This window comes from Lepidochelys olivacea, assembly GCF_965140295.1.
Source record: "Lepidochelys olivacea isolate rLepOli2 genome assembly, chromosome: 21".
NCBI lineage: Eukaryota > Metazoa > Chordata > Testudines > Cheloniidae > Lepidochelys > Lepidochelys olivacea.
In genome coordinates, this window is record NC_140431.1 from 891,286 (window position 1) to 1,023,223 (window position 131,938).

Here is a 131,938-nt window from a genome sequence, read left to right on the forward strand (position 1 = left end):
GTCTGTGGGGAGCTTGCTTCTGATGATGAGCATGGCAAAGTTGGGGGATTGTTTGAAGGCCAGAAGAGGGGGTTCAGGAAAGATTTCTTTCAGGATGTGGTGCCCATAAAGAATGGGTTATAATTGTTTGATTATCCCTGTACAGTAAGTGTGGGATGATAAGTGATAACTAGGGGTGTGCACTCAGTGGTCTCCCCCCAACCCCCCCCCCCCGTGTTAAAGCAGGTTCTACCAGGGTATTTGGGTGGCCTGTTCCGTGGTCATTTAAATAAACTCGAAGCTATCAGCAGCCTCCTGAGCCAACACCTTGCTACAGCAACTGACAGTAAAGTCCCATGTTTGGGGAAGAGTTAGACAAAATCCTGCAGTCATTCTCCTGCATGCAGCTCCAGCTCCTGCAACGTGGGAGTCAACAGGCGTTCCCATTGTTGACTTCAGTGGCAGCAGGATAAGTCTGGAAAATGACGAGCTGTCATCTGGTTAAACCCAGCCTCGGCAGCAGCCCTAGCCTAAGACTTAGGCCTGGAGAAGTACATAGCAGGAGGAGCTATTCTGGCTTTTGAAAACAGAATTCAGTGGCTGGACTGAGAGTCTGTGCTAAGTGATAAGCAAGGTCTTGTGTGCATCCTTCTCTCCCCAGAAGGGGATTAACCCCCTCTGAGCAGGCCTTAAATGTAGATAATTTCTTCTTTGCTCTCTATCCTAGTGTGTTTGCAAAGGAAGGAGCAATAGGAGCTGTAAGTTGGTAACAGGCACGCAGCACAGACAGTACCCATTAAGTGCACATTGTAAGAATCCAGTCTGTTGCTTTAATGAGTGCTTCAGGGAAATTTACAATTACTTAGAAGAAAATTGATGTGTAGCCCCCAAAACAGACTTTCCAGGTGTGTGTGTGGGGGGTCTAACGAGACACTGCTGGATTTACAGTTTTGTCATTTCATCTTTTAAATGAGTAGCATGTTTCCTGCCCTGTGCCTGTTTAAAGTTATGATTATTTATTTTCGTTAAGCTTCCCCCTTTTCAACCCATATTACTTATCGCTTGCTCTTCACTTGTGCTATCCATGCAAGCTGCAGTGCCACCTTTATCACAGCCACTGCAAACAACTTCCTATTTATGGAGAGTTTTAATTTTAATATTCTTTCTTCTTATGCATTTGCATAATTATACATCATTTTTATGAAGCAATATAAAATGTACAAGTCTGTCTCTAGGTAGTTTTATCACCTAGCCTCTTAAATCAGACATTTTTGCTACACTGCATTCTGGGAATTATGAAAATTCGGGAATGAAGATAAGGTATTGTTGTGACACAATCATGTACAGTGAAGTAATACTTCAATAAAACAACAGGAGCTGGGGCCCGGGCGTTCACTGTGTGAGAGCCTCGCTGCGGGAAAGCACTCCTTGAACTCTTTCGTGGTGAATGAGCAATGGATGAACTCTGCTCTGATTCCGGAAAGCATCCCCATTCGGGACAGCATTTACACTTGAAGTCCTTGGGGATTAAGTTCATGCTTCAGGTTGAGCATGTACCTAGAACTGGGCACCTCTCTGGTGGGGAGAGGAGCCCCAGGGCATTAGACAAGGAGTCCACAGCTTCGGATTCCAGGCCCTTGGGATTTAGGGTTCCCAAAACGTCGGGATTTAGCGATCCATGATATCTCTGCAGCTGGGGGTCCCAGGCTGTGGCCCTGCAGCTCCCACATTAACCCAGACTTGGCCTCTGATGCTCTGGAGGCAGGTTGAGGGACGTGGCCAGCTGTGGAGGGCAGCGGGAGGTGCCTGACAGTCCTAGAGGCTAGTCATGAAGTCGTAGTGCTGAGCAAGGCCTGAGAAGTTCAGCCAGCAAACAAGAGAGAAGCGGTTCCAGCTAAGGCTCTTGGGCTAAATGCCATGAAATAAGTGGCTTGTGTGCAGGGCTGGCTCCAGCGCTTTTGCTGCCCCAAGCGGCAAAAAAAACAAAACAGGAAACATTGCTGCCGAACATGGAGGCGGAGTGACGGAGCGGCCGCCAAATTCCCACCGCCGCCGAGGGCGGATTGCCACCCCAGAGCCCGACCTCCTTCTGCCCCTTTACATTTGCTGCCCCAGGCACCTGCTTGGTTCTCTGGTGCCTGGAGCTGCCCCTGCTTGTGTGCTACCCGTGACCCTCCTTTGAGGACAAGGACTGAGACGGTGCGCAACACTGTGTTTTCCAGGCAGAGAAGCAGATGGACAGGAGCCCAGATGAGCGCTTGCAGCTCTCTCTCAGCTCTTTTACTGGTATCTCTGAAAAAGCTCTTTGCAGGTCTGGACTATTTACTTCATATGCTAACTTTCTCAAGCAAAAGATACAGTGGTGCCTCCTAAAAGCAAGTGCCTTAGTGTAGTTTGTCTCTAATGACCCCTAATTACCCCCTTTTCCTTCTCTCCTGTGGAACCGAGGGACCCTGAGTCTGATTTCCTTTGCATTTTGGCTCGTGCTTTGAGCTTCACAGTTTCCTAGTGAAGACATGTTGCTGCACAGAAGAGTGACATTCCTAGGGGTCTCTAAATGGCCAGTGAGAGGCAGGTGCCCTGGCAACTCAAGTAGACAGCAAACTATGAACATGTGGCAGGTTACAAATCCTCCAAATACCTAACAATACACTCTGCCTTTTCCCCTCTCTAAATGGTCAAATATCAGCTGCTAAATGAAGACAAAAAAAAAAAAGGAGTACTTGTGGCACCTTAGAGACTAACAAATTTATTTGAGCATAAGCTTTCGTGAGCTACAGCTCGCTTCATCCGATGCATTCAGTGGAAAATACAGTGGGGAGATTTATATACACAGAGAACATGAAACAATGGGTGTTACCATACACACTGTAATCAGAGTGATCAGTTAAGGTGAGCTATTACCAGCAGGAGAGCGGGGCAGGGGGAAAAAAACCTTTTGTAGTGATAATCAAGGTGGGCCATTTCCAGCAGTTGACGAGAACATCTGAAGAACGGGGAGGGGAATAAACATGGGGAAATAGTTTTACTTTGTGTAATGACCCATCCACTCCCAGTCTTTATTCAAGCCTAAATTAATTGTATCCAGTTTGCAAATTAATTCCAATTCAGCAGTCTCTTGTTGGAGTCTGTTTTTGAAGTTTTTTTGTTGAAGAATTGCCACTTTTAGGTCTGTAATCGAGTGACCAAAGAGATTCAAGTGTTCTCCGACTGTTTTTTGAATGTTATAATTCTTGACATCTGATTTGTGTCCATTTATTCTTTTACGTAGAGACTGTCCAGTTTGGCCAAAGTACATGGCAGAGAGGCATTGCTGGCACATGATGGCATATATCACATTGGTGGATGTGCAGGTGAACGAGCCTCTGATAGTGTGGCTGATGTTATTAGGCCCTGTGATGGTGTCCCCTGAATAGATGTGAACACAGTTGGCAATGGGCTTTGTTGCAAGGATAGGTTCCTGGATTAGTGGTTCTGTTGTGTGGTGTGTGGTTGCTGGTGAGAATTTGCTTCAGGTTGGGGGGCTGTCTGTAAGCAAGGACTGGCCTGTCTCCCAAGATCTGTGAGAGCAATGGGTCGTTCTTCAGGATAGGTTGTAGATCCTTGATGATGTGTTGGAGAGGTTTTAGTTGGGGGCTGAAGGTGACGGCTAGTGGCATTCTGTTATTTTCTTTGTTGGGCCTGTCCTATAGTAGGTGATTTCTGGGTACTCTTCTGGCTCTGTCAATCTGTTTCTTCACTTCAGCAGGTGGGTATTGTAGTTGTAAGAACGCTTGATAGAGATGTTGTAGGTGTTTGTCTCTGTCTGAGGGGTTGGAGCAAATGCGGTTGTATCGTAGAGACTCCAACGAGAGACTGCTGAATTGGAATTTATTTGCAAACTGGATACAATTAATTTAGGCTTGACTAAAGACTGGGAGTGGATGGGTCATTACACAAAGTAAGACTATTTCCCCATGTTTATTCCCCCTCCTGCCCCCCCCCCCCACGCGGTCCTCAGACGTTCTTGTCAACTGCTGGAAATGGCCCACCTTGATTACCACTACAAAAGGTTCCTCCCCACCCCCCCCCGCTCTCCTGCTGGTAATAGCTTACCTTACCTGATCACTCTGGTTACAGTGTGTATGGTAACACCCATTGTTTCATGTTCTCTGTATATAAAATCTCCCCACTGTATTTTCCACTGCATGCATCGGATGAAGTGAGCTGTAGCTCACGAAAGCTTATGCTCAAATAAATTTGTTAGTCTCTAAGGTGCCACAAGTACTCCTTTTCTTTTTGTGGATACAGACTAACACGGCTGCTACTCTGAAACCTGTCATAAATGAAGACAGATTGTCTCACAATTTGAGGTTAAATCAACTCAATACAGCAGGCAAAGTGCAGGTAACTCCAAGAACTGCAATATCTTTATTAGGAAGCATGGAACATTCAGAGGAGAATAAATCTTTTGTAGACAACAGCTTGTCCTGTTTGCACGCAGAGATCTTGAAATGTAGACCATGCTCCAAACTGGGTAATTTATTTATTTATAATTTCTTAGAAGAAAAATTATTTGGATATTTAAAAATATATTATTATGGCAAGAGGTGATGGTCCTGTTACAGTTTTCCAAGTTCTCTTTCATAGTATGTGAGCAAATGCTCTGTCTTAGGAAGATATGCTGTGTTGTTGTTAGTTCTGGGTTTGTCATGGATCCATGGTATCTGGTCTATGCTCCAGCCTGTAACTAGTCCCTTGAGAGTGACCCTTCTAATATGCCAGGCCCTAAGAAACCACACACTTCCACAGGGTCAGGCCTGTGGCCTCCAAAACTTGCAAATTGGGCCTTTGGGCATCAGCAATCCAAGCCAGACTCCTACAGAAGCTTGTACTGGATCCCTTCCAGGCACACTGAGTATTTACAGCAATATAAATTAACAATCAACTTGTTTGTGAGGTTGGAATCTTACTGGCCAGCACTTGTGTTGCTAATTACCCCTGGAGATGGGGCTGGGGCTGGGGGTTCTGCTCCTCAGCCTCATGGAATTGAGGCTGGAGTTGGTATTGGGATGAGCCATGAGCTGAAGAGTCTCTGTGACCCCAGCTCTCCCTCCCTCCCCCAGCGCTGGCTGGAGGACACCCTGTCCAGACTGGCTGGTGGCTCTGGGGCTGTGGGCTGCCTGTGGGAGAGGGGGGTTTAGATCTTCCTGTGCTGCTCACACAAGGCCAGATGGGCTGTGCAGAGGGCAAGGTGCTGGGCTCACATCCTGGGTTCGTGTGTGAGCAACACATGGGTACTGAACCCCCTGACCCCTAGGTGCTGCGTGTCCCCCATCTAGTGCTCTGGCTCTCCTGCGCTTGCCTCTCTGGGCTTGAGTCCCAGCTGCCCCACTTGTGCTCGTTCAGCCTGCCCTGTTGTGCTCCCTGACCCTGCACAAGCTGGGACCCCACGTGCTGAGCAGTCACTGCTCAGGGCAGACCAGACCCAGAGCCAGCCCCTCAGAAGGGCAAAGCAGGTGGGAGGCTTTGGGAAGCTTTGTCCTTTCTTTGCAACGTGCCTGATTTAGGGTTGGGGAGTTGCTCTGAATACAAAGCAGCGCTTGGGGGACTCGTGAGAGAGCATGCACATGTCAGTGTTGATGCTGGGCCTCTGAGCTAAGAGAGTGGGAGCGAAGCTTCCCAAAGCAAAGTGGGGGCAGAGCTAGACTCCAGGGAGGGACGAAGCAGAATCTTTGTCCCTTTTCTAAAGGCCCTGCCCTGCAGGTGCAGCCAGCTCCCTTCGCCCCTGGAACTCTGGTTCCCGGGGCTCTGCATGCCAACGGGGCTCCAGTGCAAACCTGCCAGGGCAGAGTCTCACAAAGCCAGAGTGCCACGCCGTCACTTGAGGGTGACCCCCAGCACATCCCACACAGCAGCGCTGCTCCCCGGTGCCCCAGCATCTGGAGGCATTCGGAGGCAGCTGATTTGTGCAGAGGCTGGGAGAGGTGGGGGTGAGCATGCTGGAAGGGACAGAAAAATCCCAGCATAGCAGCAACAAGCCCAAATGCACAGAGGCCTGCAGCCACATTGTAGCCAGACAGCCGCCCCCCCCCCCCCCCCCGACCAGCATTGCTGGAAACACAGGAGGAAGCAGGAACAGGGCACTTAACATATATTCCAGCAAAGCCTTTGAAGCTGTGAAAGCACAGGTGTGCTGCTACAATGTGCCTCTGGGAGCAGATACAAGGATTAAGCTCACAGCAGGCAGAGGCCCTGTGACAGACATGGCTCTTAGCCCCTACTAAATAGGGTGATGCACACACACCAACATCCTAGGTGGGAAAATATTTACCCTGATAAAAGAAATGTCCAGTAGTCGAAACTTATTGTTTCTCTCCTTTGCAAGTGTAAACTACTCTTGCGAAAGCTGGCGTCGCCCAGACAGACCAGCCTCAATTTGGCATAAGAAAGGAGAAAGAGAATAAAGGAGTACAGAGGTATAAGTAGGGGACCTACAGCACCATGATTTTTGAGTGCTTTTCACTATCTATCTGCTGGTCAGATAAGTGACAGCCTCCCAAGGCTTCTGCAGCTAAGAGGGTCCCTACGCCTTGTCCCTTATTCGTCTTTCCGCGGAATTGAGTGACCGATCCTGGCTTGGCACCGCTGGAATCGAGAGATGCAAGGAGGGTAAGAAGCACCCACACCTGATCTCCTATCTTTAGTGTACACATATTTTGAAATAGAGCTCTATAGTTTGTTTTCTTTCTTTGGGATTGTGGCTTCAGTTTTGTAACTTGTTTGTGTGTGTAACATCTCTACATTTAAATAAGTAGGCACTAGCAATTTTGTAACCACATGATTAGAATCTAGCTTAATAAATTTTGGTAACCATTTATGCATAAGCCTGACTTGTTTTCTCTGGTTTACTGTAAAGCAGCCAACACAATTAAAGAACCTCAGCCGTTTTGGCTCTAAAGCCTGGCCATTAGGTGAGAGTACTAAGAGCCTAGCGTTGAGTTGTGCCGCCTCCACGGGGCAAACTCTTGGGGCACCTGTCAGTCAATCCTGGCTGCCCGCTGCGAAGGAGCTCTGAGCTCTAGCAGTTAAAGTCACGGGTGTGGAGAGGCTCTTAGTGCTGCCATTGGGGCACCTGTCAGTCAGTATTGACTGCCCGCTGCGAAGGAGCTCTGAGCTCTAGCAGTTAAAGTCACGGGTGGTTAGGACCTTGGGGCATCCGTCAGCCTAGCCCGGGCTGCCCGCCGCGAAGGGACAGTGCGTCCTAGCGGTTAAAGTCACGGATGGTATAAACGGGCATAGCTGGCACCTCACCAAACATCCTTGGCCGTCGGCTAACACACATCAGTATGCCCTGGTTGTGTGTCTGTGATCCCCAGGCCTCCTGTTCCATCTGGGTTCTTGTCAGGCAGAACTTTCGTGCTGAACAGGGACGTGCCTGGCCCCCAGGGATGCTGTGGTGTCGACAGTCCCAGTAGCAGCAGTTTGACCTGCCATCTGGGCACTTACATCCTCTGTGGGCAAGATGGCACAATCGAGGGGTCGTTTTGGGTTCATGAGTCCCCCTCCAGTCTGTGGTCTAGAGAATGGCACAGCCTGTAGCTGGGGCCCAGGAAACCAGAGCTCTATGCCCAGCTCTGTGGATGGCCTGCTAGGTGAGCTGGGGCAAGACTTCAGTGCTCGGACGGGGCTTCTTCAGTGCTGTCATTTGAACGAATTTTGGCATTTCAGCAGCCTACCTTTGCAGCAGAGCAGCCAGGGCTCAACACAGTGAGAAGTCTCACCAAGCTGCTACAGAGAGAACAATCACGTGCTGTGATGCTGAGAGCGGCGAGGCCTGAGCAGGGGCCTGGGAGACAGGAACCCTCGGGATCTAATGTGTGGCTGACACTGGTTCTTGGACGGGTCATGGGAGGACCTGCATGCCAGAAGTGCTGAGCACCCACTACTCCAGCTGTGGTCTGAGTCAGACCCTTGCCTCTGCTGCAGCTTTTCAGCCGTAAAGTGAGAACTGGATCGTCTGTGCCCTACCTCCTGGGAGCCAGGAGAACAAACTAGTTCGTCCCTGTGAAACATCTGGAGACGAGGGCTAAGTCATGTTACTTAACCTCTTTTTATTCCCGTCCTTTTAGAGTGAGGCTTGAATGTGTTGCTGATTTAGCCCTGGATCTTAGTCTTGCCCCTGTCTAGAAAGCGGGCGCATGTTGTTCCTCCATTGATTATTGACCAGTATCTTTATTTAGTCTCCTTGAAGGTGATTTTCCAGGGCACCAAGTTTCCCCACACCCAGGACTTTCAAACTGCCATGTGCAATGAGCACCCAGGCCCCTGGGAAGCTAATGAGACACTTAATTGCCATGGGTGCCTTTTAGAATCTCTCTCTTTTTCTCTATCGAGCCAGTCACCTTCCTGTCCAAGACCAGAGTCTAGCTTCGTGGGCCCCAGCCTGCTTGGAGCCCTGAGCACTACTATCACACAGATAATAAATGCTGCTAATCACCGGGGAAGGCTAGAGTTTTGTTACTATCAGCTCTTCTCTTTTTATGACCTGTGTCTGCTACACGGGGCACCAGCAGAAATTCTGAAATAGAGAAGAATGGGGATTTCTAGCCTAAATAAACAAATGGAGCTGAATTCCCTTTCGGAAGGACAGCATCTTGGACAGCGGGCAACTGAGTCAATGAGGTCAAGGAGTTTCAGTTGTTCCTTTGACAGTTAATTGGAGCCCTAGGAGTCCTCTTGGCAGCCTGTGCTTCCTGCAGCCACTGCCGAGTGCCCCTGATTCGTCGCCTGGGTGGGGCTCCTTTCTCCTCTGCTGAACACGATTCATCAGAATGTGTCCCCAGCATCTTTCCTTGGACAGTGTTTTCTCCCCCAAACTGGTGCCCTAAGCAGAGGAAAGATTTCTGTGTTGATCCAGGATCTGCCAGCCCCATTCTGCATCAAAGGATATAATATTCACTACGCTGCCTGCTGGACACGGACATGTCAAATTAACTTACTCTTCCACCCAGTTACAATCTAATCCTCCTCCAGATACATGCAGAGCTGGCATCCTTTTAATGTCTGAGCAGAGCCTGGATGTGTCAGGCCGCCTTATTTGCTGCTGGCCATTGGAAACTAGGGTCTGTGGAAAAGAATTCAATAATGTTACTGCTGGATCTGGAGATGTGGTCACCCTGTGCCCCTGCAGTAAGCCTTCCCCATCCCGCCCTGCCTGTGTGAAGAACACGGCTACAGGCCTCCCATGGAGGAATATCTCTGTGTATCTGTCTGAGACAATGACTCGGCAGTGCCCCATTCTTGGCAGTGGAACAATATACTTGGATTGACACCTGCTGAGGGTCTGCCCCTTGATCAGTTATTGAATGAGCTGCTGCTTCCTTGAGAAATGATCGTCCTGCTCTATTGAAACCAAACCTATTGCTATGTATTCTCGGAGTTCAGTAAAATTCCTTTGTGCTGCAGTGTGTTTCCGACAGGGACGGGTTTGGCAGCGCAGACGTGAGGTGAGCAGCACAGTGTTCTCCATGGGAAGGTTGCCCACATAGTTGGCAGTGCCTGATGAGAATGCCCCTGCAGTGACGGAGACTATCCTCTGGTTGGCCTGGGTGATGGGGGCAGAGGATAAGACACTTCTGTTTGGCCAGTTCCTGAGTCCAATCTCCTCCTTGATAACTATGTGCCAGCAATTACCCGCTCTGCTTCCCTCCTTGCATCAACTTTTCTTTCCTTAGTTAAATGGTTTGATATCGAGGCAGTTCTATGGCACTGAACTGCCACGGTGATAGGCAGCAAACCAAAACCCAATCAACAAGAAGATCCTTTCCCCAACTCTGCAGCGGCACCTCCCGCAGCTTGGGTTAAGCCAGGGGTTCTCAAACTGGGGGTCATGAGGTTATTTTGTGGGGGGTCACGAGTTGTCAGCCTCCTCCCCCGCAACCCTGCTTTGCCTCCAGCATTTATTATAATGTTAAATGTAAAAAAATGTGTTTTTTTAATTTGAGGGGGGGGTCGCACTCAGCAGCCTGCTGTGTGACAGGGGCAACTGGTACGAAAGTTTGAGAACTGGGTTAAGCTCATGCCAGGCTGCTGAAGACTCTGGGACTTCAAAGGAGCTGAAATTAACACATGACTTTTTTCCGCTCTTTGGCCCCTGTGATCCATAGGCTGCCTGCCAGAAAGCGCCCTTCCAGTGCACAGCCTGGAGCTGAAGTTAACAGCTGGCCAGCTGCCAGTCCCCACGGTGCAGAGTGTCAGATTGGTAGAAAGACAGTCAGAACATTTTTTACACAAGCAACTTTTCCAACACTGGTCCTGGTTTTGGTCAATCCTACACTACAGCCATTTCCATGGAAACAAGAATTTTCAGCCCTCAAACTGAGCCTAACAAGAGTTGCAGGCAACAAAGGTAGAGATGCGAGCAGCTGTAACTTCTGCATCTGCCCAAGGATTCAGTGGGTGGCTGGATTAGTGGGTGGAAGTTGGCAAGTTGCCAGACTGTGCTGTGTCTGTTTGCGGCCTGTGAGCCATGCCCAGGTGCATGAAATCCCTTCTGCATTTCTTCCTGGTTGGCAGTTGAAGGGCTGTGGTCTGGCAGAATGAAGTGTTGTCATGTGGAGTTTACATTGGTGCCCAAGCTGCTCCGTGGAACGGGCATTTGTGGTGTTTTGTGGATGGATGGAGAGCTCTGCCTATGGCCTGGTACCTTCGCAAGTGCAGATTTTTAGAGAAATTCCTTTTCCACCTTGGCTAAAGTCAGTGAATGAAATATGGCTGCGCTGGATTGTACAACTGAATATAGCTAAGTGACGCATAGCATTAGCGGTGGCTTCAAGTGCCATTCCTTCGCTCAGCTTGATTCTGATCTCAGATGCATGGGTCTTACACAAACTCCTTTGACTTCAGTGTGGCTACTCCTGATTTACACAGTCAGAATCAGGTTTGGCCTCTCTCTTTCTCTCCCCATCAGATGTGGACATCATGGAGGAGTCATAACACTTAGTCTGTGTGTGCATCTTCGCTGGAACGGATTAATTTTCACCTGCTTACACCAGGCCCAAAAACTGTGTGCTAGGACTATTCATGATGTATTTGGTTCTGGTAGCACTCGCAGTGGGCTAGGCACTTTCTAATAGATGTACACACAAAGGATGCGGGGAAGGGTGCAACGGGCATGTGGCAAAGGTGGCAATTGTCACATTAGGTATTTTTTAAACCCCCCTCCCTTTTTTTTTGCAGAGATTATGCCCAAGTACACTCAGCCATAGTCATGGGATCATGACAATGCTGACTGTATGACAACAATAACGCAGAAAGTGGGTCTATTCTGAGTTTTCCCACTTTTCAAAGAGGGGACATATCAGTGTCCCCCATCAGAGAGCGGGGAAATGAGGTACAGAGAAGCTGAGTGACTTGGCCCTGGTCAGCCAGACAGTGGTAGAATCCTCCCTCCCTTTAGAGAAGGAACATACAATGCCACAAGAACATGTACACTACTGCATAGTTAATACAATGGACCCCAAAGGTAGGAACCTCAGTTCAATAACGTTTATCTTAACTCCATAAGGTTTGGTCAGGCTAGTGTGGACATTGTCAATCCCTCGCCCTGCTTGCCGGGATGGGGGGGTTCTGCTCTGACTGCTTCTGGCCACTGTCAGAGACAGGAGACTGGGCTAGATGGACTTGGGGTGCAGTCTGGCCTGACAGGTTCTATATTTCTAACCCTGGGATGAAATTAAACCCCAGACCCAAGCACATGGCTGATGGGGTTTGAAATCTTTCCAAGGGCTCACCAGGGCTTGCTGGGGCTGGGCAATGGGGACATGCAATAACTGTGAACTACAGCTCAGGGCTTCCCAAAGGAATTGTTATGTCTGGAAATTTCTCCCAGCGTGATGCAGTGCTCGGGATCAGGGGCTCTGGCTTCATCACTTCTTGAAAATACAACTCCTGAAAGCTGCTCTGCTGAGCTTCCATTAGAGAGAGTTCGAAAATGTTCCTGTTCCTTTGAAAGTTGGCAGTGAGGCTTCCAAACAGTTTACTCTGGATGTACGTTCTTGGGGGTGAACAGACAGGAGTGGAGTTGCTGCCTTCCCAGCTCTTCCAGTCCCTGTCAAGTCAAGGAGTTCATGATCTGAATTCAGATCTCTCCATGGCAATATTGTTATGTGGCCACCAACCTGCCAGGAATAGAGATGTTCATGCCACTAAATGCTGGTGAGTGGTTGCCTGAGGAGTGTTCTCAGCCATAAACTTTTCATATATACTGAAGCTTGTCTTTTCATCTCCCACAGGGGCAGGTGGGGCAGAAGCTCTGATAGTGAATCTGTCCTAGGTGCTTCCAAGGAAAAGTCACCTTAAATAAAACGATGCCAGCTTTACTTAGGAGTGACCTTTTCTACAAGGGGGAATGAAGATGACTCTTGATTCTCTGTATATTAGTAAAACACAGGCAACTTAACTGAACTGGCACAAAGCCAGAGTTCAGTTGTTTTTGAAGAATATCATGCAACTGAAGATAGAGTTTATCAGGCATTTTCATAAACTCTCTCTTTATGGGAGGGATGGATAGAGGGAAGGTGTGAGCTCAGAAAATGCCTTCTGGTTGGAATCTGTTCCTATCTGCTGGGGTGCTGCTCTCCCCAGGGGCCCCCAGGATGGGTGGGGGACCCCCCAGGGAACATAGAGCCCTAGAGGGAATGGATGGTGGGGTGTGGGGAGCATTAAACACTACAGTGACAGCGAGGCTGCTGTCCTGTGGAGCAGGTATTTGTGCTGGGATATGCGGGTTGGGCAGGGGAGTAGAATATTCAGGGGGAGGGGAGCCTGTGCAGGAGTTGGAATTCCCAAGGTACCTGCCCTTCAGGTGAGCTCCCCTGCCTACGGTGACCCTGGTGAGGAGATCACCAAGTGAGATGATTACATTTGAGTGAGGGAATTATTTTGAATGTCGCTTTGTGCTCATAGGAGAGATCTTCGCACATAGGGCCATGCTAAACACTAGAGGGCCAGCTAGCTAGAGATGCGTTCACACTTTCCCCCGCTCACCCCCCGCCGCACATGCACGCCTCTCAGAGAGAATGCGTAGCTGGGCCAAGTCCTGCAAATGTGCACCATTGGGTGTGTGGGCCCAATGCAGGAACAACAAGGAACACAGGAATTCTCAGCTCCAGAACACTATTTGATGGTTGACAAAGTGAGGGTAGCAAAGAGCTCATAGGTTTCTTTTCACCTGGAAATTTTAAGGGAAGTAAAATGTGACTTTCTCGGTGGTTCAGGGGTCTGTGCCATGATTTCAGTATTGGCTGTAACAGCAATACGGCTCTTTTCATCCTTTGGATTTCCACTGGAACTGGAGGAGTAGTGAAAAAAATAACTAGAAGGTGGCCCACATTTCTTAAACACAGTGGGGAAGAACATAGCCTACACCTCCTCTTTTTGTTTACTGTTCCTTGCTCAGGATTCAGGTTAAACATACTGTGCTGGTCTTCTCTGCCATGGTGAAAATTTTGTAGTCTGAGATCCAAATGCTCCCCTCCTGTGTGCCCTACCTGGTGCTATTACCCATGTCTTTTGGATGAAATATGGGAGGTGCAGATGGACCAGGTCTGCCTGGCTACCCAACAATGTGAAGAGACACCTGTGCCTGAGCAAGTGCCCAGGTTTGCTGCATGGCGCTACGGCTGAGCGTTCAGCACCATGGACAAAACCCGGGGCAGGAAGGAAAGCTGGGAAGTCTCAAACCCAGCAGAGAGGGGAGAGAACAGTGACGACAAACTACCCATTGGTGTAACAGGGTGAAGGGTCAGGCCTGAGTCTGAACACCTTGGCCCTTGTCGGTTTTCTTAGCAGTCTTTGAGGAAAACCGTCTCTAATCTTACTTATAAGTAACATAGAGGCACAGGCATTGCCCGGCTAGCCAGGCTGTTATCCAGCTCACCTTCTCTGAAGCAGCTGACAAACAGGAAGGGGCAAGAATCCTCAATTAGGTAATTGTGGAATAACTTGCCTATGGGGCACCTTTCGGACTAACTCCGACTGTTTGTGGCTTGCATATGCCCTGAAGCAGGGAGAGTTTATAGCCCTTGTACACTTGTATCATGTCTCACGTAACTGTGGATGTTTTGATTAGCCATAGAAATGTCTAATCTTTTTCTGAATCTTACTCACCTCTTGGCCATAGGGCTATCTCTTGGCAATGAGTTCCACAGGTTATTTGACCTTTGTGCACAAAAGAGTTTCCTTCAATGAGTTTTAAGTGTGCTGCTTTTCACTTTCATCCCTAACCCCCTTCTCCTTGTGCTGTGAGAGTGGGCAAGCAGCAGTGCCTGGCTCACCATCTCTCTCCCACTCACTATTCGGTATGCCTCCATCACATGCCATTTTCTCCCCTCCTCGCTGGACTATCCCAAAATATCACAAATCTTTTCAGTTGATCCTTCTCTGGAAGTCTCTCCAGGCCCATAATCACTTTCATCACCCATCTTTGAATCCCTTCTATTTCTGCTATATCTTCGTAAAGACAGAACTGAACATAGCATCAGAGGTGAGGGCATCCCATCCACTTAGATATATTGGCATTCTAATGCCCATATTATTGTATCCCATTCTTCATGCAGCAAGTATTCTCTTTGCTCATGTGACTATTGCTGCACTTTGAGCAGTGGTTTTCACTGAAATGTGGCCTTGAACCAGGCAATGCAGGGCCAAAGAAGAACTTCCGATTACCTCGCCTCACATGGTAGTGGAGCTGTGTGCGGGTATGAGTTTAGTGGTGGGGTTAACACAGAAGACATCGATGGAATTATTGGCTAAAACCTCGTGCTGCTCTGGAAACATTTACTGCCACTGGAGAAAGTCAGAGGACTTGCCACACTTTGCTCCTCCTGAATTATAGTGGCTGAGGAAGACTCACAAACCAAGGTTTACAATTTGTATTTAGTAATAAAGTAATAATCTATCTTCCATGTTCTGACAGCCATGTTTTATTGACTGTAGAGAAAAGTGGTACCTTGGTAAAACAAATTATGCTGCAATACTGGTAATGTTGTCTGCTGGCTGTGAGAGAGGCAGATGAAATGAGACCATAAAAGAAGTAGCTTGGCAATATGTTTTCAGAACAAGGGAACCATTAGTGTGTTGCATTAATATTTATGTAAGGCTGGCTCGGTCCTTCCAAGGGCTGCACATCAACCTTTGGGCCTTTTACAGCCTCGTGGAAGCAGGGTTTAGATCCAGAAGAAGCCCAGGCTGATTTGATTAGTTCAGTTAAAGCATTTAAATTGCTCGGAACTAACCCACTTTCCCTGTTCTCCGGGAAGCAGCCCTAGGACTGGGTAACTGACCTGCTGCCACAGTCTGCCCAAAGTCTCATTCCCAAATGACTCTGACCAGTTGATCCTCCAGGTGTCCCTCCGCCTCTGGGATGTGGGGGGAGCCGAAGTGCCTTTTGGAGGTGATACTTTTTTCAGGGCACCGACCTGAATTCTGTGTGCGCTCATTGAACCAAAGCACTAAGGGATTGAATAGCCTCCTCTCTGCATATGAGGGAGTGGAGCTCTGCAGAGGGGCCTCCCTCACCACTCTGGCCTTTCCAGCTGCGGTAGTTCCACGCCTGCCCTGCAGAGGAAATAAATGAGGTGTTTATCTGCAAACAGCACATCTAACCAGTTGCTCACAGCACAATCCAGATGCTGTCACTTTGGGCTACAGCTGCTAGGAATATAGTGCGTGTTCCCCCCCCCCCCCATTGTTTTTTACGTTGCCACAAGCCACAGTGTCCAAGCAGAGGAGACTCTGGAATAGAAAGAGAACAGCTCTCACTGAAATCAATATGGAGAGGGCAGACAGTGGGTGGCCAGGCAAGAATGTTCCCCAGCATGGAGGTTGGGGGCTGGTGTCATTTCCTTTGTGTGGTTAGCATTGTTTTGTGTAGCAATTGGAGTTTTCATAAGGCTTTTGTAGGCTGCCAGCACAAGGGACCCGGCTCCAGACAGGACTTAGACATTTCCGCATGTTGTCAGTGGGAAAAGGCGAGCCCCTTGTGTATGTACCCAGAGAAGAGGGTGAATCCTGGCTTGAAGTGCAAAACTCAACTGTGAGCAGTGCTTCCATGACAAGAGGTGTTTAATTCTGCTCATTGTTACCCGGCAATATGCAGCAGAGACTTATGCTCCAGGCCGGCCTGCTGTCGCTTGGGAATCAGAGAAATATCACTCTCCATCTGCTCTCCACTGCAACCCCAGACTGGAGCAGAGCACAGGGACACTGATTTAAACACTCTGTTTTACCATGTTAGCTTGGACTCCAACTTCCACTGCATCTACTGGACTGAGACTCTTTCCTGGCTTCAAGCTCTGGGGCTAGTGTGACAAATGCAATAATTTCCTCCCCCCGTTGCTGAGTGCTGGGATTACGTGAGGATGTTGGTTTCACCTCTGTTTTGAGTCAGACAGGGGTGATCCCGGCACATCTGCATAACCAAGTGGTATCCGTTGGTGCACAGAAATACATGTTCCGTTTATACATAGATGGCAATCCAGATCAGAGTAGGTTTTCACTATCAAAAGCTATGAATCATTTTGGAGCCATTTCCAATTATTGTATTAATGGAGAGAATAAACAATATTACAATACTAGTGAGAACTGACATAAACAAATTCTGCTATTCCTTCTCCAGACTCTGTTAGTTTAGAAATTCAGCTTCAAAGAAATCGTAATTCAAAAGCAAACAAAATGTGATGTTTTCCTGAAGAAGCTAAGTGCCAAGGTGGACAAGCATATGTCATGAATAGCTCCCCACGTTGGACACAATTCTTTTCCCACGTCGGTGACCAGACCCCTTCCACATAAAGTGTACTGACACATACCGAACACAGGTCGCACCATTGTGTCCTGTAAACAACATTGCATGGCATTAGATCGATTAGAAATGTATTGTATGGTGATGGGACTCATAAGAGTGAAATACACGCAGGAAAGAAACTCCCTGCCATTCGCCATGTTTGTACTCTCTGGGACCTGGAGAACTGTGACTCTGTGGCACCTGGAATGGGTAGTGGTGTCAGTGCAGTGTCCTAGAGCATCTCAGAGAAGGATGTTGCTCACCCTTTTGCTAAGATTATCTCTGACTCATTGGTGTGCCCCAGGAGTCTTTTCCCAGTCTCCCTAGCCCTTTGGGCCTTTGCTCTGATGCATGAGTCATGCTTTGTCCTGTCACTTTGCACTCCGGACCTGTTTGGTCAAAGGCCTGTTACGTACAAACAAGCGTTTCAGGGAAGCTCAGAGCCTCAAGAGACAGCACCAGGGGCTGAGTCAGTGGTGGTGCCATATGCAGCTTTCTGGGTAAGAGGAGATGATCCCCAGTCAACTGAGAGTGCCAGCTGCCATCAGCATGCTCATTAAAATTGCTCATTCATTAATATTCAAAACATCGAGACTGTTTGGGGTGGTGGTGAACAACCATGCCAATTGTTTCTGACGGATTTTGTATCTAGTGCTCTGTTTTTCCTCAATTGTTTATAGAGACGTTGATTGCAAAATATAGATGACAATGAGCTCAAGGTACAAGAACTGGCTTTGACTGCCACAATGTATGGTTGCTGATTCTCTGTTGCCTGTATACTCTTTCAAATGTTCATTGTAATGATTCATGCTTTGGTTTTCATGTATTAAGGAAGAAAAATTCCAGTCCTCCTGTGAGCCTGTTCTCTCTGGCAGCATTATGAATATAGCTGTCTTTAATCCTGGTTGCTGGGGATTGTGTGCAACCCTATATCCAGTGCAAATTACATCCAGAGCTTTCTGTTCATTAGTTCACCTTTCAGTCCTGTCTGAAGGCATTATTTACAAATGATCTGAAGATCTGCATTGTTGCATACAAAGCATTTCTCTAGGTTACTCAAGTCTACTAGGCAGTTTTCACCTTACGTTTTAGAGACTTGTTAAATCCTCAAGTCTGAGCTTAGCTGGAGATGCAGTGCTGAGCACGTACACTTCTGTTTAATGATCCCTAAATGTAACATTGAGCCACTTGGCAATAAAGGGATGAGAAAGAGGTGCTGTGCTCCCCGAAACACTGTGAGCACATCTGCGCGGAGATGCTTGCCAGAGCTGGGAACGCTGCAGTGCAAGGGCAGACATCTGCTGGGCATATAGGTTGGATCAGGGAGGGAGTCTGAGATCATGTCATGGTTCCTGCCTGGGGAAGATGGGCGGACCAGGTGTCTTCACTTGTCACCTCGAGGAATGGAAGTTTGGCTGGGGGAAGCAAGTCTGGGTTCTGCTGTAGTGACAGTAAGGGGCTGCAGGAGTTTGCGGGCGTAGACGGCATCTCTGGACACTCTTCCTGGTGCTCTAGGGAACGTCTGGATGTCTCTTTCAGAGAGTTGTTTTGTTGTTCTTGCTGCCTTCAGCCCTTGCACACAGCTGGAGGCAGACTGGATCCTGGAGGCAGCAGGGAAAGAGCTGGGGTAGATGCAGAGGTGAGCTAGGGAGGCAGAGGTTTGGAAGAAGAGGGCAGGATCTTCCAGTGTTTTCACTGAGCAGCTGATTCTCACTTTCCCACGTGGGTACAACCTCTCCTTTCCCAGAAAGAAACTGAGAAAAGGACAAGCGTGACCCTCATGCCTTTCAGTAGGAAGGGCCCCAATTGGCTTGGGCTGCTTTTCGCTCTTCACAAGAGGAGATTATATATATCTAATTGTTTGGACAGAGCCTGCCACTCTGTATGCATTTCCCAGACCTTTGACTAAGGCATAGTCTGCCTCTCTTCCTCCTCAGTTGCACAGGAGTTAATGAATTGCAGAAGATGTAACTTAAGGCTGGATCCTGCAGCTCTTGTTTAAAATGGCTTAAACCTCCACCTGCAGAGCAGAATCTAGGCCTAGGCCTAAAACCCATAGATCTGGATTATTGCTGACAAGGCCAACAGTTGCACATGTTCCATCACTGCCGTGCAGCTCCAGGATATTGTGTGTGTAGATCTAATCAGCTTGGAGAGTGTGTGGTTCTCCTGGAAGCCTAGGAGAATGTTCCCCAATCCCTGTCCTAATTGCTTGTTTGCATGCTGCTCCTGATTCTGGAGTTGCTAGCACTAATAACTGATGCAAAGGCCATAGACCCATGTGCTCTGGAGCACTGAGAGTAGAGGGTGCCAGCCCACTCATGGAAAGAGATCAAGTATATAAAAGCTGTTGACTCAGAAGAGAGAGACGAGAGGCACTAATGGAGAGGGATCAAGTACTGAGCGCAGTTTGGTTATAACCAGAATATACCCTCTCTTGTTTCCTTCTTTTACAGCCAGCTCTATGGTCACACATCTACACCCTGTCCACTGCTGCCCAGCTGATGGCACACCCAATAAAGAAAACAAAGCTTGTGTCTTTTAAAACCAGGAGGGCTGAGCCCAGCACACCCTGGAGGCATAGCTGCTGTGCATTGAGGGGAGACAGCTCTGAGCCACAGACTTGCATACATCCCCCTGGGGTGTGAGTGTGTGTCTTGTGGAGACTTTGAAGGCCAGCGAGCCCCTGACTGGTTGCAATGGAGAACCTCCTTCTGAGCTCCTGTCCCACCCTGCATTTTTCTCAGTCACAGACCGGGAGAAGAGAAAGCGGGTTGCAGTTGTTCTGAATCTTTCCTGACACAGTGTATTTGGTTTCACTTTCTTGACCCTCTTCACTTACACTAGTGTAAGCACAGGAATATGCCCTTACTGTGGGAGGCAGCAACACCCCGCCACTCCCAATGCAGAGTTGAGAGCATCCCGTGCCCAGTGGGCAGCCCTGCTGGGAGAGAACTTTATTATTAATGTCCTGGTACTGTGGGGGAGCCTAAAGCCCCTAATCAGGGTCAAGCCCCCCTGTGCTTAGGGATGTACACCTCGCCTAACAAAATGAGAGGTCCCGCTCTAAAGAGCGTACAGTCTAACTAACGCCGAGATGCAAACAATGGGGAGAGGTGCTTGGGCGGCGGGCACAGGCGGCGGCTTGTTTACGTGGACGAGTTCTGTGGATGATTTGCAATTTTCAACAGGCAAATAAAGATGGGGTTTAGTGAGGCTGTTATGTAAACTTTAATGCAAATTGCACAAATTGCCAATGTGGCTTCCAGTGCTGCCAAGTTTGGGCTCCCTGCATGGTTTGCAGAGTCCTGTGCGCTCCATACGAGACCCTAGCAGGTTGCTGGCACTGATAACGTTCTGTCTTGCCCTTGTGCGTGGCAAACTATTCCTGAAATGTCTCTGATGCTGCGCGTATTCGTGGCTGAGCTGGCCAGGGTGGGGGAACTAATTAGAAGTATCTGTGTGTGGCTAGCCACAGGACACTGCCTCTCAATAAACAGATTCAATCATGTCGTAGCAACTGGAATTTTGACCTGCGAAGTGCATGGTATCTTGCTCCATGCGGTACACTAGCTGCGGAGCTCCATACCGCACTCGCATGGCAGCCTGTGCACAGGCAGGACAGCTGGAACATTGCATCACGTTGCCATGGTGAAACGGCAACTCTCGCACAGTTAGAGTTGTACGCCGCAGTGTCGCACGCTCCAGATGTGTAGCAAGGAACAAGGCGCCTGTGACAGTCCTGTGCACAGTTACATGTGAACCTCGGAGCCTGCGTTGCTGGTGCCACTCGTTGGCACATGCACCTCAGTCTGGAGGGCTTGTCGCTGCCGTTACAGAATCCACACGGCCTGCCTTGGGGGCCGTTAACCTGCCATTCCGGCGATTTATTGTGCGTTTTAATGGACTTGGTTATGCGCTGTGGCTGTCTGACTGATTTTTATGTGTCCTTTCACTCAGGGTATCTCCTTAACTCCCTGATGGCATTTCTGATGTATGAAATAATTGGGCATCCCTCCCAAAAGTGGCTCTTGAATTGGGAAGTAATAGGTTGTTTTTATACATAACTAAATATTTGGAACCTCTTCCAGAGGTTTGCAAATACCACCTTTTCTGTGACAAACAAGGATTTTTCTAGGCCTGGGAAGGCACAGACCACTGGACATTTCCTGCCTTTTTCTATTGGGGCCCCACAGCAAATAGCTCTGGTAGCAGTTGTCTCTGAACTCGACGTCCATGTCCCTGAGACAGAAGGTGAGAGAAGTTAGAGAAGGAAATGGCCACATCCAGGGGTCAGAGCAGGCCTGGCCCGTTTTCTAGTGTTATATTCAGCCCAGTGAAAAAATACAATAAATATTCCAAGTGACAGAGCTTCCCTCAGAGTCGGGGGGCCCCTCAACCTGGGGTCATGACCTCCAGTAGTGTCACAAACAAGGTCAGGGGATTGTGACCACCCTGCCGTCCCCTCACTGCTGGGTGGGGGCTCCTGGCTAGATGTGGGGTGGGGAGGGCGGTTCCCAGGTTACTGTATGGAAAAGAGTCAGAACTACTGCTCAAGGGACTGACCGTTCTACGGTCTAGATCTCACCATCAGGGCAGCCTAAACTTCTGGTCAGTATCACCGTTACTGATCAGGGAGATGAGAGCATGAAGGCCAGTTTAAAATATTATTATCCAGGGCTGTTGCACATGTTACAAGATCTTGAAGCCTTGGCTACACAACAAGCTGCATTGTTTTAACTAACGGCATGATTTTTAAGTGATTTAGTTAATCCGAAGCAAACCAATGTGGACACGCTTATTTCAGATTAAACCAGGTTTATTTCAGTTTAAATTTTAAACTATGCCAGGCAGCCCATATTGGTCCATCTGCAGTGCTATTTGGCAGAACAGTGCCAGTTTATTCTGTGCCCCCAGGAGTGGGCGTTGAAGCCCCTGATAGTTGGCTGCAGTGTGTCTTTTCGTTTGGTCTGTGTGAGGAAACACAGCTGCAGAGGTGCCTGATGCTTTGTATGGGCATTTGCAGAGCCCTGAGCTGGGGCTTACATTGTGGTGTCGCTCGGAGAGCTGCAGCAAGTAATTACCGGCCTGGACGGGTAGGGTGGCATGCGTTCAGACACACTTCCTATTGTGCCGTGAAATGGCGGCTTAGCACACCAGCCAGCGTAACTCTGCTTTTCTCTCCAGCACCTTCGTTTATATTTGCACTACTGCTCCTCTCCAGAAGCAGCAAGAAATGATTCCACTGAGGATAACTGTAATTATCCCCTTATGTGATCTTCTTCTTCGCTCATGCCTAACAAATGTGTTTTCTATTAAACAGAGCAGCTCTGTCATGCGGCATGACCTATCTGTTAAATTGCAATAGGCATCCAAAAGTGACACCATCATACATTAAAAAAATCATCTAATTACACAACACAACAATGGCTGCACTCCCTGTCGCTGTCTATAGCCTGGTACATTAGTACTGGCAAAAGCCAGTAAATAAAACCTGTTTCTTTCTGTGTATTGCTCTCTGCAATTGGAAGCAGTGTGCAGCACACTCCCGGCTTTCCACTATTTCTGGTGACAAGCTGTTCCTGGTTGGAGGATTCCAACGCTCATTTTTCTGCACAGAAGCTCTTGGGCTTGGATTTGAGCTTTGCACCTGGGCAGGGGAAATGTCTCCTCACATGCTGAGAGAGAAGGTGCAGCAAGTAAGAGGTTAAAAAAATGCTCTGGCTGCAGCTTTAAAATTTAACATGGAAGGTATCAAACTGAATTGGGTAGGAGGTTCCTTGTCTGGCACACGCCTTGGCAGCACAGCGCTATCTGATCTCAGAGGCAATCAGACACTGGCTGGATTGCAGGAAGCTGCCCTCCGGCAGTCAAGTCCTAACTCTGAGAAGGGCTCAGATCCCTGACGTCTCAGGGGCAGTGTGCAGCCGGGCACAGCTCAGGAGCACCAGGGGGTAGAGTGGGTGGTGTTGTGTTCCTGGAGATAAATACATTCTTTCCCTAGTTTGATTTTCCTAGACAGTCAGCTAGGGGGAGAGTGAAGGATGCAGTTTGGGAGATGAGTGCCACCAAGGAGGACAGCCGGTGTCAGAAAGCAGTTCGGATTGTCACTGACCTGTGCCGGAAGAAAAGCCTGCCCAGCCTGGATTTGGACACCTGCAGGGGGTTCCTCCTCCTGCCTTCAGACCAGAGCCTGAGTATCTCGGAGCCAGGTACAGTAACCCCTGCCCTGCAGGGCTGAGCTCTTCCTGTAGGTAAGACAGCTACCGCACACCAAGAGCCAAGGTAGACTGGCATGGGAGGTGACTTCTCCAAAGCAACTGAAGTTGGCACAGCTGTGTAGCTAGCAGCACTGATAATCCCCTAGCTAGGAGCTGAGGGGCTGGGTCTCTGTCCAGAATTTATCTCCATCTCTGTGTATATGTTGCCATTGACTCCCCACCATCCTGTAGTTCCACTGTCATGTTCTGTCTGGAAATTCCAAGTAACCTGTTGCAAGTTGGAAGTTCTGGAGCTAGCAGCTGTGAGGACAGCTAGAATGGAACTGGAGAGGGAGGGGATATTACCAATGCAAATAACAGAGGCACAATCATGCTGCAGAGAAGTTTTGTCTGTTAAAGTTTCTGTGAAAGTCGCATGTTGTACTGACAAGTTAGATACTTATAGTAAACACAGCAGTGGTTTTAGTGACCAGAGTGGTCTGAAGTGTTTGTCCATATCTCTATTTAGGAGGACAGGAAGGGCTTGAATCGATTTGTTTAACTAATGAGGCATTTAATAGACTTTTCTGTATCTGTTTGCTAGCAAAAGCAAACGCAGTTGTAGTTTCACATCTGTCCCCAGTTCGTCCTTGCCAGCTGGCTAACACTAGAGGGACACCTGGGCATTTCCGAGATGCACTCTGTGTGGGTGCTGCAGCTCTAGCAGCAAAGGGGTATTTCACCCTTTAAGTGAGGTCAATTTCCTGGATCTCTCTGCCTGTCAACTGGCAATTCCAGGGGCTTCTAGATTAAACGTCTCATTGCAGAGGAATCCTTGCACTCTACCTCCACAGTTCAGGAGATCAACCAGGCAACCTCTTTTGAGGTTATAATGCCGTATTTGAGCACTATCCTTTTTTGGAATGCGGCCAGTTGCCCACAAAGTGCAGAATCCGTATTCAGCAATATCTGTCAGCTGCTGAGAGTCTTTTAACGTCTTTAAAGAGAACGTTCTGCCATCACCAGTACGCAGCCTGCACAGATTGTGTTAGGCAGTTCTCACAGACTTCTTGGGCCAGATTCATTCAGTCCAATGGCGTGATCCCCGGGAGGGGTAAGTATTTTGCTACATTGTTTCTTGTTCTTTTAAACAATTTAATCATATTTAAAAGCATCACTATTGTTATTATTTAACACTTACATGGTGGTGGTGCCTGAGCCCCCATTGTGCTTGGTGCTATATAAACACATTCTGTCCCAGAGCATCTCAAATCCTGCCAGCCTTGCCGGCTGGTCCTGGTGCTGTGCTCAGAACAGGCTGGCAGGGCAGTCATTGTAGCCTTATTAAACAGGGCCTTTTGTGTTCAGCACAACCTGTGCAAGGCGCCAGCATACAGGGCAGTGGGAGAGTCGCGTGCCATAGCCCATCTCCTGTGCAGGCTGTGTGTAATAGCTCTGCCAGACATCACGTCTGTCTACATCTTTCTACTGCCCACAGCACTACACTGTTAGCATGCCAGTCGGAACTGATGTCTCTATTTCACAGCTCCTTATTGGATAGGGTGACCAGATGTCCTGATTTTATAGGGACAGTCCCTATATTTGGGACTTTTTCTTATATAGGATTCTATTACCCCCAACCCTCTGTCCCAATTTTTCACACTTGCTATCTGGTCACCCTATTATTGGAGTTTCTGCGTATTTGTAAAGCATAGTATTAGGGATTGTTGGTTTAAAACAAGCCCTAGGCTAAACCTGCACTGAAGGGATGAAGTGAGTCTGTTAGGAAAAGGTTACATTTCCCTGGTTTTGGCCATAAGCGGAATTACTGAAGTCTCACCAATTTTCTCAAGTTGAGCTGCAGACCCTGGGGACTGGCACTGGTCTCTGCCAAGAGAGGGCCTGTACCCCCCTGCCGGAGCAGGGCAGCATGCAGCTAATGGGTCCTTCGGCCTGAGGCAAGGTAACACATCTGTGTCCCCAGGGCAGTGCAGTGCACTGGCTTAGGGCTCTCGGATCTTGCTCTCAACCGTAGGAGATGCTGGGGTGGGGGTGTACAGTAGAGGGGGACCCTGCAGAGCCTGCAGGAGGATGGTGCCACCATCTTCCACTCAGCTGCTCCTGCTCCACTTCCCACGGCAGCCAGCACGTTCCCCATGTGCATAGGAGCAGAGTTTGCGCTGATCCTATCTGCGTGTTTTAAGTAAGGCAGGCGTGCTGCACTGGAGTCTCTCTCCATTGTGTGTGTGTGTGTCTATCTGTCAGTCAACTGCTGTTTGGGGCTACGTACCTGTATGTTAATTCTAGTCACTAATGTTACAGTGGCACTGGTCTTTATCCATCAGCCATTTAAAACCCCATTAGTCCACACACAGGGAGAACTGCATGCAGTTTTTCCTTGCAGTGGCCTGTCCCGTTTTAACCGTTCTCAGCATTATACCCTTTCGAGGGTTAAAAACTCTGTCTGATTATGACTGCAGTGTTCCTAGCTCAGAGTGGAGCTACATCATGTATGTGAACCTGGCTATGGGAGAGGATCATGCTGAGCAGAGGGCATGCTAATAGCTGCTACCACTGTCTCTGCTCGCTGGTCCCTGTGTGGGGCAGGCCAGGGCTATGTGTATGCCTACGGAGCATTCAGCACGCTGACTGGTGCCTAGCTGAGCTGGTAGGGCTAATTCCAGAACGCCTGACTGCAGAACTTCTCCAGCCCAGCAAATGAGCATATTTGCATACTGAGCTGAGTACAAGCAGCTGCAATTTCTCTCAGGCCTTCACTCTGATAAGAAACTTCTCCCAACTGCTACTGTTTATTATTTGTAGTATGCCTTAGTTCCTCTCTGAACTGTCTTAGCCTGCCTGCTACACATTTTGCATTAGAGACTTATAACCTGGGATATTGGGCTCAGATCTGGACACCTCTCCTGCATGAGGATGGAGCACAAGGCGAAAGGGTCCAGAGGTGGCCAATGAAAATGCTGTGTGCAGGGAGAGTGCTAAATGGGGAGAGGCTGAAGGAAGAGACTGTGCAAGTCAGAAAGAAGATGAATGGGGGCCATTAGTGTGGTGTTTACACGAAGGAATGGTGTAGAGCAGGTAAACTGGGCTCTTCTGTTTACTCTCTCTCATTGTGCGAGAACAAGGAACACCCAATGAAAAGATAACATTTAAAAGTGATGGAAGGACGCATGTTTTTACACAATGTTTAACATTCTCCTCCACTCCGCACTACAAGGTGTCACTGAAGCCAAGGGCTTGGGAAGATTAAAAATGGATTAGACATTTATATGGATAAATGAGAAAATCTAGTTCCAGTAGAGAGGATCAAATGTTTATAGGGGATATTAACCTTCCTGATTCGAGGCATAAACCAGTCACTAACTGACGGGGGTTAGGGACATGCTGCCGCATAATGGGCTATTCCACTAGTGGTGCTGGCTGCTGTTGGAGGGAGAATACTGAGCTAACTGGACGCCCGGTCGGACTTCTGGGTTCTAGATGCTCTTGTTTACACGTTACACTTGGAACACACAGCCCCCTTTCTGGTGTACGCCCAATGAACTTGGGTATTTAGCCCATCTCTGACTTGGGGAATGGTAGTTCTGCTTATTCTGCACCACATAGGCTCATTTATCAATCCAGCACAGAACAGACTGAGCCAGACAATCTTGTGTGAAGAATCAGATCCAAGCCCCAAGCAGAAGCCTGCAGGTCGTATGGTAAAGACGATAAATATAACAGTTGGTGCAGTAATGGGGAGGCAGCAGCTGCAGGACTTTTCTTATGCGTTACCTGTTGTCACCGAGACAAGACTGACTCCTTCTCTAATCACAGCATCTCTGGAGCCATTTCTCTATCCGAGTTTGATAGTTTGGGTCAATCTGTTAACCAAGGAATAAATCAAGCAGCGTTTGCCGTTTCTGTATCCGTTTATCTATCAGTCTTTGATTTGCTAAGTGCCCATCACTGATGTTTAAGTGCGGTCTGCAAAACTGAAGTAACGCTCCAAGGCTAGGAGCCATGGCTGTTCTGCATGGCTGCTCCTGCTTGTCACCCGACCTGTAGGAAAGAGTGGATTCTGGGGTGGGCTTTCATAAGCCAATGGAGAGCAGTGTGTGCTGGGCAAAACTGCAGTTACACAGCAAATGGCCAGCCGATCCTAACCCTGTTCAAATGCTGCTGGTTGCCCTGGTCAGTGCCTAAACCTGTGAAGGCAGAAACCTTTGCCAAACGGTTCATGAGCTGGAATAATCGAGGATAAGCTGAGCAGGTTTTTATGCAGGGAACCTTTGTTAAAGTGCTTTGGGGTGTGTGCGAAAGGTGCTACAGTATATAAAAGCAGATGCTGTTCCATTGTATGCACTTAGGGTTATATATCAGCTATTTCTCCCCTATTCAAAGTGCACAGGTTAATGCAGCTGCAGCATGTTCCCAGTCCATTCTGCAGTGTTGTTTACCCAGCAAAGGCATTCTGCAGGCTGCTGCTGGCTAATACTGCAAACAGATCATTAAGTCAGTTAGAAAAATCAGGGATCTGAATGGGAATTTAGCAGGGGAGAGCATCACTTTGCTTTGTCTGCCTCAAATCCCCCCTGCAGCTCTGGAAATCCTGCTTCCCTTCAAGTCTGAAGCTGTTGTGCAGTGGTGCTCTGAGCTGTTAAACAGCTCATCTTGGTTCACCCCAGGGACAGCCGCATTTAATGCTGGCAGAAGTGAACTCTAAAATATCAGTTCATCTTTATCATAGCACTTGGATACCCCGGTAATAGGCACCTTAGCTGGTGGATAGATGGGTTACCTATCTCACTGTGGCAGTGTAAGGCTTAAAGTTAGCAGAACACTTTGAAATATGGGGGAACAGGTCTCAGAGAAGTGCAGAATATCTATTGTTGTTTGTTTGTATGGCTCTGGAGTCGGGATTGATGCCCGTTGTGCTAGGTGCTGGACAGACGGCCAGTGAGAGATAGTCCCCGTACTGAAGAGCATACGGGCTGAGAGTTGTGCCCTCTCCACACGACTGGAAGTGACAACGTTTACTAGAAACAGAGCAGCAAATGCAGTGTGGTGGTGTTTTACTTCTGCCTATCGTCACGCTGGCTGAGCTGGGGATCTGGGAAGCTATAGCAGGTCTGCCAGCTAAGACAGCACCTCTCCAGGCTCTGTCATACCGATGCCTGAAGCACCCTTTATTATTATTCTTTGTTTTGTATTGTTGTCGTGCCTAGGAGTTGTGCTTCTACAGAGCTGGCTGGAAGCTCTGTGCCAGTGAGAGGGCAGGAGGAGAGCTAAGCCCGGGGTGCATTTCTCATTATGCGAGTGGCTGTAAGATAAAGCTTCCTCATGCTTGCCAGGGAGTGCAGCTTTCCATGGGGAAGAGGGTCTCATTCCTAGCCCGCTTCCCTCGTGCTTCAGCAAAATGGATTGTCCAGCCGAGAGAAAGAGAGGGTTCCAGGGTCGCTTTGCTGCAGGCTGGTGTGCCTTATATTGTAGAAGTACAACGCCCCGCCTTCCTTTGGGCAGGTGTCTCAGAGTGATGTGATCACTGACCAATCGGCACTCACTCGCACTGTGACATCGCTCCCTGAAGTGCCCTTCTGGAGGGGGCCATGCAGACAAGCAGGATGCGCCCTGGGGTGAGGCAGGTTTGGAGGCTGTTCTGTGGGTGCCTGTGTCAATACAATATCTCACACCAAAGCTGCTCCCATCTGCAGCTCCAACGTGCTTCTAGTCAGATTCCCTGTGACATGGCTGGCGTGAAGTGTGACATGCCACTGGCTGCATGTTCAAATCCCATCTTTGTCCAGAGCAGATGTGCCAGGGCATGCCACGTAGCTCTGGACAAAGCTTGTCAGAGGCCAGCTGAACTGCAGCCAGGCATGAGCGTGTGGGACTGGGGGTACATTTCACCCAAGGTGGCACTTGCCTTCTCCCCCCATCCCCCAAGCTTCCTCCGGGAACTGCTCTGTAAGGGTTTGTCTGCCGGGGACATGCCCCCCTGGTTTGCCTGGCCTTTACGTGCCTTTCCCTACTTCGTGTGACAGAGCCCAGGGGCCGGCCAGCCTCCCCACTGTGTCCCTCCAGCTTTACACTGCTTTCATGCCATTCACCCCTGGGAGTGACACAGCTCTGCTGGCATTAGTTGGAGAAATGCAGCTGGGACTGGGCCCCAGGTTTTTTACCTAGAGGGCATGCTGTGAGCCCCCCCGGCCTCCCACTGCTGGGGATGGGGGCGCATGTAGTTTGTGATGCTGTGGCTCCATTGTGTAGCCTGATCCCATGACATATTTGGGGCGTGTTGGCTTGTGTCAAGAGCAGGCAGTTTTGGGTGCTGTTACATTAAATCGAAATCCCCCTCTGTGAGTTACACCCTCTGTTTGCAAAGGAGCTTTCACAGTGTCGCATCCAGAGCTGGAAAAGACTTGCTTGTACCAAGCCAGTGCCACCCACCCTCACCCCAGCCAGCCCGGATGGCTCTGTCGTCTGCTTTCTTGCCAGTAAAAGCAGCTGTGCGCTGGTGTCTAATGCATTTGCTGCAGCAGCTCCCACAGCAGCCTGGGGACCCTGGTTGGTTGGAATACCGGCTGCTGAATGTAGATTGCGTACCTGCCCCGAGGCAGCTAATGAGCCCCTCCTGGGGGGTTGGTGTATGCAGAATTGGTCCTGCCACAATGCAGTCTGAGCAGTGCTCCGGAACTGGTCTGTGGGCAGGAAGGGTCCCTTGCCCTCCCATTGCTCTCAGCAGTTGAGCAAGCTGCTCTTAGACTGAGAGGTAGATTCTGTGCTGACAATAAGTGTTTATTGATTTATTTGTTTATTACTACATCCTTTTTTTGCAACCTAGACGCATCGCATGATGCTGTATCTGCAACAATGAACCAATAGTGGGCCTGATCCTGCGTGGTGCTGTGCACCTACAGTTCAGCATCTTTCAGGAGCTCCGCAGCATCCTGCAGGGACTGCCCCATAGTGGCACAGACTCAGGTTGTAAAACCCTGGCTGTTGTATCTGTCTGTCTCTCAGTCACTGTGGACAATACCACCATCCTGCCTGGCGTTAAGGGTTAAGGCCCGTAACCTGGGCATCACCTTCAACCCAGACCTCTCTGGATCCTCACTTCCAGGTTATGTCTAAATCTTGCCAATTCTTCCTGCATTTCCTATCCACCCTCCCAGCCATAACTCTTGTCCATCATCTTGCATCTTGAGTACTGCAACATCCTCTTCTCTGGCCTTGACAAATGTGCTCTGACACCTTTCCTAACTGTCAGAATGCTGCTGCAAAGGCCATTTTCCTAGCCTGTCACTTTGGCCACATCACCCCTCTCTTGTTATCCCTCCACTGGTTCCTCCTTCTCCATCACATCGCTGCTGTCTTCCCTTGCGAGGCTTTTCACTGCCTATTCCCACCCTACTGATCTTTAATTCACTCTCTAGACCTTTTTCAGAATAACAGCCGTGTTAGTCTGTATTCGCAAAAAGAAAAGGCATCTTAGAGATTAACCAATTTGTAGACCTTGGCTCCCGCCTCCTACCAGCCCATGCTGGCAGCCTCCATCACCCGCCTGTTCAATAACATCCAAGTAAGCACCTTTCTGCTTTCTCCCATGCTTTCCCCCACGCTGAGGAGGGGCTCCCATAAAGACCTGCAAAACTAAGGAATTTCTTCAAAGCACTCCTTAAAACTCTCTTTGGAGTGATGCACTGATACCACTGCCCGTCGTGCTGACTAATACTGTGTCCTTGATCCCTTGTGCTCCCCCATCAGTCTGTGGCTTGTTTGATACTTAGATTGTTTTGTTCAGTGTTTGTACGGCGCTGAGCACAGCCGGGGCCTACTCTATGGCTGGGCTCCAGGACACCACAGTAACACAAATAATAATAACAACTCTACTTCTCTGTCAGCATTTTCCAAGGGCCAGAGCTCTGGTACTCAGACGGGAGTTGGTAAATGACTGAGAATCACAGTGAGCTCTCTCCAAAAGAAACCCCAACTCCTTCCTTTAGGGAATCTCTCCTGTCCGGTGCCGGGAGGCAGCAGGTCTGGCCTGAGAGAAGAATGGAATCCAGCTAGTAATCTGACCAATGTGTTTGGAATTCCCCAGTCTATGACGTTGGTGGCTGCAGACTTGGGGTCTTTTTGCCTGGTGGCCCACACTCTGGAGGTACCACTGGCTTTATTGCCTGGAGACAGAAAATTCCTTCTGTAAAATGAGGAGAAGCCCTTGGGGGAGAAGAGCAGAGGAATCAGTATAGTTAGAGTCCAAAGCACAAAGTGAAATCCAATGCTGGCTCACACACTGTCACGGAGTGTGTGGGAGTCCAGGCCCTGCACCCCTCTTCCTGGGATCCACTGAGACTCTCAGCCAGCCAGTAAAACAGAAGGTTTGTTGGACAACAGGAACACAGTCCACAACAGAGCTTGTGGGTGCACCCAGGACCCCTCAGTCAAGTCCTTCTGGGGGAGCAGGGAGCTTAGACCCCAGCCCTGGGGTTCCCTGTGTTCCTCCACCCAGCCCCAAACTGAAACTAAACCCACCCAGCAGGTTCCCTGCTGCAGCCTCCATCCACATTCCCGGGCAGAGGTGTTACCTCCCCCTCCCCCTCTTGGCTCAGGTTACAGGCTCTCAGGTCTCCCATCCCCAGGGCACATTCCCAAGTCAACACTCCCCCTGCTGCGTCACATCGTCACACACACACACACCCTTACCCCCTCCCCCCCAAAACTGGAAGGGCAGGTTAGCAGGGCAAGCAGTGGCCAAAGACAAATGCCATGGAGCTGTGGGGGAGCCCAAAGTCCCCATTTTCTGGGCCGCTGCTTAGAGATTCTGCAGCATTGTGTGACATCTGAGAGACTGGGCAAAACCAGTGTGTGAGAGAGTGGTGGTGGGGGAGTCAGTGGGGTCTTGAGAAGCAGGAATCTGCAGTGGCAGGCTCTCAGTTCATTTAACTGAACTGTCCGTCAGAGGGAAAAGACCTAGTTAGGTCACAGCCATCCTACCTCTCCCAGGGGCCAGTGCAGGATTCAGAGTCCTCATTGTCAGCTTCACAACATGTTATTGTTTTTCTGTGGCATGAAAATGAGCTCCTCTGGCTGCCTGCAAACAATGAGTTTCCTTCAGAGTCTGACAGGAGTCAGCTGGTCTGCAAAATTAGGCTGCCCCTCAGGGCTGAATTGTGTTACTGACTCACTCCTAATGTCCTGGGGGAGCAAGGCCCAGAGGCCTGGGGCATTCTGGCAGCAGGGCTGTCTACTGGAAGGCAGGGTCACCAGCAAGCCGTGGCAGACAATTCGAATGGATGTGGTTGGTCAGAAGGGGTCTGAGAGACAAGTGGGATATCGAGAGCGTGAGTCCAAGGTGGGATGAGAATTATAAAATGGATCCAATACTGGACGGAGACCCAGTGGAATAAAATGGGAAATAGGTACTATGAACTGGCTAGTGTCTTAGAGGCTGGCAGGAGGGTGTTCACGTGGGAAAAACATTGTCTGGTGGTTAGAGCAGGGAACAGAGAGCTGAGACTCCTGGGTTTTACGTCTGGCTCTGAGAGGGAATCTGGTGTAATGGTTAGAGCAGCTGGCTGGGAGCCGGGACTCTGGGCTCTGGTCCCAACCGTGGCACTGAGGCAGGGCGTGACCCTGTGTAAACCAATTAGCTACTCTTTTACCTCAGTTTATCCATATGTTAAATGTGTCCCTGCCTCATGGGGAAGCACTGCAGTTTAAGGACTGAATGATTGCAAGGTATGTTCGCAAAAAGAAAAGGAGTACTTGTGGCACCTTAGAGACTAACCAATTTATTTGAGCATAAGCTTTCGTGAGCTACAGCTCACTTCATCGGATGCATACCGTGGAAACTGCAGAAGACATTATATACACAGAGACCATGAAACAATACCTCCTCCCACCCCACTCTCCTGCTGGTAATAGGTTTCAGAGTAACAGCCGTGTTAGTCTGTATTCGCAAAAAGAAAAGGAGTACTTGTGGCACCTTAGCTGAGCTGTAGCTCACGAAAGCTCATGCTCAAATAAATTGGTTAGTCTCTAAGGTGCCACAAGTACTCCTTTTCTCCTTGCAATGTGTATGATAATCAAGGTGGGCCATTTCCAGCATAAATCCAAGTTTAACCAGAACGTCGGGGGGGGGGGGAGGTAGGAAAAAACAAGGGGAAATAGGCTACCTTGCATAATGATTTAGCCACTCCCAGTCTCTATTTAAGCCTAAGTTAATTATATCCAATTTGCAAATGAATTCCAATTCAACAGTCTCTCGCTGGAGTCTGGTTTTGAAGTTTTTTTGTTGTAATATCGCAACTTTCATGTCTGTAATCGCGTGACCAGAGAGATTGAAGTGTTCTCCGACTGGTTTATGAATGTTATAATTCTTGACATCTGATTTGTGTCCATTTATTCTTTTACATAGAGACTGTCCAGTTTGACCAATGTACATGGCAGAGGGGCATTGCTGGCACATGATGGCATATATCACATTGGTGGATGTGCAGGTGAACGAGCCTCTGATAGTGTGGCTGATGTTATTAGGCCCTGTGATGGTGTCCCCTGAATAGATGTGAACACAGTTGGCAATGGGCTTTGTTGCAAGGATAGGTTCCTGGGTTAGTGGTTCTGTTGCGTGGTATGTGGTTGTTGGTGAGTATTTGCTTCAGGTTGGGGGGCTGTCTGTAGGCAAGGACTGGCCTGTCTCCCAAGATTTGTGAGAGTGTTGGGTCATCCTTCAGGATAGGTTGTAGATCCTTAATAATGCGTTGGAGGGGTTTTAGTTGGGGGCTGAAGGTGACGGCTAGTGGCGTTCTGTTACTTTCTTTGTTAGGCCTGTCCTGTAGTAGGTGACTTCTGGGAACTCTTCTGGCTCTATCAATCTGTTTCTTCACTTCCGCAGGTGGGTATTGTAGTTGTAAGAATGCTTGATAAAGATCTTATAGGTGTTTGTCTCTGTCTGAGGGGTTGGAGCGAATGCGGTTGTATCGCAGAGCTTGGCTGTAGACGATGGATCGTGTGGTGTGGTCAGGGTGAGAGCTGGAGGCATGTAGGTAGGAATAGCGGTCAGTAGGTTTCCGGTATAGAGTGGTGTTTATGTGACCATTGTTTATTAGCACTGTAGTGTCCAGGAAGTGGATCTCTTGTGTGGACTGGACCAGGCTGAGGTTGATGGTGGGATGGAAATTGTTGAAATCATGGTGGAATTCCTCAAGGGCTTTCTTTCCATGGGTCCAGATGATGAAGATGTCATCAATATAGCGCAAGTAGAGTAGGGGCGTTAGGGGACGAGAGCTGAGGAAGCGTTGTTCTAAGTCAGCCATAAAAATGTTGGCATACTGTGGGGCCATGTGGGTACCCATAGCAGTACCGCTGATTTGAAGGTATACATTGTCCCCAAATGTAAAATAGTTATGGGTAAGGACAAAGTCACAAAGTTCAGCCACCAGGTTAGCCGTGACATTATCGGGGATAGTGTTCTTGACGGCTTGTAGTCCATCTTTGTGTGGAATGTTGGTGTAGAGGGCTTCTACATCCATAGTGGCCAGGATGGTGTTATCAGGGAAGATCACCGATGGATTGTAGTTTCCTCAGGAGGTCAGTGGTGTCTCGAAGGTAGCTGGGAGTGCTGGTAGCGTAGGGTCTGAGGAGGGAGTCTACATAGCCAGACAATCCTGCTGTCAGGGTGCCAATGCCTGAGATGATGGGGCGCCCAGGATTTCCAGGTTTATGGATCTTGGGTAGTAGATAGAATATCCCAGGTCGGGGTTCCAGGGGTGTGTCTGTGCGGATTTGTTCTTGTGCTTTTTCAGGAAGTTTCTTGAGCAAATGCTGTCATTGCTTTTGGTAACTCTCAGTGGGATCAGAGGGTAATGGCTTGTAGAAAGTGGTGTTGGAGAGCTGCCGAGCAGCCTCTTGTTCATATTCCGACCTATTCATGATGACGACAGCACCTCCTTTGTCAGCCAGTAAGTCCCCACCACAAGTGCTGGGCGCTAATCTCAGTACAGCACACGCAACCTGCCTCAAAACTCACTTCTTCCGCACGCCCACTCCCGCTGAGTCACTGCCGTTAAAACGCTTCCCCGCCCCCTGGGATACCAATGTGGAGAGAGGAGGAAGGAAATGGCGGGGTGGGCAAAGCGTAAAAACAAGGAGAACAGAAGGTCCTAGGCTAAGCTCCCAGTTCCTGGCAGACGTCGTCTGTCCGTGTAGGCCCGGTCCTGTTTACCTGTAGCCCTGTGTGTAGTCCTGGGGGGTGCCCCGTGCATGCTCTGGGGGCAGGGAGAGGGCCTTGGACAGTGGGGAACACCCTGTTGGCACTTGACAAACACTCATAAACGGTAACTACTATAAACACCCGCACGTGAATGACTCCGCTCTGTGGCTGTGTGGTCCCTGCATACAGACATGCAGATGCCTCTTCATGCACTGCAGCTCTCTGCATTGTGTAGACTTTGCTGGGCACAGACATTGCTTGGGGTTTTTTCTATGGAAAATTTGCCTCTAAAATTTGTGGGGAAAAAACTCCGTTTGAGGTGGTACAAGTAGCAGGGAGACCTGTCGGGAAAGCTGCATAGAATTGTGACGTCACTCCTTGCTGATGCTGTGTGGCTACAAGCAGCAGCTCTGAAAGGGCAGATGTGTGAAGTAAATTAGTGCACTGGGCATAATGGGTTCATTCGAACCATCTGTAAAAATGTATTTTAAACAAAGACATTAATACAATAGCATGCCATGCCATGTGAGTCCTAATCCTCTAAAGCAAAGATATTCCTTGCTTATAATTCCACCTCTAGTGGCCACGCAGGTGAGGAGTAGCATGTAGGGACAAAGAGCTGACAGGGGAGACACAGGGACAGACACCTACTTTATCTAAACATTGTATAACACCATTGTAAGAATGTATGTTGCATTCCCCTTTAGTGGCTAGTCCACCTTTAGAATAAGAGCCTACTGCTAGCTGATGGAGTTATTCCTTTAGTTCAAATAATAGAGAGAGGGCTCTCTTTTGATGTTGAAGGTTCCAGATTCAAATATAGGGTGTATTACATTTGCAGGTTACATCTTTAATCAAACTATATTAAAAGAATATTAAACGTACAAAACCAGAGACATGCAGATAGAAACAATAATTGAATCACCTATTCACACGTGAATGTTTGTATTTGTGTGTGTACCTATATATGTAGCTATATTTGTGTAGTATGTTTGCACATGTAAATACCATGCACACACAGAGCCTTGTGGTGTGCGTGTGTTGGTAGCATCCGTCGGCACAGATGTGGGTTTAGGTTTGGCTGATTGTTGTTGGTTGAATCACTCCTGAAGCCGTACAGTGAGGCTGATCATGTTTGTAGACTTTTTTGTGTACCTCGGAGCCTATTCCAGTGCAGCTGCAGTAGCCTCATACATAGTCAGGAATCAGAATCTAAAACTCCATAGAAACAGCCAGCCAGATCTCTGCCAGTGTTAATTGTGTGTTTGGAGTGGGCTGCGGAAGGTAGCTAGGAATTGGGCTCAGGAACAGAAGCCTGGTTGGTAAGTCTACACTTCCAAAGTTGCTTTCTTAATTTTGGTTGCCTTTCTAAATGTAATGGTAACCCTTCCTCCGCATTAACAGTTTGCCTCAGCGGTTTTGTTTCTGAAACATTTTCTTTTGCTTTCAAATATTTTGCCTAGATTGTGTTGAGACCAAGCATGTGCTTTTAACTACTTCAGATCAGAGCAAACCCTTTCTATCCTCTTATCCATTGTCGGGCAAAATGAAACTGGGAAGCTAGTGATTTTCTATTTGTAGATGTTTGTTTGTGCTTGACATCTTTTGCTTGTTAAACTAGTCTCAGTGTAGTGTATGCTGCACTTCCATGCCGGCTATGCACACATTCCAACATGTGTGTATGTATCAGTGAGAGATACATAAACATCACCAAAACCAGCAGTGGATCTCATTGCCTGACACAATTCTTCATTTAACTTTATAGCTTAACCACTGCTTGCTTTTTTATCTCTGCTCATTTTCTCACTGTTCACATATTTAGGTGGAATTTCATTTTTTCCTTGAGAAACCCTTGTTTTCTTCTTACAATTTTTGGCAGCTTTCCTTGTCCAGTATGATATTTTTCCTCTTCCTTCTTGTCAGAAGCAATGATTGGTGCTCTTTCTACCTGGGAATTGTGTAAACACAAGACTTGTCTGCAATAGATGTCATCATTTCACTTTGATGAACTCACTAATCTAACAGTCACTAATGAATAGCAGTTGTTCAGGGGGAGACATGAATCCTCTCTGCACCATGCAGTGTCTTTAATTAGACTTACACATTGCAAAATGGCATCCTAGTGGGGCTGAGGCGGGGGAGATTTGGAGATGTTGTGAATGAAATTGTAGACGGGATGCAAAGACGAAGTTACTCTCTCGGGAGTGCTAAACATTTGGAAGCTGTGGATGCTAATTAGGGCCACCTTGAAATTTAGTTCAATTTGTTATGGTACAGTATGCTAGTATTTGACAACATCTGAGGAAACTGTGCAGCAAAGACTACAGGCAGGCTGCCAAGATCTCAGTTCTTTACATACCCACCAGAAACATTAGGACAGAAAATCCAGGGTGCCTGGTCCTGTCTGAGTAGTAATTGCATAGAAATTCCAGTGTCCTGATGCCTCCTGTACTGTAAATTATAATTCTGATTTTCCATCCATGTTTGCAGCTGATGCAAGGAAATGTATTTACTATTGAAATACAGTCTTAGGTCAACACCTCCAAACCCCACTTGAATGCACCTTTCTATGTGCAGTGTAGTTTGTCAGCTGTGGGCAAGCATCTGCCCCAAAATCACCTGGCTGAAGTGCTGAATCTGGTCTCTGGTTAAAAGGTTTATTTTGCTGGGGTGTTATGGTGCGTGGCACAGAGCCACACAGCTAATTAGAAAAGGCAAAGGAAGCTTGGCATCTGCCTGTAAATCTCCAGGATCAGACAGTCCTGCCTGCGTGAGCTGCTGCTGTGTAGTACATTCTAGGGGTTAAAGAGCTCCGCCTTTGCTACAAGCTAATAGAAACGACAGCAGCATCTAACAACAGGAGCCAGCCGTGCAGAGCTGGAGTGGAGAGTTCTCGATCCCTCAGCCGAGCCTGAAGTCAGCTCCTGAGCCTCTCTACCAAAGAGAGATGGTTTCCATAATTGCTGCATTACCAAGGCTGGGCGATTCCCGGTGTCCGGAGCAGGGAGCTGGGGCCAAGAGAAGCACTGGCCCCTGCACAGAGCTAGGCTGGGGTATCCTTCCCTGCAGCCTGCAAAGAGGCTTTGTCAGTCACATGCTGGGGTGAGTCTTAGTGTAACCCACACACACCTTCTGGGTGTGGTGTTCTGTCCCATCTGAGACCACTTAACGAGAGAGTTAAATGAGTCTGCTCTACAGCCTTAGCTAAGAGCGAATTGATATTAGCTCATGCTGTAGAGGCTCATGCACTAAGCTCCAGGGGTCCCCAGTTCAATCCTGCCTGCTGACGACCAGCACACAGCCACAACTAGTGCCATTAGGGAGTCAGGACTGATAATCAAGAGTGGGACTTCAGTGGTGACCTAAACCCACCGGCAGCCAAACTGCCCCCCTCCCGGATACCCTATGCCAGGGGAGCAATTGAGAGCAGAAACAGCCATGTGTCCTTTGGAGCTTTGCCAAGAGGGGGCGCCCTCAGGACGTAGTTCCAGCCTTGCCCCATCATGGGATGGGAGGCTTGAGAGGCTGTTTTGTTCCAAGCTGTGGGGCTTTCACCTCTTCCCTGGGGAGCCTGCCCCATGGTCTAATAGTGCTCACACACAGGCTGCTTTTCCTGATGCTCAGTCTAGGGTCACTCCTGTGCAAATCCCTGGGGCTCCCTCAATGAGTCCTGTGTCCCCAGTGCGTTGCACCATGCAAGTGTGTGGATGATGCCTTGTCTCCCCTCACGTCAGATCTGATCAGAAATGTGAGCCCCAGAGCCTGACCGTGGGAATGAGGAGACCCCGATTCCACTCACAATCCAGCCTTGTCCTGAGCGCTTCTGCAGGAAAGCTCCATGACAGACAAGAGCATGAGCACTGGGTCTAGCCCAGAGCCCAGGTCAGCGGGATGCCCAGGCGAGTTGGCTTAGAGTTCCCTTGCCCTGATTCTGAGCAGGGGCGTAGTCCAGGAGTACGAGCTGTCGCTGCGCTGCAGCTCATGCACTCAAGCGGAGTTAAAGGCAGAGCTGTGGGGATGCTCTTGGGTGACTCCTCCTGCCTCCTGGGACTGCAAGGCACTTCCCCTCTCCCCCCCACCCCGCTGTGGGACCCAGCAGGCTGCCTCTTGGCTCGGCAGAGGGGCAGAACAGTTTTGGTGACATGTTGTAATGATGCTGGTTCTGGGGGGACCCAACTGAGAGTGCCAATTCAGGACAAATTGCTTAAAGCAGGGCAGTTACTGCCCCAGGCTGGGGTTTCCATGCACACCAAGGCAAACCAAACCAGACAGACAGAGAAGACTTTGGTTTTACCCCACGGGCTAACCACAAGTCACACAGGCAATTCCCTTAGACACTCCAGTTTCCCAGTATCACCAGCAGTGCCACTCGTTATGGGGACGAATGGTTATGAAAACCAATATCCCAGTAAAAGAGAAAAGGTTCTCTCGATCCCAAAGTACCAAACCCCAGACCCAGGTCAATAAACAAGTTAGATCTTACCCACAAATCATGCTGTTGCCAATCTTTTAGAATCTAAAATCTAAAGGTTTATTCATAAAAGGAAAAAGATAGAGATGAGAGCTAGAATTGGTTAAATGGAATCAATGACATACAGTAATGGCAAAGTTCTTGGTTCAGGCTTGTAGCACTGATAGAATAAACTGCAGGTTCAAATCAAGTCTCTGGAGTACATCTACAGCTGGGATGGGTCATCAGTCCTTTGTGTAGAGCTTCCATTTGTAGCAAAGTCCCTCCAGAGGTATGGAGCAGGACTGAAGACAAGATGGAGGAGCTGCAGCAGCTTTTTATATTTTCTTGCCATGTGGACTCTGCTTTCTTTGTCCCAAAGACAAGCTGTCCATCACATGGCATGGAAAAACCTCAGAGTTCTGTCCATAGGCATGTCCCTGCATACCTTGCTGAGTCACAAGGCGTGTCTGTCTTCTTTCAGTGGGTCAGTTGTATAGCTGATGGTCCTTAATGAGCCATCAAGCAGGATAGGCAGAGCTGACACCAACTTGTCTGGGGTGTCACCCAGAAGCACAGCGTAAGTTTGAAATACAGACAGTACAGAGCCAATACTTATAACTTCAAATACAAAAATGATACATGCAAACAGATAGTCTAATCATAACCAGCCAACCATAACCTTGTCTTAGACACCTTATTTGACCCCCTTTATACAAGATTTGGTGCCGCTGCAGGACCTTGGTTGCAACAATGATCTATACGGTCCCAGATTATGTCAATAATGTCACACATGTATTGCTGTCACCATGTGCTGTTCTATCCAAGCCAGAGCATTTAGCAGAGCTGCAGTGGTTTTGAACTGGGAACTACGTTTCAGTGGGAAGATTTCTGAGATCCTGGGCTCTGGTCACTTCTGGGGAGAGAGAGAGAGCACCAGAGAGAGAGAGCCAGATAACAATTCTGCTTCACACAGACTTGTGAGGTTTTGACAGCTCTTTCCATTCCAATGTGGAACAAAAGCAAAAACCTTTTGAGCATTTTTGTAGAATGGGCACTTTGGGATCCACACAGTCGGATCTATCTATCTATCTATAGAGATCCGGCTGTCTGGATCCAAAAGTGCCCGTTCTGCAAAAATGCTCAAAAGGATTTGCTCTTATTCCACAATGGAATGGAAAGAGATGTTAAAACCTCACAAGTTCGTGTGAAGCAGAATTGTCCTCTGGCCACCTCTACTCAGGTCCCAGCGGCTTGGGCAAAGAGACATGCTGTGTACGGATTATGTAGCCTTCATTCAGGGGACACCACGGTGTCTCTCTCCTCTTTATCCCAGCAGAGTTCACAGACCAGAGGGCTCTGGCCTTCCCAAGGGAGTGAGCCTGCTAAAGTACATCGGGCATTTTGCAGGAGGAAGGTCGTGAGGTTCAATTGCAGCTGTTTCACATGAGCCTGGGACAGAGCAGCAGTCCTCTGTATTCAGTATTACGGAGTCATTTACAGATGTTGCTACAGCACATTATGATAAAATGTCATGGGGTTAGCACACAGCCCAGTACTATAATTATACTCAGCATGGCTTGTTATAGCTTACTAGATTGGCATCTGTTAGGCATAAAGCATTGACAACTGTTACTACTACATTTATAACCCTCTGGAGAGCAGCTGATTAAGACACAACACCGTAAATCACTGAGGAATTGTGTTCTCCCTGGATTTGGGAAGAAGGGTTTTTTACCTTTCATTTTTTATAATGGAAAATATATTTCGGTGCTTCTCGTCACTAGAGGTTCTTCTACTGTGCTCCTCGCTGTAGTAGCTGAGCACCTTCCAGGAGTGAATTACTCAACATCACTCACACCTGTCACACGTGGTTTGTCCCTTCATCCTCTCTGCAGGGGAAAAGTGTGTGCTCGGAATGGCTTAGTTTGGTAGGGTGAGCTTTTTGGGGGAGGGATTTGGTTGGTTCTTGTTCGGGTTTATGCGAGCTTTGGGGGCATGGGGAGATTTTGTTTTGTTATTTGCATCTTGTAGCTGAAAACTATCCTTCTGCTTGCCCACCTTGGCCAAACAGCAAGCCGCGCACATGCAGGGTGCCAGGATTCCAGAAGCAGGGTTCTTACCGGGGCAGTAACCTTGTGTTCCTTTCATTGAACCATGATTCCCACATGCCTTATATCATTTGTGTAGGGGCCTTGCCTTTCTGCGAGTGTGGCAGCCCATTGAAATGGCTGCTTGGTTCTCTCTAGGTACGTGTCTGAGACCCACTCCGGTAGTATTTGCTGCCTCGCAATGTGCGACAGTGAATGTCTCATCCGCACTTCACAGATGGGGAATTGAGGCACAGGGCAGATTAAGCCCATGGATAAACTATGAGCGGGGAGTAAGTCCCAGCTCACATAGACACACTTGCACGAGCTCTCATCCGAGCTAGCAGGCCAAACATAGTGGGGCAGCTGTGAGCAGAGCATGGGCCAGCTGCCTCAAGTACAACTCCACCTGCCTCCCCCACCCCCACCCGCATCCCTCCAGGGGCAGCCTGGGTTGTCACACAGGGTGGAAAGAGGAATTTGCAGAGATCTGCTACACTTGGAGCCCTTATGCTAAGAACAGCTCCGGATTTTAAAGGAATTTCATTGTACAGCAAGTGTGACCGTTTGCTTATTACTTGGCTTGTGACTTTTCTATAGCCCTTGCAGCCAAATTAAGAAATAACACATTTCACTCCAGCCTCAGTGTCGAACTTTCCATTTTCTCCTTTGTGGCCTGAAGCTTCCCACTAGAACAGATTTGAGATTTCTTTTTACTGCTAATCCTTGGTTTATCAGCCATGATCTGACTCAGGCCATATAAACACATCAGGGTTATGTAACCTTTCAGTGCTTCAGCGTGCATCTAGTGGAGACAAGAGGAAGGGAACTTGCTGCTTTAAGACAGACAGTCTGCCTAAGCTGGAAGCCAGTTCCCCATCCCTTTGGGAGACAGGTGGGCCTGGCTTCAGATACCCCAGAATATTGGGGAAGTTTGCAGTTAGAGCTAAGCTCTGCATCTTGGGCCTGTCTGTCTCAAAAGCTGTAAATTGTACTTTGTGGGTGTGTATAACTGTAAAGGGAAGCTATGATCAGTGGTGATGTACAGCAATGAGTCAGCGATGGCTGCAGAGTTTCTGAGGGGCAGACCCCAGAGCCACCCCATAGGGACAAAAATACAAAGCACTTACCCACCGTGGCTTGTGTATTCCACTCACACCGGACAAAAGTAGAGTCCTGCAAATTAAAGATGTCTAAAGGCAGATTGATTTTATGCTTGTGATTCGATTTCCCCATCCTGCTAGATGGGGCACTGTACTTGCAACAATCCAGAGGAGCAAAAACTAACTATATCTCCTCTTGAACATTCAGTGTCCCCCCACAGAAGCTCTGTCGCTTGTGTGTGGTATTAGTGCTTAGTAGAGACGTCTCTGAGAGCCAGGATTCACTAGCTGCGCTTTGCCTGGCTGGAGCCTGATAAGATGGAGGCTTCTCATACATGGAGCAGGCACACAGAATCCTTGTGCTCATCAGTCATTTATGATCCTTTGCTCTTTGCTGGGCAATTAAATCCTTCCCTGCCTCACTCCACCCAGAGGGGCCCAAGAGCCAGACTGGAGACTTGAGTCAGTTCCCATTATAAAATAATCTGCCTCTGCATTTGAACCCCCCTTTGGGTATTTCCCTGGGAGTTACTGGCTCTGGGGTTTGGTTTGGTTTTTAAAGCCACAGCACAATGAGCCAGCTGCCCACCCACTATAAACTGGTTCGCGAGTTGTGCCTGATTAGCCCTCGTCAGAGAGATTAGTGGGCTTGCTGCCCCGTTCTAAACGCATCAAGCCACACGTTGAAAGGCGCTGGGTATGGGGGGAAGGTCAGTTCTGGGTTTAATTTGTTTCCATAAAACACACCATTAAAAGACAAAGGCTTTGGCTACACTACTACGAAGCTTTTAGCAACACGACTGTGCTGCTACAGCCGGGCCGCCAGAAGAGGTCCAGTGTAGCTGCTGTTTGTCAGCAGGAGAGAGCTCTTCCATCCCCCACGAGTGGCTGCAGCTTCATCCGCAAGAGAGCGCTCCTGTTCACACCGGTGCTTTTCGCCAGTAACACTTTTGTCATTCGAGGGGGAGGCCGACAAAGTGTCAGTGTAGACAAACCCTAAGAATGCAGGCTCCTGATCACGGAACTGAGACTGGAAAGCAGAAGAGGCAATTCTGAGGGCAGGTGTTATGTGGTAACTACTCTGTGCCAGAGAAGAAGTGAGCGTGTAATAGCCAGCTAAGATGGCAAAGGGACCTGCAGCCCTTCCCCCTACATAGCCTCCTGTACAATTTGCTCTGAACCAGGAGCTCTGCAGCAAGCGAGGCCTCAAGCTGCAGCCTGAAGGCAGAGATGAAACCCCCCCCCGATCTCAGCAGCATCCAAAGATGGTGAGCTGTGGCTGCTGGTCCAGGATCTGAGCCTTGCAGTTGCCATCTTTCCTCAGCAGAGAGACAGGGGTGAGAGGGAAGCAATGGGATGTGCTGGAGACAGACCGTGGTGTGTACAGGTCCATTGCTGTGCAGCTCAGGAAGTGTCCCTTGGTTTGAGCATCCAGGCTGGTAGGCGTTGCTGGTGCAAAGGGTAGTGTTTACAACAAGGTTAATTCTTTCACCCAAGGCTCTGCTCAAAGGCCTTTTAGAATGCCACTTGCTCACATTCTCTCAAAGAGCGTCCCTCCTTCCAGCACGTTATAAGTGACAGCAAAGCAAGCAAAGGGCCAGCCAACCCAAAATAAACATAGCTCCTGGAAGCCGGCAGCCAGGTCTCTCCTCTCCTGTGGCAGAGTCTGGCACTTTCCTTTCCAGTCAGAACTGAGAGGGGGTGGTGTCCGAGCAGCAGCTCCTGAGCTGTTCTGGTGGCCCTGACGATGCCTCGCGCCGTAACCCTGTACTTTGGCCTCGCTGCCTTAAGCTGAGCCGTTCCCACGTGCTAGAATCGAGCTCTGAATGTGGAGTAACGGACTCAGGACACAGTTCACTTTCTGTCCCACTGATGGTTGTGTTCACAGAACAGATCCTTAGCAGGGATAGGAGCATTCATAGTACTGGGGCGATTGCGGCCGTGCGGAGATGTCGTGAGCCATTCCCCAGAGGTTTAAATCCTGGCACCTGGGCTCTCCACAAAAAAGCCCCAAGTCACGAGGCTAGTGCTGGGGCCCCTCTTCTGTCTGGCTTCCGAAGCGAATGCCACGCGGACTCTTTCCTTACATTTCTGTGCCGGCCTATGTTCCCCTGCGCCACCAGGTCTCCAGCTGGAAACAGCTTGTCCCTCTTGCATCTGCCTCATTCATCTTTCTCTCTCCCAGCATCCCCTCACTGACATGCAGGAGCGCTGCTTTAATCCCCAGGCAGCATTCTGGCCCAGCCTGCATGAGAGACAAGGGATCAAATAGCGCTGGGTGGGATTTGTTCCCATGTAGGCAAAGGGCTCAAATGCCTGGGTTTGGTGTTGATCTCTGAGCTTGATTCTCTGGATCTGTCAGACTTTGATCTCGCTCTACTGTCGCTGCCTAGGTGGGAAAGCTGCTGCCAGCCAGAGCGGTGCTATCCAGAGGAGACCTGTGCAGCAGCTGCCCACAGCAAGAACCTGCCGTTGGGTCTGTTGGTCCCCAAGCCCAATAACTGGAATTCCCCTTCTGCAGGTGAGGGAGAGCAGCCCCGGCTGGGGGAGGAACCCAGAGGAACAGCTCATTTTCCAAAAATCCCACCTGAGCTCATGGCAATAGAAAGCATGTGAGATAAAGGGGGGGTGACTCCGCCAGACAGCCAGGCTGCTAAAAGCCTTCAGCACTTGAGAAATCACTTTAATGCATCTCTTCCTAAAGACTCAGTTACAATAAAATGGCAATATACAGTTTCAGACACATAGCAAAGCTGCAGCAGTCCCCAGCCTCCCTCCTGCCAGAGCCTGAGGACATGGGGGCATGCTGCGATCCAGTGGCATAGGAGGAGAAACCTCATTCAGCTGATTGGGTTGCATTCCGTTTAGTTTCTTTGCCATTTGCTGGGAAGAGCTGCCAGTGCCGAGGTGCTCTAGGAGATGGCCTGCAGTCCTGTACTGCTGGGTGGATGGTGTTCTCATTGGGATAGGTGGGGACTGATGCTGACGGAGTCACTGTGATAGTCTCCATATGGCTGGGCTGTAAGTGTCCTCCAGGTGTTTGCTCATTTCCCCGGTGCATGGCAGCTCCACAGCTATGGAGACTTTCCTGCTGTTCCGAATGGAATTGTTGGAAGTCTCTGCTGCTGCTGAGAGGTGCTTAACTGAAGGGAGGACAAATGCTTCAGCAGTTCTGTTCCAGCAGCTTATGAAGCGCCCATGTTCTTCACTATTACATGTGCTTGGAAGCAGAGGCTCCTTGGCTTCCATGTGAATTCCCCTCTATAGCTCTGGGCACTGGCAGAACATGACCAGGGCCTGTTGCTTTGTCCTTTGAAAAGCTCCAAACTTATGTCCTCACTCTGATTGGCATAAAATATTTAATTCTTAGCCCAGCCCCCAGACTAATTTCAGAACAAAGTCTTGCTTAGAGTTAATAATCTCTGCAAATACAGGCTTGTCCAGATAATGTGGCCAATACGACCTCAGTCATGTCTCCGCCCCAGAAAGTGCAAGAAATAGGGCACCCTGCTGTTAGCATTCAGGCAGCCGAGTCAAACTGAGATGCAGCCAAGCAAGTTCAGAATAGTATGTCCATCTCAGAGAGCAGCTTGCCACCTTGACGTGATAGCAGTTGTTTTTGCTGAAGGAAACCTCAGCTGGAACACATGGGGAAACCTCATGTCCCCAGTGTACTTGTAATGGGATGGCTTCCCCGGCAGGGCTGGATGCAGCGGCCAGCCAACCCTAGTTACTAAGGAGGTCCACCCAAGCAGGGATCAACTGATTTCCCTTATAAGAGCAGCAGGAAGCTCCCGAGAAGGGGAGATGCTCAGGGAGAGACGAGCAGAGGCCTGCCAAGGCAGGGAGTGAGGAGATTCCAGCAGGGAACCATGAGGCATCACATGAGGATAGAGAGACTCCAGAGATTGTGGGGCAACTAGGCTCTGGCAGGGAACCCTGAGGTGTCAGGGAAAAGGCTCCAGGCAGGGGAGGCCTGGCAGACTCCCAGCAGGAAAAGTGGGAGTCTGAACTTGGTGTGAATCTGAGAACTTCCTGTGGGAATGATTTTGTTATTTTACAAAATCCAGCCCCACGGAGGGGAACCAGAGAAAAGTTTGTTTGGGAATTTGTTTGAGAAAGTCCTGAAAGAGGGGAAACTGAGACAGGTGCCGCAAAGCCACTCTGAGCCACGAGGGGCTGTTACAGAACTGCCCAGGAGTGGTGTGCCTGTGACACTCCCCTTTCTTTGCCCACTGCTCTGAAAAGTCACGTGAGGAACACCCATGGTACAGTCCTTGCCCATAAGCAGCAGAGGAGAGGCACAGCAAAGCAGCCAGCACTGTGGGTGTCAGCAAGGCAAGCAGTATGGGGCCTGTCAGCACAGGTTCCCCGGTCATATCTCTAGTAAATGTTTGCTCCTAGTGAATTTCATCTCAGTAAGTGGCACTATGCATTTCACCTCCACAGAAAGACACCATGCAAAGTACCAAGCTAATGAGCGCTCCAGGCTCCCAGGCTGTGCTGAAGAACAGTTTTGTTTATTGCTAATATTGTACTCTAGTGATGAACATTAGAGGCGCTGCATTCCCTGCTCTGCCATGCTCTCCTCTTCAGCCTCCTTAGAAGAGAAGATAGCCACAAACACAGTCTCCCAGTCCACTGATGTGTGTAACTCCCCATTACCTTATCCTCCACCTGCAGCAATGGGTGCACTGTGCATTGTCACTGTCTTAAACCTCGGTATCAGTAAAGGCAGGGAGCATTCTCCATTACAGGGTAAATTCAAACCAGTGGGTTTACCTTGTTAGTGACTGTTCAGCATCCCCACTAATGGGGAACCCCAGAGGCAAGAGACCAGGGCCTGAATGGAGTTTATGCAACCTCCATCCCTTGTTCTCTGTGACTGTGGGAACTAATGCATTTCATAGCAGCTAAATAGCACAGAGAAGGGCTCACCAAGGCTCCCATCCAGCAACATACCAATGAAACAATGGCCAGACTGGTCAGACCAATGGTTCATCTAGCCCTGTTTCCTGTCTTCCACTGAATGTATCCGATGAAGTGAGCTGTAGCTCACAAAAGCTTATGCTCAGATAAATTTGTAAGTCTCTAAGGTGCCACAAGTCCTCCTTTTCTTTTTGTCTTCCAACAGTGGCTGGTGCCAGGTGCTCCAGAGGGAATGAACAAAACAGGGCAATTATCAAGTGAAAGCAAAGCACTTAAATTCATGCATAACTTTAAGCACATCGGTAATCGCGTTGAATCTATGCACATACTTAAGTGCTTTGCTGGACTGGGGCCTATAACGTAGAGACAGCTGGAGGCCTTCCGAAGCTCAGCTTTCTCCCATTTTCTCCCATTTACGCTAGTGTTAGCTCTCTGTCTTCAAAATGAACCTCCAGCTATGTATTGGAATACAGTATGGAGAGCCCTGCTAATAATGCACTAATATATGTGTATATACTGTCCCTGCTGTGTTTATAATACAGCCTTTCATCTGAGGATCTCAGCACCCTTTACAAGGTTGGGTTAAGCCTCAGCATGCCCCTGTGAGGTTGGTGTTATCTCAAGCTTGCAGACAGAGAAACTGAAGCAGAAAGAAGTTAACTTGCTCAGTGTCAGGAAGTGAATCAATGTCAGTTGGGAACAGGACCCTGAGCCTGGGCGACTAACCCACTGGTCTGCCTAGCCAAACACACGGCCTGTCTTCCTAAATAAAGGCACTGCCCAGTCTGTGAACAGCTGCCACCAACAGCTAAGCATAGTTGCTTTTCTTTTCTTTTTGCTTGCAAAGATCCAGTCTTCTCATGGAAAGACCCTGTACCTACTGGACATTAATGATATGGCAGACTTTTCTTGGTGCTACATGGTAGATTATCTGTGTATTCAATCTGCTTTGATGTGAAGAAGAAGTTACTTGAGTTTTGATGTCCTATAGCTGTTACCAGATTTGGATCTTTCTGGCATGGTGAATGATGTTGATACACTTCGTTGCTATATGTAAATACACTGCAGGGACTGAACCTGTTTTGCATTAGCCCCTAATTGTACAGATATGTGTTTTGGTTCCTGCTTTGTAATTAAAAATAAATAATGGATTGGTTTAGCACCTCTGCGGCTTGGGGAATAGCACCATATGGTAGAGCAGAATTGCAGTACTTGGTTAATTTTCTGCTAATGGCCAGGGGGCTGAATCACAAACGTGAGCAAAAAGGGTTGGCAGCTTACCAAAGAGATGGAAACCACGTTTAGATATCCAAAGCAAAGGAGAGGATCAGGGTCATGTTTATCAAGTTCACATGTTGCATTAAAATCTGGTGAGGAGGTGGGGGGTGGATCCATTGAGGACTTCTTTGGACAGCTCTCCCCATCCATTTTTTCTGTTCTATCTCAGGTGTAAGCATTTTTCCATCTTTCCTTTTTATTGGCCCATGTCCTGTTTTGAAATTTCTACCCAGGTCACTAGATAAACAGCTCTGTGGTTTTCTATCAAAGCAGCAGCTTCAGCTTCAGCTGCTAGGTCTCCAGCATATCTCCATTTATCTTCCTTGTGTTGCTTTTCACAGCTTTTGTCTGCTTTCTTATATGCCTCCTTTGCCTTTTCCAGTAGTTCTTTGGTCTTAGCATTCCGGAGTTTTCCGTTCAGTACTTTTCTTTCCTCAGTGAGAGGCCACATCTCTTGGTTTATCCACTTCTTGCTTTGTCTATTTTGATATCCAGTTGTGACGGCTGCAGCTTGAATCACAGTGTCTCTGAGCACTGCTCATTCTCCATCAGAACCAAGCTGTATCTCACCTTCCTCTGCCTCTGGCAGTGTCGCAGATCTGCCCCTTAGATCCTGTTGGGATTTCTCACAGTACTCCTTTGTTTTCAGTTTTATACTCTTAATGTTCTCTACCACCTTCTGTTTAAAGCTGATCATCTCAATTTCAATTTCAGTTTAGCAGTGCAAGTGTTGTGGTCACTGCAGAATATCTACAGGATGATAGGATCTCATTCTGGGTCAGGTGACCTGATGCTCAAGCTAATGCAGATGTGCTCAACCTGAGTGTTCATATTGCCATCTGGTGAATTCCATGGTTCTTTGTATGGGAACAGGTTACTTGCAGAAATAAGATCAGAACCAAGCGCAGCTCAATGAGTCTCTCCCCATTTTGGTTGATGGTCCCCAGCTGATGCATCCCCATGCTCTTTCCATGTCTTGGTTGTCACAGCCTACTTTTAGCAATACAGGTTTCAGAGTAACAGCCGTGTTACTTTAGCAATACAGTTGCCCATCACCTAGCTGATGTCGCTAGGTCCCAAGTCTGGAATCCGGGGCATCAGTGAGAGCAGATTGATAGGTGTGGATGAGAAGTGCTGCAAGCAACAGAAGAAATATCTCATTTACTCAGGTCATAGTGACAACAAACCCTCTGCGGTAATACACTCATTATGGAAAAATCACCCATTAATTGGGACCTGACTCCAAACCAGAGTCCAAAAGATGTCAGTTGTACAGTGCTGTGCTCAAACAGGAACAGAGCAGTGGGGAAAGAGATGAGTTCTGCAATTGTATCCAAAGTGCGATTGACAGAATATCTAAACTATTCATTGTCTGCTAATAATTTTTTGTGGTTTGTGACTGGTTATCTAGCCACGTGGTTTGATGTCTGTTGGGTGAATGAAGCTTCTGAAGCAAAATAGTTAAAAATAATGAATTATGCAGTTGGATTAATCATAATTCAAGTTGAAATTCATGAAACATAATAAACTAGTGTCCAGACTCATGAAAAAGGAATAATTTCACCCTCTGAGTAACTGATGTAGAACTCAGAACACTTTTCACAAAGTTGTTAATGAGCCACTTTTCCAATTATTCTACCAGCTCTAGAACTCATGGAAAGGACCTCAAAGCCACATCCTTGAGTCAGTGGCATTCAGGCACTGGAGTCTATAAAAACACCCCAAGAAAGAATTACAGAGGGTGGAAAAACTGCAGCTGCCTATGGAACAAGGGTGGTTTAGACTGAAAATGTGAGGTTGCCTTGTATGCTCATGGGCAGCCGAACATGATCCAGCCACTAGCTCCCTCCAGCCTCTCCCTAGAAAGCAGGTTGTCTCCATGCTTAGCTGGCAATAATTAGGTGGTTTTGATGTTATAATCTTATATAATTACTCTCAAAATATCCTCTGATTCATCCCAGCCTTTGAAGTCGGCGCTTTGCATTCCAATAAGCTCTCTCATTGAAGAAGCATCTTGTAGTGGTAAATTAAACTTTTCAGAAGTCATTTCTATGTAATTGAAACTTTGGTGTAGCTGACTCCAGTACCTGGTATCTCCACAGTGTTGTGGAACATTCTTTAGCAGGGACAAAGGGTGCTCTCTCTGTGTGTAGAGCTCTGCATCCCTGCGCCAATGCCCTTCCACCGGGGCCCTGCATGCTGGAGCCACTCTTCATGGTACTGCAGAGCCCCTGGATTTCCCAAGTGAGAATCTCAGTGGGAGTTAGAATCAGCCACAGGGAGCTAGGCTTCCAGGAAGGAGGGGTGGGGTTATAGAATCATAGAATCATAGAATATCAGGGTTGGAAGGGACCCCAGAAGGTCATCTAGTCCAACCCCCTGCTCGAAGCAGGACCAATTCCCAGTTAAATCATCCCAGCCAGGGCTTTGTCAAGCCTGACCTTAAAAACCTCTAAGGAAGGAGATTCTACCACCTCCCTAGGTAACGCATTCCAGTGTTTCACCACCCTCTTAGTGAAAAAGTTTTTCCTAATATCCAATCTAAACCTCCCCCACTGCAACTTGAGACCATTACTCCTCGTTCTGTCATCTGCTACCATTGAGAACAGTCTAGAGCCATCCTCTTTGGAACCCCCTTTCAGGTAGTTGAAAGCAGCTATCAAATCCCCCCTCATTCTTCTCTTCTGCAGGCTAAACAATCCCAGCTCCCTCAGCCTCTCCTCATAAGTCATGTGTTCTAGACCCCTAATCATTTTTGTTGCCCTTCGCTGGACTCTCTCCAATTTATCCACATCCTTCTTGTAGTGTGGGGCCCAAAACTGGACACAGTACTCCAGATGAGGCCTCACCAATGTCGAATAGAGGGGAACGATCACATCCCTCGATCTGCTCGCTATGCCCCTACTTATACATCCCAAAATGCCATTGGCCTTCTTGGCAACAAGGGCACACTGCTGACTCATATCCAGCTTCTCATCCACTGTCACCCCTAGGTCCTTTTCCGCAGAACTGCTGCCTAGCCATTCGGTCCCTAGTCTGTAGCGGTGCATTGGATTCTTCCATCCTAAGTGCAGGACCCTGCACTTATCCTTATTGAACCTCATCAGATTTCTTTTGGCCCAATCCTCCAATTTGTCTAGGTCCTTCTGTATCCTATCCCTCCCCTCCAGCGTATCTACCACTCCTCCCAGTTTAGTATCATCCGCAAATTTGCTGAGAGTGCAATCCACACCATCCTCCAGATCATTTATGAAGATATTGAACAAAACCGGCCCCAGGACCGACCCTTGGGGCACTCCACTTGATACCGGCTGCCAACTAGACATGGAGCCATTGATCACTACCCGTTGAGCCTGACAATCTAGCCAGCTTTCTACCCACCTTATAGTGCATTCATCCAGCCCATACTTCCTTAACTTGCTGACAAGAATACTGTGGGAGACCGTGTCAAAAGCTTTGCTAAAGTCAAGAAACAATACATCCACTGCTTTCCCTTCATCCACAGAACCAGTAATCTCCTCATAAAAGGCGATTAGATTAGTCAGGCATGACCTTCCCTTGGTGAATCCATGCTGGCTGTTCCTGATCACCTTCCTCTCATGCAAGTGCTTCAGGATTGATTCTTTGAGGACCTGCTCCATGATTTTTCCAGGGACTGAGGTGAGGCTGACTGGCCTGTAGTTCCCAGGATCCTCCTTCTTCCCTTTTTTAAAGATTGGCACTACATTAGCCTTTTTCCAGTCATCCGGGACTTCCCCGGTTCGCCACGAGTTTTCAAAGATAATGGCCAATGGCTCTGCAATCACAGCCGCCAATTCCTTCAGCACTCTCGGATGCAACTCGTCCGGCCCCATGGACTTGTGCACATCCAGCTTTTCTAAATAGTCCCTAACCACCTATGCATGGTGGCTCCTGGGTCCAGGATGAAGGGAGGTTCCTTGCCACATGGATCTCAGATCTGTAGTGCTTGGAAGGGGCCCTTGAGCCTCTCCCAGCGGGGTATCAGTGAAGTTTTCCTTGTGGAGATTTCTGCCCCACCCCTTGTGGGAAGGGAGAGCCAGCCATTGGAAGATATGCACACAGCTAAACCTTGCAGGAATACTTCATATAAAGCTATGCAGATCAAATTCTGCTCTCATTTACACTGGTATCAATCCAGATGAACTGCATTGACTCCTATGGAGATACTCCGGATTGAACCCAAGCATAACTGAGAACAGGATTCAGCCCACGTTCTATGATAGGGAGCCGCCGAAACCAAGACTCCCTCCTCTACAGGCTGTAACAGTTTGAAAATGTGCCCTGCTCCTTTGAGACCATGCATGGTGCGTCTGAAGCAGCCCCCCTGGGTTCCTGGGCTGCTGTCCCCAACAAGCCCAGCATTCCCTGGCACCTTTTGGTATCTCTGTGGCTACTGCCTAATGCTGCCCTGCACTGGGCAGTGAAAGGTCTGATATACTCCTGGGGAAAGAAAGTGATTGATTTGTTTTCTTTGCCTGGTCACACTGGCAAAGAACTCAGTAACTGGGGGGTCAGCTGCCTTTTACTAAGGTTTGCCCTGTTGTCTGTTCTAGGAATTGAAACGCTTGCTCTTCTGCAAGTCTCTCAGATGGCTGGGCTGTGAAGTACCTCACCTTGCCTGGAGGTATAAACCTGTGTTAGTTCCAGTTGCTACTGTGAGAAAGATACAGTGACTGGTGACATTTGCTCTTGTCATTCAAGTTACTGGTTGAACAGAAGCTGTTCTGAAAACCAAGTACACCCAGCTCAGAACCTGGGGACTTGTGGGGCCAAATCTCAGTTCGCATTGAATGCCATTTGCTGGCTGAGTGGCTGCTACATGGAGGCTCCATTCAGAGAGAGGCTGCTTTGCATTCCTTATTACAGCACACAAGATGGAAGAATGTCTGAAGGAGGATAAAGCTCTGTCCGGTTCCTAATTGTTTTCTGACCTGTTTTGCTACCGAGAACTTAATGAAATATCTCCCCATCAGTTGTGCCCCTCGCCTCTACCTGATGGGGGCTTGTTTCTACAGGAGCACAGTTTTGGTGCTTAACAACACATTCACATCAGGCATCCAGCCTGTTTGATGGCTTGTGAAAAGCAAATCAGCTGCAGTTAGACTTGGAAGCAACAGATGCAAATAACCTTTCTAGTTCAAGAATGTTTCAGGAGATATTTTCGTAGCTTGCAGACACCAAGAGAACACGGCCAGTTAATTAGAATTAGAAGCATTAAAAAGCTGGAAAAATACGCCCCCCCCGGCCAACACCCTGAGAGCGAAGGGCTACGAGGTGCAGATGGATGCCCTGATCGTCGGACCCCTGCAACGAGCTTGTGCTGCGGACCTGTGGGATCGGTCGATGCTACGCACAGCTCATGCGGCGCCTCATGGTCTCAGACACCATCCGATGGTCCAGGGACATCTACATCGAACACATCACCGGCCACCAGCAGTACCAGGAGGTGTGAGCCAGTCCGACATTGTGCATCAACTATGGGAAAAGGACTGAGAGACTTTTTCCATTGGACCATATGAACGGGAATCATAAACTCACTGAACATTAAATCCCACCAAATGAGGGTAGATCCATCCTCATCATCGTATCTGCTCATTATACTCCACACCTGAACATAGCCATTATATGGACAACATATCCCCATAGCTCAATGTCTGTACTTTGACCTGTTAAACTTTTACCCCCAATCGGGGAGATTGCAGATTATTTATTCCTTACGCCACCCGCTCCTAAACCGAATTTCGCACCCCTTGATAATCTGTACCGTATTCCCTGATAACCAGTAACTTCTATGCCTAAACTCTGTACGGTTTTCTTTTTACTTCAACATTACCTTAATAAAATTATTAAATTTGAAGCCTAGGACACCACCCAAATGGAAACAAGTAGCCCAAGGACACAGCCACAAAACTATCAGCTGGTTGACTGGCACCTGACTCTAATGCCAACATTAGAGAGCAGGTGGGGGATACTTCTCACCCTGATTGGGCCCTATGCGGGCCTGAAGCTGGGAGTCCGCAGTCATAAGGGGGTCAAAGGTGATCAGATTTTCTTCTTAAATGCCCTGGTAAAAAGAGGTCTTCATTTCGCATTGCTTTCATCCCCCTCTCTGAGCCTTCCAGAGCTTAGTCCAAGCTGGGTTCCTGCTTCCGCAGGACCCACTCCCTATTACCCAGGTGGTCTGTGATTGCTGTTCCTTGGGGTGCTCTTCTTTTCCTCTTGTTAACATTATGCTTCTATCCCATATTTTCCCTGCTTCCTTGGGTGTCTCTGCACAGGTCACAAGGCAGAGCTCCAATGGCCAATGTCTGTGTATAGCTGAGGTTTAATGGATAAATTCAAGGTGAGCTCTTCTCTTTCATTAACCCATTTGTGCCTGAGATTCCAAGCAGCTCCCTGTGCACAGATAGCAAAGCCCAGCTGGTGGTGCTTGGTGGAAAAAGAATTAAATTGCCAGTTGGTGTGTGTCCCACATGGGCTGCCATAGCAGCAGAGCATCTTTGCCTCTCCCCTAGCCATATGCTCTCATAGTAATCTGACAAAAACCCACAGTCTGATTGCCAAAAGCTCTAGAGATAGACCCATACATCTTCATAGCTGCTATTGTAACAGAGAGGTGCTGAATGACAGAGGGGCCCTCACAGGACTCCGCCAGGCCCTGCCGTGTCGGTAGGGGGGGTGGCTGGCTTGCTGTACTAGCATCCTTCCCCAGGGACAGTGGGCACAGTGCAGCCAAGACTCTGCCGTATTGCTTTGTAAGGTTTTTGTAATGACTTGTGCTGTCCAAGGTCACTTGACAGGTTTTTGTGAAGACTAATTAGATAACGTCTTTGCAGAGCTGGGAAGGTGCTGTCTTATACAAACTACTTTTATCGATCAGTCTCACTGACTTGAAAGTATCCAAATGCTTCGGAATCACATCAAGACAAAGGGCTCTGAGGTTATTTCTTAAAAGGAGCCACCTGAGATATTCTCACTCTTCCTGCTCTCCTGTAATGAAACGGTGGAGTTTGGTGTTCCTCAGCAGGTGGCTGTCACATCCCAGTAGAGCTCCGAGCCAGTTCTTCATCTGAAAGAAAATCTTAGCTGGGAATGCAGCAGCCACACCTGCTCCCGGTGCCAAGACTTTTCATCTCTCACTAGGCCATTTGCAATGTTACCAGGCAAGAAGCATTCCCAAGAGAGATGCGCTCTCTCTCTCATTCTCAACACACAGAGTCCAGGCCAACTAGAAAGTTGTACTGTCACAAGCTCGGTCAGTGTAGTGCCACCAACAAAACTGTTTCTGCAGCGTGCATCCCACTTAGCGCATTCTGTCCACACAGAGTCCAGTTGCATGGCAAAAGCGTGGTGCACAGTTGGTAGGCATCCCACAGTTCCCTGGGAGGCATGCAGGCATTCCACAGTACACAATGACAGTTTCCCACGTGGCTAGAATGACCCAGAGATGCTACAATGTTTTGTGAGCTACCAAATTTATTTTCTTTTCTCTCTCGGGGAGGGTTGGGTAAAAAGCTAAATTATAGCTAGTGATATAGTCAGTAGAACTCTTCACATCAGACTAAGAATCATCTATGAATCTTAATGATGGTGAAAGCTACTTCAAAGTAATAAAAGTCAGGGTTGCCGTAATTAGCCCAGCATTGTCTTGCGGTGAATAGACTGGTGTAATTGGGGCTTTGTCTGGAGCGTTAATTCGTTTTCTGTTTGGACTCTGCTAATTATCTCCATTGGTAACTCAAGCCTGGGGAGCATAAAATCACCAGGGACATAAAAACTGCATTTTAATCACACCATATTCTCCTAACATGTTTTCAAGGTGAAACAAAACGGACCATTTATTGATGAGCTGTTTTCAGGGTCTTCAGAAGGCATTGGGCCTGGGCAGGGGGTCTGGAGGGAGGGGGGCAGGAAGGGCTTTGACAAACCCAACAAAGGCTCTCCCTTTGCCTCTGCAAATAGCACAGACTTGCTTTTAGATTGAAGGTGGAAATCTCCAAACTGTCCTGTCTGCCCACAGGGTCCATCCCATCTCCTGGGCACCCCTCCTGGAAAAGACCCACAAGATGGAATAGAGAATGGAAACCTTCCCACAGGTTGGTTGGTTGGTTGGTTTTCTTCCTTTTGAGTAAATCCTGCAGGGTTTACTAGACAAATCAATCACAGGAATGTAATTCTCTAGACAGCTACAGATAACTAGAGAAGAGAGATCATTCTCAGTTCAGTTTGAACGATTCTAGCACCATTTCTCTAGAACCCTGTTACATTCCTCTAGGGCTCTATTGGTTTAAACTCATTAAATTCTATAGGCTGTTTCCATGACAAAGAGATTTCTTTATTGGACATTTCAGTGTGTGAGTCTCCAACCAAACATTATCCCAGTGTCGCTGAGACTGGAAGTTGCGGTTGCCAAGTAGAGACCCTGAGGATGGCCTGCTCTCAGATGCCCAGGCTTCTAAGCCAGGTTCCTGCCCCCCTGTACGGTGAGCCCATGACATGGCCCTTGCGCGGCTCTCCCAGTCACCCCTGCTTCTGACTGTGCCAGGCGCCCTGTTGTCGTGCTGAGGCAGCAGCTGATCATGTGCTCCATTTCTCAGGAAGGAGAGAATGCTCTGGGGCTCTGGACTTGCTGCTGTTTCCTTGGCTTTTTGGAGGCCATCTTCTCCTCCTTGTTTTTTACTTGCATCGGCCACCAGAGTGGCTAAGCTCTGTCTCTGCCAAGGTCTCCAAACCAGCGTTCCCATTCCAGGACTGCGTGCTGCAACCAAGGTCAGGCCTGGCGTCAGTGGCAGCCTCTGGCTGGGGGATGGCATGTGGATGTGACACCTTCTCAGCAGCCATGAGCAGCCCTGGATCAGGAGCCAGGGACATTGCTTGTAAGGGGAGCCAGCTGGCCACAGGTACTTCCCAGCAGGGTCACTGGCTGCACATGGGAGCAGGTAGGTGACACAGAGGCCACTTGGCAAGGTGTTGGAGGAGCAGTTTGCACTGACTTTTGTATCGGGGTGCCAGCCCACTGACACTGTGGGGCTATCCTGTGAGCTGCTTCACTTGGGCTGCCTCCTCGGCAGCAGACCCCAGGGAGCTATGCCACTCTCTGCAAAGAGCAATGCCTGATTCATGATGCTGGTTTGGTTTGGGTCTGGCTGGGAAGTGACTTAGGGGAGATAGACCGCGCCCTCTGAGATCAGTCGCTAGTGCAGGCAGCTGGGGGCATCTGGCAGCTTGACGGTGGTTCTGCAGCGTAGCTAGAGCTTCTTAGCACCTGTACAGAAACCGGGCAGAAAGAGGGGGCCAGCTACTGCAGCGACCCTGCATGCAAGGGGCCTACAGGGAGCTCTGTGCACCAGTCCCAGCAGGATTCTGAGTGTGCTGTGTCCATTGGACAGAGGGAGCAAAAGGGACCCAGAGCTTCCTAGGGTGGCTCCAGCTGCCTTCACACAACATGCGCCGCTCCTGAGCTGCACCCCTCTGGCCACTGTCTCCCACGCTGCTCTGTTAAAGTGACAGCTACTTCCGCAGGAAAACAAGAGCGCACAGTGGTGTTTCGGTGATGAGCTGATCCAGGCTCTTCATTGGCTCAGAGGACTCGTCTGATTCATTGTTTTTCTTAGTGTCAGGAGGCAGATATGGGATATCAGAGACAAAATTGACTCAGTTTCTTTGATGTTTTAACTGTTCCTCCTACTGCATAAACAGTGAGAAAAACTCATTTAGCAGCAGCTTCCTCTGTACCACCTGGCCTCCTCCAGCCAGTGAACATCCCCTCACCCCTTCTCAAAACCAAAGCACATTAATTATGGTCCAACTCCATCAAATTAATATTTGTTTGTTAAATCTGTTCTCAGATAATCCAATGTCATCTTCAAACAAGCTGATGTTTTTCTGAGGCCGGCTCTTTTTTTAACACCATCTGTAAACTCCTGGTCCCATCCTCCTTTGTTTTAGGTGAGCTGCCAGAGGAAGGATTTCGGAGCTCATGCATAAAAGCATCTCTAAATCCTGTCAAATCTTGTGAATGCCAGCTCAGCAAGGAGACGTGTGGAGCCATCTCAAATAGGCAACAAGTTTTCAGAGTTGATGATTCATTAATTCTGAAACTTTTCATTAACAGCTATGGTGTGTTAGCAGATTTGTGAGTCCTACATAATTCCATGGCATGAAAGAAATGTCTTAGGAGAAGTTTCCTGCAACACAACCACTTCTATCAGTGATAGATTCTGCATTGCAGCTCTGCTTATTTCCCTTATAGCATCATGCACTGTAGGTAGTTTAAATAATCAAAAGGAGGGAATGCACATTAAGGGGAGGAATTATGATTATTACTATTTTGGGTTTCCTGATGGTAAATCCAAAAAGCAGCTTTGTCCTGATGCAGCCAGGCTGGGCTGTTGCATTTTGTAACTCTTTTCCTTTTAAAACTTCCTGTCAGACAGCTGAACTGTCTGAGGATTTGCTCTCTCATTTCTGCTGTCCCCTTGCAGGGTGATATGGATACTTCTCATTCAGCCTCAGGGCCTTAGCTCAGGGCCAGCAACAAATGTCCTTATTTTTGTTGCTAATCATAGGAATAATAATAAGGATAAAGATGCTTTCAGGGGATGCACCACATGGTAACCTCGTGTTGTTGATGCTAATATACTGTGTGTTCATATCTATATCTCCAGGCTTAGGGCTAGAGACTTCTGACAAGGATTTGAAGGAACTGTAGTGGAAACTATTTCTTCATTTAAAAAACCATTTGCAAAGGAAAGTGCCAGAAAAGGAGCAACAAAGACACATTTTCAAACAACCCAACTCCTTATGTTTTCATAGAATATTAGGGTTGGAAGGGACCTCAGGAGGTCATCTAGTCCAACCCCCTGCTCAAAGCAGGACCAATCCCCAATTTTTGCCCCATATCCCTAAATGGCCCCCTCAAGGATTGAGCTCACAACCCTGAGTTTAGCAGGCCAAAGCTCAAACCACTGAGCTATCCCTCGTACAGAACTGTGTTTGACACTGAGAACCCTGAGAAAAATTCTAGGACTTAGCTCAAAATACAGTAGATCGGTGTCTCGGAACTCTGTGATGTTGAGAACACAATTAGCCAAGTCTCCTAGGAAGCTCCGCCATCTGTCTTGCAATTCTATTTATTATTAAATGAGACTAAACCCATTCACTCACCAGCCCATGACATGCCCTTTCTCCCGAGGCTCTGGTTGCAGTGGCTTGAATAAGATAATCTGTACAGTCTGACTCAGACATGGACTGTTCATGGGGCTGCCGAAGGAGAGTAGCTGAGTGCAGGAGGTTTCCAGTATTCAGAGAGGTGGGAGGTGGGTGCTTATTCTCTCCACGTCCTGCTCCTTCACTCACTGGCAGCTTTTACATGCCTCCTTCAAGGCAATTAACCTGTGGGTAGCAAAGAAGCTTTCCCCAGCTCTCCTAGACAGCCTGCAACCTAGATAGTTAATGCAATTGGGATGCAGCTCCTAGGTGTTAATACAATTAAGATACATGGAACACTGGGAACCACAAAAAGCTGTATCTCCTGAAGAGGTTTCTTTACCTCAGTGGCGCTAGCTTATTGATATCCAGATGTCACATTGTGTATATATGACACTTGTTTGAGAATTGTTTGTTTATTTCAACTGATGTTAAAAATCATGTAGATCCAATAGCAGTTGTGTTCCCAAATAGCAAGCCAGCGACAGCTAACAATATGAACAGGTTCCCTCATTATGCCAACAAAGTGATTTTCTTTATTTCATTTTTAGATTCAGGTGTTTTGTCAATATGAACATTTAAACCCCCTTCATTTTTTATAGATTTTTTTTCTAGCCTTTAACATCAAAGATCTAATTATGGCTAGATCTAAAGTAAAACATAGAATCAAAGGGAATAGAACTCATGGAAAGACCTTGTATTTTATGGTGAGACATATTTCAAGGCTTATTTCTATAACAGCTGCAATGAAGAACAGATGCAAGTTGCCTGGATTGTCTGATAAAGGCTCAGCTGCCCAATAACAGGTTTGGAGTGATTTATTTTTAAATTGCAGTTTTGGGGTGAATTAAGAACCTTTTAGAGCTCCTGAAAGTGAGAAGTGGTTGGCATTATCTAGATTTAGGCATAGTGCAAACAGGTATTGTACACTCATACACATTTATGCCAATTGTAAAAAATAGCAAATAAATAGCAAATAAATAAATTTCTACCAATGCACTTCAATCTCAACCAGCAATAAAAAGGCTGGTTTGAAAACAGCACACTCTCCGGATTCTCCGTTGTGTGTGACAAGCCCAGCGGTAGCAGAAAATAACAATTTTCTGGGACTGTAGGCAGGGAGGGTTCTGATCAGCCCCAGCTCTCCCATCCAGCTGCTCTCTGTGTCCTGTCCTCACGTCTCTTTATTCTGTGCAACTCTCCTGTTTATTGTTACAACCTCTGTATACTTTGCTCCTTCCCTGAGACATTGTACTCACCCGCCCTCCTCCTAGGGTGTCTCTTTACCTGTTCTTGTCATTATCCGTCCCAGTCCGTCTCTCCCTCTTTCCATCATTCCTTCTCTTCCCTCAACACCTGTCCTGGGAGAGCGGGAGAGTCCTGCCCAGGGGTGGCCACAGTTATGGTTGCTCTCTCAAGGGCTGTTCCAACCAATGAAAGCCTCTGTCTCTTTGCTTCCTGGAGCTGGTTTGAGCTCCATTGTGCTGGCCCCTTTGGTAGAGCAGAGGCCTGGCACTCCTCACACAGATATGGTTCGAGAGAACTGGGCAAGGAGCTCAGAGTCTGCCCCGCAGTGCAGTGTGGGGAAAGTAGGCAGGTACCCAGTGGGTCTCGTTAGTTCCACTTCACACCAGATGGTTTGAACGTCCAGCAGATGCTTCTGTTATATTCCTTCGAGTATCTCGATGGCTTGATTGGGTTTGTGGTATTCAGCAAGTGTTAATTTTAGTTCTGTAAATACCTTAACAATACTGACAGGTTTCAGAGTAGCAGCCGTGTCAGTCTGTATCCGCAAAAAGAAAAGGAGTACTTGTGGCACCTTAGAGACTAACAAATTTATTTGAGCATAAGCTTTCGTGAGCTACAGCTCACTTCATCCGATGCATTCAGTGGAAAATACAGTGGGGAGATTTATATACACAGAGAACATGAAACAATGGGTATTACCATACACTCTGTAATGAGAGTGATCAGGTAAGGTGAGCTATTACCAGCAGGAGAGCAGGGGGGGGGAATAAAACCTTTTGTAGTGATAATCAAGGTTATTAATTTCCAGCAGTTGACAAGAACGTCTGAGGAACAGTGTGGGGAGGGGAATATACAGGGGGAAATAGTTTTACTTTGTTAATGACCCATCCACTCCCAGTCTTTATTTAAGCCTAAGTTAATTATATCCAGTTTGCAAATTAATTCCAATTCAGCAGTCTCTCATTGGAGTCTGTTTCTGAAGTTTTTTTGTTGAAGAATTGCCACTTTTAGGTCTGTAATCTACTGACCGAAGAGGTTGAAGTGTTCTCCGACTGGTTTTTGAATGTTATAATTCTTGACGTCCGATTTGTGTCCATTTATTCTTTTACGTAGAGACTGTCTAGTTTGGCCAATGTACGTGGCAGAGGGGCATTGCTGGCACATGATGGCGTATATCACATTGGTAGATGTGTAGGTGAACGAGCTTCTGATAGTGTGCCTGATGTGATTAGGCCCTATGATGGTGTCCCCTGAATAGATGTGAACATAGTTGGCAATGGGCTTTGTTGCAAGGATAGGTTCCTGGGTTAGTGGTTCTGTTGTGTGGTGTGTGGTTGCTGGTGAGTATTTGCTTCAGGTTGGGGGGCTGTCTGTAAGCAAGGACTGGCCTATCTCCCAAGATCTGTGAGAGCGATGGGTCGTCCTTCAGGATAGGTTGTAGATACTTGATGATGCGCTGGAAAGGTTTTAGTTGGGGGCTGAAGGTGATGGCTAGTGGTGTTCTGTTATTTTCTTTGTTGGGCCTGTCCGGTAGTAGGTGACTTCTGGGTACTCTTCTGGCTCTGTCAATCTGTTTCTTCACTTCAGCAGGTGGGTATTGTAGTTGTAAGAATGTTTGATAGAGATCTTGTAGGTGTTTGTCTCTGTCTGAGGGTTTGGCGCAAATGCGGTTGTATCGTAGAGCTTGGCTGTAGACAATGGATCATGTGGTGTGGTCTGGATGAAAGCTGGAGGCATGTAGGTAGGCATCGGTTTCAGAGTAGCAGCCGTGTTAGTCTGTATCCGCAAAAAGAAAAGGAGTACTTGTGGCACCTTAGAGACTAACCAATTTATTTGAGCATAAGCTTTTGTGAGCTACAGCTCACTTCACTGGATGCATTCAGTGGAAAATACACTGCACATCTACCAATGTGATATAGATGTTCCTCAGACGTTCTTATCAACTGCTGGAAATGGCCCACCTTGATTATCAGTACAAAAGGTCCCCTCTTCCCCTCCACCCTCCCTCCTGCTAGTAATAGCTCACCTTACCTGATCACTCTCATTACAGTGTGTATGGTAACACCCATTGTTTCATGTTCTGTATGTATATAAATCTCCCCACTGTATTTTCCACTGAATGCATCGGATGAAGTGAGCTGTAGCTCATGAAAGCTTATGCTCAAATAAATTTGTTAGTCTCTAAGGTACCACAAGTACTCCTTTTCTTTTAACAATACTGTGGCAACCCAGGTTCTTGAGAGCTTTGGGTACTGACCGTGTGAGCTTTATTTTCTGCATGTCAACCCATGGCCCAACTGTCTGCACGTACACAGGACAACAGGGGGCACAGTTTCACTTCGGACCACATTTTGGAACATTGAGATTTTTCCCTTTTTGCCTGTTTTTCTGTTACCCATTTTGCACCTGAGAGTCTTGGCTAGATCCTGGAATATAGCTTTAATGGTCACTAAGCTGCACAGCTAGGCAGGGGAACAAATCTGCAGTTGTGTACTCAAATCCAAAACTACCAAAACGGTTATTTGCAACTCTGTGCACAGACCTACCTCAGCTCCCAAAGTCCCAGGGCACACGTCGATGCTGAGTGGGCCGTCTCTTCTTCATATATGCCAAAGTGCCAGAATCTAGGCTATGGGGAGGAATCTTCCTACGATGTTATATCAGTGATTTGTCCATTAATATGCTGCAAAAAGTGATGTAAAAATAAACTGTCCTATCCTGTTCTGAGATATTGTGGATCCTATTAAACCCCATGTCATGTGCATGCTCTTTATTTGTTCCATGATTCTTCCACTATTGCTATGAACCCTCTTCCCTCTCCAGAGAAGAGATTTAAAACCTGAAACCTACACCATATAAGGGAAAATGACCAAACAGCCAGAGGACAGTGTCAGCTTTCACTTTGGGTTTGTCTGTTTTATTTAATGCAGGGGAGAACATGTACTGCCTGCTATAAAACCTCCCTCTCTATTTGATTTCACTGTGTCAGCAGCCTGTGGTTTTGTATTCTCCATGAGCACAACTGGATGGAAGGTGCACTTTAATAGGCCAATAACCAGCCTGCCTTTGAGAGTCATGGCAGTGGGTTTTTAATAGCACATCAGAAAGCCCGTGTTTTGCAGTGGAAGGCACGTTCTGCCATAACAGCAGAAAGGTGCGTCTCCAGGGTGGTTTATTAAAGCTCGGTCCCACCGCAGTTCTGCAGTCAGGCTTGCGGCTAAGCGGCCTGCTAGGGACACAAACCCAAGTGCAAACTCAATATCTGACAGTGCCAATGAGCCAGATCAATTGTAGTTTTACCCCTGAATCTGAGCGTTCTGAACCATTCACAGCAGAGATCGCTATTGCCTGGTAGCCTTGCAGCCCCTGCCCCTTCTCGTCCCTGCCCCTTCTGCTGACTCAGTCTGTCTGAGTCCAGCGCGCGACAGGGGACCTGTGCGTGTTCAGCGGTCACGCACAGAACTGCAGGGCCCGGTGTAGAGACAAGACAAGCCAGCTTGGACCATCTTCTCATTTTACCTTACAGCTTTCTCACAGCCATCTTTTCTTTTCTTTTCTTTTCTCTTCTCCCTCCCTGCCCCTCCTGCTCCCTGCCTGTGTGTCACCCTCACCTCTCCTGCCCTTAGAGCTCTCCATCAGCCTCCTTGCAGTGATAGTTAGTGTGTGTGGCCTCGCCTTGGTGGCAGTTTTTCTCTTTCTCTTTTGGAAGCTGTGCTGGGTGCCCTGGAGGAACAAGGCCATTTCTTCTAACGTCTCCCAGAGCGAAGCGGCCTGCAACCAGGAGACCATGGCAGACAAGCTAAAGGACACAGGCACGCTTGGCTTCCTGGAGGCAGCTGTGAAGATCAGCCACACCTCGCCGGATATCCCAGCCGAGGTCCAGATGTCCATGAAAGACCATATCATGCGGCACGCTCGGCTACAGAGGCAAACAACAGAGCCGGCATCGTCCACCAGGTGAGTGCAGTGCTGTGCTCCGTGCAGCATGGAGACCGCGTGGGTCTGTGCAGATCGGCGCCACGAGCTTGGCTGAAATGGCTTTTCCATTTACATTCTGAGAGCCTTGCATTTAAGAAGCTGTGCAATACCTGGGCTGATCTGCAGGCCTTCCCAGACACCCCACACCTTGGCGACTGTTGGCACTTAAAGCAAGAGGCGTAAGTTCAGGCTTCGGTTGGATTCTTACTAGCATGAGCCTGCAAGAAGAGACAGTTTTGCTCCATACATAGAAGAGATGTAAGTTTCCTTGTTAATATAGCACCTCCTGGTGGCTGGAGGTGGAGCTGCGTTGTTGGCCATTGGTCAAAGACTATTTGCCTACTCTTCCAGGAGGTGGTCAAGGATGGAGTTAGCAACTGTTGGGGGGAGGTTGGGTTTCTCAGGGAGATGTTGTTCCCTGAATTTACAGAAGGTACAGTAATCCTGAGCACAGGCTGAAGAAGAATGGAGCCTGGCCAGCAAACCAAGAGAGGATTAGAGATGCTGTAGGTATCCATTGACATGGTCTGTGGGCAGAGGCTGTTAGGTTCTATATCCCTCATGTATGTCCCAGCCCATGTTCCCCAAGTCCGCTCCCACTGCACTACTCCTTGGGAATGACTTCAACTAAATTTACCAGGTGGTGCCTTTCCATAGGGGAGAAACGCTGTCTCTGGAAGTTCAGTAGTAAGTGGCACTGAGCTGCCAACAAAAGCGAACCATTGTTTCTAGTTTCAGAGTAGCAGCTGTGTTAGTCTGTATTCGCAAAAAGAAAAGGAGGACTTGTGGCACCTTAGAGACTAACAAATTTATTTGAGCATAAGCTTTCGTGAGCTACAGCTCACTTCATCGGATGCATTCACGAAGTGAGCTGTAGCTCACAAAAGTTTATGCTCAAATTTTGTTAGTCTCTAAGGTGCCACAAGTCCTCCTTTTCTTTTATTGTTTCTAATGTCTGCCTGGCGCTAGAGAGAAGCCCTAAAAGCTAGAGTACAGCCTGCAGCTTCTTGGCTTCTGTGCCTAAACCAGAGGGGCTCCATGGGCCCCTGAAAGAATCCCCATGATGTGTAACAGGGGCGTTCTTCATGTTCAAGTTTAGCCTGGATGATTCATCCCATCTGATCAGTCCTGGAGCTCAGCAATGGGAAGTCAGACTTTCCAAAACGGTTATTAACTAACTCACAAGGAATCAGATATTATATCACTCTACACTAGCGACCCTAGATATGTGTACGTGTCTAACTTACACCCAACAGGGTAGTTATACCCTGGGCTCAATACTGTTTGATTATTGAGAATGTGTGATAACACGTACCTCTAGTTTCCGGCAACTGGCTTGCCTTGGGTGTGTTCTTAATAATTATTTGTTGTTCGATATGTAAGAACTATGTCTGAGCCTGAGGGGAGATGTACCGAGTGGGGCTGAAGGAAATACACCCATCCCCATGCTGGAGCGTTTGCCAAAGATTTGTTTGGTTTTGAACCAGCTGTCGTATTAATCTTAGAATAGGCTCTTGATTAAAAGTAAAAGATTCAAACCCTGTTACTGTGACTTGCCCTCATTGTGTCAAGCTGTCAATATGCTTGTGGCCACTTTAATTTTGTGACAGCACAGACAGGGCGAGGGAAGGATTGGTATATTGTCAGATAGAATTAGACCCCTTTGCTCTCTTCTTGCTTCTCTGGCTCACAGCAGGACTCACTGGATAAACAGAATTGAAGTATCACTTGCTGGCCAGGCGTAGGAGTAGCTGCTTGCCAGTGCCCCTGATCAATGGCTCATTGCTGCCCCAGCCGCAGCCCAAAGGCCTGTGCATGAGAGTCATTAACATTAGAGGTGAGATGCATGGGCCTTGGATGGCTAGTCTGGGGGAGAATCCAAAAATTCTCCCTGTGTCCAGAGTCTGGGAAACAAGGGCAGGGAGCTGAGTCCATGCTTCTGGCTGAAGTGCTGGCCACAACCCCAGTGAGGTGGGCAGCACCACCGTGCAGGCAGCTGTTGCTCAGAACTCTGCTTGCATTGGCGCCCAGCATACAAGACACACATCTCAGTCTCCCGTTTGAAGGGGAACAAAAGCTCATCTTGTGACAGCTGGAATTATGCCAGGCTTTGTCTGTGACCATTGCATTGCTTTTCGGGCAGCTCAGTCACATGGACACATGACACACGTGCAGCATGTGCACACAACACTGTGCACACAAACACTGCACACATGCCCAGACCCCCCTCTTTGTGCACACACAAACACACACACGCTCTGCCTCTCCAGCACCTTTCACGCACAAGAGAGGGTAAAAGCTGGGTCAGGCTGAGCATGTGTGGGGACAGCTTGCCGGGGCCTGCCGACGGTATGCCAGCCCTGCTAGTTTTTCATAGTCACTTGCATCATTAAATTCACCCCCAAGATGCAACAGAGAAAAAAATTAAACAGGAATTTGTGTCAGACTCCACTGGCAAACATTTCACTGCACCCTGAGTTACAGAGGGGTATTTGGGATAATGGTGCGGATGTGTTATCGTCACTCATCTCCCTCTTGCACCTTCCTCAGATGTACGGAGGTACGAAACTGCATGGAAAAAATCATGTACAAACCACCAAGAAAGAGACACAGCACATTGGCCTTTGTGACACACTCAAAATTCACCTGGGCTCCAAGATTTGCATAGTGGAGAAGGCCCCCTGGGTAGCAGCCCTGTTTCTTTTGTGCACTTTAATTATCGTCCTGTCACATCATTTCTGGCCCCTAAGTGCCACATCAAAACCAGAGATCAAGCTGCTAACGCTGCCCTCCTTTGTTTGATTCGCTGCCCTGGGGCTGCTTCCCTGTACTGAGTATTGCATAGCTGAGTATCCTCTTGAATCCCTAATTAATGCATGTGGATGGGTCTGAATGATCAAATCAGGCACATGAGACGTCTCTGTAGCAGGTCCAGCTGCTGTGGGTGTTGAGGCTGCAGGTAGGGTAGAGACAAGTGCTGGAGCAGGGACTGTTCTTGGATTTATTTCCAAATCGCTCCTTCCTGTGCTAGCTGAATGCCAGGCACGCACATTTTCATTCTGTACCCTCCTAGTGCCTGGTGAGATCCCCATCCAGCTCCACACAACCACGACACACTCACTGCCAAGTCAAAACTCCCCCTAGCCCTCCTGAGTCCAGTTCCCTGCTCTCACAGGCAGCCCGTCACATAACCCTGTTCATAAATGCATCGCTAACAGCCGTCGTAAAGCTGGTTAGCTGGTTGGCCCCACTGCTCCTATTGGGAGGCTGTTCCAGAGCCTCCCTCCTTTGATGGGTAGGAACCAGCTTCTCATTTCCAGTCTAAATGTATTCATGGCCAGTTCATTGCCATTAGTTCTTGTGCCCACACCGTCCTTCACTTAAACAGCGCCTCTCCCTCCCTGGTGTTTACCCCGATGTGCTTACAGGCAGCAGTCGCATCCCTGTCAGCCGTTGTGTTGCTAGGCTAAACCCGCCAAGCTCTCCATCCTCCTTGTCATCTAGTAGCCCTTCTTGGTACCGCTTCCAGTTTGAGTTCATCTTCCTCGGGGCCTGCTATATTAAGGAAGGGTAATTCCAAAGCCAAGCTACATGACCCCCAGTGTCAGCCTTCTCCCCTCTCTTGGATGCTCCACAGTCCCCAGGCCCTAGAGTCCTCTGCCAGAGGGGTGCTGCCCCCTCCCCTTGTATTCAGGGAAAATCTAATGAGCTGTACCTGCCCCAATGATTCAGCAGTACCTAGGCTGCTGCCCCAGGGGATCCTGCCATGCTTTCACATGGCCTCTCACACCCCACCGGGCAACTGGCAGGCTCAGCACTGTGTGGTGCAGGCCCAGCTTTGGGAGTGAGGCAGGTTATGGGTGATCAGGCAGGGAATGGGGGCTCCTTGAGTTCTCAGTTTTTAGCTACAGAGCAAAAGGAAGAACTGAGAGGAGCCACTCAGCTCACGCAGGGGGAGATTCTGCAGCCCTGCAGAGACCATTAAAGTGAACAACAACAGCAGCATCCTGCTAGAGCACAGAGAACCTGTACTGGGAAATCAGCAGGGCCTCTCTGAGCCCCTTCCTGTCAGAGGGAAACATGAAAAATGTATCTGAAGTAGCATGAAATGCTTTTAATGCTGAGGTCCCCTGGGGCTGGAGCAGCTTCCACGCGAGATGAGGACCCAGCCTGCTAGGTCTGCATGTGCCACTACCCGATTGGCATCTGTTGGGGAGGTCTGGGTGCAGCAGGGGCCCGAAGGCAGCCATCTTAGCTAGTCCTGCCTCTGCTTGCCTGTCTTTCACAGTTCTGTGAATTCTGAGGGGAAGGAAGTTTAGTGCCAGGGTCTGGCAATGGAAAAGGGCGAGAGAGCTGCAGAGTCTCCCCGGCCTATGGGCTCTGGCTTGGACACAGAGTATTTGCTCTCATTTGTGTCACAGGGGCATGGAAGGAGAACAAATGAGAACTGGAAGGACCCTGGGTGTCTGCTTGTTATCTAGGCTCCTCAGTCGCAGGCACGTCTCTGTGTGTGAGATGGGAGGCGGCACCTCTGCAAGATAGGCTGGGATGTTTCCATTGCAGATCCAGGAAGAGAGCCTAATGCCCCTAGCCCATAACCAGCTCAGAGGTTCCCCACAGACAGCACGAGCACCTGTTCCCCTCTTTCTCCCATTCCCAGCTCTGCTTGGGCTCATCTTGGGAGGGAGCTGTGTGAATGCGCCAGGCAAAGTGTACAACTGTCCTCTTCCCCTGCAGGCACATTTCCTTCAAGAGGCACCTGCCTCGGCAGATGCACGTGTCCAGCATGGACTATGGCACAGACCTGCCCCTTGAGGCCGAGCAGCCAACCAGCATTGGCAGGATTAAACCAGAGCTTTATAAGCAAAAGTCTGTGGACTCCGAGGACCCCAAGAAGGAGGCAGCAAAAACCTGTGGGAAAATAAACTTCACCCTCAAATATGACTATGAGAATGAGACACTGATTGTGCGGATCCTCAAGGCCTTTGACCTGCCAGCCAAGGATTTCTGTGGCAGCTCAGACCCCTACGTCAAGATCTACCTCCTGCCTGACAGGAAGCGCAAGTTCCAGACGCGAGTCCACAGGAAGACTCTGAACCCCACCTTCGATGAGTCCTTCCACTTCCCTGTGCCCTATGAGGAGCTGACTAGCAGGAAACTCCACCTGAGTGTCTTCGACTTTGACAGGTTCTCCAGGCATGACATGATAGGGGAGGTTATCTTGGAGAACCTGTTTGAGGCCTCGGACATTTCCCGGGAAACCTCCATCTGGAAGGATATTCAGTACGCGACAACTGTGAGTATCTGCTGCAGGGGAGACATGTTGGCCTTCAGATGGGTTGAGATCTATGCAGGTATTGTGCATCAATGTTGTATGCACTGTCTGTGCACATTAAACTGGATAGTGTCTCTAGCCACCTGCACCAGGAGTGTGTCTTTGTCCTCTCCTCCCACACCAGTAAATAAGAGTTTATTAGAGTAGCCAGCTAATGGAGTTTCTTGATTAGCACAAGTGAGAGGGTCTTGTACTTTTAGCACTGAAGACCCACAGTTTAAACTCCACCAATGATCACTGCAGGCATAGTGGGGAGGGAGGATGTTGTGTGTGCAGGCCTGTCAGCTCTACCAGGGTCCTCATTTATTGCAGATGCCATTCTAGCTCTACTTGCTGTTATCTCCCTGTTCAGTACTGTGTGTTGTTCCCCACATGTGGTGAGTTAAGTACTCAATCCATGGTAGCCTGAGAGCTCTCAATGTCTGCCATATGCATAGTATAGACATTAATAAATTACTCTGGAGGAACATCCTGGTCCATCAGATCACTTACCTCCATTTTGAGAAGTTACATCGTCTTTATTTACTGCGTGACTTGTTTCCACAGTATCAGAAAACATAATTTCGGAAACATGTAGGAACTGCTAGGTTTCCTGGAGTTTTTCTTTTTACCTTTTTGAAAAGTAACATTTTCAAGTCCTCTAAACAAAACAAATTAGCAAAAAACTCCAACCTCCAAGCTGACTCTGCGTGGAAAATTCAAACAGAGATGCTCCAGCCATTATTATTCAGTATTAATCTGGCTCTCTCAGAAGCCCCTTGGAAATCTATGCCCAGAGGGATCAGCTGGAAGCATAACTTTTGTTTGCTTTTCATTTAGAGGGTTGCATCATCATTTCACCTCTTTTAAAGTTCAACCAGAAGTTGTGGGATTAATCACTAGGTAAAATTCTATTCCGTGTGCTGTGCAGGACAGACTAGAGCATCGTAATGATCCCTCGTGGCCGTAAAATCTGTGAATCTGGGGATAAAATATACAAATAGTGCATACTTCCTCATTCAGACACTGCCCTTAGCCCCAAGTGCGCAATTGGCGTCTCATTGGGCTGTGATTGTCTGGCAGGAGCAGTCAATCAGCGCTGCTTGGCAGTGTCACTTCTCACTGCCCCCTAGCTATTGGTGGGGCTGGGCTGGCCACGTGAGCTGTGTGTGTGTGACACTGACCAGTTACCCACGCAGTGCTACCCTCATCCAATCTTTGGCAGTGGAGCAGTTGCAGTAGCTCCCTCCCTTGTGCTGCACGGGGGGGAGTCCCAGCAATAAGGGTGATGGTGAGACAGGGCAGCACATTATGGACAAGGGTCTGTAAAAGGCTGCAGCGTTAGCTGCACGCCCCCGAGCCCTGTCAGCAGGTGATGATCCTGCTGGGGAAGTAAAACCTATGGTGCTGACTCACTGAAAAGAATGTTCATTACCCCTTGGGGATAAAAGGACATGAGGGTGGTTCTTTGCAGAGAAGATCTAGTGTGTGAGCTGAGCAGGCCGGAGGGAGGGAGGACCCTTAGGAGCAGTGAAGGCTGGAGACTCGAGTTTTGGTGGGTGTTTTGAATTCCTTTTGTGAATGAAGGGGGGGTGGTTCTGACCCATTGTGACTGGTCACACTGTGGTTATGGCCAGCTGGGGGCACCACCTGCCCACACTGACTGCTCAGTTCAGAAGTGTACGTCAACCACCACATGAATTGCTGCATTTCTGCTCTTCCCATATCACCTCCAGGAGTGCCTGTTTGGAGATAGGTTTCAGAGTGACAGCCGTGTTAGTCTGTATTCGCAAAAAGAAAAGGAGTACTTGTGGCACCTTAGAGACTAACCAATTTATTAGAGCATAAGCTTTAATCTGAGGAATAATCTGAGGAAGTGAGCTGTAGCTCACGAAAGCTTATGCTCTAATAAATTGGTTAGTCTCTAAGGTGCCACAAGTACTCCTTTTCTGTTTGGAGATAGTTAGTCCTGAGGGCTAACAACAGACCATTTGTAGGTCTGGAAACGACTTGCTCTTTTTCTGTCTTATGTCACAGCCTTATTTCTGAGACTGCAGAATATGGGATTTCCGTAGCCCTGTGGCCCAAAGCAAAGGCCCTGCCAACGCTGCCTGGCGATGAGCATATCCGACTGACTGGCAAACGGAGTGAATGCTGTGTGTAATCCCGCCTGGAATTCCCCCAGGCTTATTTGGTCTCTCAGCTCTCTCGCTTTCTGCCTGGGGACTGAGCTCTTGCATAGCAGTAGCTATTCCACAGGGGCCAGCAATATTAAAGGACACCTGTTGGCACTGCTCCAAGCCCACTAGCAATATTGCTCTCACTCGCTGGCCACACTCCCATCTTGCCGGTCGATTTCTGCCAACAATATCACTCTGTCATCACACTGAGTTCTGACCTTTCCTTGCATTCCCCTCAAGTGAGGGCTCTCCTTGACCTACAAGTGCTGCCCGTCTGCTGCCTGGTGAGACTGGGCTGGTGAGGCCCTCTAGTTGTGCTCTGCCTAGGGAGGTGCAGTGCCAAGGGAAGGGAGAGAGCTGCACGTTGCTAATGCAATTGCTGGAGAGCCCAGCATGTGGCCAGGGCTGGAGTTTGACTGTTCTGCGTGGGAAAGGATGGAGTGAGCTGAACTAAGCAGTCAGTCCCCTGAAGTGTTTCTGAGGCCAGGGATAGGTGAGGCGTTCCAGTTCCTGTTTGACTCTGGTCTCCATCCCATCACACTGCCAGTTCTGACTCTGACATGCTGGCAGCAGCGACTTGTTTGGCTGGATTCCCAAAGACAGGGCCCTTGGGAGCCCGGGCTGCCCGCAGCCATACCAAACCAGTGTGTGGCTGTGGGTCTCAGTTACTGACACAGCATCTGGTAATCTGTAGTGCATTTATCGTCACACCAGCCCATGTGTAGGGGGGGAGCTGAGGCACAGAGCGACTGAGTGACTTTCCCAAGGTCACACGGGGAGTCGGTGGTAGAGCAGGCACTCCAGATCTCCAAGCTCTACACTAGTCCCCCCCCGGATAGACCCTCAGCTCTGGCTGCCTCCAGCAACACTGTCTGCATGGAGATTGGGTGTATTTGCACCCAGGTGGCCCCTGCACTTGAGCTGTTTGCAGCTGGGATACTCTCTAGGCAGAGCTCTGCAGGAGCCTCTTTGTTCCCACTTCCTCTTGGATGTCAGTTCAGCCTGTTTCAGGGAAATCCAGGACCTGTGATCGGGTCCTTCCGCACTGCCCTGCTGGTGCTAATCCTGAACGGTCCCGTGGCCTGGGCTTCCCCTAAAACTTAGGTCAGCCTCGCTACGTCGCTCAGGGCTGTGCAGAATGTCCTGTCCGGATGGCCATCGTCAGGTCGACCTAATCACTGGTGGGGATGTGGCTAGGTGGGCAGAAGGATTCTTCCGTCAGCCTCGCTCCTGCCTCTCAGAGAGGTGGATACTACGTTGCTGGAGGTACCTTCGTGACGGTGCAACATCTGCGCCGCTGCAGCACCAGGACTGTGCCGCTTGTGGCAACTGCAGTGCAGACATACCCTCGGCGTCGACTTGAACTCAGCTCAGAGGGACCTCACGGGGAGCCTGGCGTGTGCGCAGGGCGCGTGTCCGTGTGCGCGCATTGCCGCGCACTGATTCTGTGCCCTGTTCAGGGGTGAGGTGGTTGCTCATAACTGACAGCGCTCAATGGGCTGCCTGCTACTCGGTTCCAGACAGGGGCGTTTTCAGAACAATGCCTGTGGTGGCTGTTTCTCTTACAAGAGGATTTTCTGATTTTGTTGAGGGATTGAGGATCTGATCCAATGAACAAGAGGCACCAGTCGAGCCAGACACTCCCCAGCCCACCCAAAACACCAGCCCTTTTTTATCTTCATCCATCGTCCTTCTATTTCGGCACTTAATCAATACCCCCACCCCCGGCACTTACAGTACTGTCCCTGAACCCACTTCTTAGTGCTACTCCAGCCACTTGCTCCATTGTTTGTTCAGTTTGTGAGGCTCCTGGCTCAGGCCTATACAGTTTTGCATAGATTCAGTGGTGAATTTCCTGGTCCCAGGGTGTACAGTCTAAACCTGCCTTGCTTTATCAGTTATTTGACATGACTAGTGCATTGGAGACTTAAGACACAGACGTGTTCTTTTGCTGATTTAATGTTTCTAACTTCAAATTACTACTAGGGAATCGTTCCCTGCTTTGAAATCCTAATACCAGCTTTGCACTCCAGACATTGTTATGAAATTGCTTCCCTTTCCCACTGTGAGAACATGCTTCGATTTCTCTTTGGCCACAGCTGGGGTTCTCTAGCTAATATTTACCTACCGGACAAAAAGAGTTGATTAGGTCATTTCATAGCCAGAGTCTGCCCTTACTCCCTGCAGGTTGATCTAGCTGGCTTGAAGCTGGCTTGAATTTAATTTTCGAATGGCTTTGAAAGGCTCTTCCTTATGAAATGTTCCTTATAAGAGGGAGTTTAAACAAAACCACTTAAATACGTAGTTAAGAAATTTGCCAGATTAATTGTCTTGCTTGAGATTGAAGTTTGTGTACTGGGCTGCTTTGGAAGGGTGTCTGTTATCTTTAACGATCATCACATACAGGCATTATCTTTTCATCCTATTGGTCAAGGCCAGGCTTAGCATCTGTCAATATGGCACCTACGTTTAAGCCATTCCTGACACCTAGAAGTGAGAGGTAATATGTATAGACTGCTCGAGAGAGCTTTTCTCAAAAGCATATTCGGTGGCTGGCGCGCTGGGCTGGTGTTGCTCCCAGACCCTTGTGTACCATAGATCACTTGCAGTTCTAGGTGTAAATTATTCTGGGTAACAGGGCGCTGCTGTGACTACCAGAGGCAGGTGGCTTCTTACCCATCCTGGACATAATGGAGTAGGGAGTGGCTCTCTGGAATGAGAGGATCTAGAGTGTAGGCTGAGCAATTCTGGGATAGGAAGCTGAGAAGCAGCCCAACTGAGGAAGGAGGCTTAAACCTAACTTTGTGGTGTTCATTTCTTTGGTAATAAAGCCAGCCCAGGTTGGGACAGGCATCTGCTAGCACACTGGTCAGCCCTTCGGAGCTGAGGCAGATGATATGGAGTTTTTATAGCGCCTTCCAGCGTGAAATCTGAAAAATACAACACAGTTAAAGAACATCAAAGCCCAGAAGGAAAAGGTATTTTTCTTTCCTTTTCTCCGGAAGAAGGAAAACAAGTTTCCTCTTTATTGTAAAAGTGTCAGAGGGGAACAAAAGGATTGGATTGTCACGGGAGAGGGTCTGTGACAATGCCAGCTGTATAGTTTGTATTTGAATGTGCAGCAGAGATCAAGGTTGGGTGTGTAGGAAGTGGTAAGGGCTTTCTCAGGGGAGAGGGAATGGGGTTAGCTAATGGCACATACTGAACAAGCAGAGAACCCCTAACAGAGGGATTATTAAAGAACAGGCCTGTGAAGGGGTCATATTGGCTGTGGGGTGAGCAGAGCAGGCTATGTGCAGACAGTAGCATCGAGAAAGCCTTGAGGAACTCCCCCAGGACAGTATGGGACAATTGCTTGGCTCTGTCCTGCCATCCTCTCCCTGTCACATACATGGTCCCATTCATTTCCATGGTCTGTCACAGCCAGTTGTAACTACCCAGGTACACTTCTGTTTTAGCAGAGAGTGGGAAGATAAATGTGGTTCTCATCCTACAGTACCAGCAAAGGCTTGAGCAGCGAAGAACATGTTAGTTTGTTCATGTGGGAAAGCAGAATGTGCCCAAAGGAGGGTGTACAGCCATTCAGACAGTGCCGCTGCTCAGCAGCTATTGAATGAACTGTAGCTTATGAACTTATGAGTCATTCTGGTCTTGGTGTTTGCAAAGCTTATTGATCCAGACTTTCCGCTAACTCTGCCGAGCTGCAGAGGTGAAGTTAGGAAATGGCCCAGTGTCTCAAATGGACAGGCAACTCACCCATCCAATAGGGCCCTTCTCACCCATCTCATTTGTGGTCACAGAGTAAAACCCTCCGGACCATGCTCCCAGTCAGTGCTGGTAGTGCCAGGTCCGTGCCCTGTGCAGCTTCTTGCAGGGCAAGGAGAGGAGAAGGTGCCTTTCGGATGCTCTCTCATTCTAAAGGAGATCTCTTCTCGTGTCCAAGGCCTCCTGCTAGAGATACTCCCAAGCCAGCACTCTGACTAATGCATGGAATGAATAAAGGCCAGCACTGTGCCCTGCCCAAATGAGCAGTCACTGGTGTGCTGCACAGACCAGTCAGGCACAGAGAACCAGAACCAAGCACAGATGCTTTCCCACTCATTATTTGTCTGCTTGGGCATGATAACAAATAGTCCGAGCCAGAATGGCTGTTCCCCAGTATTTGTGTGTGTGAGCAGTGTCAGGATGAGCTCCACCCTGACATCTGGTGGTGAGGTGTGGCAAGTTGTGGAAAAGAACTTCCGGGGCTGATCTCATTTGCATAGGCACACTCACCCCGCCTAGAATGAGGCCATAGCTACCCAAATGGTCACTTTGGCTGCTGTGGGATCCCCAGTGTCTCTGTTATTGGGGCAGGAAGAATAAATTGTTATTACCCTGATTATGGGAACTGTGCTTGGAACTGTACTGGGCCTTTTGTTATGATGGAGGGACTCACCATCAACTGAACAGCACTCGCTAGGCAAGGGTCATGGGTTCCAAAATTCTGTGAATTGAGAGAGGTTGGGGACAAGTATTAATATTTGGTGGTATGGGCCCCTTGGTGAGGGCCTTACATGCTAATTGCACTTCCTTCTCTCTCCACTGTGGAATATCAGAGCTAATTTTGATTCCATTAGGAGTCTAGTTACAGGCTGCTGAGCTCATTTTGGGCTAATGGTGCACCAGCACTGAGGCTCCCCTACTACAAGCTAAATTCTCCAAAGAGTTGAACTGACTAAGAGCTGAAATCACTGAGTGTTGTGTTAAGTAGTGGGGGAGCCTGAAGAAATATTGTGGAGCAGTTTGCGGGACGGCTGGAGTGCCTGGTGGACAGGCTGGTGGAGCAGTTTATAGGCCAGCGGGAGCTGCTTGTGGGACGCGAAGCAGAGCAGAGCCGAGCTGAGCGAAGCAGTTCGTGGGGCGGCGAGCAGAGCGGAGCGAAGGCCTATGGAGCTGTGGGGCGGTCAGCTTCAGATCATGTAAGGTGCCCCTTACCTCTCCCTCTCCTCCACCTCCACCCAGGTTGGGAGGTAAAGCTCTGCAGATAAACTTTCGAACTCTGGGGCTGCCCTGACCAGGGACAGAGACTTTTGGGTCACTAGACTTTTGGGACTTTGGGTGATTTGGAGTTGCTGGACTCAAGAACCAAAGGGAAAGGGCATGCCCCAATTTGCTTGGGGTGGGTTTTTTGCTCATGGGTTGTGTTATGAATCCTGTTGGTGGTGTTTCCCCAACATAATGCCACATTGTTTCTCTCTGTTATTAAAAGGCTTTTTGCTACACTCAGACTATGTGCTTGCAAGAGGGGAAGTATTGCCTCTTGGAGGCGCCCAGCAGGGGTTGTATATATTTGTCCCAGGTCACTGGGTGGGGGCTCGAGCCGGTTTGCATTGTGTTATTGGAATGGATCCCCTAGATATTGAACCCGGCCCTTGTTGCTGCCAACTCTGACGGGCAGAAGGGTTACATTTTGGGGGGCTCGTCCAGAATCCCTGGGTCAGTACCCCTCGCAAGCACCTGTTGAGTGATCCACTACATTGGGAAACAATTTATATTTTGTTTGTTTGTGCTTATATTTTGAGGAAATTACTGTTTGTATAATGGCTAATATGTCAGGTTTGTTGGGCCCTGGCTCAGCTGCTTCTAGCTCAGAGGCTGCAGCCTCGGCTGATGATTGGACAAAAGCTCTGGGGCAAACACTGGAAAAGGTTGTGCTGTCCCATGCTGCGTCAAACTCTTGTCGTAAGTTAAGATCATTTGCTGGGGAGGAGGAGTTTGAACCCTGGTTAGAGCATACCACTGAAATGCTGCAAGTGTGGGCCGTATCAGGTGCAGAAAAGGGAAGATGCCTCATAGAGAGCCTTGGCGGCCCAGCATTAGATGTGATTCGCACCCTGAAGCTCATTGACCCTGGGATCACTGTGAAGGACTGCCTAGAGGCCCTTGAACACACCTTTGGGAGCGTAGAGGGCCCTGAAGACAGCTACTGTAAGTTCCTTAATTCCCGACAGCAAAAGGGCGAGAAGGCTTCAGCCTACATACAGAGACTGGAGAGACTACTTCAGAGAGCTGTCATGAGGGGAGCAGTGACTGCTGAGCAGATGGATCAGACCAGACTGGCTCAAATTGTAAGAGGAACTCAGTATCAGAACCCGATTCTACTTCATCTCCAGCTAAGAGAACGACAGGAACATCCCCCAAGTTACTCCCAGCTGATAAAAGAGGTCAGAGAGGAGGAAGAAAGGCAGACTGCCAGTGAGTTTTGGGAAGCCCAAACATCTGATCCAGCCAGCACAACACCACTGCAAATGGCCAGTGTACTGATAGTGAGCACCAGAGAAGAACTTGCCCAACAAATGCAGGTCCTGACGGAACGGATAGCTGAGCTGCAAAGTACCATTGACCGAGTTAAGACTTCCAGGAATAAGAAGCCTCAAACTGTGACGATTGAGAAGCCCGCACTTAGAGCCACCATCCCACCCAAGCGAAGGGGGAAAGGTCAATTCTTCTGCTACCGATGTGGTCAGGATGGACACAGTGCTGCCAAGTGCTGTAATGAAGAAAACCCCTCCTTAGTGTATGGAAAGCTGAGGATCAGTTGGGAGAGATCTGGTAGCTGCCAGAGGGTCTGGGGACGGGGACCCCCCAGGTCTGCAGGATTTGAAGATTCCCTCAGAAAAGACTGTCCAGCTGGGATCCCCACAGGACTGATAGGGCCTCGAGCAGAGGTCACGGTGAGGATCGAAGGGGTGGAGTGTAAAGCAGTGCTTGACACTGGATCTCAAGTGACTATTATATTTCAGTCATTCTACCAACAGATGCTTAGACACCTGCCTATACAGCCACTGACTGGCCTTGGCCTGTGTGGCCTCAGCATGGATGAGTACCCCTACCAAGGGTATGTCATAGCGCACCTGGAATTCCCAGAGGAGGTTGCTGGGGTAAGAGAAGAGGTAGACACAGCTGCCTTAATATGCCCTGACCCTAAAGGGACCTCTGATGTGTCTGTGCTGATAGGGACCAACTCCAGTCTCTTCAAGGTACTCGCGGATTACTGCAGAAGGCGGCCTGGGGACCAGTACCTGAATACCCTGATGATCCATACACTTTGTGCTGAAGCCTATAGGAAAATTGAGAGCGCTAAAAGGGACACATCTGAGCTACCGCTTGGGGCACTGAAGTACGTGGGCACGACGCCCTTAGTAGTGCCTGCAAGGACGGAGCAAGAAGTGCTTGTCATGAGTACCTGGCTGAAAGGCAGTAAAGGGACATTAGCAATGATAGAGCAGCCGATGGGAGGAGAGCTCCCTGAAGGAGTGCTGGTCCCCAGTCGAGTCATAACCCTACCTGCTGAAGCCCAGGAAAGGGTGACGATACTGATTGCTAATGAAACGAGTCGTGATGTTGTTGTGAAGCAAGGACAAAAGATAGCAGACCTCTTTGAGCCTGAGTCGATTGTAAAACCCCAGTGTGAAACTCCAGTTCCGACAATAGACCCAGCAAAGTTTGACTTTGGAGATTCACCAGTGTCCGAGGACTGGAAAGATCACCTGAGGAAGAAACTTTGTGAAAGATCCAAGGTGTTCTCACTGCATGAGTGGGATGTGCAAAAGGAGTAGAGCACAATATCAGACTACATGACTCTCGACCTTTCAGGGAGAGATCTAGGAAGATTGCTCTCTCTGAGATGGAAGATGTGCGACATCATCTTCAGGAGATGGCTGCAAATGGCATCATTACAGAGTCCCGCAGCCCATACGCCTCACCCATTGTGGTAGTCCGTAAAAAGAATGGGAAAATCCGGATGTGTATTAACTACCGCACCCTAAACAGCCGTACTGTGGTCGACGAGTGCAAGATGCCTTAGACTGTTTGCTGGGAAGCCAGTGGTTCTCTGTGTTGGATCTTCGAAGTGGATACTACCAGATCCCTCTGGGAGAAGAAGATAAGGAGAAGACAGCCTTCATCTGCCCATTAGGGTTTTATCAGTTCGAACGCATGCCCCATGGGATTTCTGGAGCACCTGCCACCTTTCAACGTCTCATGGAGAAAGTTGTGGGAGACATGAATTTACTGCAAGTGTTAGTTTATTTGGATGACCTGATTGTGTTTGGAAGAACCTTAGAGGAGCATGAAGAAAGACTTCTTAAAGTGCTTGATAGGTTGGAGGATTATGGTCTGAAGCTTTCAATTGACAAATGCCAGTTCTGCAGAACCTCACTGAAGTATGTGGGTCACATCGTGTCCCAAGAGGGTGTGAGTACTGATCCTGATAAAATAGAAGCACTCACTACATGGCCACGTCCAAGTAACTACAGAGAACTCAAGACCTTTCTTGGATTTCTTGGATGTGTCAGTGGGGTTCTGTGGTCTCTGATAGGCGCCTTCCCCTGCAGTCTGTAAGAACCTTCACCTGCAGCCACTGGCTCTCAGAATTCTACCTTGGAAAACAACAACAGAAAAAACTAATCCCCATTGAATTCTTCCGCCAAATGTGTCACTAATCTGTATAGACAAGAGCAAATGCACCGACACCTATGCAGAAAGAGGGCTTGGGAACTAACTTGAGCCACAGAGCCAGAGAATCATTACAAGTGGCGATTGCTAAGCTCTGTGTAGAGAGCCAGGCCCCAGTGAGGGGTTTCTGAGGGATGTAAGTGATGTATGGAATGGGTGCTGCTGGCTCCCTGGATAAAGCTGTCATAGCCCTGCAGGTCAGGTATCACTGAGGGGTCATAGAATCATAGAATATCAGGGTCCTTTCCATGTTCTCTTTTACAGGTACATTTATCATAGAATCATAGAATATCAGGGGTTGGAAGGGACCTCAGGAGGTCATCTAGTCCAACCCCCTGCTCAAAAGCAGGACCCATCCCCAATTAAATCATCCCAGCCAGGGCTTTGTCAAGCCTGACCTTAAAAACTTCTAAGGAAGGAGATTCCACCACCTCCCTAGGCAACGCATTCCAGTGTTTCACCACCCTCCTAGTGAAAAAGTTTTTCCTAATATCCAACCTAAACCTCCCCCACTGCAACTTGAGACCATTACTCCTTGTCCTGTCCTCTTCCACCACTGAGAATAGTCTAGAATCATCCTCTCTGGAACCACCTCTCAGGTAGTTGAAAGCAGCTATCAAATCCCCCCTCATTCTTCTCTTCTGCAGACTAAACAATCCCAGTTCCCTCAGCCTCTCCTCATAAGTCATGTGTTCCAGACCCCTAATCATTTTTGTTGCCCTTCGCTGGACTCTTTCCAATTTATCCACATCCTTCTTGTAGTGTGGGGCCCACACAGTCTGCATCAGTTACAGTCTGCATTTATCCTGGCAATCCTGACATGTGCGGGGGCTGCTTTGTGCAGCTGGGGGTTCCTTGCACCATGTCTGCGGGGGGATGGAGATAAACAGGAATATGCTATCTGATACTTCTGATGCAGCTTTGTCAGGCTGGCAGTGCGATATCCAGTCAGTCAGCTCCAGCAGATCCCATAGGGTAAAATCGATGGCAGTGACACCAGGCTGTGATGTACAGCCGAGCTTGGCTCTCTGAGGAACAGGCTCCATGGAGGAGTTCAGCACTTTCAGGAGCAGACCTGGTGTGGTGCATTAAAGTTCACAGGCTCTAAAGCCTGTCCGTACAACCTGGGAGGAGGAAGGTTTAAAGCCTTGCTCACGTTTTCTCCTGTATTTGCTGGGCTGGCTCCTAGCTATTTCCCCCCATCTTAGCTGCATGGAGGGTCAGAGCCTGAGTGGGTGTCTCTTTAATGTGGGGATAGCTCTTTGCTATCAGTGAGGAGCACCTGGGCCTGTGCTCACCGGCGCCCAGGAAGAACGGGTCTGCACAGCTGTCCGACTCCTAGCGGTGCCATGTGCCAAGTTAGACGTTCTCCAGTCCATGCTCCTTACCCTGGTTACACCAAGCTCCGCAGGCGCAGATTGAAATAAACCAGTAGAGAGGAGCTAGGCCCAGCTAGCCCGAAATGGCCCCTGCCTGGCCAGCCAGGCGCACGAGTCCCTTTGTCTGTCTGAATGTTGCCGCATGCCCTCCCCCTATCGCGCTGTGTCTGGAGGAATGGAGGGAACCCGGAGCCCAGATCACAGGGAGCACCTGGGCTTTGCACGGGGGGGCAATTGACTTGGCAATTGCATGGGATTAGGAGTCAAGATCTGTGGAATGCCCCCTTGAACCATAAACTAGCTGCCATGGAGCCACATGGGGCCCCCTGAGCTCTCGCCTAGGGCTGGGGTACGCAGAAGCCACAGGGCAAAGCCCGAGGGTAGAGCAGGCATGACTGCCCCTCCAACACCCACTGCATGGAGGGAAGCTGCTGGGGCAGGAAAGCTTTAAATGACGACTTAGCACAATATTCTAACTGAAGCACCAAGATATTCTGCTGCATTGGGGGGAGGGATAGCTCAGTGGGTTGAGCATTGGGTCTGCTAAACCCAGGGTTGTTAGTTCAATCCTTGAGGGGGCCATTTGGGATCTGGGGCAAGAATTGGGGATTGGTCCTGCTTTGAGCAGGAGTTTGGACTAGATGACCTCCTGAGGTTCCTTCCAATCCTGGTAGTCTATGAGAATTAATGACAAGAGGAAGATCTGGGCCAAGATATAGAAAATCCTGTGGCGAAATCCTCAGGGGGCCATGTCCCTCCTCACCACCACCATGTAGGGGCCAATGGTTGCATTGCAGCGCCCACTGGGTCTCTCCCAGGGCCTCTTGCCCTCTGTCCCTCACAACCCTGGAGCAGCTCCAGCTTCTTGCAGGTGCCCAGGCGCTACTCCGTACAAGGCTGGTCCCTTCTAGCAGGGGCTGCCCCAGAGGGTTCAGACACCCCATGGCCATGTAGACTGTCCCCAGCCCATAGCACCTCAGCTGCAGGGCGTTAATGACAGGGAGGTGGTGGGATGTGCCCCTGGCAGTATTGGGCAGCAGGGTTTATGGGTGCCCAGCTGTGTATTACCCTCTGAGCCCGCTGGCTTCTGGTCTAGGGACCAGATGTTTAATAAAAATGCCACTGAATGAAGGCTACGTCTCTTGCCTGTGGCGTGGCTGGTGCTGGGCAGAGGGGCAGGCAGACACCCTTATACTTGCCCAGTCTGACCACTGTTTGCACAATACTGGAGCTAACATGAATAAAACGTTACCCCGGGGCAGCACATATCTGGGTGGGGGACTTATGTGGCAAGTAGGTTTTGTCCTGAAGCTCTGCACAGGGGAGGGTTTCACTTTACAAGATGAAAAATAAAGCAATGGTATTGATGAGTGCCCTTCTCTTGTGCCTTTCTCTTTCCGTATGTTCATCAGCATGTGCTGTATTGTTATATTTATTCAGTGGCCAAAGTCTGTGCAATGAGCTTTGCAGTCATATAAACCATACACCTTATAGAGCTTACCCTGCACCTGGGGGTAGGACGAAGCAAGTGACGCAAACAGACTGTGCAGAGTGAGAGGGGAAATAAATTACACTGGCTGGTTTAAATGGGGAAAATATTGTTGCAGAATAACATCCCACAGGGAGCACAGGGTCATGGACTCTGACAAGGAAAAAGCAGAACAGTGGAGGTAGTTTGCTGGGCGCTCTTGTTACAGGTTAGAAAGTATCTTAGCCTCAGAGACTATAATTAAAATCAGAGTTCCATTCACTTCAGTGGGAGGTTTGCTGAGTATCAAAGAATCACATAATTCCACTGGGATTCCTCAACAAAAATACTTGATTTGTATTAGACTGAGGAAAGTTTTCCACGAGTGAAAGCAGACTTAAGTAGTTCTCCCTCTTAATCATACAGTCCTAAGAACTCAGTGGATGTGTGGACTAGGATAACATTTATACTTTAACCAGATTCCTGTTCCAAACATCCCATCTGAGGGTACACTGAAGATCTATATAGTTTGCAGGAGTCAGGGATGATCACTGCAGAAGGTGATGTGAAGCCCAGTATGCAGACTGCAGATGGGCAGGCATGTATATCTGAACCTGAATACACAGCCCTGATACTGCTCTCATTCCTGTCAAATTGGAGATGCAATACGGACAAACTCTACTTTAGTTTGGAATGTCATGTTTTATGTTTCTAGGAATGTCCTACTGCATTCTGTAATATAACAAATACACAATATTGTCCTTTCTTCTCCTCTTTCTGGAAGTGTCCCTCCCCCTCAAACCCACTTGCGGGAATCTGCTGTAAATCACACAGCTGAGCACCTGCTCAAGACATTCGTTTTAATCTCACCCTACTTGAATACCTCATTTCATAGCCTCTCCGTGGAAAAAAATAAAAAAACTCCGCCCCACAGATTTACTGTTGTGATGAAGAGCCATAGAGCATACGGTGTAGCCACCTGTGTCTCCTCGCCTCATTAAAAAAGAAAAAGGAAACAAAAGAGGAGTAGATTATTAGATGAAACTCTTAGTGGGCTTGGGAACATTAAAATAGAGAATGGCTCTTTCCAAGAACTAATGATTAATACAGCTATAACACCGATTAGCGTAGCTAATGGAATTAAGAGCCAAGCCATTACACTGCAGAGTGAGAGAGTAAAGCTGCTAGCAGGACAGCCTAACTCTTCACTGAATGTAGATGATATCGCACAGGATAACTGGAATAGAAACTAGCAACATTTCTGCAAGTGTCTAAGCACTTAGGCAGCATTGTTCATTCATATCCTCTCTGAGCTCAGCGACCTCACTCAGAAGCAGCTATTATTTTCAAGCTATCTGCCTTCCTCATCTCTCTGGCTGGGAGTAGTTGGACTTCAGTCAAGACCCTGAAGCCACAGAGATTCTAAAAGCTGCAGATGATATGCAGAGAACTCTGATGCTTTAAAAAGGCCCCTTGTTAATATTCTGGGAAGCTAGAAATTCAACTCACAATGGACTTGTCAGTAGGTGCTAAGGATAGGGCAATATAATAGGTGAAAACACAGTCACTAGGTTGTATCTCATTACTGAACGTTGACAATGAGATTGGGACTAAGATGTTTTTGTCATGCCATTAGACGAAACTGTGTTTGTCATTTTGAAGGGAACGGTCTTTAGGAGAGTTGGTATTTTAAGACGAGAGAGATCCTGGAGGGAGCTCTGAATGGACTGGTATATCAAACTCTTTTACAAGCAACTTGCATCTTCTGTGACAATGTGTCTTTAGATTCTCACAAGTCTAGTCATACAGCCCCTCTATCCAGAAAGCATTTAGCTGTCAGTGCTTCTTTCATACTCTTCGTGTTTGAAAAAATTTGGGATTTATTTGCTAGACAAGAGAAGTCTAGTGTCTAGAACCAATACTTTAATACATCGCTCATTAGTATTCTGCACATCTAAGTGGAATAAATATCTAATCTTTTGCCAGAGAAAGAGTGGGAAATAATTTGGCATAAATCACATGCATCAACAAGACCTAGTCCGCTACACATGGGCATTTTACCTTTCCCCAATGCATATACTTCTCTTGCGAGTTCTGTCACTTGGATACTAACAGCTGCAATTTCAAGAGATAATTGTAGCACAATGGAAGGAACCAAATACCCTTTCTGCAATGATAAATGGATTGTATGCCCTATGCATGAAATAAGCAAACTTGTAACCATGCTTTGTATATGTTTGGGGATTTTTCTGCTTAGTTCAGAGGATAATGTTTTTCCACAGTCTGAGAAATACCAATCTGTTTATAAACTCAGTTTGGCTTCACTTTTTTTTTTTAAATTCCCATGAGCAAGACAGTGATACACACCAGACTATGCTATTAGAAGGTGTGACAGGGCGGGCTGGGCCTGCAAAGGGTGTTAAGAGCTGTGTGTAAAGAACTGTACACAAGAATCCATTTGCGGTGCACAACAACATGTGTTATTGGTCCTAGAAACCCCAGGAACTATGCTACGTGTTCCTGAGCACCAGCTACTGGCCGTGTATCTGTTAACTTGCTATTTACATATATAGCCATCCTAGAGGGACCAGACATCCCAAGATTAGGGGCTTTGTCTTATATAGGACCCTATTATCCCCCCCTCCCAATTTTTCACACTTGGTATCTGGTCACCCTAAGTAAGTGTTCCACTCATTTATAGAGCACTCACAACAAGGGGTTAAAACCCCAGTGCAGCCTGCAGGTGGATCAGGAGACTGGGTCATTTGACAGCAGCCTGGAGGCAGAGCTACTATAAAAGGCAGCCTTTTCCTCAGCAGTAGAGATTTGGGGGGTGGCTCTCTGGTAGTGAGGACTGTGTTCAGTTTAGGGAGAGTCAAGCAATGTCAGAATGGGGGGCGAGGAGCCTGTGACTGCAACTCAGTGCAGTAAAGGGGGTTATTTGTGCTGGGAGAGGAAGAGTTTGTGCCTGGCATGGCCAAGCAAACTGATTACATTAGTCTTGTGTTATGCCCTAATTAAGAGGGAGGAATGTGATGAGGCTGCATGCAGGTCAGCAGAGAGTCAGAGGAAAAGTGGAGGCCTGGCTGGCCAGATGGGATGGAGCAGACTGGCCCTCTGACGGTAGGTTACTACTACAGCTTTCGGCTCTCCATCTACTCCATTCCTGAGTCTCACTTCCACCACTCTGGCAGTGCAACAGGGCTGTGATATATGGAGATAGAGAGATAGTTCACTTAGATTTTCTTAACTTCACTTGATTATGTGCTACGGAGCTGTAACATTCCTATTCATTATAATGCTTGGGGTTATGCCTCTGAATGTTTTCTCTTTTGCTAACCTTTCTCTGGTCCCCTTTAGTCTTGACCAATGACTGTGAAATGTCAACAACTGTAATGGCAGTCACTGCATACCACCATCTGGGGTGTCTCCTTTGCCTGCTCTTTCCAGAGCACTTGGTCACCATTTAAGCCTCTTCTATTGGCTGGAGTGCCCTGTTTCTAGGACTCTTCTTATATAGACGGTAGAGTAGGCAATAGAGCTGGAGAGGGGATTATGGACTAGCCCCAGAGGCACCTGAGCATTTTGCTTTACAATTACAACACACACTGATCTGGCAAGGCAGGAGGATGCACAATGTGTGTTTCGTGGGTACCCTGGAATGTTGGTGTAGAATACCAGGGAAGGAAGTAGTAAGAAGACACAATAATTAGTTGTGATTCTTCTCTCTGTTTGCCAAGTACCAAGAGGCCAGTGAGCCATTAATCCAGTCCTGACAGCGCTGAAGCAGATTACTGGGTGGCAAAGGGAAGCAGGGAGAGAAAAAGGCTGTAATTTATCAAAATACCAACCACTTCCTCCAGGAACTAGCGGTTTGGTTTCCTTGGAGCTGGGGTGGCAGAGGCACTCCAGAGTTTGCTTCAGCCCTTAAGTAGCTTTCACTAGTGATTTGATGCAAAAATGTAGCTACTAATTGCACAGTTAACTACTGGTCCCGGTACAGCTAGTTACTTTCTTCTTCTCCTTCGCTTACCTCAGTCAAACTCCTCTCTGGCCCCATTTACTCCAGTATGTATGTGTCAGGTCAATGTACATGGTCATACATGTTCCGGTTCCGTGACTAGTTCAGCATTTTCATGCTGTGTAATTGTGCTCATGCTACTAGCATTGCTGTACTTAAAACTTCTACTGAAAATGGGTCTGGTCTGAGAGAGCCTGAGATGCTAATGAATCTGTGCTTGCTGAGCTTATAAAAGTGGTGGCTGGGCGAAGGTAATTCACATCATAAAGATCCAGAGAGAGACGTTCCCTGGCTTGGGGCTTTTGCATGCAGCAGGACAGCACGTAATCCCTTTGCATACATACTGAGTTCCTAAGGCAAAGATGAGAACACTCCAGGACATAGCCAGTATGCTTTTGTTGATAGGATAACGGTGTGTGTACGTGGGGAATAAGCATGAGTAACTGTCCCCAGTGTCATGTGGACAGGCTCATATCTATGACTTGCACCACATTGCTATTCTAACCTTTTTTCGTTATATTAGCAGTTGCACAATTTGGTCCCCTTCTAGCCAGCATGCACACAAAATTGAAAACAATGCAGCATGCTTCCACAGTGATTCTTGTTTTGCCTGTGTCTTGAAGTGTTCTATTAAACTGCTGCTGTGCCACCCCAGAAGTGTCTGCATTTTGTTAGTGGTTGATATATCCCATACCTATCTCACAAAGATTGTGAGACTCTGTTAATATTTATGTAGCACTTTATTTTTGCAAAGGATAAAAAGCAGAGTGTGGACTGTTAGATGAAGGGCACGGCTTTTCCATTCACAAAAAGAAAAGGAGGACTTGTGGCACCTTAGAGACTAACCAATTTATTTGAGCATGAGCTTTCGTGAGCTACAGCTCACTTCATCGGATGCATGCTGTGGAAACTGCAGCAGACTTTATTTATACACAGAGAATATGAAAAAATACCTCCTCCCACCCCACTGTCCTGCTGGTAATAGCTTATCTAAAGTGATCATCAGGTGGGCCATTTCCAGCACAAATCCAGGTTTTCTCACCCTCCACCCTCCCACACAAATTCACTCTCCTGCTGGTGATAGCCCATCCAAAGTGACAACTCTTTACACAATGTGCATGATAATAAAGTTGGGCCATTTCCTGCACAAATCCAGGTTCTCTCACCCCCTCACCCCCCTCCCAAAAACCACACACACAAACTCACTATCCTGCTGGTAATAGCTCATCCAAAGTGACCATTCTCCCTACAATGTGCATAATTAAGGTGGGCCATTTCCAGCACAAATCCAGGTTTTCTCACATCCCCCCCACCCCCATACACACACAAACTCACTCTCCTGCTGGTAATAGCTCATCCAAACTGACCACTCTCCAAGTTTAAATCCAAGTTAAACCAGAACATCTGGGGGGGGGGGGGTAGGAAAAAACAAGAGGAAATAGGCTACCTTGCATAATGACTTAGCCACTCCCAGTCTCTATTTAAGCCTAAATTAATAGTATCCAATTTGCAAATGAATTCCAATTCAGCAGTTTCTCACTGGAGTCTGGATTTGAAGTTTTTTTGTTTTAAGATAGCGACCTTCATGTCTGTGATTGCGTGACCAGAGAGATTGAAGTGTTCTCCGACTGGTTTATGAATGCTATAATTCTTGACATCTGATTTGTGTCCATTTATTCTTTTACGTAGAGACTGTCCAGTTTGACCAATGTACATGGCAGAGGGGCATTGCTGGCACATGATGGCATATATCACATTGGTGGATGTGCAGGTGAACGAGCCTCTGATAGTGTGGCTGATGTTATTAGGCCCTGTGATGGTATCCCCTGAATAGATATTTGGGCACAATTGGCAACGGGCTTTGTTGCAAGGATAAGTTCCTGGGTTAGTGGTTCTGTTGTGTGGTATGTGGTTGTTGGTGAGTATTTGCTTCAGGTTGCGGGGCTGTCTGTAGGCAAGGACTGGTCTGTCTCCCAAGATTTGTGAGAGTGTTGGGTCATCATTTAGGATAGGTTGTAGACATTCAGACATTCACGAGATCTGTAGGGGGGAAGTGCCTTTGAGAGCATGCCCAATTGCACTGGGGATGGGATAGGGAACAGATGCAGACCTCTAGGATTACATTTGAATCTGGTCTCAGGGGGCCTGTAACTGTCTGACCACTCTTTAGTGGCCTCACTCTAGATTTTACTAAACATCACAAACCCACAAGCACAGCTGACACTAATGGCCTCCTTACTGGTAGCCTCAGAGGAGAGACTAAAAATTGAATGTACTATGGCAACTTAAGTCTCCTTTCTGCCACCAATTCAGGGTAACAGCCCCTCTATTCTCGCCTCCATGGCTCACTGCAGGAGTTCTCAGGCAGTATCAGATCTCCAACCATCACCTGTCTGGGCACTGGGCAGGGACACCTGCCCCTCTCTCTTCTGATTGAGGGGCTGTAAGGCTGCACAGCTTCCTGCCTTACGCTGTGATAGCCCTAGCAAGCCAGTCTGCCTAAAGGCCAACACCTGAGCTCTGCTTATGTCTATGGGCTATTTAACAGACACCAGCTGCATATGAACTGCATATTGCCAGCAGTTACAAGTCCCCACACAGCTCCTTCTAACAAGCACATTTTTTTTCTTAAGGGAAAAGCATTACAGCGAACACACACACAACCACTAAAAGTTCCTATTCTCAATGCTAACAGCATACGCGTGGTCCCCCCTGAGTCATGTGGAACCCTAGTAGGTCAAAGCCCTTTGTCCAGGGTGGAGGCCCCACAAAAGGCACTGTCCATTTAGTTGGATTAAAAAGGAGACCCTGAATCCATTTAAATGCTATGTATTTATGTCAGAAGGCCTTCCTTTGTTTCCAATGTCTGGAAACCCATTTGAACCAGAACGTGCAAACCTCCCTGATGATGGCTCCTCTCTGGAGGCTCTTACAATGTGAGATTCAGATTAATCCCCTCTTCCTCTCCTGCCCCCGCTTTAGTTCCTGAGGGGAGTTGTGGTAGCCTTCTCCCGTGAAGCAGACCCAATCACATGTACAGTGATAGATACTCAATACGGTGTCTCCCCAAAGACACGCAATATCTACCACGCTTTCACTGTCCGAGGTGGGCATCCCAGGCCAAAGCACTTTCTGGGGACTGGGGAAAACGTGTGCTGCTGTTGCCTGTAATATCTCTAGCTGGATAGAGGACTTCAGAGATTTCAAGGCCAAAAGGGATCATTGTGATCATCTCGTCTGATCACCTGTGTAATGCAGGCCAGAGATCTGCTCCGAAATCATTCTTGGAGCAGATCTTTTGACAGGAGTTCTCACAACAAAATTTTTGGTGGCCTCAGAGTGCAGTTACCAACTCCTACTGATCGCTGCTCTTACACTTTGTTCTAAAATAATTAACTTTAGGAAAAACAAATGAATACGTACCTAGACACGTCCAAATCATTGTAATGTATTTATTGCTAGCTAGTCTGCAGGTGTGAAAAGCGATATTAACTAATATACAAGTATCACTTTTCACAGCAGACTTACTCAGCCCTGCCAAGCCTGGGGAAAAATTAAGTCCTGGATGGGGAAGTGGATGGATAGGCACCAGGGGCAATGAGGGGCAGGGGCGGCAATTGGGAGCCAGAGCTGGAGCGGGGAGCCAGAGCTGGAGCCTGCAGCCAGGGGATGGGGCCAGAGTCTGAAGGCTCAGGGACCGAGCATGAAGCCTGAAGCTTTGTGGCCAGAGCCTGCCACCCCAGGGCTGTAAGCCTGAACATCACCAGCCCCAGGAAGGTGGGGAACTCACTGGCTGACTGCTCCTCCAGCATTATGCCCCAGGTGTGTCAGACAGGGCCCAATCCCTGCTGGCAGCCCCAGCAACCAACAGCAAGGCGGCACATCCAGGAGCAACAGGGAGGGGGAAGGGCAGCTGCTTTGTCTCCCAGTCACTGTCCATGAGACTGTGACCGCAAGAAAAGGTCCTGGTGGCTGCATTTGAAAAACGCTGTTTTAGAATACCTAGCAGTTACCTAGTGCTTTTTATCTCCAAGTGCTTTACAGAGGTAGTCAGTGTTGTTATCCCTAGTGTACAGATGGGGAAACTGAGGGACAGAGCGGGGATGTGACGTGGCCAGTGCCAGGTGCCCCAGAGGGAATGAATGGAACAGGTAATCATCAACTGATCCATCCCCTGTTGCTCATTCCCAGCTTCTGGCAAACAGAGGCTAGGGACACCATTCCTGCTCATCCTGGCTAATAGTCATTGATGGATCTATCCTCCATGAATTATCTAGTTATTTTTTCAGCCCTGTTATGGTCTTGGCCTTCACAACATCCTCTGGCAAGGAGTTCCACAGGTTGACTGTGTGTTTGTGTGAAGAAATACTTCCTTTTATTTGTTTTAAACCTGCTGCCTATTAATTTCATTTGGTGACCCCTAGTTCTTGTGTTATGAGAAGTAGTAAACAACACTTCCTTATCTACTTTCTCTACACCAGTCATGATTTTATAGACCTCCATCATATCTCCCCTTAGCTGTCTCTTTTTCAAGCTGAAGAGTCCACATTCTATTAATCTCTCCTCATACGGAAGCTGTTCCATACCCCTAATAATTTTTGTTGCCCTTTTCTGAATCTTTTCTAATTCCAATATATTCTTTTTGAGATGGGGTGACCACATCTGCACGCAGTATCCAAGATGTGCGAGTACCATGGACTTGTATAGAGGCAACATATTTTCTGGCTTCTTATCTATCCCTTTCTAAATGATTCCCAACATTCTGTTTGCTTTTTTGCAAATTTTGCCACCTCGCTGTTTACCCCTTTTTCCAGATCATTTATGAATATGTTGACTATGAGTGGTCCCAGAACAGCCCTCTGGGGGACACCACTGTTCACCTCTCTCCATTCTGAAAACTGAAAAACTAGAGTTGCCAATTGTAGTTGGACGTATTCCTGGAGGTTTCATCATGACATAATCTTTAATTCCAGGAAACTCCAGTACGACCCTGGAGGGTTGACAACCCTAATTCCAAATCTTTCAGTTGGTTTGGCTGTTTTAAATACTTAGGAGCGGTTTCTAGACTTTGCTCTTTGTCTCCTCCCAAGGAGGAAGCATTTTACAGGAAGGGAAAGTCCTTCTTGCAGGCAAGGTACATTGCATTGAGTATTATTGCTTGTCTGGCATCTGCAGGTGAGACCAAAGAAAACCAGTTGGAAGGCTAATATTCAGGTAGGTCCAAAGAAAGCTGGATTAAAGTTTCTGGGGTTTTAGGTTAGATTTCAATTCCACAGCATAAGGAGGACTGAGTGGTTTATTGAATGTCTGCCAGCATGCACGGTGGCAACCCAGGAGCTTGACAGTCCCAGCGTTTTGAAACATGAGCGTTTGTATCCTTCCCAACTGGCCTCAAGTCAGGAATCTCTGTGACATTAAAGAGCCAAAACACAGTATAACAATATGGGTTGAGCCAAAGTCAGTCTGTATTTCCTAGAAGCGAAAGATACTGGGAATGAATTACTACCCCAGTCACCCTGATGTGTCTCTTTCTGTCGCATCGTAGGCGCGTTGTCCTGTGCAGGCAAATGGCAGACTATGGCATGGGACCTAGTCCAGCACGCATCAGTCCTACAAGATAACACACCTCACCAGTGCCTATAGCATGATAGAGGGCAGTTGGTAGGAACAATACATGCAGGTGAGCTACAGCATCAAGGGTGACTGTACAGAGAGCAGAGGAGGAAAATCCAGAGTGGACAAGTCCAGACTAATGAAGTGAAAATCGGTAACAAAATACTCCTAACCCATTTTCTGCCACAGTCTTTTGGCAAAGTTTAATTTATTTATTTATTTTCCAGGTGGGTTTGCCATAACAATACCTAGCTCTCAGAGTGCTTTTCATCAGTAGATCTTAGAGCAATCATAATCACGAACATATTTATCCTCACAAAACCCATGCCATAAATGTGACCCACTAAGAAACCCCCCAACAAGGTTTTGTAGTTAATTGAATATTTGGTTTGGTTGGGGTCTGAAACACTGGGAGGGCGGGGACTTGTTTCAAAGTGAACATGTTTCAAATTTTTCAGTGAACAGAAATGTTGGAAAAAAGTTTCATCATTTGGATGGAAACATTTTGGTTGACATTTTCATATATTTGTTTTATTTACTTCCAAAACAGTTTGCTGAAATAGACCCAAATTCACAGATGGTTTTGGTTGACCTGAAGCTGCGTGTTTTTCTTGTTTCTTTGTTTTTTATTGAAAGTTTTGCCCAGCTGCACCCTCCAAAGGCATCTCTTGCCTGAGGGGAGGCTGGGTTTTGCTCTGGCTGTGCCAATGGAGTGGAACAATTAGAAAGGAGCTCTGCCTTGTTTATCACATTAGACAGCCAGAAATCCAAACTTCTGGGATGCAATCAGCTCCCTAAGATGACCTGCTCACATTCTGTATTGTCTTTTCCTGTCTCTGCTCTATATTCCTGGAGCAGAGGAAACAAATGTCACATGCTTGGCAAGGGAAGATATAGTAGTAGCTGGCGTAGCTTGAATGTACAGCATATAATTTTCCTAATGGTCTTCATTGGGCATTACATGTCCTTTCCTCTGCTGTTGCTTATACAGAAATGAAATGACAAGTGCATTGGTTGTAACAATGAGAAGTAAGTGTTGCACTGTGCAGGGACTTGCATATTCCTTGGGAGGCAGAGAACGGTTAACCTGAGCTGTAGGATAGGAGTCAGGCTACTTTGTAGGTCTGTTCCAAATATTCAGCTTTTAAGAGAAAGGGGAAATACATGCCTGGGGCACACGGATACACATTCCATTATGCCAGGCCTAATAATATAGTGCTATTCACTGCAAAATTATGGGAGCGGGGGAGGGAGGAGAATAGGCTAGCTTAGTGAAACTTGTGGGTGTATCAGTTTTATAATTCAAGAGGGACAGACCAAATTCTGTCAGGATAATGATCAACTAATTTCTCCTCCAATGTTATCTTTTCTTCCAGAATAAAACACATTTAACAGACACCAGTTAGAGCGGTGTCACTCACTTCAGACCTTGATCCTGGAACAAAAATATTTGAGTTTAGAAATTAGCTTTATTACAAAATAAGTTGGTGGGTTTATTTGTTCTAGGCAAATGGCTGGCTGGATGCAGATCGTTAGAATGCCAGGCTGTCAGGTCGCAGGGTTTGTCTGACTCCTACACGTACTGCAGACTCTTGAGTACTTTCTAAATCAAGGCAAAATCCTTTGCTTGGAGCCTTTGCCTGGAGTTTTGCCACCCCCATCACCACCCTGAAACCAAATAGTTGTGAAAGAGACTTCCAGGATAACATCCATTCTGAATTCAGCTCTTCATCCTGTTAATGAATTAATTTACATTCAACAACAAACGGCTTCTGAGCGGTCTGGGCCCATGTCACAGATTGCAGTGTTTCCCCACCCTGCAGTGGGCTTGCATTGGAGTGAATCCTGCCCATCCGGCTGTTGGGGGGTGGGGTGGGGAGGGAGGGGATTGCGTGCCTTCTCTCCATTCTCATTGTCTGTTCCGAGTCCTCACTCAAAGGGGCCAATGTGATACCGAGTGTGACCACTTGCATAAAACAGGCCAGAAGACTTCCCTGATGGGAGCAGATCTGTTAGAAAACCATCCCACCTTGGTATAAAGACTTCCAGTGACATTGAATCCACCACAACCCTTGGTAAGCTGTTCCAATAGTTAATTACCCTCACTGGTAAACGTTTGCGCCATATTTCCAGTCTGAATTTGTTTAGCTTCAACCTTCATCCACTGGATCTTGTGATACCTTCATCTGCTACATTAAAGAACCGTCTATTTTCAAATGTCTGCTATCCATGTAGATACCTGTAGACAGTGTTCCAGTCACCCTTAACCTGGTGAGCTCCTTTCACTATCAGGCATGCTTTCCAACCCTACTCTAGTCTTGTAGACTCTCTTGAACTCTCTGCAGTTTTTCAACATCTGTCTTGAATTGTGGCTATCACAGCTGAACACTGCATTCCAGTAGTGATTGCACCAGTGCCAAATACAGAGAGAATATAGCCTCCCTTTTCCTACTCAGTATTCCCCTATTTATACATCCAAGGATCACCTTAGACCTTTTGGCCACAGTATTGCACTAGAAGCTCATGTTCAGCTGATTATCCACTATGAGCCCAAGTCTCTTTCAGAGTCCCTGCTTCCCAGGGTAGAGTCATCCATCCTGTAAGTATGGTCTACATTCTTTGTTGTGCGAGGTATGGTTTTACATTCAGCCATATTGAAATGCATATTGTTTGCTTTTGGTCAGTTTTCCAAGCAATGTAGATCACACTATATCAGTGACTTCACCTTTTTATTTCCAACATCCTCAGTCTTTGCCATCTGCAAACATTCAGAGAATTTTTTTTGTTTTTTCTTCCACGTCGTCGTTAATGTTAAATAGTGTAGGGCCAAGATTCAATCCCTGAGGGACCCTGCTAAAACACACCTGTGTAATAATGATTCCCCATAGGTCTCAAAATGTATTTGTATATCTGTTCAGTTTTTAATCCATTTAATGTGTCCCATGTTGATTTTGTATTCTAGTTTCTTACTCAAAATGTCTTGTTGTACCAATGTTACATCAATTCTCTTAGCTGGAGTGGCATCTGGACCTATTTCTTCTCTTCTGTTAGACTGACTCAAGCCCCATTCCAGTAGCTAGTTCTGTCTTCTGGGAAGGTCTGGTGTCGTGTTATATAAGGTTGATTTCTGGTGATGAATCTACAGTATGATACAACATAAAGGCAAGGAGCCTACATGAGGAAAATTACTGGTATTATCAGTCTGGCTTATGGCCTTGAAATCCATAAAATAGAGAGCTAAGGGCTGAAGTGCTTCATGTTTGAGTTCCTGTTTGCCAGGTTACCCCATGTCCACTCTTTAAATACCCTCCCACACATGTACATGGGAGGATTTGGGGAAGAGATGAGGCTCTTGTCTCTGCATTCCCTGCCTTTGGGAATTAAAAATAGAATGGCTATACTGGGTCAGACCAAAGATTCATCCAGCCCAGTACCCTGTCTACTGACAGTGGCCAATGCCAGGTGCCCCAGAGGGAGTGAACCTAACAGGTAATGATCAAATGAAAGAAGCTTCTTCATCCTATTATCATTTATTTTTAAAATAAAAAACCAAGCCCCCCAGAGCGGTATCTTCTCTAAGGCAGCTCCAGCTGGACCTGCTTAGGCTCCTTACAGTGCAACAACCTACTGGAAACTTGATGGTCCATTGTGATCTTCGGGGGCATAATTAAAATGACAATGGATAAAAATGGGCCCCAGGACAGTCACTTGGAGGGTGGATGAAGTTCTGTTGGTGCCTGGTAACATCTACGCATGTTCTCTGCCCCAAGTGATTAAACACGGGGAATGGCCTTTCCATCTTCCAGAGGTGGGGCTATCCCCACGCGGACCTGTTTGCCACACAGAGCAACAGAAGGTGCCAGCTGTTCTGCTCTCTTCAGAACCGCAGACACCTTTCACCTCCCAAGTACGGGTCACCTGTTCTGTGTTCCTGCCCTTCCCTCTCGTGCATAAGTTGGTCCTCAGGGTCCAGCAGGACAGGGCTTCAGTGATCCTCATCTGCAAGGCTACGCTGGTGCACTGGTTCACCACATTGCTGAACCTATCAGTGGACAGGCCAGTAGCCCTTCCTGTGCTCCCAGACCTCAGCACACAGGACCACAGCCAACTACAGCACCCCACCCTGGAGTCCCTCCATCTCCTGGCATGGAAACTCCCTGGCTGAATCTGCTGGAACTGCAGTGATCGGACTCTGTTAGGGAAGCTCTGTTGGGGAGTAGCAAGCCCTCCACTCACACAGCGTACCTGATGAAGTGGAAACGTTTCTCCATTTGGTCCCTAAGAAAGGTACTGCCCCGCAGCAAGCTCCCATTCCCCTTGTGCTAGATGACCTTCTGTACCTGAAACAACAAGGGTTGGCGATATCATCTATTAAGGTGCACCTGGCTGCCATCTGTGCCTTCCACCCAAGCATAGCGGTTAGGTTGGTCTTTGGACATCCCATTTTTGGCCTGTTTCTCAAGGGCTTGGATAGGCTTTATCTGCAGGTGAGGCAGCCCATTCCCCAGTGGGACCTCAACCTGGTTCTCTCTAGACTTATGGGGCCCCCCTTCAAGCCCATTGCAACCTGCCCTCTATCCTACCTGTCCTGGAAGGTGGCTTTTCTGGTGGCCATAACCTCAGCCAGAAGGGTCTCTGAACTCAGAGCGCTGACTTCCAAGCTCCCCCTACACTGTTTTTTATAAACACAAGGTGCAGCTATGTCCTCACCCAGCATTCCTACCCAAGGTAGTCTCACATCTTCATATAAATCAGGACATACTTTCTACCGGTATTCTTTCCTAAAGCTCATGCCAGCAACAGAGAGAGTGCTCCATTCTCTGGAGGTCCAGTGTGCCCTAGCCTTCTACATTGAACCCACAAAGCCATTTCGTAAGTCACCACAGCTCTTTATTGCAATCGCTGAAAGGATGAAAGGGCTTCTCATCCCAGCACATTTCATCATGGATCACATCCTGCATCAGAGCAAGCTATGACTTAGCTAAGATTCCAGCCTCGGCATTGATGTCGCACTTCATAAGAACACAGGCTTCTTCCGCTGCATTCCTCGCACAAGTCCCTGTTCAGGACATATGCAAGGCAGCAACATAGTCTTCCATCCACACCTTCACCTCACACTATGCCATCACCCAACAGGCGAGGGACAATGCGACCTTCAGCAAGGCAGTCCTGCAATCAGCAACTCTGTGAACTCCGACCCCTCCTTGATGGAAACTGCTTGGGAGTCACCTATTGGAATGGACTGAGCAAGCACTCGAAGCAAAAAATGGTTACTTACCATCTTGTAACTGTTGTTCTTTGAGGTGTGTTGCTCATGTCAATTCCAAATCCTGCCCGCCTCCCCTCTATTGGAGTATTCCGGCAAGAAGGAACTGAGCAGTCCTATATACACCGCCATGAAGACGCCACTCTAGGGGGCTCCACAGCCGACCCGACGGTAGGGTAAAACCATCTGATGATTGTGCGTGTGGTGCGTGCACACCTATTGGAATGGACGTGAGCAACACATCTCGAAAAACAACAGTTACAAGATGGTAAGTAACCGTATTTTTCTTACAGGGAAAGTGAGAGGCAGGGATGGGCCTTTCTACAATGAAGGAGATGATTTTCAGCATCCTAAGGAATGTGTGTATGTATGGAAACAGAAATAATTCCTCTTTGGTTTTGTTTTGCTTCTTCAGAAATAAGATAATCAGACCCAATAGTTCTTTTCAAGGCCCCCACCCCCCAGGGTGTCAGGTCTCATTGAACAGGTATCGATAGGGGTAGTGAACCATTGAGGCCAGCATCCTAGCACAGAATTCTGAGTGAACAAGAAACTCATGCTTTCACAATTTGCAATTCAATCTGACACGAGCAATTTGTCTCATTTAGACTCTTACCACAAACAGTGCCAGCTTCTCCAGTGATATGAAAGGTCTTAATGTGAAAGCGCATGTTAATGTATCTGATTTTGTCTGAAAAAGCACAGTATTAAGTCTATTTGAATTGCAGCTTGCTATTAGCACATTGAATTAGGTAGGTTAAAGTGAATTGCTCTGGTTAATGTGAGCTATCCAAGTGAGGCTGCGTAAATGCTATCTTACCAACAACTCATTCTACATGATTGAGAAGACAGGTGGCAGGTTACCTTCTAGCCAGATGTGAAAAATCTCATCTCTTCCTTATGAAGATCCAAATCAGAACATGGAGAAAGATAGTCTTCCAGAAACTGCAAGAAGAAGAGAAGCTGGTTGTGCGGGGCAGCTTTCTCCAGGGTGAAATGTATGCTGGCATTGAGGGACAGCCAAATGCTGACTGACCACCTAAGAAGCAGTGTGGAAGCCTGGTGCTGGCCCTTGGCACAGGGTGTATTTTGCCATCCAGGAGGATCGGGGGTTCGGTGCAATCTCAAATGCTAAATCAAAGCGACTCTTCCAAGGAAGGCCTTTAGGTGTTCAGAAAAGCGCTTCTCTCATTCTGTTCACCCTTCACATGCTGTTCTGGGCCTACAGTCACCCCACTGGAAGAAGGAAATGGGCTGTGTTTTGGGTGTCTTAACAGCAGCCATATATTGGACAGTTTGTGTTCTCTGAAGCAAACCCTGTAAACTAGGAATTTGTGTGCCAGCAAATGCCCGAAATAGAGCCTTTCATCTTCACGTCTCTTCCAGAAAATATCCTGTCTTGCATCAGGTGTTTCCATGAGTACTGCACAGGAACAATGTAACTGAGGCGGTAAATGCAGATTCCATAGGCGTTACTAACCCTAAACGTTCACATAAATCAGTGAAATCCTGTTGCTCACAGAATGTAGTGTGAGCTGTGCAGCATGCAGTGCTGTTCAGAAGGGAAATCTGCAGTAGTTTATAGGCTGTTTTTAGAATCCAAGCATGGAGTAGCCAATGTCCCTTGGCTTTGGTGTAATTCCTAATAACCCCCTCCTGTGACTGCTGCCCACAAATGCACTTTTCTATTCTCCCAGCAAGCCCCTCCAAACTGCTCAACTGAGAGGCTGAAGGTTGGGCAAATATTGTCAAAAGAAAGTAGTTTTTCCTGAATGGACTGAAAGGTGTTTGCCTGCGTCCTATGCTCCCTTCACAGCTAAGGGCTGCTCATGATACCCAGGGCTGAAGGTAGATCCCCGAAATCAATAACTCATCTTGTGGAATCAGGGGCTACACAGTAGAAGTCCTGCATGTGCTCAAAGAGAACAGGACAGTTGCAGAGTGTCTCAGAAATCTCTACCTGCTTCAACTCCGTCAAACTGAGGTGAAAGCATCACTTTGGCTGGGTCTGTTCACTTCCTTTGTGTCTGGAGGAGTCATAGCCCTGTCTTTGGCCAGGGCCGGCTCCAGGCACCAGCTTTCCAAGCAGGTGCTTGGGGCGGCATTCAGAATGGGGTGGCAGTCCGTGTCCCACGGCGGCAATTCCATGGCAGCTCCGCTGCTCTTTCGGGTGCGGTGGCAATTCGGTGGTGACTGCTTGGGGTGGCAAAATTGGTAGAGCCGCCCTTGTCTTTGGCATCAAAGTCTGTTTTATTATAGTCTCACATAAGACACCTCAGTGCCCACGCTTGCTGTTCTCTCATACCATACCACTGCTCTTCAGAGTGAAAAACACACTCTCTTCTTCAGCTCAGATACACACAGTGGAGGGATGTCGCAAACACAGCAACCACCCCAGAGTGTGCAGCATCCCATCATGCTTTGGAAACCCACAGGTGTTTGTGCAGAGTTCCCTCTGCACCCTGCTAGTCCAGGTGGGCTTGGAGCCTCTCAGCAGGGAGACACCCATTAAATGGGATCACTACATCTCAGAACAAACCCCAGTTCTGCATTGGCACAGCTCGAGCTGGCATTCCCATCAGAGCTTCCCTGTCCATGCCAAGAATTTGAGTCGTGGTCTTTTCCACAGAAATATCCTCAGACGCTCTCTAGCTGGCTGCTGCTTGTATTTAGACACACAAGTTTCTCCATCACTCGAACAAATATTAGTGATTTTTAGAAGCAATGGACATTTATGTTTCTTTCCTGCTTCCTGCATTCAGAAGAGGGAAATCTCAGGCCATGGCTTTCCCTTGTATGTGGTTGGTAGGGACATGAGGATTTTAAGTTAGTGAAGTCTTAAGATGCATCCATCCATCCAAAGGAAGAGGAATAGACACGGGTTCTGGAAGCCAAACTTCAAAGTTTGGCATAATCAGTACTTAGACTCTTGTCAGTCTGTACCCTGGGGATATGCCAGCTATTTGGGGCCATGCTTTATTACTCAGGGATGTACCTCCTATGTGGTGGACACTTTCCAAACACTCCAGACATGGTCCCTGCTTCAAGGAGCTCACAGTCTAGGGGAAAGTCAGCCTGAGGAAAAGCTTTCCAGGTTCATTGGCCCAGAGCAGCATCCCAAAAGCCAATGGAAACACTCAAAACAGCTTTCAGAGTAGCAGCCGTGTTAGTCTCTAAGGTGCCACAAGTACTCCTTTTCTTTTTGCGAATACAGACTAACAAATTTATTTGAGCATAAGCTTTCGTGAGCTACAGCTCACTTCATCAGATGCGGCCACTGAATGCATCTGATGAAGTGAGCTGTAGCTCACGAAAGCTTATGCTCAAATAAATTTGTTTGTCTCTAAGGTGCCCCAAGTACTCCTTTTCTTTTTACTCAAAACAGCAGTTTCCTTTACAGAGCACCCCTCACTCCAGGGTTTCCCAGCACTTTGCAGGCAATAACTTATTAAGCCTCACAGCATTCCTGGGAGATGGGGCCCCATTGTATTAATGGGGAAGCAGATGTGCTCACTGTCTCAGAATTACATCTAGGAACTACCAATATGTGAAGCTGGCTGTTGGGTCCACACCTGCTTTTAAACTAGCATCTGCAGATTTGGTGATTTACTTATACTATATTGTTTTATGGTCCGGATACGAAATTGCAGCCTCTGCTGCCTCTGAATGCCAGGCTCCAAGTCTTGAGGATACTGGTGTCATAGGAGGCAATGGCTCTGGTATGTGCTCTTCTGCCTTGTCTAGCTCTGCTGGCTCAAGTCTCTTCTCAAAAGAAGCCTTGTTTGGGTGGGGTTACAAATGAGTCTGATTTCAGAGTAGCAGCCGTGTTAGTCTGTATTCGCAAAAAGAAAAGGAGTACTTGTGGCACCTTAGAGACTAACCAATTTATTTGAGCATGAGCTTTCGTGAGCTACAGCTCACTTCATCGGATGCATTATGCTCAAATAAATTGGTTAGTCTCTAAGGTGCCACAAGTACTCCTTTTCTTTTTTCAAATGAGTCTGAGCATCTGACAAACACATCCCAGTAGCTCTGTTTGTAGCCAGCTTCCCCACTGCTGATGCTTAGGCCACCTGCCCCTATGTATCAAGCTATCCACAAACCCAGCAATGCTAAGGAAAGAATGCATGCTTTTGGCAGAGCAAGCCGGGCTGGAAAGAACAACGTTTTGGAGGTCTGCATCAGCTCCCTGAGTCTCTTAATTTGCAAAGCATCTCCTCAGTTGTGAGTTTAGTATGCTCCAGTTTCACACATTACTGTACAATAAGGATGTAGTGGATCCAGAATCTCTGATTCTCTATAGCACCCAACACTTGTTGTTGCTGAAACTCTGTTTCAGCCACCAAAATCCTCTTTGTATAATATTGCCTTCCTCTCCCGGCATGAATTGTCAGCAGGGCTGGAAACTAGGAACTTCAGAGCTGCACCAGACTTCTTACTGCTTCAGCTAGAGAAACAGCTCCATTCAGAATCCAAGGCCACCATTGACCATCTGTCTGACCCCCTGTACCGCACAAGCCAGAGACCTTCCCCCACAATCCTTCTTAAAGCAGAGCTCTGAGAAAAACACCCACTCTGGATTTTAAAACTGCCTGTGATGGAGAATCCACCACAACCCTTGGTAAATTGTTCCATGGGTAATTACCCGCACTATGAGAAACATACACCTTATTTCCAGTCTGAATCTCTGGGAGATTGAAGAGCCTATTAAATATTTGTTCCCCATACGACCGTAATCAAGGCAGCCATTAACCTCCTCTTTTTGTTAGGCTCCAGGAGCTCAATCTATTTAACTTAACACTATAAGGCATGTTTAAGTGGTAGCAGTAGTAACCTGTCGCCCTCTAGTGGCCCAGCAGCATAGCACTAGTAGAATGGCAACATCTCCTCCTCTTGTGGCCACTAGCATTCTGCCAGCGCTATACTGCTGCTCCCAAGATAACTGAACTCTTTTCAACTCTACCAACAAGTCAGTGCTGCTCCTGAAAGGAGCCAAGACAGCAGGCTTCCTTCTGCCTCTATCCTGAGCCAGCTCCTCGCATCATCATTACCAAGGAGCAAGAGCCTTTGAAAAGCTGTTTACAATCTGGAAGTTCCAAACACGGTGCCCTTCAGAAATTAAACCAGAAGCATTAGGCAGTTCAAGTGCATGCTATGGGCCCCAATCCCTGGCCACGGGCTGGCCGGGCCCCCCTCTGTTCCTCCCCCACTCCCCCCAAGACACACTGCCGTGCGACCACTCTCCAGTCACAAAGCCTCTCTAGTTAGGGTAAAAAAGAGACCAAAACATATGGTGCCCCTTTACAAAAGAGCAGATAGCTGACTGGCAGATTTACTGCCTGGCAATTTCCACAGCAGAGGAAGGTTAGGTTGGAATTTTAAAGGCAAAGTGGAGGAAAGCTAAATACTCTGAGAGATGCGGGCTTGTCAGCCTCTTTGCTCAGTGTTTTTTTTTTTTAGTCCCAGTTCCTTGTATTTGCTGAAAAACCTCATTTACCCCATCCATACTTAAAGTAACTAATGAGCTCTGTGTGCTGTGCAGGTGAGGGTTAGCTAGAAGTAGCCTTTTGACCTGTTCACTTCTGGTTTCATGAGCATACAGTTAGCAAGATTTGGGTGGCTAGGTGTTAGACCTAGGGAATGAGCAGAGTCCAGTAAATGAAAGAGACGCTTGGGAAGATTTGTGATTGAATTATGATTGTCACATAGGCGGCCCTTCCCTGAGGCCCTTAGAAGCACTATCTGCAAATGGCTAGGCTTTCCACTAGCAGCCATGAGTAATGCAGCCTGATTGCACAAGTTGATTAGAATGAACTATTCTGGTAAAACCCTCTTCTGGGAATTGGGCTCCATTGTAGAAATACTGTGTATTAGGCAGACTAATACGCTCACTGAGATCAAACCCAAGCAAAGTGTAATACTGTGATGTGCAGCTTATGTCACCTTGATGAGCAAGGTGGAGTAGTGGTGTTCTGTGGGAACCACCACCACACTGATACAGGGACAGTTCCCTGGCTCTGTGAGGAACAATGTCCCAGCTAATAGCAAGTTTGCACATGACACCCCAAAGAAATTCTCCAAATGATACAGTACTAGGGCAAGACGATATCCCAGGCCAGTGAAACCAAATTAGGAAGGCAAATGAAAATCACCTTGTGTCCCATCCAGAGGGTGCAGGAATTGTGTGGTATGTAACGCATGTTTGTAATGGCCTGCAGTCTGGTTTGGATGCTTCGTGCTTTCCAGGCTGTCTGCAATGCAGCTTCACATACATCAGTTAATGAGATTGACAAATAGCATAATGTGCCGCAGTCCTGCCCAGGATAAGCAGTGTCAAGGGTCGCTGTCATGGTGACGGGCATCTCCCCATCTGTGTGGTCAGGGCACGGATAAGGCATCAGAAGACCTGGGTTCTGTTCCCAGCTCTGCCACTGAGCTGCTGGGTGAGCTTGGGCAAATCACTTTCTCTTCCTGGGCCTCAGTTTCCCCTCCCATCTAGTGTCCGTCTTATTTGTTAAGACTGAAAGTGCTGTCTCTGACTAGATGTACGGGCAGTGCCCTGCACAATGGGGCCCTAATCTTGGCTAGGCTCTCCAGGCGCCGCTGTAATGCGGTGTACAAATGCGGATAGGGTCAGAGGCTGCAGCCTAGGGTCACAGGAAGCACCTCAGCTCAGTTAGAATACAGTTTTTTAGCCAACTGAAGCTGTGGTTGGCCTGGCCTGAGATTTTTTTAATGGCTGTATAATGGCTGTCCCTTGATGTTGGGTGCTCAGCATGGGGTTTTGTACAGCGACTGGAGTCAGAAGAGATATAGCATCTGTTTTTTAAAATGGGATTTTGGAGCCGCTGACTTAAATACAATCCAGTTTGCAAGGATTCATGAAGAACAGTGACGGCTGAGCTGATAGTGTTATCTCTGCACCTCTCCCGCCCCTCCAAACGTGGGAGTCCTGTGCGTCCTGGCTCATTACGCTCCATAAATGATTTAATTAGTTGGCAGGACAGATGTGGAAGGATGAGTCTGAGGAAAGGGAGGGGTCCCATCGCCACCTAGAGGAATTCTAGTGAACCTCATTCAAATAGCTCATTCAAGCCATTCAAGTGGAATGGCTCATCCTCATTCAAGTGGAAAAGCAACATCCGGGCAGGTATTTACCACAATAAGATGAGTTGACTCCTTGAGACACTACAAATAAAACCAATGTAGGGGTCTGACCAGTGGTTGTAGAGGGGTGGGGGAGAATGTTGACCCCTTTGTGTCAGTTAGTAAAACAGAATGAGACAGGCAAACTGACTCAGATGAAGAAAAGCCTTTGCCCAGAATTCAGACTAACTCCCCAAGTCTCTGCCCACTATCCAAAGAGGCTTGTCTACTGAAGCATTGTTGGACATTATGGTATCTGCCTTGCCTCTCACACATTGATGAGATAGAGAAACTTGGGATATGTTGCAATTTGAGCAGGAAACCGACTGGTTTCTTTTTCACAAGAAACCTGGGTTGAGCAGAGAATATTTGCAAAATTAGGATTTTTAAACAATACTGACTTCCCCAACAGATATTAACTCGGGAGAACAGGAAGCTTTTTAGTCCATGGTATCTAATTCAGGTGCACTGCTAGCATTCAAAATGCATTCCCCAGAAGTGGGTTTCTGGGGTGAGAGAGAAGTGAAGCAGTTCTGCAGAATGAAAAAGGAAAGATGGGTAAAAGAGTCAAAAAATGCAAAGGACTGACCTTGATGCATGGCTGGTTCTTACACACTTCTAATGCTCTGTCCCCTCTTTTATTAAAGGAAAGCGTGGACCTGGGAGAGATCATGTTTTCCCTTTGTTATTTGCCAACTGCAGGTCGCCTCACCTTAACAGTCATTAAATGCAGGAATCTTAAAGCTATGGATATTACCGGCTACTCAGGTATGTGTTCATTTGCTCAAAGAGTTAGTGTCATTCCCTTTTACTTAACCCACCTGGCAGCTTGCTGGCTTTGATGCTGTGCTAGTTTGTGTTGTTTCTGAGGTGCCCTGATAAAGGGTGTGGGGTGTTTGTGTGTGTAGACAGATATGGAGCTGTACTCACAAAGCTTTAAAAATAAAACTAACTTGGAAAGCCAGCCCCAGGAGAATGAGAGGGGTGCTCGATCCTCCCAGGAGCCACGCACCACTCGGCCCAGGGAAGTGGGGACAGTTATGGTTCCTCGTTCTCTGCTGGGCATGTCGTGCTGCATCACCAGTTACAACAGTGCGGTCCTGGTGGATTGGAGCTCAGACATGTCCCTCCACTTCTCTCGGCACTCCCGGGGCCTGGGGAATGATGCAGGCACTGGCTCCAGCCGCTTTTTGCTAGCAAGGACATTCCCCTCCACCTATGGAAATTTCTGCTAGCCACTTGTTGCCAGAATCTAGACTATTTGCCTGAATAATCTGACCCATGATGAGCAAATGTGTGTGACCGGGAATTCCACTCCAAGCACTGCCCTAGCACTCCAGTGTGAGAAAGTTTAATCAACTAGCAAGGTTTTGTGCGTTCATAGTTCCTAAAACCAAAATCTTGCCTGGGAACTCACCATGCACAAACACTAGTGTTTAACAAGAAAGCCAGCCCAGTTTCTTACCTGGAGGTCTAATGGAAGTACTTGAATTCTTCTGACAAACCTTTTAATAAACAGGTTTCAGAGTAACAGCCGTGTTAGTCTGTATTCGCAAAAAGAAAAGGAGTACTTGTGGCACCTTAGAGACTAACCAATTTATTTGAGCATAACGAAAGCTTATGCTCAAATAAATTGGCTAATCTCTAAGGTGCCACAAGTACTCCTTTTCTTTTAATAAACAGTAACACTAACTGAAGAGATCTCTGAGCACACTCAGCTCTGCTCAAATGGAACTTGCTGCAGTGTGAAATGTCTGAGAATCCCAGTTTCAGATGGAAGGCAGCTTAGTAGCTCTGCAATAACATGCTGTTTATTTACTGGAACTTCAAAATGCATTGAGATTTCCCCAGCAGTCTACCCAGCAACCAAGCTGTGCTCGTAACTTAGAGGCACTCTGCCAAAACCAGCCACTGGTGAAGCAAGTGACGGCTCCCTACCTCCTCTTCTTCCCCCTGCCCTTTCGCACCAAGAAAAAGGGCTGTTAAATGCCACTTCTTGCTATCAGGCCCCTGATGTGACAGCCATTTATTTCCTCGCCACTTAAAACAATAAACTTGTATGTGCAAGTTATGGAAACTTTCCTAGAGAATGGTCCTAGAAATAGGATATTTTTGGCTAAGATACAAAGGCATTTTGCTGTATCTAATTAGACTGTATGCTGAGTACCTGCTGTGTGTGTGTGTCTGTCTCTCTCTCTCTCTCTCTCTCTCTCACACACACACACACACACACACACACACACACAGCGCTATAGCAGCAAAAGATCTCTGTAAATTAAGTTCCACTTCATATTTTGATCTTCAAGGTGGCTGTGTTACATTTTTACTCTGTTCTACAAGTGTTTGAAGTTGTTGTTTTTGCTTCAGGAAATGTTTTGGGGTTGCTGTATTATCAGATGCATTTGCAGATTCAGTTCAGCTCCATTGTGCTAGGAGCCGTACAAACTGGTAGGAAGACCAGGTGGTTTCCCCAAAGAGCTGACAATGTAAAATGACAAAAACTAAACAGGGATTGAAAGCAGTGGGATGAAGGTGAAAACTGGCACACTGCTGGCTTGTTCTGTGGAACATTCCCTCCACTTGGAAATACAGTGAGGATTCTATGGTAGGCACATGGCACCTTCCTGAGGTAACTTAGACACTGATGTATCAAGGCAATGTCAGGATGAAACCTAATGGGGGAAAAAGTACAATGAAAGATTCTCCTCAAGAGACTGACAGTTACTCTGAACTGATACAGACGGCAGCTGAACTGTCTCATCGTTGCAGAGAAATGAGTCATTGCTGCTACATATCCTGTGTAACTCATTGGCAAAATGCATGTTGGGTCCCATTCTATTAGTGGGTCCACTACAGGATAACAGTCTACTACTTCTACCAGCTTCATGGAGTTACTCCTTTAATTAAAGGGGTAGAAGGCTTTACTTTGGTGCTGAAGATCCTGGTTTCAAACCCTGATGATGACCCATGTGGGCTGAGTTTATTACACATTCACTTCCCAGTGGTGAATTGGTGAAGAGAGCAGTTCTTTTGGGGCCCCTTCTCCCCTTGGTCAAAGTAAGTAGAGTTCTGTCAGGTCAAATGTCTTATAATTATCGCTATAACCAGGGAAATTTGAATGGGATTCTTGTTCATGCCATTCCTGCATTCTACAGAATATGGGTTTAAATAAATTTTCTTTTTGCAGCAAAAAATAACCTCCCTTGTTTAATCTGTTTGCTGCTCACTCATGTTACTGAGCCCTGAGCTACTGCTGTGGGACAGAAATTGGAATATTTGCAGGTAGAAGAAAAGGGTGGAGTTTTTTTTTAAAATAAATTAGCTGTGTGGAATGGCCTCTTATAAACATCCCACAGAGGTGGTGTTATGCACTGTATTTACCTCCTATAGGACAAAATGATCCTCCATAAGCAGTAGGTTTTTCCCTTCCACTCTTCCTCAGATCCGTATGTCAAGGTGTCTCTGCTCTGTGATGGGCGGAGGCTGAAAAAGAAGAAAACCACCATTAAGAAAAACACTCTTAATCCTACCTACAATGAGGCGATAATCTTTGATATTCCCCCAGAGAACATGGATCAAGTTAGCCTGCTCATCTCCGTCATGGATTATGATAGGTAGGTGGGAGCTTCTGGAGAGCAGAAAGAAGGGACAAGCCCATTCGGCCTGGTTTTCATGCTCCATTCCAAATCGCCTTGGTATTGCTGCCTGGATTACACAGCCAGTTTCTGTCAACATGCATCCCATAACGATGCATTGCAAAATGTCATGGACATTTAATGCTATGGATAATTATGTTGCTAGAAACATGAGAACAATAAACCTGATCCTTAGGTTTTAAGTAATTTTCTCCTTGAGTGAGCACAATATGCCCCATAGCTGCAGAGTGTTGAATGCATTTCATCTGAGCCATCATCCCTGTTAGAAGGCAAACCACTTCCCCCAAAGTGGAGCCGTTCGTTTCTGAGGGATTCGTTTATTAGTGAGCCCCAAGCACTTATTCTCACTCCTCAGTTATCAGAACACACATCCATTGGGATCCTGTCTGTTGACCTAGTCTGGAAGTCAGCCCAACATACAGAATCCCAAAAGGCCTGTAATTGGATAAAACCATCAGCATGATTTTTATTTATATTTTGGTAGCTCCCAGAGGCCTAGCTGCAATCAGGGCCCCACTGTGCTGGGAGCAGCATACACGTTGCAAGAGATAGTAAGAGATTGTCTTAGCAGTCCACAGGAAACTTCCAGTACTTGTAAGCAGTATGGCTGTATAAGCAACGTGCACATACGCTTTCTAGTCAAAATAATTACGCCACTTTCCCATTGCCTTTCAGAGTTGGTCATAATGAGATCATTGGAGGTTGCCGTGTGGGGATCAATGCCGAGGGCCTGGGCCGAGACCACTGGAACGAGATGCTGGCATACCCTCGCAAACCGATTGCACACTGGCACCCATTAGTGGAGGTGAAGAAATCCTTCAAAGAGGTGCTTGAAGTCAATTACTTCCTTTTGACTGCATGTGCCACGCATGGCTGAGCTGGTGCAAGGATTGCAAAAAGCTTCTGTTCTCAGTTGGGGAGTTTCTGAGATGGGCTGAGTGGAGCTTTTTGCTGGAGGTGGACCCCAGAGAACCAGCATCTCTGCTCTGGCTTGACATAATTCCTTGGCTGGCAAGCAGGAGTGGAAAGGAATGGAATTTACAGATCAGGTTGTTTTTGTGGTTTTCTTTTTTTTTAATCTGAGAGAACAGACAGGAAAAGGGAACACTGCTGTGATCCAGAATAAATACCCCAGGCACACCACATGTTTCTACTCTTAACTGCTCCAAACATCTTTGGAGAGCATTTCGCTGCATCTTTGTATCCCTCAGTATGGTCACTGGACTTGAAAAGGCTGGACAACGTCCTGACCATCCACAAGGTTTCCCTTTCCCTCGCTCTCCATTTCCTCCCCTTCCTCCCGCAGCCTTCTGGTCTCCTTTGCTATCTGTCTAATTTGGATGGTAAATCCCTAGAGATGCAGTTGCCAACCTGCACAGTGCCAGGCACATCAATGGCACTTTAGTGATGATAAACAAAGCCACCATTTACAGCTATGCCATCTAAAGCAATAAAGACGATAACATCCCCACACTGGCCAGGGCCAGGACAGCCAGCGTTCCCCTCCTATGCAGCATTGCCCAATGGCTAGGTGTGGTATAAGGAGTATTTTGTTGTCCTCTGAAGTGTCAGAGATTGAGCTCTGCTGGTGGCCAGATGCTGGTCCCCATGGATCACAGCAGTGGCCTGAACCAGTATGTGTCCATTGAAACCTGGTCATCTATCACCAAGATGCTTTAGAATACCGTAAATCAGGAGTCAGTAGTGTAAAACTAGTGCAAGTCAGACTAGAATCAGACCCAGAATCATCTCTGATATGGAATTTGTTTGACAATAGCAGTGACTTTGGGTGGTGAGCTGTGCTGTGAAATATAGCACTCAGGCTAAAACTGCAGCATGTCACACACCCCCTCTGGCAGGAATATAGGAGTTATTCCTGTCTGCTGGGCTGGCATTTAGTGGCTGCTAAGTTTCAGGATAAATATGCAGTATTCAGTGATCCATTAGTCAGGAAGCTTAACCTCCTCTGCAGTATCAGTAGCAGCCACACAGCACCTGGTTCCAGCTGTCATGTCTGATGCAGGAGGATAGAATCATTTCTCCATTTGGCAGTTTGCATGATTTTATTCCATTATATTTAAGACCCAGATTGCAGTTTCAAGGCTCAGTTCCTATAAAATTTCTGGTAACAAACAAGGAAAAATTCAATTATTTACAGGAAAATTCAAAGAAACAGGCACAATATGAAACCCACTTAAAATGGAAATCAAAACCCACTGCTGGGCCACCCAAATGTTGAAAACAAAAAATCAAATGCATCATTTCACCCTAATGCTGGGCAGATCAGGGGGACAATTACGAAAGCCCAGCATCATCAAGTCCTGTATTCTTGCCACAACCCACTACACACAGCCAGCAAGCAAATGGTCCCTTTTCATAGATGCTAAGGTCAGAAGGGACCATTATGATAATCTAGTCTGACCTCCTGCACAACACAGGCCACAGAATCTCACCCACTCCTGCGAAAAACCTATCAGCTATGTCTGAGCTATTGAAGTCCTCAAATCGTGGTTTAAAGACTTCAAGGAGCAAGAGAATCCTCCAGCAAGTGACCCGTGCCCCATGCTACAGAGGAAGGTGAAAAACCTCCAGGGCCTCTTCCAATCTGCCCTGGAGGAAATTCCTTCCCGACCCCAAATATGGCGATCAGCTGAACCCTGAGCATGTGGGCAAGATTCACCAGCCAGATACCCAGGAAAGAATTTTCTGTAGTAACTCAGATCCCACCCCATCTAACATCCAATCACAGGCCATTGGGCCTATTTACCATGAATATTTAAAGATCAATTAATTACCAAAATCATGTTATGCCATCATACCATCTCTTATTTGTGTCTATTTTTTAGCCCGCCTGTGTGCAACTCTTTTGTACACAGACATATCTAAAAACCAAATAACAAAACACAACAAAAAAACCTACCAGAGTCCCAAGCAGCAATTACTGGGGAAATGTTTTTTCTGTTGCACTAAATATAGATAGTCTTGTAAGAGCGTTTAGGGTCAAGATGTCTTTAATCTCCCTCGGAGCATAAAAATAGCTCTGCTGCCCCCCTGCTGGATCTGCCGATCACTTTCCTATCGAGGATTCTCAGGAGGTCAGGACACAATCCCTGTGTAAAACAGATGGGTAAGGTTGTTAAAATGCCTTGATGAATTAGCTGCTTCATCCTTGCACATCCCCCTCCTCCTCCTGCTCCTTAATGGTCTGTTGTGTCGTGTTGGGCATCACCCACTGTCATGTTCGCAGACGTCAATTCACAGAAAACAAGGTGGGTGGCAAATGAAAAGTTTCTCCTATAAATGCTGGGTATCTTGTTCCCAGAGCTTGTCAGCAAGTGTGCCTTTTCAGATCTTGTGTGTGCAGCTGAGCTTTCCAACAAGGGAGCTGATTGGCTCTATTCTCATGATGTACAGTCTTAGCAAAGCTGATGACTCAAATCTTTGGTCACACTTCTCAAGACAGAGGCACTCGTTTGAGATGTCCCTATCCAGTGTACTCGGTACGCATCACCTGCATCGAAAGATCCTCTGGTGAAAACACCTAGGTAGTGTGAATTGTCACAATGAAGCAGCCGCTGTCTCCCCTTCTTGCCCTCTGGGGTTGGGTGAGCTTACTTTGCATTATTGTGGGGAACAGTAATAACCAGGCTATTCAGGGCAATGTCTCTATTAGGAAGCTTCCATTAGACTAAGCAAGTTCTGGATTTCCTTCTCTCCGTCCACCACATGTGTTCCCTCTGAATATGAGGAATATCAACAACTTTAGAAAGAAATGGAACAATCTGTCATGTGACAGTTTCTTTCCAAATGCAGACCTGGATCTTAAGTCAAAAGCAAGGAAACCAATTTGAATTTTTTTTTTAAAGTGATCTAAATTGTAAAACAGAAAATTGTGTCAACCTGGGGGAATTTGAAGTGACTTATGCCATTCAGTTCTGTACGTCTTTCCCCTCCTCCTCTCAGATAAAGCTCCCGGCCATCTCATCTTCCTTTCCCAATTTGACTGCACATGTGCAAACTGAAGAGCAATGTAAAATTCCTTGCTAATTGTTATACGTTCTCTAATCTGCACTCAACTAATGCCTATTTTGTGGGGAGGGGGCAGAAATCTGTCTAAAAGGTGCTCCTGTCACACTCTGGACTTGGAATAAGATCACAGACCTCAAATAAATCAGAAAAAGACATTCCTTGCTAGGAAGGACTTTCTTTAATGAAATGAACTAGTCCCTCCCCCAGGTTTCCTCTCCTCCAAGGCTGCTGCTGCCCATCCCTGTACAGTTCCAGCTGCTGGTGTGTGTTCCAGACACAACACTGCACTATGGCTTCTCAGTGGCAATCTTCCAAAGTTGTGTAAAACCTGGATTTCTCTTCCAGGGACTTCTTGCCTTCCCGTTGGCATTTCCTGACTATTCAACAAGAGGAACCTGTGTGCTGCATGGCCTGGTTCCCCCAGCCATTGCATCAGTCTTACACGGATGGCTCCTGCAGGAATAGCACTGGAGTAGTAAAATGGTGAATCAGGCCTGAGTCTGCATGAGCCAAGTCCTTGCTCTCCCTTTCCCTCTTTCATGGTGGTGATCTCCAATGAACCATTGTCAATAGCCACAGCTCCGTTCACTCTTGTCTTGCTGCCAGTAAGTGAGAAGCTTGCACTTCTTTGGTGACTTTCTTCGAAGGATTTCAAAGCACTTTAAAGTAATTAATTAATTACAGGCCCCTATTAGGTAAGGAAGTGTTATTCCCCCTTTCTTTGAATGAGCACAGACTGATTAAGGGGCTTGTCCACATTCACACCAACTTCAAGAGAGCTGGTCATGGAACCCAGGAATCCTGCTTTCCAGTGCCTTGCACTAATTGGTACCTAACACACGCTTCCTACAATCATCAGCACACGGCTAAAGAACCAACACGCTGATCCAGGACAATTCAGCATCTGATGAGTTTCCCCTTGCAGTACTAGGTATGCTTCAGCCATTCCAATTACTTTCTCATGCCTTGCTGTCTCCCTCAAAATACTTCCTGACATCAGTCAGTCAGGATCTTTAACAGCCATGTTTACAGGAAGAGATTTTTAAAAATCAGAGTATTTTTAGGAACATTAAAGGAAACAGTGAAAAGTGGAGATTTGTCTCTGTCTCGGAGCACCTAATATCACCAGCCCAGTATAAAATGCGTCTCCAATGTTACGAGGCAGTTTCAAAATTCAGCACTTGGGCATTTATTTGTTTTTAAACTTTTTTCTGGAGAAATAATTTAACTTCACTGGGAGCAGGATTTAGTCCATAATGAAGGATAACTGCTCATCTTTAATGATATGCAAAGCCAATCTCCTCTAGTCCTTTGAGTCCATCTGGCCTTCCAAGAACTGACACTTCCCTGGCTGTTACAGAAAGAATGGCTCACTTCTCTAATTAAGAGAAGGGAAAATTATCCTGAGGTTTCTCAAGACACATAGGTCACTTGACCTGGTCTCACTAGAGCTTCCTTCACTGTTAAGAATAGATAACATTATCAATGTAAAAGCAGGAGAAATGCTGCAATGGCACATCCTAAACTCTACCAAGAGCTTATTTCTGGAGTAATTTCTGATGTCCCATCTTTTTGGAGGCAATTCTACCATTGAGATTACATCTGCATTGTGCTTTCCTCTGGGGCTTTAGGTTGTAGTGAGCAGCCTGGCAGGACAGGAGAATGCCTTTATTACCTTAAGGTACCCTAGGTCTGAGAGACCATTCTTGATTCTTAACGCAGTTCTTTCTGCTGACCTTTAATTAAATGCCCACTCTGCTGTGTAGTGGATTGCTTTGGAAATGAAAAGGTCTGTCCTCTTTGAGGAGAAGAAGTAAATGCCAACCCTTAACCCCCCAGTTCGGCCCCCTGCCTCCCCAGAATGAGTATTTGTACAGATAAGTCATGAAAGCAGGTCTGCTGCTGGCATAATGTTAGCTTTACATTAATTTGAGTGTACCCTGCAAAGGCAGAGCTGAGCCAAGATGGGCAATGGCCAGCACACCTTCCCCTGTGACTTGCTCAGCACTGACTGGAGACCTCACAATCCGGCCAGGCATATCTGTGCATTAGCACATCCGATCCTCTTGGGCAGATGGACTGTGCCCATTGCAAAGAACATGGGGAGTCCTGAGAAACTCCCCCCATACAAGGAACCAGCCCAAGGCCTATGCAACCCTGATGTCACACTTGCAGCCCTCTGGCTTTGAGTAAATGACTCTTACATGGAAGCAGGATTTTTTGACTATTTTTCTCTCTGGTTGGTCACTATCATGTTCCCACCACGATGCCTTTTCCCCATGCTGACTCATTCTTCTCACTAATGGGCCTGGGCCAAAGCAAACATTTATTTTCTGAAGTGAAAAACGGGGAAAGAATTAATGAGAACTCTTACAGGCCAGCGAGTGTATTCAGATAGCATGTCTTAAACAGGATCTTTGGAGCCAGCCATCCTACACAAAGGAGATTACATAGCTCTGATCTGCCATCCTGTGCTGGTGGCATAACAGAGTACAGGAGAGAACTGCACGTGGAAGGGACAGTACCTCCAAGGTAGCAAGTGATGGGTGAAAGGCCTGATTGGCCACTGCTTTGCATCTCGGATCACCATTTATACCTGTGCAAAGTGGGTGTTAAATGAAACTGAATCCGAATTCTCCACCCATACATAATTGTCATGGCGTTTTCCACCCACTTTACATGGAATGAATTACTAGACCATCAGAGGCCAAAGCTGCAATGACATCACGTGGACATGAGAGCCACAACCAGGTATGGAACCACATTTGTTTCTCTATGGCAGTAAACCCAGCCACTTGCAAGGTTTATACTGGGTTGGGGAAGCAATTACTCTGGAACTTATTATCACAGTTATTCTGAGAGTTTAAGTGAGTAACTGCACCTCTCAGATCCTACTGGGCAAGTTGATTTTCCCTAGGGTCCTGTGTATGCTTTCCATGGCACAGGGTGATTTACGTGCATGGATGATGGTTGAGAGCATTGGTCCTCCTAAACAGTGTAACATTCACGTTGCACGTTTGGACTGGAACAGGGAAACCCTGTGGCAAAGCCAGTCGGTGGTGTGACTTTTGCCTGGATTCATTCATTTGCAGTGATTTGGTGCAAATCAGCTGGTGAATTTTCTCTTATGTGAACTTCATGCACTTTGAGCTCTAATATTTACATGCAAAGATTTTTGCTGGCTCAGGAGAGGAAAGATTTGGTTTGGGGTGGACAACACTGCAACAGGAGCCAGGAGCAGGTGCAGTGTGAAATACCATGTTCCCTGCAGTCTTTGGGAGATACATGTAGTTTGTCATTCGCATTCAATAAAATGAGAGAGAGAAGGAGACTGGCAAGACGTCAAAAGCTCGAGTGATACTGGTTTTAAACTACACTAATAGCTCAAAGACAAATTGCTAATAATTTATGGTCTGAAGTCCCTGACAATGAAGTGTTTACTACATACTAACCTATCCATCCATCCCCAGTCTGATCTGATTTTCAATTTGAAAAGTGGCTCCGGCAATGGGTCCTGTGGAGTCTCATTATTTCTCTGTGCTGCAGTGATTTAATTCACTTTGCTGTCGTTCAGTATTACCAAAAAAAAAAAAAAAATAAGTTGCATGGTAAAATGGGAAGCAGCGGGAGGGCAAAACTTTCTCCAGCTAAGGAGCATGGGCATGATTTAGCTGATGCTCAGTCTCTGCACCGGGGTTCAGGATTAAAAAAGTAATAAAACGCACTGGCAACCTCCCATAGGTGGTGTCAGGCAGGTATGGCTGCCACCAATGAGGTCTTAATGACCAAGTGATGGAAGTAGACAATCATAGGCTAAACCTAATTCAGCAGCAGATGAGACTGTGGAAAGTAAGACTGTGATCGTGACAAGGGAAATAACGTGCTGCTTTTCTCTCCCATCAGTGGCAAGGCCGAGCAGCAAGCTTCGACAGCCAAGGCTCATGTCCATCTCCTAAGCCACCTCCCACACCATGAGCCACTGAAGCAGTGGACTAGAATGGAACTAAACAAAGTTATTTTGCACTTGTCCTACAGTCTGAACAACTTGTTGCTGAGTGGCACCAGTGAGGCGTTCCAGGCCTAGTTGTTCCAACATAGGTAAAGGCAGAAGAAACACTTTGTGGTCAAATTTGTCTTGGTCTGTTATGTCTCCCAAGATGATGTTTGTGGTTTGCATTTTATGGATCTGCTGCCCGAGGAAGAAGATGGAATAAAACATGAGCTGGGAGGTTGGTCTGTAAAATAATGTGTAAAATGCTGGACCAGTAACAGAGACCTTCTCAGCCTATCTGAACACCGATGACATGCCCCAGGGAAGAGGCATGGGGAGAAGCATGCTGCTGCATTTTCTGACTGATTGGAACCGTATAAATAGAAGCCTTGATTAGACTTCATGTGACCAGCTCTTTATTATTGTGATCAATCTGAATTCAGCCACATGTTTACAGGTTTCTTATTCACGTAGAAATGTTCATGAGCCTTTCAAAGTTTGTGCCGTGTGTACCCCAAACTTCCTTCTGTGATGTATTGAAGATTTGTTGATTCCTCAGGGAAAATTATCCATTTTCTGTATTCTCACTAGGGCCATTTGCATGAACACAGTTATAGATCATAGAATATCAGGATTGGAAGGGACCTCAGGATGTCAATCTAGTCCAACCCCCTCCTCAAAGTAGGACCAATCCCCAATTTTTGCCCCAGATGCCTAAATGGCCCCCTCAAGGATTGAACTCACAACCCTGGGTTTAGTAGGCCAATGCTCAAACCACTGAGCTATCCGTTCCCCCCGACCCCTGTCTGCTACTGCTGCTTGTTCCTCTGTGACGTCACTTGTCTGATGCGGAGTGAAGAGTACTGTGTTGACACAAGCAGGGTTCTGATGTGAGGTGGGAAATGGGTTATAGGAGCAGGTGAAAGTCTTGCATAAACACTAGATCTTTATTTTTATAAATGATCCTTAGCAGTACAGCGTGAGAGAATACAGGGGAGCACAAAAAATATAAACAAGTTTTTTTTTAATTTTTAAAGCTTTAAATTAGGGCTGTCAAACAATTTTTAAAAAATCACAATTCATCATGAGATTTTTTTTTTAAAAAGTTGTGATTAATCGTAATTTTAATTGCGCTGTTAAACAATACTAGAATCCATGCTGAATTTCAATTGGTAAGCATGTCCTCTGGAATGGTGGTGGAAGCACGAACGGGATACAAATGTTTAGCATATCAAGCACGTAAATATCTTGCAACGTCAGCTACAACAGTGCCATGCGAACGCCTGTTCTCACTTTCTGGTGACAATGCTGCCCGCTTCTTATTGACAATATCTCCTGTAAATGTAAACAAGCTTGTTTGTTTTAGCGATTGGCTGAAAAAGAAGTAGGACTGAGTAGACTTGTAGGCTCTGAAGTTTTACATTGTTTTTGTTTTTGAGAGCAGTTATGTAACATTTCTATATTTGTAAGTTGCACTTTCATAATAGATTACATTACACTACTTGTATGAGGTAAACTGAAAAATACTATTTTGTTTCATTTTTAATGTAATATTAAAATGAGCACTGTACACTTTGTATTCCGTGTTGTAATTATATAAATATATTTGGAAATGTAGAAAAACATCAAAAATATTTATAATAAATTGATATTTATTGTTTAAATTTAACAGTGTGATTAAAACTGTGATTAATTAGAGGTTTTTTATTGTAGCTAATTTTGTGTTAATCTCTTGATTTAATTGACAGCCCTACTTTAAATTTTTCCATAAATTGTAAGCAGCTACTTAATAAGAGAAGTGTCTAAAATCTCAAACCAAGGTAAAAGTCTGTTGTGAATAATGAATGGTTGCTAATGCCACTACCTGCAAGATCCAGAAAATGATGTTACCACATCTCAATGTACCAGGTTTTTGAATCCTACAAAGTCAGCTGGTATTTATCAGCAAATGGACTTTTTGAGACTTTTAATCTTGGACTTCTGTTCTCTAAGTTGCTAAATACATTAGTGTTTGTTTCACTGATATTAAACAATTTTGGGCAGTCATCCCCTTCCTCTCTAATCACCAATGTACAGGTACGGTGACTCAGGTTAGCAAGCACCTGAGCCAGCAATCAGTTTCCAGCTCAGCCTCATTTCCCCTAAATGTCACACCATGCACTAGTCTATACTGTGCATCATGATTGACTGATCTGAATGTTCTAGACTTGTATGTATATCTTTGCTGGGTGAGAGGAGGAAGCCTTTGTTCGGTGAAGCACAAATACCTAACTTCTCACTAGACTTTGTATCTTAATACTCTGTGTGCCACATGCTAAAGGAGCAGAAACTCAATAAAAGATTTGATTTGTAATGCCTGTTTTACTGGCCTAAATGCTTGTGTCTCTTGGGAAAGTAGTGACTGTGTCTATCCATGTCCAGATGTTCAGCCAATCAGACCACACACACGAAGACCCCTATGTGACTTTAAATTTGAGTGAAGACACCCTGCTGAAAGTGAGACAATCCAATGATATTGGCAGTGATGGTGTAGCCGTGTTGGTCCCAGGATGTTATGAAGACCGGAGGGGAGGTCAGATCTTTTATTGGCCCGTCTAATGGTGAAAGAAGAGCTTGAAAATATTTCTCTTTCACCAACAGATGTTGGCCCAATAAAACATATTACTTTGCAGTCCACTGCTACGTACACTTTGTTTTAAAAAGAGAAGTGAAAGTACAGGGAAGGTGCAGAATTAGGTGTAGTGATTGGTGCTATAGCTTATACCGCCCAGGTGGTATCCTACAAACACCTTCTGGACAGTATATCCTTTCCTGTAGTGTCCTGTGTCTTCTAGTAGGAAAAAGCTTTAATAGGTCAAAATAGTGACTCACAGGCAGGGAAAGCCGAACCACTATGGACCACACAAAGACTGACCTAGCCCTTAGTCTAGAAAAGAGACACTTAAAGGGGGGAAATAGAATAGAGGTCTATAAAATCATGAATGGGGTGGAGAAAGGGAATAGGGGAGTGTTGCTTACCATGTCACATAATACAAAAAAACTAGAGGTCACATAATGAAATGCTGAGACAGTAGGTTTTAAACAAACATAAGGAAGTCCTACGTCACAACACACAGTCAACCTATGGAACTCCTTGCTAGGAGATGTTGTGAAGGCCAAAACTATATATGGGTTAAAAAAAGAACTAGATAAGTTCATGGAGGACAGGTCCATCAATGGCTATTAGCCAAGATGGTCACAGACACAACCCCATGCTCTGACTGTCCCTAAACCACCAACTGCCAGAAACTGGGACGGGACAATGGGGGATGGATCGCTTGATAAACTGCCTTGCTCTGTTCATTCCCCCTAACTCATCTGGCACCAGCCACTGTCCGAAGACAGGATACTGGAATAGATGGATCTTTGGTCTGACCCAGTGTAGCCATTCTTATGTTCTAAACCACGGTCTGAGCTGAATTGAACCTGTTGAGGGTCGCTATCATAAGTTAAAAAGTGCCTCCCACTGCTTTCAGGGTCTTATGTTAATCTTCTGCAATGCATGCATGCTATTATCTCCTGATGGGCCTTCTGGGGCCACTGAGAGTGTGTCTACACCAGGAGCGGTGAAAGCTTCCTAAAAGTAGGGGGTCACTGGTGCCTGAAGTGTGCCCCCCCACCCCTCATGCCACCCTTTCCCCCTGAGGCCCTGCCCCATGCCACCCCTTCTCCCTGAGCCCCTGCCCTGTCCTCTCATGAGTCCCCACTCCCACACTGCCTCTTCCGCCCCCCCCCCCCCCGACAACTCTGTCCTTGCTTGCTCCTCCCTCGCATTGCTTGCCTTTAGGGCCAGTAAAAAGTGGCAAAGCCATGCTCCCCCCCCCCCGGCAATTCCAGCACCCCTGGTCTACATTGCAATGTGAGTCCAGGATTCAAGCCCAATCCCTTTCGGTCTACACAGCTATCATGCTAGGCCCCCACAGGGCTGGAGGGGCCAAGTCTGAGTCAAGCCCAAGTTTTATGCCCTATTGCTTTGCAGTGTAGATGTGGCCAGACACTGCAATTTGGCCAATAGTATCCCACAAGCCCACGGACCATCTTCTGGACAGTTAAGTTTGGATGGGCAGGCAAATTTTCTCACGCTACACCATGAACAGAGGGCTAGAGCGGCCACGTTGCGGGAGGGCACTAGAAAGTCTGGGCTGTGGGAGGTTGGACTCAGGTCCATATAAAACTGTGTAGATGCTGTTAGAGAGGAGTGAGGCTGGGCTCAGGGTTCAACAATTCCTAACCTGGGGGTTAAAAATGGGTGTGGACGTGCAAGCCCTAGGGTAACAAACACAGGCTCTGCTAACGCTAGTCACTAACCCTAGGCTTACACTGCAGGCTATGGCTACAGTGGGCACTGAGCCTGGGTTCTGGCTCGCGTTTGAACCCAAGGACCCAGAGCTTAAATTCAGGGGGTGCTGGCCAGAGTGGTATTCCGGAAAATATTTTAAAACCTGCTGTGCAGAAGCCCTGAGCCCCAATTCTTCCCGGGGGGGCTTCCTGCCCTGTAGCTGAAGCCTGGAGCCACATAGCCACACAGGGAAAAGCCCCTAGACCACCCCACCTTGCAGGGCAGAAGCCCCATGCTCTTCCCCCCACAAATCCCCTAGCCCCATGACCTCCCCACTTTGCAGAGCTCCACCCCCTTCCCAGTCTGGTAGGCAGAGAATGGGGAGGATGTCGCGGGGGGGAGGGGGAGGCACTGGGAACTACTCTATGAGTCTTTAAGCCCTGCCAAGACCTCATTCTGTCCACACACAAATCAGTCTGGCTACCTACCAGGGCAGGTCAGAGCCTGACTCCCACTGAGCCTTGGACCCAAGTCCTGGCATGTTTGCAGTGTGGCCGCAGCTCAAGCCACAGCCCCATCAGCAGCTCTGTTAGCACAGCTGTGAGACCCAGGGCCAGCAGTCGGCCAAACAGGATTACAATGAAGTGGGGTGCTGAGTCCGTAGGCCAGTTCCTTCAGAGCTGTGCTCACGAGGCAGCACGGACACACCCTGCGTGTCGTGAGTCCTATGGTCGGACTCTGCTCCCCAGTACACTAGGTTCACTGGCTCTGGTATAATTACTCTGGAGTCATTGTGCCGTAACTTAGATTCGATGTGGGCCCCTGCTCCACTCATTCCTTTCAGAGCTGGCCTGGGTCCATTGCTCAGTCTCTTTGGTGACTGAGCGAGGTGCACAGCTTGCCCCTGCCCCACTACAGCCTCCCCACGAACACTCAGCTGCTCATCAGCCAGCACAAGAATGACGGTCACATTAGTCAAGTTCCCCAAGGGTGTGGCTGCAAGACCAGTTTGTTCGTGGCACATTGGGGTGTGAATCTATCCCATGCTAGCCAGCCATGGCCTCTGTGTCCACGTGGCTCCCACTGATGCCAACTGGTGTTTTTTAAACTGCTCAGACCTAACCAGCTTTGACCCAGGCCACGTTAACTGGGGGAGCCCAGGTTCACACAGGCTGGTAACCTGCTCCCTCTGCAATGAGAACAGGTGAGTGCTCAGAGCTCTCTAGTGCTTCCTGCTCGCCCACCCCCAGAGCAGTTCTCCTACAATTCCCTAGGCAGGAATCAGAGAGCGGCTCAGCTGACTGTAACCCAAAGAACCCTGGTTCGTGCTCCCAGAGGTCCCAGTGAATGCAGCCCCAGGGAGGTCACAGCAATGTAGGCAGGGCTTTGCTGCAGGGCAGCTCACACCCCACCTAGGCTAACCCAGGGCTCAGACCTAGGTGCCCATCACAGGGGTTACGGTTGCAGGGAAGACTTACCTCCTGGAAGCTGCATGTCCAGTTTCGGCTGGATGGTAAGATGTAATCTAAAAATGTATTAATCACTCTCCCACTCCGTCCCTTGCTTCCTAAAGCCTCGCTTCTTGGGCTTTGTGCTTCTGTAACCATCACTGTTTTTCCATCATGTCTCTCATTAGCTGGGATTTAGTCAAAATAGACCTGGGGTTTGGCATCAAGCTTCTATTTTTAATTCCTGCTTCACACAGATAATCAATTTCCTCTTGCTATTGATTGTCAGCGGCATTGCTGAAATGCTGCCACCTTGTTACTGAATAACACCCCCAACCCAGCATGCTACGAAACCCACAGTTAGAGTAGAAACACCGCAGCTGAGCTATGACTCTTGGTGAGGGGATAATCAATCCACTGTTTGTTCATCAGCGCCTGACCTCAACTAGGCCACAAGCTGACCACACCATTTCCCTTCGTCCCAATGGAAAACCTGTTCTTTTAGCTCTGCGAGCAGCTTGGGCCAGCACATGTGGAATGCAGAACCAATTCTTTCTTTCCTCGTGCAGAGGGGCAGGCCAGGGCCATGCACCACGTACACTTTGGACTTAGGTGGGATGTCAGTGCTACATTGGCCAATGGTCGCCCGCTGCAAAAGGGTGATTTTCACCCCTCTAGTACGGATTCATGCCAATGGTCCCATTAAAATCAGTGGGACAGCTCCTGGGCCTGATCCAGCCAAGTCACTGGCAGTCTTTCCAATGGGAGCTGGAGCAAGGCTCTGCTAAGTACTCCTCAAAGTATGCATTGCCCCTTCAGCCCCTCAAGCTCCAGCCCCTGATTGCGTACACCCTCCACACAACGGAGACACGTAACTCTTTACAGGGCATGAACCAGTTACTGGCAACTTTGCAAAATCAGAACAATAGCCACAAGTGGTGAATTTTACTCAGTGTAAGGGAAACTAGCTAACCAAACCCTGCCAAATGTTCCCAAGCCCTGGGCCTGACCTCAGCCTCATTCTTCTCTTTGTTACAGCCTCACACAGCTCCTGGTTTTCAGAGCCATGCTAAAGGGCAGAAAAACCAGTGGAGTGCTGTTGCCTGAGGTGCAGCTTAATTACCAAGTGCTCCTGTGGGACTCTCTGAAATGAAGCTAGAAGACAATGTGGCACACTGGGTGTATCTAAATACTTGTCCTGCAAATATGTTTTTGCATGACACACTTGTCATGGTCTGCCATCAATCCTGCCTTTACTTTGCATCATATACAGGCACGTTAGTGTTCAGATATGTGGGAGAGAAAGACCTCTGGGCATCCCTCACTGGGGGCACGTCTTCACTAGCAACCTTAAAGCGCTGTCGCAGCAGCTCTGTAACGTGGCTGTGTAGTCACGGCAGAGCGCTCTCCCAGCGCTATAAAAACCCACCTCCACGGGGGGCGCAGCTCCCAGCGCTGGGGCACTGTCTACCCTGGCACTTCACAGCACTGAAACTTGCAGTGCGCAGGGGAGGGCTTTTCACCCCCCTGAGCGAGAAAGTGTCAGCGCTGTGAAGCACCAGGGTAGACAGGCCCTGGGTTATAGCATCGATCCCCCAGTACTCTGTGGAAGGAAACGTTTCAATGACTACAGCTGATTTTGTTCATCCTCACACAATCACACTCTTTTAAAAACAGGTAACAGTCAGAGTAAGAAACATCTATTGTAGCTCCAGACTGAGCTATACAAGCCTGACTCCACAGCTACACTGGAGCTGTATGAAGGGGACACAGTGTGGATGAGAATCAGGCCCGGATCTCATACACTGCTGCAACTCTGAAGTAACCTTAGTGATCTTGATGAAATTAACTGGTGTGAGACATGCAGGACTGAACGGGACTGTGCCAGGTCATCTAGTCCAGTCCCCTGCACTGAGGCAGGACTAAGTATTATCTAGACCATCCCTGACAGGTGTTTGTCCAACCTGTTCACTAATGACGGAGATTCCACAACATCCCTAAGTAATTTGTTCCAGTGCTTGACTACTCTGACAGTAAGTTTTTCTTAATGTCTCACATAAATCTCCTTTGCTGAAATTTAAGCCCATTGCTTCCTATCCTGTCCTCGGTGGATAGAGTGACCAGATAGCAAGTGTGAAAAATCAGGACAAGGAGGTGGGGGGTAATAGGCATCTATGTAAGAAAAAGCCCCGAATATCGGGACTGTCCCTACAAAATCAGGACATCTGGTTGCCCTACCTGTGGATAAGGTGAACAATCTATCACCCTCCTTGTAGTGAGGCAGCATGGCCTCCCTCCAGCACAGAGGGGGTTAACTCCCCCAGGATGGGCAGGGCAGGCAGTATAAGAGCAGGGCCCTGCAGCTCAGTTGGGGCTGGAGCCAGGAAGGAGCCAGACATCTTTCCCAGGGAGCTGAGCCCTCAGCCCCACCCACCGCCCCAGGAGATTGAAGATCCCAGGGAGAGATGGGAGGAAGGGCCACGAGACTGAGAGCCAGGTCCCAGCAGCGAAGGAGCAGCACCAGCAGAACCCAGTAGGAAGTAGTTCAGGGAAACAAGATTTTGGTCCATTTGTGCTGCCAGGACGCAAGGCAGCGACTGCAAGTTTCCCTGTTGGCCCCGCGGTGGGATCGCCTGTCATTTCTAGGGCCCTGGGCTGGGACCTGGTGGAGCAGGGCCTGGATTCCCTACCTCTAGCCCCGTATGCGGGGCTGGTTGCATGCAAACCTTTAGGCCAGAAGGTCAGTGATTCAGACTGTTTAATTACTCTGCCCATGCCAAAGGGCCAGCGCCCCAGTGTATTGCTGCCCACCCAGCCAGGAGGCCGAGGCTACAATCTGACTGGTGGTGTGCTGAATCCTCCTTTTTGCACCCTGAACTGTCATGGGCAATTGTGTGGCCACAAGTCAGACTGCCTGGCGAGCTGCCAGCGGGCATACCACCTGCCCGACACTATCAAAAGGGGTTGCCCCAGCCCCGAGAGGGAGGAACTGTACACTCCTCTTCATAACACCCTCTTATGTACTTGAAAACTGTATCATGTACCCCCTCGGTCTTCTCTTCTCCAGACTAAACAAACCCATTTTTTTTCAGTCTTCCCTCATAGGTTATGTTTTCTTGATCTTTAATCATTTTTGTTGCTCTTCTCTGGACTTTCTCCAGTTTGTCCACGTCTTTCCCGAAGTGTGGTGCCTCGACCTGGACACACTGCTCCAGCTGAGGCCTTAGTGCTGAGTGGAGTGGAAGAATTACTTCTGTCTTGCTGACAAGCATCCTAGAATGATTGCTTTTTTTTCAACAGTATGACAATGTTGACTCAAATTTTGCTTGTGATCCACTATGACCCTCAGACCCTTTTCTGCAGTGCTCCTTCCTAGGCAATCATTTCTCATTTTGTATTTGTGCAATTGATTATTCCTTCCTAGATGTAATACTCTGAATTTGTCCTTATTGAATTTCATCCAATTTATTTCCGACTATTTCTCCAGTTTGTCAAGATAATTTTGAAATCTAATCCTGTTCTTCAAAGTGCTTGAAATCCCTCCCAATTTGGTATCATCTGCAGACTTTGTAAGAGAGCTCTCTATGCCATTATCCAAATAATCACTGTAGATATTGAATAGAACTGGACCCTTGATGGATCCCTGCAGGACCCCACTCGATGTGCCCTTCCAGCTTGATTACAAATCATTGATAACTACTCTCTGGGAATGATTTTCCACCCAGTTTGCATCCACCTCATAGTAGCTCCATCTAGGTTGTATTTCCCTCATTTGTTTATGAGAAGGTCATGTGAGACAGTATCCAAAGCCTTACTAAAGCCCAGATATACCACATCTATTGCTTCCCCACAATTCACAAGGCTTGCTTGACAAGTATCCCGTCAGCTGGTTGCCCTCCTTCCCTAGGCCCCCAAGGACTAGTTTATTGCAATATCTTCTTTTCCTTTTTAAATAAATTGTCCTTTTTAGTTGGGGAGCTTGGCCATCTTCCTCCATCTGCCACAGATTCCAGGCCAGTTGCTGTGTCAGGAAACTCTCCTAAGCACCAGTAGCCCAAGACCTGCTGATGACAGGAACCTTGTCCTAGCAAGTTATTGTTACATCTCAAGGAAGTCTTTGGGCCCTGATTTTAGACTGTCACAGCTGGACAAATTGAAAAAGGAGGCCAGAGCAGCCAGAGAGGCTTTACAAAGCCTTAAGAAATAAATGACGGTTCTGTGCCGTTATCTGAGAGAGACCAAAGCAATAAATACAGAAGACAAACTTCAGCACTGCCATGCAGTGAGTGTGTCCCCCACTGTCTAACTCCCTGCAGCTGTCTTGGTAATGTGGTGAAGTACCTGAGCAGTCCTTCCCCCTTGCAATCATGGGACCCTCAGCTGAGTGAGAGTTCTCCCAGCAAGCATCTGTGCCAGTTTGAGGAAAGTTCCAAAGTCTGCCTGCGATGCCAGGAGCCAGGGAAAGGTTTGTGCAGTTGGGACATTATGCCCTGATCCAGCAAAGCACTTCGCACACGTGCTTTCCCTAGAAGCCAATAGAAATATAGAGCTGCCAGACTGCATCTGATCTGGGGGCCATCTAGTCCAGTATCCTGGCTCTGCCAGTGGCACTGGCTGCCTCAGAGGAAGGTGCAAGAGCCCCCCAATTAGACAGATTTGGGATAATCTCTCTGACACATGTATTAATGACTCTCTATTTTGTAGCAAAGCTTTGCATATAGGCAAGAAGGGCAACAGGTCCAAAGAGAAAATCTTTCCTGTGGCGTCCAGTGTGTGCGATCAGTGTCGTTCCTCATGTTGGTAGCCAAATCCAGCCGCGAGCTCTGCCAGAGCAGAGCTGTCAGCAGTTTGCTATACATGGACTTCTACTAGAGCAGAAGCCCAGTCACAGGTGCATATTCTCCAGCAACCTGGACGTCATTCTAGCAGAAACTTCACCCAGAGTTCAAAGAAGATCACTGTCACCAAGTCTGATCTCTTAGGTAGCACAGGGCAACTCCTAGCTAAAAAGCTGTGACCGTTTCTATTATAAACCCCTGAGCTCTGCTGCTGTCGGACTTTCTGAAACGTTCCCTTTCCAGGCTGACATATTCCAAGCTTGCTCTCTGTCCAGAAGAGCTTTTTAAGGGTGAGCAAAAATGGCTCAGCTCTTTGTTGGTATGAGCAGCAAGGGAAGATACTTTCCCCTTTATGAAAAACATTCTGGTCATTTCTTTAGCAGCTGCACAGCAGAAACGGCAGAGGGCTGGAGGCCGAACCTTGGCAAGGAAAAAGCCCTCCCAGGTGAGAAGTCTTGGAGCACCCTAAGGACCATTGTTTTAGCTCTAGCTGTGTTGTGAATATGTGGGAATCCTGCGGCACAGTGTGCAGTCAAGTTGGACTGTGCTTTTTTTTTTTTGCTAAGTGTGCATGAAAAGGGCACGTGCTGTGCAGACTACCCGTGGCTGTCACAGTTACAACCTCCCACAGTCCATGCACACATTGTGAGGCAATTGGAAGGAAATTGCCCTTACTGATTCCATCATTCAGTCAGGACTTCAATGCCCTGGGTCTCCCTTAGCTTTTGTGTTGTGCTCTGTAGTCCGTTCCAGCAATGGGTTCGGTCTTGGATCGCCACCTTGTTCCGCAGGCCCTGCTGAGAAGATCAGCTGCAGTGTGTGTCTGTGCATGGGGCTGGAGTGGCTCACTCCTAGTGTGAACTTACGTCCCGTTTTGGCCAGCACATTCCCTTTTTCAAGCCCTGCCCGGGCCGTCCTGACTTTTTTTTCCAAAAGGAGGCATTTGTCCCTTGTGCTCTTGCTGGCACAGTTGGCAAGAGAAAATGGGACAAATGCCCACTTTTTCAAAAAGGTGGGGTGTGGTGTGGAGGAATTTCGGGGGGAGGGAAGGGCAAGCAGAGATGCCAGCTCCCTGCAACAGGGGAGGCAGGGCTGGGGAGGGGAGGCAGTGTTCCAGTATGGGGGGGAGGGAGGGTAGCAAGGTTCTAGCAAGGGGCCAACAGCCTCCTGAGGGCTCCCTCAACCCCTGCAGGGTTCTAGCCATGGGCAACAGCCTCGAGGAGGGGGTGTGTGGAGAGAATGGTCCTTGGGCAAGCAGCTGGGGGTGTCCCATTTTCTCTCTGGGAAATATGTCACCCTACTCACTCCTCACTGTGCAGAAGGGAAAGATGTAGGCTGGTTCTATTCTATCCAAGAAGGAATGCCACCCCATGAAAAGGGCCAAAACTAGGCCAGTGCGCCATTTAAAGTCTATTTTGTGGTAAGGTCAGACTTTATTCTGGTCATCTGCCCATGGTGAATTTGGGACTAAGAAGCAGGCTCTCATTCATTGTTACAGTCAGCCTGGGTTTACAGAGAATGGCACTTAGTACATGACTGCATTAAACATCTTGGGATAGTCCTTGTGCCTTACATCCTCAGTGCACCATCATTGGCAATTTTACTTGAATCTTTGTGTTATGAGGAATGTTTATTTCCTGTACCTAGATGTGTAAAATAATTGTACAGTTTTGTGCCATGCAGTGATTGTCTTTGTCTTTAGAGAGTCTCTATATTTTAAAACAGGGCATTAAGCATGCACCTATGTGTATAGTTTATTTTTTCCATTTAACTTGTAATTAAAAAGGAATTTACAATACACTTTATTTCCGAAATCCAGTCTAGACATGAATTCAAAAATGTAGTTTATTAAATTTAATAAAATAACTTAGAATGGTTCATTGTGAGTCTTCATTTTAATATATGTTCTGTTGCCATGGAAAACACCCATGGTGATGAGCATAACCTGCAGCTTTGTCAAGTACAAAATAAAATGAAAACAAACAACCCACAATTCCCCCTGTTCCTTCCTGTCCCTCTTTGAGTGTCTGCCAGTGAGGCTGCAATGCCCAGCTAAGCCCAAGTGCACAACAGCCAGTCTCCCCTATAGCGTCTTCCTCATACCACCAGACATGTGGGTTATAATACATTTCTGTTGGGCCCCGGAATTTCCCTCCATGTGCAGCGTGGTACTGCTGGACAGGGGCATTTGGAAGATTTTTTTTCTACCTCCTCCAAAGCTGAGCTGCCAGACTGTATGTTCCAGTGGTTGGAGCTGGTGGAGAAGGTAGTGAGCTAGCTGAGTAGACAGATGGATGGTCTGGCACAGCAAGAGGCAGGATACCAGACTGTGGTTAAGGGATTGATCCACTACTATAAATCCTATATACCTGAACAAAGAAAAACTGAACTTCCTGTACCTAGGACAGTGTCAAACACCAGACTGCCAACCTAGTCACAATGCGGGTCATTGTAACTGTAGAGCTCCTGCACCCCAAGAAATCAGGGCCTTCAGATGGATTTGATTTCCAAACAGTGCTGGAACATTCAGGGACCAGACTCAGAGTCACCCCCAAGAAGTATTAAATATACGAATGAACAAGAGGAAAAAGTCTCACTGGAAAGCTTAGGAAGGCAAGAAAATTACCATAAAGTGATGGAAGCATCTCGCAGGAACGTCAAAGCGGCACATTCAGGGAACTGCTTAGTTCCTGAGGACATGAGCCAAGCTTTGCTCTTGCTTCCTGGGTCTTACACGACACATGTGGATTACAGCTTCCCTGGTTATTAGGCTAATGATTTTGGGTGCCTAGACACCTTCGAGCGGCCTGGCTCTCAGAGGGTGGGTGCTTGGCATGGCCTGAAAACCAGCTCCTTTATGGCATTGTGCACTGGGCACCAACTACCACTGTCACTTGGGAAGATGAAGGCCTGTGGAGCCAAGAGACCAGTAAGCAGAGCATTGAGTCTCCCGCCCACAGCCGGGAATCCTGTGTGTCAATGAGAGAAGGCACTGACATATAGCCAGATATTGGACCTAGCACTCTCACTGGCAAATGGAAAACATGGATAAATACTTCAACAAGGCCAAGAAATCACTGTACTGTGGGAAGGACTATCAGCAGCACAGTGTACAGAGATGCCTAAGCCATGTGTGAGGCAAAAAGTTCCCCTGGCTGATCTGGGGCAGATGGACAATGCTGCTACTGAGGGCCAATGACAGCTGGAGCAGGGAGGATTTTAATTCTGGTGGGTCCAGTTCACTAATGG

At 47.7% G+C, this 131,938-nt stretch overlaps 1 protein-coding gene across 2 annotated transcripts; it reads left to right on the forward strand.

Moving 5' to 3' along the window:
• Positions 1-22,659: 22,659 nt before the first annotated feature.
• SYT6 (synaptotagmin 6) lies at positions 22,660-119,591 on the forward strand. 2 transcript variants are annotated; one of them, XM_084611214.1, is made up of 7 exons: positions 22,660-23,016; positions 65,172-65,502; positions 70,261-70,819; positions 107,057-107,177; positions 109,852-110,023; positions 110,741-110,891; positions 117,998-119,591. In XM_084611214.1, the coding sequence occupies exons 1-7, from the start codon at positions 22,863-22,865 to the stop codon at positions 118,067-118,069; spliced, it is 1,560 nt and encodes a 519-aa protein (XP_084467340.1). In that variant the 5' UTR covers positions 22,660-22,862; the 3' UTR covers positions 118,070-119,591. The 2 variants fall into 2 exon arrangements, with proteins under 2 accessions (XP_084467340.1, XP_084467341.1); XM_084611215.1 differs by having other exon boundaries at positions 110,741-110,870.
• The last annotated feature ends 12,347 nt before the right edge of the window (positions 119,592-131,938 follow it).

Coding starts and splice junctions, on each gene's coding strand:
- SYT6 (XM_084611214.1), top strand. CDS start 22,863: ATGAGTGCCACCAAGGAGGACAGCCGGTGTCAGAAAGCAGTTCGGATT. Junction 23,017..65,171: donor CCTGAGTATCTCGGAGCCAG/GTACAGTAACCC, acceptor TCCTGCCCTTAG/AGCTCTCCATCAGCCTCCTT. Junction 110,892..117,997: donor TGAAGAAATCCTTCAAAGAG/GTGCTTGAAGTC, acceptor CTCTCCCATCAG/TGGCAAGGCCGAGCAGCAAG.